General features: G+C 34.8%; 8 protein-coding genes, 2 long non-coding RNA genes and 1 pseudogene across 14 annotated transcripts; 3 read left to right on the forward strand and 8 right to left on the reverse strand.

Moving 5' to 3' along the window:
- The first annotated feature begins 5,543 nt into the window (after window positions 1-5,543).
- Window positions 5,544-13,573, forward strand: LOC138314521 (major facilitator superfamily domain-containing protein 4A-like). Of its 2 annotated transcripts, none has more exons than XM_069254898.1 (4): window positions 5,544-5,642; window positions 9,640-9,843; window positions 10,494-10,779; window positions 11,270-13,573. In XM_069254898.1, the coding sequence occupies exons 2-4, from the start codon at window positions 9,646-9,648 to the stop codon at window positions 12,301-12,303; spliced, it is 1,518 nt and encodes a 505-aa protein (XP_069110999.1). In that variant the 5' UTR covers window positions 5,544-5,642; window positions 9,640-9,645; the 3' UTR covers window positions 12,304-13,573. The 2 variants fall into 2 exon arrangements, with proteins under 2 accessions (XP_069110999.1, XP_069111000.1); XM_069254899.1 differs by having other exon boundaries at window positions 5,562-5,642; window positions 9,595-9,843.
- A 1,416-nt stretch (window positions 13,574-14,989) lies between these two features.
- LOC138316887 (sodium-dependent glucose transporter 1A-like) lies at window positions 14,990-19,703 on the reverse strand. Its single transcript, XM_069258534.1, has 4 exons — window positions 18,962-19,703; window positions 18,065-18,365; window positions 17,020-17,305; window positions 14,990-16,433 (listed from the first exon to the last, which is right to left on the reverse strand). Exons 2-4 carry the CDS (start codon window positions 18,335-18,337, stop codon window positions 15,391-15,393), a joined length of 1,602 nt encoding a protein of 533 aa, XP_069114635.1. The 5' UTR covers window positions 18,338-18,365; window positions 18,962-19,703; the 3' UTR covers window positions 14,990-15,390.
- Window positions 19,704-22,169: 2,466 nt separating this feature from the next.
- Window positions 22,170-24,716, reverse strand: LOC138316447 (sodium-dependent glucose transporter 1A-like). The gene is made up of 3 exons (XM_069258141.1): window positions 24,470-24,716; window positions 23,784-24,105; window positions 22,170-23,518 (listed from the first exon to the last, which is right to left on the reverse strand). The coding sequence occupies exons 1-3, from the start codon at window positions 24,698-24,700 to the stop codon at window positions 22,479-22,481; spliced, it is 1,593 nt and encodes a 530-aa protein (XP_069114242.1). The 5' UTR covers window positions 24,701-24,716; the 3' UTR covers window positions 22,170-22,478.
- A 2,880-nt stretch (window positions 24,717-27,596) lies between these two features.
- Window positions 27,597-38,422, forward strand: LOC138314522 (cation-dependent mannose-6-phosphate receptor-like). Its single transcript, XM_069254900.1, has 7 exons — window positions 27,597-27,787; window positions 28,667-28,760; window positions 29,697-29,818; window positions 30,323-30,401; window positions 30,836-30,906; window positions 31,561-31,687; window positions 32,172-38,422. The coding sequence occupies exons 1-7, from the start codon at window positions 27,597-27,599 to the stop codon at window positions 32,229-32,231; spliced, it is 744 nt and encodes a 247-aa protein (XP_069111001.1). The 3' UTR covers window positions 32,232-38,422.
- A 5,633-nt stretch (window positions 38,423-44,055) lies between these two features.
- LOC138314523 (neuronal acetylcholine receptor subunit alpha-2-like) lies at window positions 44,056-49,751 on the forward strand. The gene is made up of 4 exons (XM_069254901.1): window positions 44,056-44,210; window positions 45,464-45,600; window positions 47,636-47,784; window positions 48,938-49,751. The coding sequence occupies exons 1-4, from the start codon at window positions 44,165-44,167 to the stop codon at window positions 49,296-49,298; spliced, it is 693 nt and encodes a 230-aa protein (XP_069111002.1). The 5' UTR covers window positions 44,056-44,164; the 3' UTR covers window positions 49,299-49,751.
- Window positions 49,752-61,709: 11,958 nt separating this feature from the next.
- Window positions 61,710-63,933, reverse strand: LOC138316890 (uncharacterized). Of its 2 annotated transcripts, XM_069258537.1 has the most exons (6): window positions 63,814-63,933; window positions 63,213-63,284; window positions 62,898-62,978; window positions 62,538-62,669; window positions 62,266-62,333; window positions 61,710-61,966 (listed from the first exon to the last, which is right to left on the reverse strand). In XM_069258537.1, exons 1-6 carry the CDS (start codon window positions 63,818-63,820, stop codon window positions 61,910-61,912), a joined length of 417 nt encoding a protein of 138 aa, XP_069114638.1. In that variant the 5' UTR covers window positions 63,821-63,933; the 3' UTR covers window positions 61,710-61,909. The 2 variants fall into 2 exon arrangements, with proteins under 2 accessions (XP_069114638.1, XP_069114639.1); XM_069258538.1 differs by lacking the exon at window positions 63,213-63,284 and having other exon boundaries at window positions 63,814-63,924.
- Window positions 63,934-67,087: 3,154 nt separating this feature from the next.
- LOC138316891 (uncharacterized) lies at window positions 67,088-69,928 on the reverse strand (annotated as a pseudogene).
- A 3,311-nt stretch (window positions 69,929-73,239) lies between these two features.
- On the reverse strand, window positions 73,240-75,691 carry LOC138316889 (uncharacterized). Of its 2 annotated transcripts, XM_069258535.1 has the most exons (6): window positions 75,572-75,691; window positions 74,947-75,018; window positions 74,632-74,712; window positions 74,271-74,402; window positions 73,994-74,061; window positions 73,240-73,578 (listed from the first exon to the last, which is right to left on the reverse strand). In XM_069258535.1, exons 1-6 carry the CDS (start codon window positions 75,576-75,578, stop codon window positions 73,522-73,524), a joined length of 417 nt encoding a protein of 138 aa, XP_069114636.1. In that variant the 5' UTR covers window positions 75,579-75,691; the 3' UTR covers window positions 73,240-73,521. The 2 variants fall into 2 exon arrangements, with proteins under 2 accessions (XP_069114636.1, XP_069114637.1); XM_069258536.1 differs by lacking the exon at window positions 74,947-75,018 and having other exon boundaries at window positions 75,572-75,673.
- Window positions 75,692-78,580: 2,889 nt separating this feature from the next.
- On the reverse strand, window positions 78,581-79,666 carry LOC138316892 (uncharacterized). The gene is made up of 3 exons (XR_011207674.1): window positions 79,597-79,666; window positions 79,320-79,387; window positions 78,581-78,911 (listed from the first exon to the last, which is right to left on the reverse strand). It is a non-coding gene; the product is annotated as an uncharacterized lncRNA (long non-coding RNA).
- Window positions 79,667-79,957: 291 nt separating this feature from the next.
- On the reverse strand, window positions 79,958-81,017 carry LOC138316893 (uncharacterized). The gene is made up of 3 exons (XR_011207675.1): window positions 80,898-81,017; window positions 80,273-80,344; window positions 79,958-80,038 (listed from the first exon to the last, which is right to left on the reverse strand). It is a non-coding gene; the product is annotated as an uncharacterized lncRNA (long non-coding RNA).
- A 2,688-nt stretch (window positions 81,018-83,705) lies between these two features.
- LOC138314528 (uncharacterized) lies at window positions 83,706-86,382 on the reverse strand. 2 transcript variants are annotated; one of them, XM_069254908.1, is made up of 6 exons: window positions 86,234-86,382; window positions 85,609-85,680; window positions 85,293-85,373; window positions 84,932-85,063; window positions 84,654-84,721; window positions 83,706-84,238 (listed from the first exon to the last, which is right to left on the reverse strand). In XM_069254908.1, the coding sequence occupies exons 1-6, from the start codon at window positions 86,238-86,240 to the stop codon at window positions 84,182-84,184; spliced, it is 417 nt and encodes a 138-aa protein (XP_069111009.1). In that variant the 5' UTR covers window positions 86,241-86,382; the 3' UTR covers window positions 83,706-84,181. The 2 variants fall into 2 exon arrangements, with proteins under 2 accessions (XP_069111009.1, XP_069111010.1); XM_069254909.1 differs by lacking the exon at window positions 85,609-85,680 and having other exon boundaries at window positions 86,234-86,339.
- Between the last annotated feature and the right edge of the window lie 39,209 nt (window positions 86,383-125,591).

Consider the following 125,591-nt stretch of genomic DNA (forward strand, 5'->3'; position numbering starts at 1 on the left):
ACTCAGTCTTATGCCAGTAAAGGCAGCTGGATATGGTTACTCAAAAAAAAAATAACACTCACGTCAGCTTGGTTTGAGAATATGTTGTTTTTTTTAATGCAGATTACGCATTGTAGTTATATGTTATATTTATTTTTTTCCTGTAGATGACGATGTGCTTTGGTCATGAGTGGTTGTTGATACATGTTTGAAAGTTCAATAACAGTCATTATCAATTATAATTTATAAACAAGACGTTTTGCAATGTTAAACTGTCATGCTTTGAGTGTGCATGCATTTGTTTTATACTCAACATTTAACTCCTCCACTAAAATCTGCTAATTTAAGGAGAAGAGATTATCAGTTCATCGGTAAGTATAGATAAATATCATTTAAATTTGTATGGTCTGTGACTTGTTGTATTTTTGGCATAGAAAAAGTATTTATAGTGTTCATCATATTTTTCTTCGCCTCTCCCAAGTTTTAAACTTTGGATAGTTACCGACTTTTGTAAAGTTTGTATTAGCAAAATTATTAAACAATTAAGTTAAAATATTGTTTTTTTACGTATACACGTTTAAAATAGCTCGGAAGTATCCGAACTGTTCCGATCTATTCCGATCTGCACGGGTATTGCCGATATTGTCCACGTGATACGGCGCGGGAGGTTCCGATCTATACGGGTATCGCCGATGTCGGCCACGTGATGCAACTCGGTTTTCCGATATTACCCGAAAGTTGAAACATGGCGTTGACTGTGGCGGTTCTTTCAAAACGTGTGATATGTCATGCGACCTTTACCGCTAGGTCAATAGTATATTGGTGCTTTCATTGATCGGAACGATCTTATATAAGCATCCATATTCACACTTTGTATGTTTTATGAGAGTTTATGATGGTGATAATGACATGAAATACAATTTTAATACGTAAAATGTTTTTGTTTCCACGAGTTCACGTTCTGTCCTTTACCAAGGTCAATCAAAATATCTAAATTGTCTACATTCAGTTCGTATGTGTAAGTACCAGATAGGTATATGATTGAACAGTGCAAACCGGTGAATGAATCTTTTTATGTCTTTTATCATTCAACTGCTATTTAGTGCGAGTGTGTCTTAATGATCTTTTTGGCCTTTGACATATTATCTTTAACTTTGAACTGTGACATATACATTTATGAAAAGTATTATGGTTTTATTTGTTTAACACCAGTCTTAGTCATTTAAGGACGTGTCAGGTTTAGGAGGTGTAGGAAAGCCGGAGTACCTGGAGAAAATCCTACGGCCTACGGTCAGTACCTGGCAACTACCCTATATGGGATTCGAACTCTCGACCCACAGGTGGGAAGGGAGGAGTGGTAATCCATTTGGTCACAGAGGACGGCAAACCGGTCGTCACACGCTCTTTACGTTTACGTACCATCCACAGCTGCTGATGTTAAAAAAATGTAATATTCTTGGAACATTTGCATATTTACTTCGACAGTTTACTTTTGTATTGTTTTATGTCCATGTGCTTGTGAGCAACGTCTTCCTAATGTTATTCCAATCCGATTACTATTTGAGATGACTTGACCTTATTTGTGTAGCTGATGCCTACAATGAGGAAATAGTACATTCCGTGCACATCGGTATTTCTGTCTTATTCTCCCTTGGTAGATTGATTAGGTATGGATTAGGTTTACAGATTTATCATCGAATCTGTATGAGCTATGTTAGGAAAATATGTTAAATATATAGTGTAAATATGTTTAAGATGAGAGACTATAAAAGTAACTGAGAATGAAACGCTTTGGACATGACTTACATTGAACATGTGTATGCACACATTATACAGAGTCTATATATAGTACACAGTACACAACGGCACCTGCTGGATCGTTGTATAACATTTATTTCTTTGATGGGTACACACGATACATCATTAATCTACGATAGACATGTTGATATTGATTCAAAGAAACACTGTCTCTGATGTCTTTCTTTGAAAACCATTAATGAATAGCATTTCATCATCTAGCCTTTTCCTCAATTGAATGTGTGTACTCTACCAAACATGTTGAACATTTTGAAAAGAGAAACTTTCTGATTATAAACCATTTGTTGCTTAGTATCCCAAAACTTTGGGTATGAAATCTTGATTCAGATCAGCGAGCTTTGTTCGGCAGTTTACATGCATAAACCCCTTTTGAGCATTTTACTTTTTATTGAGTTCAAGGTTAGATGTCAAAAGTCTCAAGGCCGAATATATCAACAAACTGACTTTGATAACCGAAACTTCACGCTTAAAAGTAAATTTATTGCTTTTGTTTTAAGGCAAAAATACAATGTTAAGGTTGATTTAATCGCAATATCAGATACGGATGAATGATTTTGATACATCCGTATTATAGGCAATATTTCTAGACTGCCCGGTTTAAAATATTATCACAGCTCACCACTATGAACTTAAACGGAGACAAAATATTGAAGGCACTTGATATGAACTTATCCATATTGCATAGATAAATAAGATAGATTAGCCAACGGTTTATCCATTCATCTCTGGGGAATAGGCCACTCTACTTAATGTTATCAATTAAAGCTCCCATGGCAATTGTTTTTGCCAACAGTGTGATGTGATATTTTAGTATAAAGACCGTGATAAACGAAGAGTAGTCAGTTTCACGGCTCGGAAAATCCTATGTATGATTTGGATTATATTGTGAAAAATCAACAGCAGAGGTCAACTAAGGACGCGAGAGTGTGTGAATCATTACTCCAGGGACAAATCATCCGAATATGGACAGTGCTTATAACAACCCATGTGGATTTTTATCTCTCAATCCAGAATCATAGAGCAAACGATATTATAGAATACCAATGTCAATACACAACTCTACTGGTCAGTCAAGTACCAATTCTTGCCATCGTTTTTGTGTATGTACACGTACGATTATCACGCTTTACGTCAATAAAGTCATCTTCTGACAGAAGACACTTCCATTCTGATTTGCATCCAAAGATTGTCTGGAAATTTGTGTGTATCAAACAGTGATCATCATGCGATGGCGAGAAGGAGTACTCAGCGAGAACTAGGTGCCTGCCAGTAGAATAGCTGAAAAGGACATTCTCCGTTGCTACTATAATACTCTGTCGTAATGTTTTCAATGCCTTATGATTTTATTTGCTTTAAGCATATTGTATTGCTTTAAATAAATGGATTAGACATACCTTATAACATCTTATATATGTACAATGCTTGTCAAATGGACATAAGGCATCGGTCATGTGTCCGTAAACAATTTACATTTTCGACTTCTTCTCCAAAACCGATGAAGCAATTTCAATGAAATTTTGCACAAGCCTTCTAAGGCATAAAGCCAATCACAATTGTGAATTATATGGTCCCCACCCTCCAGGGGGCTGTGGGAGGGATCAAAAGATGTAAAATTGGATAAAAATTAAAAACTTTTCTTTTCCACTCACAGATGTGGTAGAATCAAATACTCTTCATTGATAGAAAGGTCTCAAGGCCATCTACAAAATTTGTGAATTATATGACCCTGTGGTCTCAGGTTTCACCCTGGGGAGGGGGTTAAGTTTACTATAGTTTAATATAGGGAAAAGACATTTTTGAGCATTATTTGGTCATTTATAATAGGAAATTAGTCAAATGTTGTCAGAAATATCCCTATGAAATGGCCATTGAATCATATTAACAAATTTTCCATGACTGACCCCAGGGGCCTTAGGGGCGGGGCCAAACGGGGTCAAATAGTCCAAAACTTCAAAAGTCTTCCTCTGAAATTCCGGAACTTGTAGAATCAAATACTCTTCATAGATGGAAAGGTCTTAAGGTCCATTACAAAAATTGTGAATTATATTACCCTGAGATCTCAAATTTTCCCTGGGGAGGGGGTTAAGTTTACTATAGTTTATATAGGAAACCACATTTTTGAACATTATTTGTTAAGTTGTCATAGGAAATTAGCTAATCTGGGTTAGAATTATTAGAATGAGATAGCATTTTAACGTCATATCCATATTGGTCCTGGCCGACCCCCAGGGGCCAGAGGGTCGGGGCCAAAAGGGGTCAAATTGGCTAGATCTTCAAAGATCATTCTTCTGAATTCACAGATTTGATGGAACCAAATACTCTTCAAAGATTCAAAGGTCTTAAGGCCCTTTACAAAATGTGTGAGTATCATGTCCCTGGGATCTTAGATTTTCTACTGGGGAGGGAGTCAAATTTACTGTAGTTTATATAGGAAAACACATTTACATTTTGTATGAACATTATTTGCTTAGTTTTAATAGGAAATGTGCCAAACTGGGTTAGAATTATTAGCCTGAAATATCATCTTAACACCATATCCATATTGGTCCTGGCTGACCCCCAGGGACCAGAGGGGCGGGGCCAAAATGGGTCAAAATGGCTAAAATTTAAAAAAAAAAAATCTTCTTCTGGATTCACAGGTTTGATAGAACCAAATAGTCTTCATAGATTAAAAAGTGAAATTTATAAAATCACTGACTGACTTCCAGTTTGGTTTTGTTGTTTAACGTAGGCAAAGCATAATGGAACTTTAAGCATAAGGTTTGGTAACATAATACACTATCAAAATATAAAACAAAAAATAAAAATTCTAATAGGAAGGTTCAAATTTAAAGTTTATTCTAATTCGTAAATACTTTTTACAAGGTGACCGTCAAGGCCTCTTGGGCCTCTTGGTTTTTTTTAAAGAAGACTTGATATATTAATCATTAGATATGGTAATCATTGTTTATCAGAACTCAGCTTAAGTATTTTTTCACTTGAAGTATTTTTTCATGGCAAGTGTTTTATGTGCTATTTCATTGATACAATACAATCAATCGGAAAACTGTATTTAATGATAAAGCGTACAATACTTTACTAGACTTTAACTTTGCAGTTATTGGTTGTCAATCAAGGGATATAACCAAATGTCTGTGTAAGAAAAGGTTATTCTTTGCATGACTTGTCCATAGAAAGAGTTTCTTAATTATTTACTGACATGTATTCCTTGAATAACAATAATAAATTGTACGGTTGAAACTTCACTATGTCGAATAATCTATTTTTTTTCAACAAGGAGATAACGCTAATCGACTATTCTACTATAAGCCTACAGTATGTGCCACTGTTAATACCAACTCTCTGTCTGCCCCTCCTCTTTCTCTTTCTTATTTCCCTTTCCCTTTCTCCTTTCTCTGTTTTTCTTTTCTGATGTTTTTGTTTTTCGTCGTAAAAAATAAAAATTACAAATTCTACGATAAATCATGATATTATGTTGTCAATAGATAAATACAGCCTTACATAACTATATATAATTGGCGTCTCACGTGTTTGTTTATACACTCCAGTGATGTGTTTTGTGTAAATTAAGTGACGCGTACAGATATGAAGTACAGTAAATATGACCTTAACCGCATGACTGCTTGACTGCTTAACCTTTAATTTTTATCGTGCATTTAAAAACATAAAGAAGCGTATTGCTTATGCTATTACAGCGATCATTCATCCGTAAGTTCTACACATATGTATTTATAGGCGTGTGTACAGAGAACTGGCTTCCCAGGACCCAGTACACATATGAACAGGCAAAGTCGCTATATCAAAACAATCGTTAGTATTGGAGCTACGTACGGTACTAACAAAACGTAAGTATATTGTGTACGCACTTTGTGTATGTAAGTAAGTAGCATAAATCTAATGTTTGATGCATATGGGGTATATATATTTGTACTTAGGTAATATGTTATTGAAGGAATGATGTTTTAAAACACATGTCTGAGTTACATCCTGCTCATTACTTATAGTGTCAATGAATGCACTAATACATTGTTGTCGTTTTAAAACACACATACAATGTAATTCCCGTGTATTCATGGTATGTAAACAAAACATATATGCTGTATTCAAGTAATGATGGCATTATCACCGGTGTTTGATCGATATTGTAGTCTAGGAGAAGTGTCAATTATTGATGAAGTACTATCTTACAATCTGGACCGTGATATTGATTTTAGGTTAAAACAATACTTGTCGACTCTTGTAAGACCAGTTTAATGTTATATATTTACAGTTTGCACTGACATGGACTCAATAACCATGCTTTCTAGTATTATCATTAGCAGTGCATAATGTTAGCACAACACGCGAGGCGATTCTATTGTTACGTGAATAGTCGATGGCGTAGCAACGTGGGTTTATGACCCCACTTTTGGCGGGAACATATGAATGACTCGATTCCAATCAGCTGTTCAATCGAATTCGTTGACGATGACGGGAGAGAAAAAATATGGGTATTTTAATAAAAAATATGCAACTGCCGCGGGAAAAAATAAAATTCATTTACTTGAAAAACTGTTAATATAAGGAATAGATGTTTATTTTGTTGAGGTTATGAGGGTAAAATGATAATGGAGCCCGTGTAAATTTTTTGTAAGCCGGCTTCGCCGGGGTTACATAATTTACACGTGCTCCATTATCATTATACCCCCATAACCTCAACAAAATAAACATCTATTCCTTAAATAGAAACATGAATAAAGTTTACATATCCCAAGTAGAGAATATGCCTCTCTAAAGAATCCCACTGCACCAAACTGAGGACAAAATATAATATAATAATTGTGCAAAATATAATATAATAATTGTGCATCCCTGTAATGCAACGTCATGTATAGGGCTTGACACACAATACACAGGTATAAGGTTACGTAGAGCAAGTATTATGCATATTGTCTGTACTGATTTTATAAAGAAACAAAAACCTGTCCGTCATAGAGCTTCTCACGTACTGTTTGCTTGTTTTGTTTCAAAAGTTTAGTTTGAGGTACATTGCTTACTGCAACAAATTCAATTTAAGCTATGTGAGGAAGTTCGTCTCCCCCCACATCGGTATATGTTAAGTATGACCCTTGCTTTTATGACATGGGATACTGAAGTATTTTAATGGTTTTCCCTTGCAATATTGCAAACTCTTGTCAATTTTATAGTGTTGTGATAGCTGTTAATAGGACATTAATTAAGCAAACAAACAAATCACACTGGCGGATACTATCAAAGACATTGAACAGCACACCCCACCAGCTATACATTTTTTGGACTTTTATCCTTTATCTGTGTCAGTTGGTAAACCACTGGTTAAAAATGTAATTCAAACCACACAAATTTTTTAATATTCGTACAATTACACAACATTTTTTTAAATAATAAAAATACATTTCGGCCTAAGCGAATAGTGAACCTATGTTGAGGTTATTGTTAATCACTCACACTGACAGCGTTGTTGAGAAACACAATGTCTTGTCTTAACGCAGATCAAGGATACACTGGAAACATTTCGAGGACGGCGAAGTAATATTAAGTATGAGTTTGTAAAATTGCCTTGATTACTGAGGACGATGGTCACCTAGACTCAGCATGGTATCCTAATCCCTTCATGTGACAAAGAGTTTGTAAATGTATTACTTGATGATGTAGTATAGACATTACCTAGATTACCGAGGATGGTGGACGATGGTCACATAGACCCAGCATAGTATCCTGATCCCTTCATATGACAAGTTCTATAGTGTTAACACTGTGTAGAACTAACCTGAATGAACTAAAGTACAGGGTGGATGGCCTACAAAATATATAAACCTTTCTTTTGGTAAGTGGTTCGTTCATGCCTGGATTAATCAGTTTGACACTGTACTTGTTATTGTATGCGCACAGCTGTCAATGTACTTAAAGTAACTTTGTGTGGTATCTTTATGTAACAATTTTTATAATATTTATTTTATTTTTTCCTTGTCTATTACCGGTATTGATTTTGGGAGATGTATACTAATGGCTGATTTTAAGGTGCTCGGAAATAACAAAATATTCAAATTGATGAAACGTAAAAGCTCTTTCATTTAATAATAACTGATTAAAAAACTCGCCTGATGTACTTTCATCGTATCTGGCACGGCCATGGGTGAAGCAGCTGTATGGTGTGGTTTATTTTTAAGTAACCAGGACACATTTTCACCAACTTAACTTTACCTAAAGGGAAAATTAACTTCAAATTTACCTTAACTTAAATGTTTACATAGGGAAGCATTTACCTTAAAATATTTTCCTTAACTTCTTTTATGCTTTTCAACGGAGAATTTTAAATGAAGGAATTCCCTAAGTTTAAGAAATTAATGATGAATCTGGGTCATAATGTATTTAATCTGTTGTAGAATGTTTCTAGAAGCTTAAATCACATCGTAACACATACACCCTCAACCATATGGTTTTTATATCAAAACCAGCTGTTACAGGTTATCATAAAGAACCATAATACATACGAGATCGTTAATATTTTTTTGCTGAATAGGAATATAAAGTACATGTATATAGGTACAGTAATGTGTATTGGGTTGCTCTAAATAAGGTGACACTATGAAATCCACATCATCATACCATGTCGATTTGCATTTCTTTTCACACTTCAGACGTGAGAACGACTTCGAAAGAATAGGGAGATCAGTTTTCTACATAAACGCGTTTCAACAAGATTTTAAATAGGCCATTTACCACAAAAAATATCACAATACACAAAATTCACACGACTTATTTAACAGTATATTAATGTTTATATATAACGTAGATATTTACTCTAAACGTAATAGAGTATAGGACGAAAAGAAAATAGCACAATATCGGAGTTCTCTAGATCAAGACAACCCAGTATGATTTGTTTATCATTAAGCGTTGATTGCTATGATAGAAAGTAAAACTACGTAATCGTAGCTACACGATATGTATCACCGAAGAAGTTGAATTTAACAGGTGTGAATAGCAAAACATGATAGATGAAATTATATATAGCAATTAGTGACCTTATTCATTTTCTATAAGCACTATGTTTGTGTATATGACGATGTATAAGTAAATAATAAAGAGAAACGCCAGAAAATAAATTTTGTTTGGTAATGGATGACCTCGAAAGTATATCTGGTGAAATGCAAGATCTCAACAGCAATTAACATTTATCAGTTCAAACATATACATATACAAATGTATAGTGTGCTCTATAATTCGGTCCTATCTGTTGAATTATTCTGAACTATGACTTTTATTCAGATGTCAAAGAAATCGAACGATACACTGTATATGTACATATGTCGTATAGAGATCTGCTCTAAGAATATATACTTCACGTGTGTTCTGACCTGATCACGTGCCCCAGCTTACCATTTGCATGTCTTCACGTGTTAGACCTCTGATCAGGACGTGTTATCCCATTCATGGGATCCTGACCTAATGACAAAATTCACACATGCTGACGTATTTATAGCCATGTCATGAAGTTATTCCTAAGGTATTCAGACCTAACACACACTCTACCTAACGAAAAAAAAATTGTGCGTTGCTATGTTTAATTCACAGATATTTATAGATCAGGATTACATAGGGATTAGTACTTTTATCTTAGCATAACATGAAGTGCAACGGCAACATAATTATCGGATATACAGCAAACACTTCACATTTTGATTTTTTCATAAAACAATAGAAGAAAAACAACTTGTTTTTTAATGTTAGTTTAAAAGAATCTGTATTCTCAATCCTGATTATTCTCAATTCCAGGTAACATTTTCGGTAATCCAGTTCTTCCTATCTAAAACGTTTCAGAGTCAAATGGAAAAAGAACAAGAACGTTTTATCCACAACATTGACCATGGAGCAGATTCGACATATCACCAAAGAATCGACAAGGACAGCACACATGAAACGATCGGATATCGGCAGCCGCTGTGCCAGAAACTCCGAGAGAACAGGAGGTTCCGTGCCAAATTCACTTACAGTATTGTTCAGTGTTTCTCCTACATGCTGCTGGTAATTAAAGCTAACCTTTTATCTAAAACAAAACCAAAAAAACCCATAAAATATGGTATTCATTGATTTGTCTTTGAAATTACGTCTTACAATTGCACATGACCTCAACCGATGTAACTACATTTAGTTGTTGACAAACACAGAATTCTGAACAGGTGTTCTATCTACTTACACACTCATAAAACATGCACTAAAAGAACTGTAAGGCTCAGTTACACCAGGCCAAAAACAATATGTCTGTTTAAGGTTACCCGACCGACCCTAATTTTGTTTCCACTTATAAAAATATCGGGATTTCGATCTCAGACTCCGGTTCCGGACATTACTTAGAATGAAAGACACTAAAAAATATCGTGACCTACCGACCCTATTATTTGCCAATGTAACCCTAAACAGACATATATAATTTTTTTGGCCTCAAAACAAATTTAAGTTGTAACTACAAATCTATGTGTTAACCATTCCAAACAGGTGTCTATTCATGCTCAGTGACCATACGTTTCTGTCGAATTCTAAACAATATAATCCTCATTGGAAATTTTGGTTAAGTGAACCTTTGTTTAGCTTGATCTGATATATCAGGTGTGCTATACATCCACAACAAATGATGGTTATGTACTAATTAACGTTGTATTGTTTATAATATTTAGGGTTGGATGAAAGCACAAATTGGACCCTCATTTGCTGATATTCTCCGTATTGCTGACGCAAGTCTCGAACAAGGGGGGATAATTCGAACTGTCTACTACGTGGGTGTGGTATTAGGATGTCTGGCCTGTGCTGTGCTGTTTCTCCGTATACCAACACCTCTCCTGTCCGCCGCCATCTTTGCTGTAGCGAGTGTAGATATCGCTGCAATCCCATGGTGCTCTAATTTTACCGCAATGACGATAACGCATTTCATACAAGGGTGGTGTTTTGGGATATATGATACAAGTAAGTTGAAACAGCATTAACGTCATAAAGAGACAAGATCGCAACATCGTCTGAAAAGGTCAATTATTATGTAAAATGATTTTCAGGAATTGTTTCCATCTTGTATATAGGAAACATCCTTATGTGTATGATGTGGATGCTCGTAAAAGTAAAAACGATATGGACCACAAATATTTTTTTAGATGCAAACGTTTAATATTATCCCGTCTTCTTAAACATATCAAGTTGCGATTTCTTTTTTGGCCATACTCCCGTACAATTAAACTGAATTACTTCATAAAGTTGTCATACAAAGAATGCCGTTCAAAGAAGCTTTACTGTTGTTTTGTCCATTTATGACTGAAAGTTTGTGATACAACAATTAGTATTAACAAATGGCACTTGTCCTGATGTCTAATGACATACGAGGATTTATATTCTAGACTGCTGATAAAGTCTATAAATTGTTTGGAATTTACATGTACTTAATCTCTGTTCTTACTATTTTCAGTTACTTTTGCTGAAGCAGTTCGGATATGGAAGAACCATTCAAAGTCGTATATGCAAGTAGTGGCCTTTGGATTTTCTTTAGCATCTGTGTTATCCCCGCTAGCTTCGGCACCATTTCTCACCGAGAAAAAGTACCAGTCTATGCCTTCATCAAACTTCACACAACAGGATATATCCAACATGTCATATGAGACAAATTCGTCAGTACATACTCAGCTAACGTTGGAACATGATCAAATATGGGTAGAAATAGAACCCGAAACTTCAAATTTCTATATAGCTTACACTATAACAGCGAGTTTGACTTCTATAGCATGTGTATTGCTCTTTACAGTTTGGATTCTATATCGTGACCAATTTAGGATTGAATATACTAATGAAACAAAGACGACTGAAGCAGACGAATCAGTGAAAGAGCAAAGCCATGACCAGCTGGAAAATAAGCCAATGCTAACTCCTAAACGGAAAGTATTAAATCTAATAATGATGTCTGTACTGTTTGGAGTCTATACGTCTGTTGACTATACGTTTACAGACTATCTGACTCTGTATTGTGTCCGGCAGCTATATTGGTCAACACAAGATGGCGCTTTCTTGACTTCAATCGTTTTTGTAGCATCCGTGACCAGCAGGTTTTCTGCTATTTTCTTAGTACGGGTATTACGTTTAGATATTTATATGGGGATACTGTTATGCATTTTGATAGGTTCGTTGATAGGAATGGTATTTATTGCTCATACTATGTGGAGTCCAGGCATGTGGGTGTGTTGTGCTTTTATTGGCGTAGCCACTGGACCTATTCCGGGAGCTTTGGTGTCTTGGACGAACGAAAGCTTTGTCCCTGTTACAGGAAAGGTGTCGTCTGCTCTGCTGGTTTCCGCGTTTATTGGCGCGACAATCAACCCGCCAATATTGAGTCATCTCTTCTCAGAAGCAGCTGTTTGGTTCACATATCTGTTCACTATTGAAAGTATTTTGACATTTCTTATTTTCATTTTTGCTTTCATACTTTCACGGAGTTCAAAATCGTCATAGATCATCAAATCATGATTTTAAATCATAAACACATATCAATTTCTGAATACATGGATTACTGTTGTGATATATTTATTATATCTTAATAATTATTTAAGATTATATCTGAATACATGGATTACTGTTATGTATTATATTTTAGATTTTATGTGGGAATATTAAACTTGAAAAAGATAAATTCCATCACACTTTATATAGAAATGTGTTTAGATTATATTTGTACCTCAACAATAGACAGGTTTATGTATAACAGCCTTTATAGTTGTACCCGTTTGTCCAAAAGTGCTGACTTTCTGGAAAACAAAATTGACACTCTTTTACAAATCTCTGAAAACTCAACAGATCAAGAAATCACTGTATAGCCTACAAGTTTGATTCCGTGATTTTGCGAGGATGAATTACGATTTGCCAATCAAATGAGGAATTATTGTAGATATATTTTAAGATATGCAAATGGTTGGAAGTGGGGACAAGACAATAACTATGACACATCCTTTTTATCTTTAAAGACAGAAATGTTTTATGCAGTGTTCAAAGCAAATTATTCATCAGAACTGGTACAGTTATTGAAGTAATACATCAAGGTAAAAACCCGCAGAAGATTTTAAAGTGAAGTATAAGCATATCACATGTATGTGTAACAAAATAATTAACTTGACGCTACTCAATCAGATTGGAACACTTATTGAAGAAAATATAAAAATGATAATAATAAATAATAAAAATAAATTCTAGCGTGTACTTGTGATTTTTCTCTTGACATTCCACAAATAGATGCCTGCAGTTTTAATTTCATGATCTGTTAACTTATCAACAGTGCATATATTTACATATGTATATGTAAAGACTTTGAAGCATGCCCGGTCCAACTCTGTGTTTCAGCAGGTGTGATTACCCAAAATGGAACACATTCTAAATAAAGTTTGATTAATAAATGCACAGACATGATAAAGAATGTTTGAATTCATTTAAAGAAAGTTCAAACATTATTTAGTTTATTGAAGTCACACATCTGTCAAAAATATTCCATTCAGCAATTGTTTTCTTGTTTTAAAAATATACGGTGTTTTAGGGTTGTCGCATGATGTTGTTCTCCGGAGTTTTTGACAAAATTTGTCACAGTTACTATTCAGCACGATATTTTTTAGTATTTGTTCCGGACAGTTTTGTATCGCCATCGATTCTGTATCGTATGTTTATGCATTCCATTTTGGATAGCGTTCCAATTATGGTAGTGTCAAATTAATCTTTTATTAGACATTGAAGATGTTCCACCGCCGACAGAGTATATACGATATTCATCATTTGAACAATAATTTGAGTTTAATCGTGTATATATAAAATTACTTATCACAAAAAATAATATATACTAATTTATTTTGCATTTGGTGCATGCGTAATCAGTACTTCATTCCATATAAGATATATAATGCCACGGAATTTTTTCGGAATGCAATTAATTATTTGTCATATTTTTAACTTTAAGTAAAATAAGAAGCTCAAAATTTTCAAAGGTGGGAATGGCTTAAAGTAACTAACATTTGTAACTGAATAAAAATACTCAATCGTCTGCTTCTGTTTTTGATGGTGAAAAAATATCATTGGTCAGCGGTGGAGCATCTTTAACCTATGAACCTTTAACACTAACAAATAATAAAAGATGAATAAACAATATCAAGTTTAGTTTTGCGAGTTTTAATCGGCGAATAGAGGCGATAGCTTCTAAGAAAATATCAAAATCCCCTGATTTATGTTCCTCAGTTGCCCAGCCAAATTAAAAAATGGAAAGCGCTGAAAAGGGGAATGACTTCCTTTCATTTTGATAAAGCGCTGAAAAGGGGGAATGACTTCCTTTCATTTTGATAACTCAGTTAAATCCGTAATTCGATTAAAGTTATATAATGAAAGGTCGTGAACAATTACATTGAAATGTAAACGATAATTTTCTGAACAGGAAGAACGTTTTTAAGTTCCATAACATCTTTAAACTTATTCATTTTCTACCAAATTATTGAGCCAAATAAACAATTTCAATCAATGTAATCCAATATGTCTGAAATGTTTTCCAATATGTTATGAAACCATGAGATATGGCGATGCAGCAGAAACATTTTTCTTAGAGACACTGTAACCATTGTTTTTGGAATTGTTCAAAATTCTGGTCTATATCATCATAAGTATAGCGCTACTAGATGAAATACCCGCTTCGATGATGCAAAATAGCAAAACCACAAAAGAGTCCATTACATACCCAACCACAACTGGACTGACCAATGCCCCGCCAAATGACGTTACTAAAAGATATGGCGCAGCTTTACCGTAACTCGGAATTTTTAAAAATATTTAAATCTTCTCCATCGGGTCCTATACCACTAAAAAGCATTACTGAGTTAAAGTCAGCATATGCAAAAAATAAAATAACCTTCTCCCTGTGCAATCTATCATTTCTCACGCCACATCGTTTTTCATGTCATCACATGATGTCATGGAGGTCATATGACACTAGTGATATGTTAAAAACTATTTCAAAGAGTCAACTCGCATGGTAACAGTCAGATTTTGTGGAAGTAACTTCTATTCAAGGTTTATAAGTTATTCATTGGATTAATTCCAGGACAATATTTGATAGAGTTGTCTCTCCTGAAAGAATGTCGTGCGTAATAGAAAAAAACATTAAGACTTGGTATGATAGAAAAATAACAAATTTAATTTGACGACTCTTGACAAGCAATCACTTCATGAGTTCTTCTAGTCCACTCCACATTATAAACCTTTGGATGGGGATTATCCTCAACAGAGAATTATGTCACGGATGGATGCACGATAACGCCACCACATGGTAAAGGTGTATCTCTTTGGACGTTGAGCATGGTCAATTTTATTACATTCAGTGAAATAAATACACTGATTATCTATTACTTACATCTAATTGTATGTAGTGAAATGAACGCCTTCACTTATTGGTTAAAATAGATATACATAATGTGATCATTTTAATATTTGCTCTGTTATTATTCTGACCACAGTTTTCGAAACTATTTGGAAACCACAGAATATCGCGATGCAACAGAAACATTGGTTTTTTTTCTAAAATATTTTAGTAATATTATTTCCTATATTTTCCGAATTTTTCAAAATTCTGGTATATATCAGCATAAGTAAAACACAAACAGATGAAATACCCGCTTTGATGATACAAAAATAGCAAAACCACAAGAGAGTAAAATTCTCCATTAAATACCCAACCAAAACTGGACTGATCATCGCCCCGCCAAATGATGTCACTAAAAGGAATGCTGCAACTTTGCCGTAGATTGGAATTAAGTTTTCATTTACCCAACTCAAAAATACTGGCCATATAATACCTAAAGGAATTCCTACAAGACAGACAGACAACCAAATCCCTATATCAGCTTTCATCCGTGCATTAATATACATTGATATCAAACCTACTATGCACGTGATGCAGGCAGAAAGATTAAGTGTGTGCGATTTAAATCTGTGAACTATGAAAATACCACCTAATCGTCCTACAAGAGTCGCAAAAAATACAACTGACGTCAACATTGCAGCATCCGCCTTTGTCCACAGCAGATACTGGACGCAGAACGCTGATAAGTATCCACCAAATGTGAAATCCATAGCGGTGATGGCAGACGAAAAGACCCCTATATTTATAACTTGAAGGTACTTTAGCAACATCGGTAGAGTGCCAATAAACTCTCGACTGTTTTGTTTTTTAGTTTTTTCGTGACTGGCTCCTGATTTGAAAAATAATACCACAAATGGTATGGCAACAACACAAGCGATTCCAGACGAGATGAAATAGGCGATATAGAGACGGGAGTCTTGTTGATTAGCATAAAATGTATGATGGTAATCACTCGTGTTACTAAAGTTTAGGTTCGTAGTGGTCATTTCATGTTCGTATGTTACCATTGATGAGTTAACTAATGACTGGTTTAGTACTGACAAGTTCCTACTGTTGTCAGTATTGGGTTGTAGTAAGAACGGCGCAGTTGCAAATGGCGCCAGTAATCCCGATATAGCGAACGAGGCTGCCAAAAGTTGAAGATATGAACGTCCTCTGGCGGTAGGTCCCCAAATTGTTACAGCTTCCGATGTGATTGCTGAAGGAAAAAACGAAATATTGAACAGATAAGTACATAATGTATTTTTAGAATTGGTTATCATGCATGTCAAAGTATCCTAATGCCTACGTTGTCAAATGACAAATACTAGTATATTTTTTTTTCGCATATTGAATATTTCTGTACTTTAAATCCTTACAGAATAAATGATTGAATTTGTTGATTTTAGATTTTAAAATATGTGACGAATTATCAGCAAAATTGTAACCTTATAATTTGTATTAATATATTTTATGAGCTATTGTGATAAATAGAAAAACACATCTTCTATGAAACAAAGAGAAATAAGATACTGTAAACTAAAGCGCAATCAAATTTTAGGGCAAATGCGAAAAAACTGAAAATTAGGATTTATTAGCACAACTCGGTGGTGCAATACCAAAAATACCTGTGAATAACGCTTCAAAGACTGTACGAAAAGTGTTAAAATAAAAATACTCCTAAAGTAAGTGCGTGTAAAGTATGTCGAGGATGAGGTCAGATGTAAATATGATTTATGCAATAAAAGGTGTTATGGCATCAAATTCATGATTTATCTTTAAAACTTTTAAAAACATCCTCTCACCCACGTCCAGGACGCCTCCAGATATACCTTGTAGAAGATGAGCCCCGACCATTAACTCGTACTGGTAACACCATGGAATAACACCCACAACGATTCCGTGAACTGTGATCGAAATAACAAATATCAAATATTTGTTTACTTTCGAATATATGAATCCCGCCAAAATCGAACCACTCATACGACCGGCGTAGTATGACGTCATAAAACCAGACCCAGATTTTAAATCAGTTCCGGTTATATAAAGTAGGTCTAGAAAAGCCGGTCCAAGCTGTCCCTTTGTCCATCCCTGAAATGTAAATTATCATTAAAATTACACCGCATTGAGTAAAGAAACAGTTCCTGTTTGAGGAAATTATGATGACTATTATGAAACTACAATGATGAAGGTTCATTCACCATGCATCTATATACTGGGTTAGTATTCATAAGGCGTTTATTTAATGGTCGCTTCGCAAGTCTAACATTAATTTGGTTTGGTTTATTGGACGGAACATCATGCTAATTAATTAAACAATTAAGATGTGATGCATGTATTATGTTTTTGGTACATTCCTGTTGTAATAATTCAACTCTTGCCCTTTTTGTGTTGTTGTTTGGTTTGATTTAGTGTTACGTCCTATTAACAAGCATTATCATTAAAGGAAGTGGAAGGTTTGTTGGTGAAGAAAAGACGCAGTATCCGGAGAAAAACCACCAACCATCATTAAAGGAAGTGCAAGTACATCTTGCAACTTACACGATCTTGCCATCCAGAGATAGACGACTTGTGGTAATATGTCGAGTCACTTTCACCACTCGGCCACCGTGGCCCTATTTTGATGATGCTAGAGCGTACATATATATTAATTTCGTCTAAGTAAATATCAAATGAAAACTCTTTGTGGGTGTCATAAATCAACAATTATTAAATTATTCAAAACTTTTCTCTGGGCAGCTCAACATAATTTAATTCATATTATACAGGTATACATTTATGTACATAGGTCATAAATAATGTAACTGAATACCAATGACTTAAATTTTGTTATTGGAGTCATATACATACCAATATCATAAAAGCCGAAGCAACAAGAAAGCTTTTGACAAGTTTGAATCTGGTTTGTTTGCTATGTTGTAATTCACTTATTAAAGATTTCCTAACGTGTGGAACTCCAGAATCCTTGCTCACGGTGATCAGTTCTATTTCCTTTCTTTTGGGAATTCCATTTCCCCCATCCTTCCGTTCCTCTAGAAAAGGCTCCTTATAACATCCTGAATCGGACAACAGCAAACCCGGCTCTGATCCATTTTCTTTGTCATCCCCTTTCCCCTTTTCCATTAGCTAGATTTCGAAGCGACTTGCTTTCCTGAAAGAGACGGCATCAATGCAGCTTCATTTATAATTATATTATCATTCACATAGACCATATATAAATGTACTTTGGATATGCGGTCGGTACATTTGCCATTAAAGCTACAAACCTAAATCGAAACGGCTTATTTTAATTAATGTTAAATTCAATTGAAAATATTGTTTGAGCATTTATCTTTGAATTTAAATTTGAAATTAGTTTACATATGTAGCAATTGTCGACATTCCTGACGTTATTAGTTTACGCTCATAACAGATCGACTGATCATCACTTCCTAAAGAATTTTTAATATATTAATTAAATAATGTTATTCCCTACCTGGTCTTAATTAACGCGCAATACTTAGTTGACTATCACTACATACGGCAAAATAAACCTGAATTGTTAACATATACTATATTACACTAGACATGGCATCTGACATTCTTGTACTCAAGTCAACATCAGTTCGTTATGCATTGAGTTAAGTATGAATCATACATGCCAGCTTTTCATTATGTACTTGCATATATTCATATTGACAAAAGGGTTCCATAAATATGATACTGATACAACAGAAATACAAATCTTCGAAATTATTTTATACTTACAATAATTTTGTGTCTGTCAAGGCCTTTGGGATTTAATCTTGAGGGCTATTCATGTGAAGATAAAAATTTTAAATTTGTACCTGATAACGCAAAAGGCTTTGACCTAGGTCACTATATACGATAAAACAGTCTACATCTATGGCATTTGGTTTGAATTTACCTAACGTCTTTTCCCCAGTTAGGGAGATTGCAGATGGGCGTTTTGTCAAGATGAGTTAAGATATCTGTAAAACCGCTGTTAGAGATAACATATAAAACGTTAAAAAGCAAACACAAAATCACAAAAACGTAAGACAATGGCATAACTCTCTCAAGTCCATAAACGTCCTATTAAGGATCTGCTCTTGTAAGATTTAATTTTTCGTATCAACATTAATCAAATAGTTTTCGTGATTTTCAAATAAGACCCTTGTTTGTAGGAAGGTACCATATATAGACAGTATGCCAAAGAATATGTTTCCGTTGTTTGCAGTTTTTTTTATAATGTTTATATGGCATCATACATGTTTGTCTATCCTTTGGATGATTTTCACAGCTTAAGTCATCACACATTATGGTTTTCAATAAAGTACTGAAAAAACATTACACGTCAAAAGTTGCACCTAGTTATGACACATATAACTTAACCCAATGACCAATTTGGAGGCCATTTTGAAAAAGTACATTTCACCTTTTTTCACTTCATTTTTTTTTTTATCTTAAATCGCCTGGGTGACAACATGTTTAGCAATATCAAGTTCACTTTTGTTGTAAATCCTTTCAAGAATCACTGGTATAAAATATTAAGCATAGAATTTATAGCCTATTTTTATTTCATTTTATATTTTAATGCAGTTAACGTAATACGAATTTTAGCAAGGAGTGCTGAAAAAAAATTGTATTAAGACAATAATCAAGCAAATTGACCCCCTTTTTCTATATTGGACTGTCGAGTTTTGGAAAAAAGTTAGTCATCGGAACTTTTTTGTCAATCTGACAAAAATTGTAAAAGAGGTATTCTATATTCCAGTTCTGGTGGTATTGGTAACATGTACTGCTATTCTGAGAAAAAAGACTGGGTTGACTGTGGAATATTATTCTTTTCTAAAAGAAAATAGTGATCTTGCCAAGTTTGTGAATATTAACCCTTATCAGACAACCAATATGAAAAAAAAAATTGCGTGTGCGGTCAAAACAGTGAAATTCTGGTAAAATCACAATTTGCGTTAAATTGCTGAAAATCAAGCACATCACTATATATTATCTTTATTCCATTTTCTACTTTGGTATAAACGCCCGTGTCAAAAAAAAATATATCAGTAAAAACGTTAGCCAAAGGACAATCTCAGTGGAGAAATTAATATCCTGAAAAGCCCATTTAATGACGGTCTCCCATATACGTTAGTACATATATAAGTATATACTTGTATGTTGAGTGCATCTGTTCTGTAAGACAAAGCTATGTTTGTGTTGTCTCCTTGAACTTGCTTTGACATTTTATTCGACTTAAAATGTGATCGATATTTGTTGATAAGCATGGTAGCCTTATTTCAGTCGCCAAAGTATATGTGTTCGTATTTGGTTTTTTTTTAAACTTATCTATTGTACATATGTATGCTCTATCGGCGAAATAAAATGCAGTTTTCAATTTTCCTCAGTTTTGATCATTTCACTCAATACTAACTAATCAGAACCCATCATTTACAGTGAAAAGATCGTTTTGTCGGGAACAGCTTTTCAAAATATCACCCAAAATAAAATACTTCCTTCATCTTTCAAACAATAATAATTATATTTGTCTTAACTAGTTTTAGAATTTTATTATTTTTATGTTACATGTATTTTTCTTCGAAATTTGCGCCCCGTGTGTGGAAATAAATTAGTTAGCAGAAACTAATTAAAGGGTAAGTAAATATGTGTCGCGGTAGATTAAAAAAAAATGTGATAGTATCAGTAAGCCTAGTCTAGACTACGACAGTCATAAATATGTAAGAAATTGATTATTTCTTTTATGAATAAGAGGTACATGTATATTTTATTTCGTGAAGTTAGCTTTTATATTTTCCACTCGTTCTTTGCACGTACCGAAAACTGTGTGCGTATATCGTGCAAACATCGTGCGCACAACTGTTCGTTGTGGAATACAGATAGAAAACATCTGACCAATCAGAGGTCTGCAAAGACTTCCTTTGAAGACTACAGAGGGAGTGATGCCCAAGCACACAGCAAACCACAGTGTACCGTTATACGGTTATTGTATGTGCATCAGAGGACTAGAATATCTGTTCTATAACTTCTGTTGCCGTTAGATTTACTATGGGATAGTCAAGAGGTTGGATACAACGACAATAATATTAACCTCTGGAGTATCGAGGAGATGATGACTTTGACCCGGTGAAGCAAATAACCTGTCAACACATTTATTTTTGTTTTGTCTTTAATTCTCGTCTTCTTAGCATACACATAATATGAAATATTCACCAAACCAAAGTTATCAAAATTATCAAAAGTGTAAATATATATTGTAATGCAACCAACACAAATGACATATTTTACATTCAAATAAAAATCACCGCTTAAGGATACTCCACCGCCGACAGAGCATAAATGATATTCATCATTCGAACAATAATTTGTGTTTAATCGTGTATACATATGCCTAATTAACACAAAAAATAATACAAAATAATTTATTTCGCCTTTGGTGCATGCGCAATCAGTACTTCATTTCATATAGAATATAATGCCACGGATTTTTTTCGGGATGCAATTAATTATTTTTCATATTTTTAACTTGAAGTAAAATTAGAAGCTCAAACTTTTCAATGGTGGTAATGGTGTAAAGTAAGTAACTTTTGTTACAGAAGAAAAATACTAAATCGTCTGCTCCTGTTTTTGATAGTGAAAAAATACCATTTGTCAGCGGTGGAGCATCTTTAACATAAACATTGAATATCTTTCATCATTCGAACAATAATTTGTGTTTAATCGTGTATACATATGCCTAATTAACACAAAAAATAATATGAAATAATTTATTTCGCCTTTGGTGCATGCGCAATCAGTACTTCATTTCATATAGAATATAATGCCACGGATTTTTTTCGGGATGCAATTAATTATTTTTCTTATTTTTAACTTGAAGTAAAATTAGAAGCTCAAACTTTTCAATGGTGGTAAAAGTGTAAAGTAAGTAACTTTTGTTACAGAAGAAAAATACTAAATCGTGAAAAAATACCATTTGTCAGCGGTGGAGCATCTTTAACATAAACATTGAATATCTATTTATCGTTTACATACATATGTTTAATTGGTGTTTGATCATGTATAAATATGTCTGATTAACACAAAAAATAATATAAAATAATTTGTTTCGCCTTTGGTGCTTGCGCAATCAGTACTTCCTTCTATATAGGATACAGTGACAGTGAAACTTTGAGTAAAATTAGAAGCTCAATTTTTTCAATAACATTTTGGTATTAGCACAATTGACAGTAATTATAGCAATCATATATTAAGTGTAACCAACCATGTAATGCTAACAATTGTTTGCAACAACTGTTTCAGACAAACTCCGTAGAAATCTAGAATACACGACCATCAACACAACATTAATGATGTTAATAACAGACTTTCCCAGGTTTAGATAACAGAACCAAATCGGGGAATATTCCTCCATCATGTATCCAAAAAGCATTGGACTTAACAGGGCCCCTATAAAAGCAGTTACCATAAAGAACGCAGTCATTTTACCACATGCATGAACAAAGTGTTCGTTTGACCAACTTAGTATACTGGGCCACCCTATGCCTAATGGAATTCCAAGAACACAAACAGATACCCAAATCCCGGCATCTTTGTAAGCCAGTGCACTTAATGCCAACCCTAAAAAGCCTATGGAACACGTTAAGGTAGAGAGTGAGAGTATTGTCAGTGAGTTCAGGTGATGGACTAGAAATATTCCAAGAATTCGTCCAGTTAATGTGGCACAAAATACGACTGAAGTCAGTAAGGATCCCGATGTCTTTGTCCATTCTAAATGTTGGACACAGAACACTGTCAAATAACCGCTGAATGTGAAATCTATGGCGTTGAAGAAGGAGGCGTAAATCCCGATATTTATCAACTGAAGGACCTTTATAGAGAGGGGTAGATGTCCAATAAAATGGAACGCTGCACCTTTGGTGTTTTGCGCGGTTGATGTGCGTGATTTTAAAAAGAAGACAATAAATGGGATTGACGCAAGCATTGCGACACCGGCTGATATTGAATACGCTTTATACACATTAGACCTCGGAGACAGGAAGTCTGTCATACTAGACTGCAGGGTGGACACGTTGCCAGAAATATTAACAATCGTCGTCGATACATTCCAATTAGCATAAGGATATGGAGAATCAAGAGAATGCTCGTCTGGCGAAGAACCATTGTGTGAATAAGATGGCACCTTAAGTAGAAATGGGGATGTAACCATTGGCGAAATCAAACCGGAAACGGCAAAAGCAGCGTAGAAAATATTAAGATAAGACCGACCACGTGGTGACACTCCCCAAATCGACACAGCCATGGAAATTAGGGCTGAAAACAAACAAACAATGTTGAATTACAATGCCCAACGAAATTGAAAATGTCATTCTTACATGAACTCTATAGGATATTTCTAACGAACAGGGCAGTTGTGAATTGAAATTCGTTCGCAGATAAACAGCGGGAGAAAAATCTTAAAATTCAATTATAGATTATGATTGTGTTCAAAAAGCAATGTTCAAAAATATATTCCAATGACAGATTATGTATATAGAGAGTCATTTACCATACAATTAGCCAAAAACGCTATCGATTTAAAAAGAAATGTATGAAAAAAACAACAAAGTATTACCAACTGCAAGTACTCCTCCCATTAAACCATGCAGCACATGCGCAGTAATCATGAGTTCGTATCTTGAGCACCATGGAATGACAACAAACATGGCGCTATTTCCGGTCATGGCGAGGCCTATGAGCAGGTACTTATTAACTTTTGAGTAAATGCCTCCACAAAGTAAGGACCCTACCACACGGCCAACGAAATAGGCAGTGATAAATGCAGAGCCGGCCTCAAGGTCAGTATTGGAAATAGCTAAGATATCAAGGAAAGCCGGACCTATCTGGCCTTTGGACCACCCCTGAGGAATATAAAAAAAAACCTTGTAATAACGACCACTTCTGTATAAAAACCACCTGACTGATCAATTATTTTCTTCGAGAACCAAATTGTATCATTACAATGTTATAATGACTAGATTAGTTGTGTAGATACATGCAGTGTGTTTACTGTTGCGCGTCGCATAGAATGAAATGAAACTTGTGCAATATAAATGAATATTTCACAGCACATGAAATTAACAAGAAATAATGTATTATGTAAATATCAAAAAAGGCTAAGAATCATTAACTGTTGATTTTATTTGTTTTCTCCTTCTTTTTTTCTTTTCTTTTTTTTTAATAACAAGGGCAATGCTTCCATTACCAAATGAAAGTGCTTCTTACCAATACTCCGAAGGCACACGCTACGCTCGTGCTGAGAATGACCTTGAATTGAGTTGACCTGCTGTTACGAAGTTCATTTAAAAAAGACTGATGTTGTTCGTGTTTTGGCAATTGCAGTGTTTGGTCGTCAATATGAGTGCTGCCTGTGTCTTCTCCTTGTAGTGGAAAACTCTCTTGCTTCATCTCCATGTTTGATCCATGTTCAGTATCCTCTCCTTCTATATAAGACATTTGACAGCTACAAGACAAAACTGAAAATAATTACGGAAAATGTAGTACAATGGTGTTGTAGCTTTATTTTTGTAGCCATTACTTTCGGTCATTTTTTTTTCAAAATTTTATCACAATATTGGAAATGTTAATATATGACAACAAATAGTGTTTTTGTTTAACCTGGGGTAAGGAAAAGGAAAGGAACATGAAAATCAACGGGAAAAAAACATGTTTATACTACAGTTGTACCAATTAATACAGAAGATATTAGGTTCTATATCTCATTACTATTGCTATCACTACTTGTCTATAACAAGAACAAAAACTTCGACCAACAGATACATTATATATGTAAGACGATATCAATACCATAAAAGATGAGATTAAGGCACAGATTATCTAAATCTGCAATTTATTTTGGAAATAGCGCACATTAACTAACGTACATTCTGCAGTTGCATAATCTAAAAATCACCCATATCTTTCATTATTGAGTCAAAGTTTACATATCGTAAAGATTCGCTCAGATAAGATTGAGTAAATAGGCCGTAAATAAAGTAAAGGTCACACCTAACAAATGAGAAATGTATTAATGTTCGTACCCACAAAACAATGAAAGCTTTTAATATGTTATTCGCCACACAAAGATACTAGCATTTTGAGAATGACAATACAATGTACAATGCATAGGTTTTAATTTTACGACTTCAAATACGAAATCAAAATATATTTTGGCAGTACTGCTATAGCTAAATATCATGAAATTTACGTCTACCGTGCATTAGAATGAGTAGATCCAGTCAGACAAAGAAGCCAATCTATGGTTACAATTTTATTTCACATTTTACAGTGATATAAGTCATTACAAAATGACTCCTTCGGATATGTTTTCATTTACATGTAAGCATACACAAAGCGTCAAACGATAACAATTAAAAGGCATAAATTATGTGATGTTGCCAATGTTTTAAGCATCATACAAGTTTGTCATTGTTGAATGGTTTCACATCTAAATTCATCAAAACTTTGGTTTTCAATATATATCACTAGAGAATAAAAATGATCTGTTAAGTTTTCTTGTCTAGTCATATTTGACGCAGATAACGTTATAATGGAAACTAGATTATTGAAGAAGAGACCTAGAGGGCCTGTATCGCTCACATAGTTTGTGTTGCCAAACAAGGTACATGTATAAGGGTTTATTTTCTCATATACTTTATTATACCCTGCCTCTCCTAGATTCTGTCTCAGAGGGGTCAGAACTTTTATCAGATAAAACAGGATTCGTCACCAGGTCACTGTTAAACCTATTGGGCACGTCCCTTTTGCCCCAGAGGGTCAGAGCTAATATTTATACAAAATCTGTCTAAAGGTATACATGTCCATATAATGTTGCCTTCTGATGCTGAGTTTTCTCTTCGAGTCGTTCCCAACATCCAGGATAATCACGTTTTAAACCTACATACATGTATATAGCTATAGCATATGTACGGTTGTCGGACTTACAATTGACCAGTTGTAGGCCCTACAGATAATATAACATCATTTCGTCCCATTTTGAAGTCATTTTGATTTTTATAGTCATATAACGATTTATTAATAACGCATTTTATTAAGAACATAGAGTACAACTCATTAACTGTAAACTACAACACAATTCATACCTTAGTCATAAACGGCTTCCATTTACAGATACATGTAACAGCTGCGCAGTGTTGGATTTCTTCACATGAGATTATATATACATGTACTGTGTATAGAAGTAGTACAGTGCATTATGTTAAACGCCGATACATTATACAGTTTAGTCGCCTTTGATTACTCTGGAAACAATATTTTATATATAAATATATCTATAGTTTCAATGAGTTCCTTCATCGGACTTGGATAAACATATCTGCGCTATAGATTATTTTGTCTTCAAAACGTAGTTATTTTCCCTGTTCACGCAAATGATTCATTGCTGTGACAACCTATACATGTAAACACATAAAATATTTAGTAAACTATCTAAATTTCTGAATACCTAGCTGTAGCCATGCACCCCGGCATCGACCATTTATATAAGAAACTACAATGTAGATCCATACGAAATGGATATTGTACATATGTACATCCTGAAACCACAGAACGCAGAACAAGCTTAATATTTTTTTCTTACGATGTATCTTAGGTGTCTTCACATTTTCAGTAAATATGAAGTGGGTTTTTTTTTCAATATTGCGCCATTTTGTTGCGAACACAAAACTATTTTAATTAAAAAAATAAAATAGGCAAAATATGACAGAAGTTTCCAATTCCCTTAATTTATTTATACATAGTTTGGATGTTTGTTACCATACATGCATATACATGAAGACAAAATTATGCAGATTTAGAAAACTTCCATTACAATTAGGCATACATTTGTAAATCAGGGATGCGCTAAATATTTGTTAAAACAACTTATGTCTTAACACTTTTTGGACAATGTACAATGTACTTAAAAGTTAGTAAATGATTGATTTCGGGTCCAAAAAAGGTCCAGCCCATACGATTTGTTTGTTTATAGATCACCAACAATGTTTTAGTTTGAAAATGTGCTGAATGTTGCCTTAAATTGTGTACACTGTACATGTATATAAGGGACCTACATTGTACATGTACGTACGCGTGTACTGTGCAACGATTAATACCATATACACGTTTATACATGTATGAACAAAAATGAAAATGTACGCACATTAAAGTATGTTTGTTAGGTGAAACTAATCGACGATAGTTTTGTGATTTCAAAATTTCTTATGAAAGTTTTAGGAGCTGAGCCTTATTTTTCTAAAGAAAATCGTTTATGCTCTGCTACCCTCCTTCACAAGAATTGATTTTCATCCAATCAAAATGTAGCATTTTATTTATTGCTGATCATGAGAAGCACATGACTTCCGGTGTCAACATGGACTCAAGTGTTCACGTTATCAACATAGTTTGGACATTGATATTGATAAGCCTATCATCGCCTGTGCAATCAGATGCACAGCCTTGTGTAAAGAAGGGTCCATGTACTTGTGAAACATCTTCGTATACTGTCGATCTAACGCCATTGTCTCAACGCGCAGGGGATTCGAGGTACGTTGTACCTGCCAAACTTGATCAATATTTGTATAACAAGTTAGATATTGACAAACTGAAAGTACCTGAGTACTATAACGATGATTTTCACAAGCTTCGTGGTCATGTTTCATACTATAGAAATATAGACATATCTCATAGACATATCTTAACTTGTTTCATTTTCCGCACAGCTTTTAGTCCTAACGTATGTATACAAAAATGCAGAACGTTCCAGTTTTCGCCCACTGTACATTATTAGTATGTTTGTGTCATGTGATGTTAGATAGAACGGTACGAGCGAGCCAATATATGCATTAAGACAAAACCTTGGAAGAGCACAGCGCAGTTTATTTTCCTGACATATTAAAGTTATACACGTACACTGTATGTACTTGTGCTCATGATCATTTTACTTTAATGCACATTAAATAAAATATTAAAAGCTCTTCTTGATACATGGGTATGAAAATTATGGCACATATAATTCTAACCACATCAGCATTTTTCGAAAATCAAAATTGTATTCAATACATCCTTTTGGTCCTGGTACATATTTTTCTCTCGTTGAATATTTAGTACAATCACTCTGGATCCATTGTAATCTTCAAACGAAGTACATGTAAGGTATGTCCAGGGATAGATATAATGACAGTGAAAGTAATCTCTGAGTATAGAGGATGTCAAAGTTCATGTCTTATTGAAATTGGACTCACTCTTCTCTTATAGAGAAGTTATCATTGGTAGATGAATTTTAAGTTTTTTCATGCCAGTATCATTATTTGATTGAATCACTTGTGTTTTTAACTTTAACACATCTACAATACGATAGCTCCAAGATCAAAAACAAAATACAGAATATGCCTCTTAAATCTATAATTTTTTTCCATCTTTCAGATTGTTTAAAGCCAGTGATGGTATATACAACTATGTATTCAGTCCATGTATTTATACAGGGACACCCTGTGGTGACCTTAGGTCAGATGTAGCTGTAAGTATATACCTATAATTTGGAAGAAATTAAGAAATTAAACATATTCAGGAAGAGACAATCTCATCAGGCAGGAGGTGCGTGTATTTGAGATTTATTAAGGTAGTGGTCTACCGGTTTCACCCGTGTTTGGCTTCATCATGATCAGGACACCATACCATCAAATTTAACTAGCTTAAATCTCAAATACACCCGCCTCCTGCCTGTTGAGATTGTGTTTTCCTGAATGTAGTTTCCCCTTCCTTTTCAGTCCCCTGCATACCTTTGAGTATTCAGGAGGACAGTGGAGGACCCATTGATCCACAAGTAAAGCAACAACGATATCGATGTTGGCTCTACCTCTTGTATACAATGTATAAAGAAATTAAACAGATACACTGTGCCAGGTGTATCAAACAGATACACTTTCAGAAAAGTTTTCACCAGGTACACATATGTATCTACAGTAATAAATTATTCAGACAAACTCTACATGTATATTTGCTTAAAATTCATTTCAGTTTTGCCTGAAAACAGCAAAATGAATTAATTTTCAGGGTTACCATAAAGAACTATACCTGATTTTTTCAGGTAACAAATTGAATTGGAATTGATTTTTAGGTCATTTTAAATTTTAATTGACATTAGATTTTCTTGCTTTAAAATTGACCTCATTTTCAAGTCATATTCAGGTCAATTAGTTCTATTTAGCTAAAATTGGCCCAAGACATTTTGCATATATATATCACTAGATGCATGGCATTCATATATACATTGTCATTATGTATATGTTATATATTGGATCAAATTATGTGTAGTATATCATAGGATCAGGATACATGTACATTGCATGTGCGCAGAGTTGTAAATTGGTTGAATATGATGCAGATGAAGAATAAATCAAAATAAAGTACATATAGATGTAGCATTAAAAGCTGTTCATTTTGATGTTTACAGATTTGCCAAGAAACAAAGAATACCCCTCCTGAGACATATGTTGTGGGAACCCAGTCTTCAGTGAAATTCTCTGGCAATCCTGACGATGGATCCCTACAGATACAGTATTCAGCCAACCCCAGGTCAATTTATATCTCATAACATGATATAATTATATACTCTGTTATTCCAGAAAACCTAATAAAGCTTATAGATGTCATTAACTTTAGTTATAACTTTGATCTCAATGACAAATATCTTTGTTGATCTTAAATATGTCATAAATTTTACTTTATATAATTATAACTTTGAACTCAGTGACATTAGTCAGAACACATGTAAAAATATTTGAATAGATGATTTCCATGTACTTCACTTTGGAATTTGAAATTTGCAATGGATTATATTACCATAATATAAACATCCAAGTCCATCAACGTTATAACATTATACTTCTATTTATCTATCAAAAAGGCATTCAAAACTCTTCTTATTGTCATAAAATTGTCATGAAATTACAGTAGAAATAGTTAAACTATTATTTGCATTCATAAAGTATCTGTCAAAAACAGGCCTTCCAATCATGATTCAAATCACGTGTTTTCTGATAAATCCATTTAGTCCTGTAATTATTGATTGATTTACAGAGTTGGCCAGGTATCTGTTGTTTGTTCTGATGAAGAGGCAAGCTTTGTGCATATTTCAAACCCCAACCTAACTACCTACGTAAGTACTACCTATATATTTAAACAATAAAGTATAAGTGTAGGTATTAGTAACTATATCAATTTGTAATTACAGTTTACTTTCGTTTTAACCATCATGCTAATCTGAAATTATGGATATTGTTTCAAGCTTTACCGCGTGCAGTCACTCACACTATAGACATTTCACTCACCACCAATCTCTAGAGTATTAAAATCATCACATTAGGTTCGATCATTTTTGTAAGGGGGTGATAATCTTATTAACAACTAGTGGTGGTCAGTCTATAGACATTGTATAAACATATTCATGATTAATTATTGATTTTGAACCATTTGACTATCCATATAAATGTATTCAGAAATAATTTTAATTGATTTTGACCATTTGGCTAAGTTTTATTTTCTATTCAATGTTGCTTGAAGTAAACAGTGTTTGGTTTTTTTCTTCGTCAGTCATTTCAATTGAAAACTAAGTATGCCTGCAAGCCGTCTGGCCTGAGCCCTGGCTCGGTGATGCTTATCATGTAAGTACATGTATAAGTATATAAATGATCAATATACATTTCTATTTAAAGACATAACGTATTCACCATAAGTAGTCCTTAGTCCCTTTCAAACACCATTACTCTCATATAAGTGCGACTCGGTCATCCTATAAGAACGCGTATATCACTTCATTATGAGAAGTCTTCCCCGTAAGAGTTCCTCTCCCCTATATGTCGACCCCTTCCCCTATTAGCACTTTTCCCCCTAAAATCACCCTATAAAATTCATCGATCTTTACCAATAAATGCACCTCCATTTTACCTTCCCCCTAGATGTCAAAATCACAATTGATATATAGTTTTCCAATGTCTCTATATATATATGACATAATGTTGGGTGTGGAGCAAGTTACATAAATGTATAAGTTAATGATCACAATTCATCTATTGCTCTTGCTTTATGATAAGAAGTAAAACATTTCTTTCCTCAGACCTGTTAAGAACACATGCATTGTAACTTGAGTAGTACATGTAGGAAATGAAATTTCATGGAAACCGTATTTGAAATATCTAATTATTTCTTGAAATATTGAGGGGAAAAATTAATAATGATTATTTCTTTTGATTCCTATTAAAAAAAGATTCATATTCTAAATACTTTGCTCTTCTATTCTAAATAATACATTTTTACAGTTTCTTTGTGCTACTCCTTGTATACATAATTGGAGGGATTCTCTTCATGCGATACGTCAGAAAAGCACAAGGTGTAGAAATGATTCCAAACCGAGAAATGTGGGCAGAGTTACCTCTCTTGATCAAGGTAAAAAGGAATTCTGTAGAAGAATATTTATTATACTCCTTGCTTTTACAAAAAAAGCTGAATAAGTGTACATGTGTACTTCAATTTGTTCTAGCACGATGTAGGTTGGATATATTTATTTAGTGTATATCTGGATCATTATAGTTACTTCCTGACATTGTGTAAATTGAATGACCTGACTTGGTTAGAGATATATATTCAACATTCTGATATCATACAAGTCAAAGAAGTTTTCCTATCGTTTTTGCATTTTCCAACCATTTCTTAGTAGTTTCATGTTGATGTATTACTTGTGGGAAATGTTGTATAATGCTGCCTTTAATAATTTCTATTTCTGAAATTTTATCAAAGTCTTACACAAAGCTTTTTTAGCAATGGTAAATTTATGTTGAATATTGGGATTTTTTTCTGTAACTTTCTGAAAATTTACTTGTTGTAAGTTTTTTTTTTTGCATATTCTAATCTATTTTTGTAATTTTTACAGGATGGAATATTGTTTGTTTCACGAGGGTGTAAGACGGAGTCAACATATTCTCAGATTTGATATTTCAGAAACTTACAGGTTGTATGGAATTTCTATAGATCAACATGTGATATATTAAATTTGTTATTACTATAGATATATACCTATCATGAAGTTTTGAAAAAAAAAATATTGATCACTTTTGATCCCCATAGAAACAGTGAAATTTTATTAAGATCAGCTGTAATAAGTCATAAATAGATTTTTTTTCAATGGCAATTAACCTATGAGTTTTAAAAATGAAATTATTCTGCTGAGAAAAATGGTGTAAAGTTAAAAATTGTTATGATTAATGTGAAAAAGCATTTCAAAATAAATTTTGGCACTAATTTACTTAGGAACTTTTAAGAGAAGAAGGTATTGAAGAATACTCAAATGCATTTCTTCCATTTAAGTGCACGTTGAAATGAAAGAAATTTAAATATCAATGTTAGAATTGCAAGGTGCATTTACCTTCAGCTGATAAAGATGTCCTATTTTCCTTAAAATGTATGTTGTATTCATTTGAAGAAATGAGTGGTTCAAATTATCACCACCTAAGGAGAATCAGTAATTATGATGCAATATTGTGCAAGTTAAAACTATGAATAGTTACTGCATGGAAGATGAAATTGGGAATAGATCTGATAATTATTCTGATTTTTACATTGATGTGTTGACGAATAAGTGACTGAAAGTATTTCATGATCAAAGCTTAACTTAGAAGAATTATTTTCAAATCAAGTAGAATATATATGCTTTACAAAGATGAATGTAAGGCAGTATATGTACAGTCACTATGTGTGTATTATTGAATGATGATGAAAATGTGGAATATTTCCTGATGTGTTGCGAGTCTTCAGTCTTAATCTGTTAAACCAAGGACGTATATGAGAAGGTTAAGTCACACTGGACTTTTGGGAAGAACAACCCAGGAGCTTTTGTGTTTGTGCACTGACCGTGACGTTGGGCGACGACTGATTTTCCTTTGATATCCGCCAGCGCAGCCTTTGATGTAGCTTGTGGGTGCGAGGGTTACTGTCTTACTTTCTGAAGCGGGGCTGTCATTTCATGAACTGTCGTATTTTTTTAACGAAAATTTAAGACATGTCTTCTAAATCTTCGATTCTTAAAGCAGGTAATAAACGTTGTAAAAATTAATAAACTTTACATTGGTGTTTCGTTTGACTCGATAAGGCAAGTATTTGTTGAGAAAAATGGTTTTTATTCCCGGTTCATAGGCGTCTCGCGTGGTGTTTAGTAGTGTAAAGAGACAGTGACAAATCCTTCTCACTTATAAATCCTTGGTTAAACAAAGTAGTGCCTGACATCTAGTTTAGTGTGAAAAAGATAAATGTGTTTGCCTTACCGAAAGCTAACTAGATAACTGGTTATTTTATAGATACTGTAGATTAACAACTTTGTTTTTCCGAAATACAATTTCTCAGGTAAATTTTCAAGAGAGTGCAAATTTAAGTATTTTCGGAAAGAACAGTTTATGTGTAAATAGTGCGTTATAGTATACATTTTCATATAATTTATATTAGAGTCTATTACCATCAATTCTACTTCACTTACTATGTATTTGTTTAATATCTTAAAAAGCGACCTTTTCTAAATCAACAAGAAATCTGGGGTCGTGATATCATAATACCAGGATGGGATAAAGTATCAATGAGTTTGTTCATTTTAGTCAATTCACAAGTTGACGTTTATGTATCACCAAGATTATAGGAATCAGATGTGATGGTTTACAAATTCAAAGACATCTTCTCAGCAGTAAAAATACTCAGGGTCATATTTGAACCATTGAATACTGATCAAGTAAACTTCAACTATAATCAAGTGAGTGTTATCACCAAGGGCACTTTACATGTTCTTTCCATCTTTTTTAATTGGTGAAAACCATCAGTATATCTTTCCAAATCGATCATTAATATCACTGTGCCTCTGTTAGATAAGTTGTCATATTATATTGATGATAAATGGCAGCCTATGACATTTAATTCATTCACCCCTGAACACACATTTAAGCTATTCCAAATCAAAGACTAGACCAGTCCATTATGAAACTTAGGAGTGAATGAGCTAAAAGTGGAACATATATTGTCATTTATGGTTTTCATGTGTTACCAATAGTTTAAATATTCAGATAGTTGTTTATTTGTTCTGTTAATGACATGTACTTGTCTGAATCAAATTAAAAGATCTGCCATATTTTTACTGTGTAGTTGATTGCCATTTTCATTTTTGTGCTTAGACATTTTTTTTTGTTTATATTTTTTTTGAAAATAATCCAAGAAAGCTACAATGTGTATAGCTTAAATGTACTTATATACACATAAACAGTTATATCAAGATTTCTAGCAAGAAGATATTTATAAAAAATGACTTTTATTCTTCTTTTTTCCTCTCTGATATTTTTGATATTTGCTTAACATTCTAAAATCAGTTCTGTTATTGCCCTTTTATGTACATATATTGTGGGATGTATTTATTTAACATTGATCTGACTGGGATAATCTAGGTTATATATTTATGGTATGCATCGGTAACTTACTTCACTTTTAACTTTATATGTATATATATTTGAAACTTCTCTGTTTATGAAACAGTTGTTTCCACAGTTTACACTCTTTTTATTAATATTGGATTTTTTTAAAATTCTGTATTACTGAGATTCTGTTATCTTTATCGAGTAACCAACTACACAGTACTACATTTGTCTAGGTTAACTCAGGAAATCTGATCTTTAATAAAAAATCTTAAATCACTCAGACATTGGTTTGGTTTAATGCTACCTTTTTCTTCGTGAAACATTCCACATAGAAAGCATAATGCTTATTTGAAACCTGTTATTTAAAATAAATGTATCATAACTGTGTAATACTTTGCTTGCAACATTTTAATGTTATCATTATATAGTGTATATAATTAATATGTAATATTCATTTTCAATTTTCATGCTCTCAGATCTTCCAACAGTATGTTTGATTTGATTTTCTCTAAAGGCTTAAAACATCAAATAATTATCTATCTCCCTACTTCAATATCACTGAATTAAAGAATTGTTCCAGTTGTCAATCAGACATTTATATTGTAAGATATTTTAATGTATAGATATATTCATGCTGATTTTAATTGAACATATCATGATACGCACATTGTTTACCAGTAGTATATATGTATGTATCCTTCTTTCTTTAGCAGTACTTGTGTGTTTTAATTCATAATTTTAATTGCAGAAATAAACCTATTTGAATTTCATTTATATAGTTCCCAACTCGTTTTGATGGATTCTCTCATGCAATTTACATCTGTGTAAGTTCTTAGCTTAACCAGAACCTTTTTAGCTCTCCTATTCTAAGAATAGGGGGAGCTAATGTTGTCACCCCGGCGTCGGCGTCAGCGTTGGCGTCCCATTTCACGTTAAAGTTTTTGAGCAAGTTTCTGTTTCGTCAATTTTTTTTTTAGTCTGTTAATTTGTCATATTTCCAGGTTAAATTTTTTGAGCAAGTTTCCATTTTGTCTTGTTTAAGCTTAAGTCATCATAAATGTTTATGATTTTATTTTCCTAATGTGTATGGATGCTGAACGTGATAATACAACCAATTTGTGGCCCTTTAGGGGGGTTTTGAGTCTGTTAATTTGTCATATTTCCATGTTAAAGTTTTTGAGCAAGTTTCTATTTTGTCAATTGTTTAAGCGTAAGTCATCATAAATGTTTATGATTTTATTTTCCTAATGTGTATGGATGCTAAACGTGATAATACAACCAATTTGGGGCCCTTTAGGAAGTTTTTGAGTCTGTTAATTTGTCATATTTCCATGTTTAGATAGTAAATACTTGAACATCAACTTCTTCTGAATAGGCGAGCTTTGCTGTTCTCCAACTGCTCTTGTTTGATGTCAAGATACATATATTTTATTCGAGTCTCACATTTCATATTTATTTCACAATGAAACATCTTATAAATGCATGTATATACATGCAAGTATAATGCAAAAGCCAATCTAAAAGAGTTATGAGAAGTCAAACTTTACATATAGTTTTTAAGATATTTGTAAGTCTAAATGATTTAGTAAATCATGTATGTAATCTTAGCAACGACTGTGTTAAAAAGACACGTTTTTGAAAAATGTGGTCATGCAAAATGCGGTCAAAACGACATTATCCCTGACATTTGAGCAACCTAAGAACACCGGTATCAAGATTGATTCTTATTTTCTAATGCCTAATTGATGAATTGGACAATCTTTTCTGGTTTTGGTGCTTATTTTCTGTGATTTTGGTAATACTTACACTGAAATGATTTGATTTGTTGAGAAATGGGCATTAGATATCCAAAGTCACCATGTCTTACCAACTATGGGCGTTTTTCATTACCAGTATGATGGCCTCTTGACGTGTCAATGTCCTAAAAGTTATTCCTTTATATTATTCATACAACAAAACGTTTGATTGCATGCATAAATATCTTTTTTAGTCATGTACGTCATACGATATAACATTTTGAACGTGTAACATGAATAATGGGAAACTTTGTTCGTTTTTGGCTTTTATCTATGGCATACTTCATTAACATATTGAAAATAGAAGAGAAATATGAGAACATAAGATAGAAGAGAAATATGATGGTTAAACGTTTGGTGTTTTTATTCATGGCCCACGTAAACATATTAAAGACAAAAATATAAATTGAAGAGAAATATGAGAACATATGATACAATGTATAAGAGAAATATAGTGATTAAACGTTTGGTGCTTTTATTCATGGCTCACGTAAATATATTAATGAAAAAGAGTGCAAATACATACATGTACCATGCATTGTTCAAACCAGTATGGTCGAGATTTACTCAAGTAGTGACACAATCTATTATCTGCGGCTATGATTTATATCTTATACACCCTCTTACCTTGCATCAGGGATTAAAGAAAGCTGTCTAAAACTTTGCTTATTACGTCTTTGAATTAATGTAATGTCATTCTCAGGTTTAAATACAAAAGCTGTAATTCCATAATAATGCGATAGTCACGTTTTAGTTTCATTTTCTTTGTGTTTGCATTCATAATGCAGCTTTAAACTTCTGTTTTATCTGAAATTAATTTTTTTTCCTGTGATATTATTCATGTGTAAATATTTCCGCATTTGAAACCAAATTCCTAGCGTTGAGTTATGCGTTAAATCTTCCTAACAGTTTAAGAATGTTTTATTATTGCGCATTATTGATCTTGTTTGGTTTCCGGAATGGCTGGTGTAATATTCAGTGACATACAGCTGAATTTATATTGATTTGGTGTTGATTTCTTTTTTATATCCTCTTATATATTTCTGTAGTTTATTATCAAAATCTTTTTGTCTATGTGTGCAAAATACTACAAAGAAACTTATTTTTGGTGCGTTTAAATTCTGGTGAATTTCTAGCAATAAGATTTCTCAAAAATATATCACCTCGCAACGGTTGCATTACCTAACCCACTAGAACTTTTAACTGTTAATCTCGATAGTAAAGCAGTATGCCAATAGTCGTTAGGCGTGGAAATATTGTATTTACTGTATTTTAAAACTTGTATCCGGTGGTGCAGTTGTAATATTAAACAGCACATATATAGTGAGAAAGAGATTTAGCCTCCTTCAATTTATATAAAATGTGTAAGGCCATATCCTAGTGATACACCATCCCCAGAAATGAGAATTTTTCAACATAAAGTCACATAAGTGTATGACAATGATACATGTAATTACGCGAACAATAATAAGAGATCTAATAAACTTTTTAAATAACAGTATGGTATTTCAGGTTTATTATACATGTTAGACTACGTAATCAGCCCTATTCCTGCAATATGGTATCCAATAGTATTTCTGCAATATGTTATAACTTGCAGTTTCTTTATAATCATTTTACATAGTACATGAATGCTATTTATCATTATACATACCAGTGCATAGTTGCTATAGTTACCTTAGCATTGACTACATGTTATGTAGATCTTAAACTATAATGATTTAAGGTCTAATAAAAAAAACCAGATAATTATTAGTATCATTCTGGGTTTTAGGAAGCGAGCTTTATTAGGTGATTGTTTACCACATCAATAACAATATTAACTGTGATTATGGTTGTGTGGAACTATTTGCAATCATTGTTTATGCGTTCGATGTAAATAAACAGTATATATAAAACTTGTGATTTTGTAAAATGAAAATAAATATTTTTGTATCGAGTGTGGATTTTTGCTTATATATTTTCGGTTTGTAATTTGCGGAGACAGAACATCAATGCATTTGCGGAGATTAAGCATCAATGTTTTTGCGGAGATTGAACAAAAATATTTTTGCGGAGATGGAACATCGATGTTTTTGCGGAGATGGGGTATCGATGTATTTGCAGAGATGGAATATCAATGTATTTGAGGATATGGAACATCAGTGTATTTGCGGATATGGAACATCGGTGTATTTGCGGAGATGGAACATCAATGTATTTGCGGAGATGGAACATCAATGTATTTGCGAAGATAGAACACCACTGATAACCAAAAAATCATTAGTCTAGATATAGAAACTTATGAGGTGATTTTACTCTATTTAGCTCGCCTTAAGAGAATTAGGCTTTTAAAATCACCATGGTGTCGGTGTCAGCGCCTTCGTTACCGTTGGCAATAGCCAAGTTCAACTTTTCGTACAAGTGTTGAAATCCTGTTATCCGTAACAACTGACATTGATTTCATCAATTATGTTGGATTGTAATTGTTTTGATATTTAGTATAAACAGTTATTTTACGGAGGTAAATAATGGATTCTAAGAATTAATTCCAATGGGTCGAAAGTACCAGATTAATGTTTTGGTGCGAGTCAAGAGGCGAACTTTGCTGTTCTTTAAGTAAACATATTAGGTACATAATGTAGTAGAGAAAATAAATCATTTTCATTCAGTATATCTTAAAAATGTCCCAGCTCACCCATTTGTCACAAACTTGCGATATTGCGTTGGAAGGAAATTTGATATGTACATGTACTTGTACATATTTTTTTCTGGGCTTAATGAGACACATTGATATTTATCATAGCTTAAAATCCGAAATACGAAAATTAATATTGCTGTCATTTGTTATTTTAATTATTTATTTTTCTATTTTTCGATACAGAGATTTTAATAATATTTTATAGATGTACATTGTACTGTGATTTACAGATGCTGTTGAAGAGATCGTACTGACACACACGATTATAATAATCTGTCATATCAAAGGTCAAACGAATTGAATCCATGAGAAAATACAGCAAAACGATTACGTCTAAATACACAAAAAGGGTTACATTACTTTTAATGCCAGTCATCTATTTCAGCTATTTGTTTTCGAATATTTCATCAATTGGTGCTGTGTCCCTTTTCAAAGATCAAAAACTAGTCTCAATGATACACAAAATTACCAAATAAGAACATAATAACACATATTTAGCCCACCATCATCAGATGGTGGGCTATTCAAATCGCCCTGCGTCCGTGGTCCGTGGTCCGTCCGTAAACAATGCTTGTTATCACTATTTCTTAAAAACTGCTGCAGGGATTTTGTTCAAACTTCACATGAAGGGTCCCCTTGGTCCATATTTGTGCCATACAGATTTTGAGGCTGATCGGAAAAACAAGATGGCCGCCAGGCAGCCATCTTTGATTTTGGCAGTTGAAGTTTGTTATCCATATTTCTTGAGAAATACTGAAGGGATTTTGATCAAGCTTCACATGAAGGTTACCCTTGGTCCCTTGTTGTGCCATACAGATTTTGAAGCTGATCGGAAAAACAAGATGGCCGCCAGGCAGCCATCTTTGATTTCGGCAGTTGAAGTTTGTTATCGATATTTCTTGAGAACTACTGAAGGGATTTTGTTCAAACTTCACATGGAGGGTAACCTTGGTCCCTATTTGAGCCATACAGATTTTGAGGCTGACCGAAAAAACAGGTTTGATATCCCCTCAAAAAGGCTGAAGGGATCTTTCTCATTCTTAATGTAGGTTCCCCTAGGGCCCTTGTTTTGCATATTGCATTTTTGGACACATCGGTGAACAAGATGGCCGCCAGGCCGCCATCTTGGATTTTGATAGTTAAAGTTTGTTATGGCTATTTCTCAGATAGTACTGAAGGGATCTGTCTCAAAACTTCACATGAAGGTTACCCTATGGTTGTGCCTAGGCCTAGTTGTGCATATTGTGATTTGGGACCGATTGATCAACAAGATGGCCACCAAGGAGTCATCTTGGAATTTGATAGTTGAAGTTTGTTACCGCTATTTCTCAAAAGGTTCTGAAGCGATCTGTCTCAAATTTTTAGCCCACCATCATCAGATGGTGGGCTGTTCAAATCGCCTTTTGTCCGTGTCCGTCGTCCGTCCGTCCGTCCGTCCTTCCGTCCGTTAACAATTCTTGTTACCGCTATTTCTAGGGCCCTTGTTTTGCATATTTCTCAAATTTTACATGTAGGTTCCCCTAGGGGTCTAGTTTTGCATATTGCATTTTGGGACCAATCGATCAACAAAATGGCCGCCAGGCAGCCATCTTGGATTTTGATAGTTAAAGTTTGTTACCGCTATTTCTCAGAAAGTACAGAAGGGATCTCTCTCAAATTTTACATGTAGGTTCCCCTAGGGGTCTAGTTGTGCATATTGCATTTTGGGACCAATCGGTCAACAAGATGGCCGACAGGACGCCATCTTGGATTTTGACAATTGAAGTTTGTTACCACTATTTCTCAAAAAGTACTGAAGGGATCTGTCTCAAATTTCATGTGCATGGTCCCTTAGGTCCCTGTTTATGCATATTGCATTTTGGTACCGATCGGTTAACAAGATGGCCGACAGGAAGCCATCTTGGATTTTGACAATGAAGTTTGTTACCGCTATTTCTCAGAAAGTACTGAAGGGATCTCTCTCAAATTTTACATGTAGGTTCCCCTAGGAGTCTTGTTGTGCATATTGCATTTTGGGACCAATCAGTCAACAAGATGGCCGACAGGACGCCATCTTGGATTTTGACAATTGAAGTTTGTTACCACTATTTCTCAGAAAGTACTGAAGGGATCTGTCTCAAATTTCAAGTGCATGGTCCCCTAGGTCCCTGGTTATGCATGTTGCATTTTGGGACCGGTCGGTTAACAAGATGGCCAACAGGAAGCCATCTTGGATTTTGACAATGAAGTTTGTTACCGCTATTTCTCATAAAGTACTGAAGGGATCTGTCTCAAATTGCATTTGCAGGTTCCCCTAGGGGTCTAGTTGTGCATATTGTATTTTGGGACCGATTGATGAACAAGATGGCCGATAGGCCGCCATCTTGGATTTTGATAGTTGAAACTTGTTACCACCTTTGCTCAGAAAGTACTGAAGTGATCTGTCTCAAATTTTATATGTAAGTTCCCCTAGGACCTTATTTGTGCCTATTGCATTTTCAGCTGATCAGTCAAAAAGATGGCCGACAGGTAGCCATCTTGGAATTTGATAATAAAGTTTGTTTCTCAGAAAGTACTAGAAGGATCTTTCTCAAATTTCATATGTAGTAATATGTACAGCTGTACGAAAAGTTTGAAAAGCAGAGAAAAGATCCCTCTTTTGTTTGTCAGACATAGATCATTCTTTGGTGGGCGCCAAGATCCCTCTGGGATCTCTTGTATATGTAGTATGTTTGAAAAAGTTTAAAAAGTAGAGAAAAGATCCATCTTTCCTTTGTCAGATATAGATCATTCTTTGGTGGGCGCCAAGATCCCTCTGGGATCTCTTGTTAAAAAGATATTTTTAAATGAAGATAAACGGCCTAGCGGAGTGTCGGAAAACCTATGTTAGCCAACAAGTTAAAAGAGCAAATCGTGTCAAAAACCTTACATTTTGATTACACTATTACTACCAATTTAAATGTTTTACGATACTTAAATGTTATGAATTACATTTTCCTTCCTTTGTGGTTAAGGTTTAAGACCCTGTTTAAACTAGATATATTTTGTATGCTAATATATCAATTCTTATGTGTACTTAAGCATAAGTTAGTTAATAAAAAGTGTATAAACATCGGGCGAAATATTACTATTGACTCGTAGATTGTTGTGTTGATTGTTTAGTTTGGTTTGATTTGTTATATCAACGTCCTATTAACGGTCAGGGTCAAGTAAGAACGACCTCCCATGCATGCGGTGTGTACATGGGAGGCCATCATGTATGTGGTGTGTGTGCCCTGCAGGTAGGGCGTTAGAATTGTACCTGCTGCCCCTATTCCCCTATTGTATGATCGTATAAGGCGGCTAAATTTAGGATATTATCTTTTCTCTTCTTTCTAACTGACTTTATCTTTCCTAATGCCTCCCTTGGCACCGCCTCACTTTTGCGCCCCCCCCCCTAGTTTCTGCTCCTTCTTAGCGCTCAGCATACAGGGAGTGGGACGACTGGTTCGCCCGTTTTCAGTATAATGTTACCGGTAGGGCGTGTTGCTTGGTGTCTTCGGTGGCATGCATCAGTGATTAAGCACTATAAAAAGGCAATTCAATTCAATTTTAATTTAATAGAATTGAAATTGAATTGAATTGAATTGAAAAAGGGCAACAGTTCCACTATACAAGAAGACACAAAATGAACGCGGTCTTCCAAAACACGCACCTCGCACAACATACACGCAACACACTGCATACATGGGAGTCCGTCCTTAAATGACCATAGCTGTTAATAGGACGTTAATTAATCAAACAAACAAAAACAACGCTGTGTGTAGCTTGTGTGAAATATGAGGTGCGTGTTTTCGGAGGCTGCAGTATATACGTGTTGTGTCTTCTTTTATAGTGGAATTGTTGCCCTTTTTATAGTGCTATGTCACTGAAGCATGCCGCCGAAGACACTAAGCAACACACCCCACCCGGTCACATTATACTGACAACGGGCGAACCAGTCGCCCCACTCATTTTATGCTGAGCGCTAAGCAGGAGCAGAAACTACCACTTTTATAGACTTAGGTGTGTCTCGGCCAGGACCCAGAGCCTTCCTCATAGGGGCGAACGCTCAACTTAAGGCCAAAAGTGAGGCGGTGCCAATGGATGCATTAGGAAAGATAAAGTCAGTTAGGAAGAATAGAAAAGATAATATCCTAAATTAAGTCGCCTTTTACGATCATGCAATAGGGGCAGCAGGTACAATTCTAACGCCCTACCTGCAGGGCGGGTGTTGATTGTAACTTTTGGCAAAATATGCAAAAGATTATACATTTCAGTTAAACAAGTCCACAGGGTTCGGTACAAGTGTCTGTCATCAAATAACCATGTCATTATATTTATAAGTGTTTATAGCAAGTAAAAGAAACGCTTGTTTGACCGGATTCAACTTTACAAAAGCATCTTTTTGAAAACTAAAAGAATGATACAGAACTCAAAGACAAACTATTGGTGGCTTTTGTATTGTATGAATTGATATGAGACACTCCATGCACACGGGGGGGGGGGGGGGGGGATTATAAGACAGCCCTCGTTAACATTTAGTTTAGTTTAACTAAATTGTTCAGAAGGTGATAATGAGTGTGGTAATAACGGTAGGCTAGTAATTTTGCACAACTCCAAAAAATATCTATATTGTTTCACATCCCCTTAAAAAACCGTTTCGAAAATATAGTAACCTTTTATTTAATTTATGTTCGAAATAAATGTTAGTGAGAAATTTAGACGAAAGCAAACTGTCCTTTATCAAAACCACTTTCCCGTAGTACATTTGTAACCACACTGTAATTTTATTACTTAAAATTGAATCAACGGTTATTATTTATAATGTCAGCTCGGTTCACGGTGATCTAGTCTCGTATTCCGTAATGATGACAGCTGGGATTACCAAAGAGAACTCGGAGCCTGGGAAACTTGTCAGCGATGTGTTTAAAGGTCATGTAGCATCATATATATATAAAGATATGATCCTTGGCAGATCTCAACACTTCCCTGATACACCATCATGCTGACCACTCTAGGACTGATGGCCATCATGGCTGCGCTCGCCAGTAAGTCACACTTTTCTGGATATCATTTAGAGTTATATGTAAGACATATAATTTATACGTGTTGACTTACATTATGTATTAGTTCAATTTATCGAAATTCTCATCAAAATCTTAATTATCATTTTCAACAGGTTCTTGAATTTACCAATTGAAGTTTCTTAAACTTTCTTAACTTTATATTACAAAGCAGTCTTTTTATGCGATGTGTATGTGTTTCGTATTAGCCAACTACTTTCGCTGCAAATATATTTCGCATTTCCAAATTAATTTTTACACGATGCGTATTTTTATTTGAAACCATACAGGAAACAAGTGGGTTTAGTGTACATTACTATAATTATCCGTCTTGAACACTGTTTCATCTGGTATAAAATAATTGTCTTTTTGTATGAACCTGTATGTATGCACTTTGTCGATCATATTATGTAACTGACTCTACATAGGAGTGCGGTCCATGTAAAATATTCTTTAATTATCTAGAGATATCTCCACCGGCTAGGTTGTTTTGCAGTAGATATACATATACATGCATGTATCTCTAGATCTGGAGACTGATACAGAAGATTATTTTAGGATTGGGACGAAATAGTTTGAAAAAGCTGTCCGAATTATTTTCGTGTACGAAGTCATCTCGCCCAAAGTGCACAACAAAGCTTAACGCATATGTATACTGGGACTAAATGGCGTTATCAATTGACGTAGCAATGTGCAGAAAATGTATTTGATCTGAAATACACGTGGTAAAAAGTCATCCGAACATGACCCCTTATGGGATGTTGTCAGATCCTCTATTGAAAGGAGAGGCTATAAGGATCTGTATTTAATCAGATAGGTGCCTGGCATTTCTTGTTACATGTTTTATGCTTCAAAGATTCCTAGGGTTGCCTCGGATTATACAAGGACAATATATATTTTAATGCCATGATTTCAATGCTATTGCATAACTGTAGTTTTAAATGATGAAGAGTTAAATCTTTAGCAGCTAACAAAATCACTGACAGTTCCAATACACGTGTCTATATATGTTGCAATGTTCGGAAAATCTACACAAATGCATTCTGGAAACACTAAGTCGTGTATCTGATACTTTGTATAGTATTTGAACAACTAGCACTCACCAAGCCTTATAATATTCAACATGACATTCGGGATGAGGGGGGGAGAAATTTGAAATACCAAGACAAATATAATAACATTGTTTGTTTCACATGTAACAATGGCAGATTAACATTCGATCGCATCTTATATTACAGGTTGCGACTGTCTCTTGGAGGACAAACTGATTGACAAGTTGTTGGGTGGATACAACATAAACGTTATCCCTACTACTGAAGATGAGCCGGTAGTGACGGTCAAACACGGAATGAATGCCATAAAGATCGTCAAATTTGTAAGTACAATGTATCACACAACTATACATATCTGTATCATAACAATGCAGGGGCGTAGGAAGCGGGGGGAAGGGGGGGGGGGTCAACTGCCCCTCGTTCCCCAGGACGGGGGGCAAAAAGACATTTCCGCCGACTGAAATGATCTAAAAATGCATATTTGAAACAAAAAAGGGTACTCCTGCACATTTTTCATACTTCATTCTAAAAAAATTTCCGCTGCGCGGCGCATTTCCTACCTTTAATAGTAGAAATTCAATACACATGAATTACACTAAAAATGTCCATTAAGGGATTCTAAGTACTACATTTCTATTTCAAAAAATGATTACTTCGTTTATTTGTCTTAGCAAGACAATTAATTCATTATTATTTTGAGTTACAAAACATTGTGCCGATGGTGTGAAGCAGGTATGTTCAGATCGAGCAGGGTTGCATAATGTTATGACGACACAATTACCATAATTACCATAATTATCATTTCTAAATGCAGGTTACTTTAAATCGAAAAAATACCATTGTGAGAACGCTTTAAAATTATTAAAATACATTGTAAAACTCATCTCAGCCATTCTAAATCGGGTTTTTTTTCCCGGGGGAGACCCCCGCACCCCCAAACACCAAAATCTCGCGCTTCGGGCGCTCGCAAAATCATCAAAATACATTGTAAAACTCTATCAGCCAATCTAAATTGTAATATTTTTCACGGGGTCGACCCCCAGACCCCAAAATCTCGCGCCTTCGGCGCGCGCACGCTAATTTGGCTAATTTGCGTATTCGTTAATTTCCTTTTAGCGACCCCACTGTCTATAAATGTGTACAAGGATTATATTTAATGATATATGAAAAAGGTATATAAAGTATATATGGTTGAGTGTTGAATTAATCTCCTCCTGTAGGTGCGGTTGGGGGGGGGGGGGTGTTAAAAAATATTGAAGACCTTTGCCCCCCCCCCCCCCCCCCCTTTACGTTTCATCTTCCTACGCCACTGCAATGGAGCAAACATCTGTGAATATATCATACTTGTCAATGTGACTGATTATAATCCTTGCGTATATTTGTATCATAGCAAGTTAAAATTAGATATTTAGTAGTTATACGTTATTCAAAATAACGAATACCTGTAATAAATTTTACTTTGTTCTGTATCATATCAATGGTGCAAACATCTCTGAATATATCATACTTGCCAATGCGACTGATTATAATCCTTTACGTATCACACAATTTTACATATCTGACTATCATAGCAAGGTAAAATTAGGTACATGTACTTACCTGTAGTAGTGATTCGTTATGCGTTACTGAGAATAACGAATAACTGTCTAACTTTACTTTGTTCTGTACCATAACAATGATGCAAACATCGATGAATATATCATGATTGTCAGTGTCACTGCCTATATTCCATATGTCAACAGAATGGAATGAACACCTCTATAAAATCCTTACGTAGTCGTGTGTATGAATGTCTTTATGATATAGTTATCAACCGGTTTACTGTGAATGAATATTTAAAATTAAATGATATACAGAAAATCGTATTGTGTTTGTCCAGATAAGACTTACATTCGAAAACAAACGAATAATTTCTGCACAAATATTTCCAAGTCTAGATTATGTAACATATAATTCAATTAAATAAAATCGCATCGGCTGTTGGAATATACTAGGCTAGTGATTAAAGATTAAGTAAGGTCGAGATGACTGAGTTGAGAAAGACATTGTTAAGTGTATTTGCCCCATGAGTAAGGGATAAGAATATGTCTATTTACTCGAAACATGCCAATGTTGGTAACAAACTTTTCATGATTGAAGCTGTTTTCTCAATTATTAATCAAATGCGACCTGGTCGGGTGTACTGATCGCTGTCTTTGGTGCCTTTTCGTTCAGTACGATATGATAATCATCACAAGGATACACGATACTCATAGTCTCTGATAGACGTATGAACAGTTAAGCTAAGCAACCTATTGTAAAAATCTAACATTACCATATTATCCATCTCTGTCATAACGTTAATTTCACTTCTGGCAGGACCATAAAGTTCTGACGCTTGAGACGTGGAATTTCATGGAGTGGCATGATGCCAGTTTGACATGGGATCCGGACCACTACCATAATGTCACCTCAACAGAAATCCTCCACAAACAGATCTGGACTCCAGATATCGTCGAGTACAGCTAGTAAGTTTTTATTCTCCATGATAAGATTATTTTTATATGTTAAAGCTACTTGAATAAAACACTAGTACCATGGCAAAACTACAACCTAAGCCTGAACACGCCTATATAGTAATACACCCGTCAGTAATACATTACATTGATAACTGGGGAATTTTCATCGTTGGAAACCACGAGTCACTGCTCTATCGTTGTGTACATGTAACAAAATACAGAACGGTGGCTCATGGGTCTCGGACGATGGGGATTTTTAGTGACCAAGCTCTGAAAGTCTGCTCGCAAGTGACAGTGGCTTTCATGTTATACCGACGCAGTTATAATTCTTCTGAATTACCTTCAGTTTTGCTATGATACAGCCCTGAGATGGGTATTATGACACTTTCTGATATATTTGTGACTTTTTTAAACAAATAAACCATTGTGATATAATTTCTACATAGTAATCATTTTAATTTTTAAAAGAAATTTAAAAAATGGTTATGAATGCGTTTCACGAGCGTTCAGTTTTTGTGCTTATGGACCTATGTGTTTTATGTCATAACATTGGTTCTCTTGGTTGATAAGGCTTAACGCCATACGTTAGGGTCTTGGAAAATGAAATGCTGTATAAGAAGACTCTTTCATATGTGGATATGAAGGATAGCGATATTCTACCCGAGCGATCATAGAATGTTGTAAAACCCGAGGCTTGCCGTGATCCTAAGGGTAGAATATCCCTATCCTTCATATCCACATACATATGAAGGAGTATTTTTCTATCATAATTCGACGTTTTATTGCAATTTTACAACAATGATATCTCGCCATTTTTAAATAAGTTCGAAGAAAACTGCGATTGCATGTCAATTATCCATATATAAAATTTACGTGAAATTTTCAACGGAGGTATCATGGAATGCATATATTTCTAGTAAGCTTAGATTTTGGTCAATGTAAGTTTGGCTCATTTGGTATAACGTCCTGTCAACAGCTAGGGTAATTTTTTAAAAATAGCTCAGACTATTAACAGGAATTTAAACAATGTAAACATAAATAAATATATACCTCCATTCATTTGGAGTCATAGATTTCCTTTATATATATCTCTCTCTCGTTTGAATACTTTATGTATATACATATATAATGTATGTCAAAGTCTCCTTTTGTTTTGTTTCAGCAATGAACATTACCAACCACATTATGAGGACCTGCGTGTGTCCGTTTCGTACACAGGAAAGGTAACTTATGTTCCTGTTTCTATCAGCGACTTGGCCTGCGAGGTATCCAAAAGTGGCGAGGAGATCTACACATGCCAGGTGAAGTTAGGCTCCTGGGTGTACTCCGGCAGTAAGTTGAACCTCAAAAACCAGAACGAGGTGGTGCAGCTAAATGATTTCGTTGAAGACCCAGACTGGGCTATCACTAACTCAACGGTCGTCCGTAATGTGGCAAAGTATTCTTGCTGTTCCGAAAGCTACCCAAATCTGGTGTACACTGTGGAGCTGAGACCAAAACATCACCGGCACCATTGTGGGTAAACGGAGTAAGATGGAAGATACCACACATCTCAACGTCTTTATGGTTACAGTATGTTGACATAAACAACGTTAACATGTTTGCAATTTTGATAGAAATGCATTCATTCTGATTTTGGTAATGAAGAGAAGGCAAGAACTATGCAGCAGGCGTTGAAATCCAGACACAAATGACACGGACCGAGATAATTTCTTTCTTTTTTTTCTATCCCCATTTTCTTTCTTGTAATCATTCATGTAATATACATACATTTTCTTTTACTTGAAAAATTACTTGAAATTTATCCACTTTCATTATTGAAAGATTTCCAATCTTCAAACTGTTTAATCATTATTATTTCATTTTGTTTTTCTTAAATTTTAACATGTATTTGCACTTAATATCAATCAACTACATTTTGCACTAGATGTCACATCTTTTTGTTCTTTTGATAATAAATATCCTATTGCAGTCAACTTTTCATGTTTGGTTATTTTTTTCTGGTGACAAAAGGTGAGTTCCCGTGTATTTGCTTTTAATATTATTCTTCGCAAATCTATTCCATTTGCTTTGGCATTTTTCTTGTGTTGCGGATGTATAACTATGAGATGCTGATATTTTTTTGCATTATAATTTTTCATCAATTTTTTTTTTTTTTTTTTTTTTTTTTTTTGGAAACGGGAGTTCATACTTTTATCACAGCGGAGTGGGACTACTGGTTTGCCCGTTATCAGTATATAATGTGACCGGGTGGGGTGTGTTGCTTTGTGTCTTCGGCGGCATATTTCACTGATAAAGCACTATAAAACTATAAAAGGGCAATAATTCCACTATACAAGAAGACACAACATATACCGCAGTCTCCTAAAACACACAATAGACCCTGGCTGTTAATAGGACGTTAATTGAATCAAACAAACTTATTAGAACGAGGTGGGGATCAAGACATAATTAAATCCGATTGCATCTGTTGTATGATTGAATATTAAGATGGCGAGCTGGGAACAGGTTATTAAGATAAGAGGAACACTAACCATGAACAATATGAAGGAATTTTAAGGTTTGGTTTTACTTCTATAAACAAATTATCTTATCCAGATTCAAAATATAAGCGAACATGACTGATTCGGTAGCACCTGCCATGATCCTAGATGCTTCAAGCTGTATGCTTTCTAAAAATTGCGTTGTCCAAATATTATGCTATCCTTGATAATATTTCCATATATAATATAATAAGTTTTATTTCACAAGATATTGATATAGACTTACAGCTATTCATGTGTGTCCCAGGTCTAAACGTATATATACTGTCAGTTGCTAGTGTCATGCGATAGCTGGCCAGGTCTGTACATAAAAGTCTGGGTTATAGGTATAAGTTTCTCGTTGTTGTGTAATGGTATGTGGTGCCTGAACATCTTATATGTAATGCTAATTGTGAAACTGGTCAGTATTAATTGATTCATCGTGTTACTTATGATATACAGTAGCTATCCATGTATCAGATGGTATCGTGTCCAAATACTGATTCCCATGCTCTCGTTGTTATGTAATTGTATGCAAACACATTAACCATTATAAATAGAGCTGACCAGTGATTGTAGAGATACAGGGAGACAGCTAGACTGGAGCACACAACTTGTGTGTGGTCCTATTTTGGACCACATAACCATGACTGTATCTATATTTTTAATGTAATAGTGAAATGTATATGAAGTACAACGGAAATAAAATGTCGACAGAAATTGGAGTCCAGTCATCATTCCATCTCAACAACGACATGTACCTGACGAACTATGAGTCATGAACAACAAACTCTACAATCAACTAAACAATACAACTTTACAAAATAGCTTCAAAATTCATTTTATAATACATATTATAGAAAAGGTCTTATGATTTAAAAGGATCAGTATTTTTCATTTTTGTATTAGATATATTCTATCAAGGATAAATGTTAATCAGAGTAAACATTAACTTTCTAGGGTTTTACCAATAATATTTTAAAAATGATCATGAGTTGAAACGATGAGACTAAGGTAATTGAAGCAGGTGATTTCTTGTTTCTGTCCAATATTATTAGAGTAAAGAATGAATCAGGTTGTTAAAATACACATGTCATGTTTACATATTAGATCATCCATATCTTTTCATAAGGTTATCAGCATTTGACACTGCTAAAATATTCTAAATGAAAATGAAGAATACCGATGGAGCAAGAATTGATCCTTGAGAAACACCCACAATAATGTATTATATGAATATTAAAACGAAACATAAACATGCGTGTAGACAAAATAAGTTCTTTAAGGATGTACACCTCTGAGAAGTCAAAATTTTCTTGTATTAAGCTTTTTTTCTCATATAGATGTTTGGAAATAGGAGTTCACACCAGAAAAGGAAATGGAAGAAAAAACATATGTTGGTGTGCTTGTTTTTGAGCTATTGTCACTCAAAGATACCAAATTGACAAAATCTTAGATTTTTTGGGATTTTTGCCGTTTTGACCATATACACAAGAGTTTAAAGCCATAATTTCCTAATGAGATGTTTGATATGTATGGCAGTTTGAAGAATTTATTTTCTTGTAGACTTCTTTAAAAATATACAAGTTTGGATTAATAAGACTCATATTTTTTCACAACATATGCTACCCCTACCCCTTAATTTTGAGCTACAAAATACACCATTTTCAGCCATTTTTGCCAAATTTAACGCTTTATAGAAACAGTTGTGATATCAAACTTTTGTTAATATTTTGCATTTCAATAGGGAAGGGGTTGTTTTTTCTAAATTAGGCAGAAAAATGGGGGGTCAGTGTGCTTACTTTTTTGCCCCATTTGAATATGTGTTATTTTTCAGAATTTTAGAGTAAAAAAATAAAAGTGCTCAAATTACCATTAAATGTAACAAAAGGCCCAGAGGGCCTGTATCGCTCACCTGGTTTTTAATGTCAAGAAATGTTCTGAATACAGGTTCATTGTTCTTTCCTGAAGGAAAATTGAAAATTTACCTCTACTTCCCCTATTGGGCACCACCCCTCCTGCCCCCCGGGGGTCAGAGCCAAAATTTATACAAACTCTGTGTCCCTTCGCCTAAGAATGTTTTTGGCCAAATTTGGTTTCAATTAATGCAGAACCCTATGAATATTGTAGCGATTTAAAAGATTTACCTCTATTTCCCCTATTGGGACATGCCCCTCCTGCCCCCGGGTGGGGTCAGAGCTAAAATTTATACATGCTCTGTTTCCTTTCCCCAAGGATGTAACTGGTTAAATTTGGTTACATACAATGCAGAAATCTATGACTGGTAGTGATTTAAAGGAGTAACCTCTATTTCCCCTATTGGGCCCCGCCCCTCCTGCCCCCGAGAGGTCAGAGCCAAAATTTATACAAACTCTGTTCCCCTTCCCCCAAGGATGTTTCTGGCCAAATTTGGTTTCAATCCATGCAGAACTCTAGGACAAGTAGCGATTTATAGGATTAACCTCTATTTTCCCTATTGGGCCCCGCCCCTCCTGCCCCCAGGGGGTCAGAGCCAAAATTTATAAAAGCTCTGTTTCCTTTCCCCAAGGATGTTACTGGTTAAATTTGGTTACATTCCATGCAGAAATATATGACTGGTAGTGGTTTAAAGGATTAACCTATATTTCCCCTATTTTGCCACGCCCCTCCTGCCCCCGAGGGGTCAGAACTAAAATTTATACAAACTCTATTCCCCTTCTCCAAAGGAGGTTTCTGGCTAAATTTGGTTTCAATCCATGCAGAACTCTAGGACTAGAAGCCATTTATAGGATTTACCTCTATTTCCCTTATTACGCCCTGCCCCTCCTGCCCCCGGGGGGGTCAGAGCCAAAATATATACAAACTCTATTCCCCTTCCCCCAAGGATGTTTCTGGCCAAAATTGGTCTTAATCCATGCAGAACTCTAGGACAAGTAGCGATTTATAGGATTTACCTCTATTTTTCCTATAGGGCCCCGCCCCTCCTGCCCCCGAGGAATGAGAGCTAAAATTTATACAAAATCTGTTCCCCTTCTCCAAAGGAGGTTTCTGGCTAAATTTGGTTACAATCCATGCAGAACTCCAGGACTAGAAGCCATTTATAGGATTTACCTCTATTTTCCCTATTGGGCCCCGTTCCTCCTGCCCCCGGGGGGTCAGAGCCAAAATTTATACAAACTCTGTTCCCCTTCCCCCAAGGATGTTTCTGGCCAAATTTGGTTTCAATCCATGCAGAACTCTAGGACAAGTAGCGATTTATAGGATTTACCTCTATTTTCCCTATTGGGCCCCGCCCCTCCTGCCCCCAGGGGGTCAGAGCCAAAATTTATACATTCTCTGTTCCCGTTCCCCCAAGTATGTTTCTGGCCAAATTTGGTTAGAATCCATGCAGAACTCTAGGACTAGTAGCGATTTAAAGGAAATGTTGACGGACGGACGACGGACGCCGTGCCATGACATAAGCTCACCAGCCCTTCGGGCCAGGTGAGCTAAACATAAAGTGACAAAAGCGTATCACTTCACGCAATAATGCTCAATATTTTAATAACCACGAACCTAGTAAAGACTAACAGCAAAAATTAGCTCGATACAGCTAAAAATGCTGGTGCAGTGATGATTAAATTAAAAACAATTTCAGTAAAAAATGGTAAAACTATGGCTCTACTCAAAGAGGAAAAAGACACAATTTCAAAATGGCCGCCAAATGGGTCATTTATTAAAGTCCCTGTATAAAAAAATCTACTGAAAATAGAAATGTCATTTTTTGACAAAATTTGCATCTGGCAACTTCCTAAAGATATTAATAAAATATATTTGAAAATCCCATAACTTCTTTGATCTTTGTCGAAACCAGTCTACAACGAGACTGAAACCTCAGAAGAATACATCCTTAATGTTCTTGAAGGGCCAAGGACAGTCATTGTTTCTTGATATGGCAAAAATACTATGTACTCTTCTGTTTACTTGAATCTACCCACAAATAGGTAAATAACAGTTTATATTACATTTTTTGTGAATTATTCATTATTATTTTATTAATAACAATATTGACTAAATGAATAAATAAAAGTGGTATGTAACTGCCGAGCCACAGCCGTAATGAAAAATATAAAAAAAAATTCAGAAAATAAGTTAACGTTTTAGAGTGATATACATATCCTTGTTGATGATATGAAGCGTATAATGTCTAATTTTTTTCTAATTGGAGCATGATGGAGCTACATGGACTAGTTGCAAAGGAGGAAAATACATTTCGAATAGTTTTCACAATTACAAAACAAAACACAAGGAAAGAAAAACCTCACTTTCCGAGACGTTTGGCCAAATTGACACCGACCATATGTACAATTTTGATTCCCCACACCATAAGGATGATATCAGTCAATTTTGGTCTGAAAAATAATCGATTATGTGAATTGTTAACACGAGTGAGAACTCCTTTACCGTTGGCGTTACACACACATACTAGAGACACTCGGTAAAAGCACATGCATAATTCATGAGAAAGTGCCACCATGAATTTCCACGGCCCGATTGAGGACATTTGTGTGCCATTTATTTTGAAACAGGGACGCTATTGTCTTTGTGATGACACTTTGTATAGTTGTGTAGAATGAATATGAAAGAACCATTATCGTTCTTTCCCAAGGTTGTAACCGTTTTGTGAAGACTTGTTAGAAATGTGATTTTCAGCCGTTAAAGCTAGGTGGGTTAGAAAATCTGTCTCAGGGAGCTTTCAACCCTTTTCCTGTATAGTACAATGCGATTTTTACCGATTTTTTTATCTAGACCCCTAAAAGGTCTAAAACTTGTCTATGGGCACTCTGATGAGTCCATAATTATATAATCTGTAACTAATGCTACGATCCCTGTGATATATCATACATGAATATTATTTACCTTTTAACAAGTTCTCAACAATGTGAAAAGGATTCATATCTACTTGCCCGTCGAACATGTCATATATGTCGTCTTCGTCAGCAGGAGATTCACCTGATTTATTATTCTATTTCTTTTGTCGCTGGTACCGTTCTTTCAGAGTCGACATTGCTCACTGGTGAACAGAAAGCCGTTCTCTTTCATTACCTGCCTTATTTTGATCCACTTATTCTTGACAGCCCTTTTGCTGTCAAGATCTTGAAATGTTGCAATTAGCATTTTTTCGAAATTTGATTTGACCAGGAGCAATAATCTGAAAAAGAGAATAATCATGATAATCTTTCAGCGGAATCAAAACTCTGAAAACTTACAACACAAATTAAGTATTAATGGTTGATAAAAATGATAGCTAATAAATACGTAAATATAAAATGAGGAACAGTTAAGTCATTGTGCTTAAAAATAACGCATGTATTAGTTATCTTCCCTGCAAGTAGGGCGTTAGAATTGTACCTGCTAACCCTATTGCATGATCGTAAATTGCGACTAAATATAGGACATTAATATTTTTCTTTATCTCCTACCTGACTATTCTTCCTAACGTTTCCCTTGGCACCGCCTCTTTTTGGCATTTTGTTGAGCGCTCGGCCCGGTGAGGTAGGCTGTCGGGTCTGTTCCCTGGCCGTGACACACCAAAGTCTTTAAAAGTAGTAGTTTCTGCTCCTGCTTAGCGCTCAGTTAAAAGGGTGTGTGACGACTGGTTCGCCCGTTGTTAGTATGATGTGACCGGGTGGGGTGTGTTGCTTGGTGTCTTCGGCAGCATTCTTCAGTGATATAGCACTATAAAAAGGACAACAGTTCCACTATACAAGAAAGACACCACACGAGCATACCGCATTCTCCAAAAACACACGCTACACATCGCATGCATGGGAGGCCGTCCTTACACGACCCTTGCTCGACGTTAATGAGTCAAACAAACAAACATGTATTGAGTCATGTTACAAACAAGCAAAATACTAGCTATAATTTCCATGCATCTGTGTATAAAACTATGTTCAATAGCACAATTTATATTAAACATATTTGTTGATACTTAAATTCATTACTTAAATCAACTCTTTGTTCACCATCAAACGACTACATATAACATTTTAAGTTCAATTAGGCCAGATATAATAGAAGAAGAAAAATATATGAACTAGTATTCTATATTAAGCGCTCAGATGGTCTCATTTTGTACGTCCTGTTCTACTGTTTCATGGCTTCGCATCTGAAAGTGTTGCCTCATGTGGTTCAGAATTCTGCGTCGCTTTAATCGCTTTCGTGTATAGTGAATCTACAAGAAGCTGAACAACCTCTGGATCTGAAAACATATCAGCTGCAATTAAGAATATTTTGTTCTATTTGGGCATATGCAAAGTGAAATAGGTCAATGTAAACACTTAAGTAACTAAAATAATACCCTGCAAACAAAGTGAAACGCAAATTGGTTTATGTCATATATTATAATTACGAAATGAGAACCCAGAGGGATATTGTCGCCCACCAAAGAACGTCCGACAGTGGAAAAGAGGGTTGTTTTCTCTCTCTCTTTTTTTTTCTCCTCTCCCTTTAAAATATTGAATAAACATATATAGGGAGACATTGTCTTTAGCAAACCACACATCAGTTATCAAATCATATGACAACTGTCTGCCATGTTGTGCTTGGGTTTGTTTCAAAATGGATAGGGAACGTGAAGTTAGCACCGGATTCGGGATTCGAATAAAAAATTTAAAACATTAAAAAACAGATCAAAACATAATTTCACTCCTTCAAAAAAGTGAACATCTCGATAAATTGCTTTGAGGTTTAGATAACAAACACGGTGCTATTATCTTTTGTAAGTCATTTCATGCTGCCTCCTCTGATCTGTATAATATCAATAATATTGTCAGATTGACCTATTCAGATCTTCACATTTCTTTCTAATTTTGTAGCACTTATTTTGCATATCGAATATTCATATTTGTATTTCGCCCGTATATAGATCAGTTCACATAACGTGCCCTCACTTATGAGGGTTTACCTGCACCGTAAGCGCACTACAGAGATCATTGATGTTCTCGTCGTTGTACATCTTCGACACAGGAAAACGACGTGATACCCTAAATTGCTGCTCCATAGCTTATCACTGGCCAGACCTTGCACTCACAAAGCTTGCCAAATGTAGAATATGGTAGCCCACCGACAGCTTTGGACTTAGCAATAAGGAGACCTAAGGCTCTCGACACGAACTTTGCAACAATTTCGCCATTTCATTATAGCTCATCAGGTATTCAGTAAACTACAAACCTAGATAGACGTACTTGCTCATAACTTCCAATTCAACATTTCCACATTCGAACTCAAAGCTTGTACGATCAATAGAAGGTGTTCTGAAGTGGGTACTCTTTGATTTAGCTGAGTTGATATTTAGACGGTTGATCTCTCAACTAATTAGCTATGTAAAGATGTTACCTGGATCGCGAAGACACAAAAATATATCACAGGGCAATTTCTCAAAAGAAAAAATCTCGTAAAACTATATCTTAGCCAGATTGTACAAACCAAGCATAAACATAATTATGTTTAGTTATTCAAATGCATCACAACACAGCTCATTAAACTTCATACTCGAAATGTTGTGACATTCACGTTCTTTTATAGAAATCTATGTCATATTTATGATCAAAGTATTGTCAATAAACGCATCCATTCATATATATTGGTAGCGCGATAGAATTGTATTGCTGCCCCTATTGCATTATCGTAAAGGGCGACTTAATATAGGATCTTATCTTTTCTTTCTTCCTAACTTACTTTCTTCCTTATGTCTCCCTTGACACCAACTCACTTTTGGCCTTTGGTTGAACACCCGTTCTGTGAGGAAGGCTTTAGGTTCTATCCCCTGGCCGAGACACATCATAGTCTATAAAAGTGGTAGTTTCTGCTCCTGCTTGGCGCTCAGCATCAAGGGAGTTGGACAACAGGTTCGCCCGTTGTCAGTATAATGTGACCAGGTGGGATATGTTGCTTAGTGTTTCAGTGATAAAGCACTATAAAAAAGGCAACCGTTCGACTATACAAGACGACAACACGAACGTACCCCAAAACACACTCATCGCACTTCACACATGCTATACACCGCACACATGGGAGGCCGTCCTTACATGACCCTGGCTGTTCATACGACGTTAGTTAATCAAACGAATCACATTGTAGCGGTCACGAAAAGAAATAGTTCAATTCGCTTAAAGTGAATAGTCGGGCAAAGAAAACTAGTCTAAATGCGTTGATAGGCCTTCCAAAAGTTCTCACATATTAATACGACGGTCAACTTCTGCTTACTTTTCCCTGTTCTGACCATTGAAATAAAGAAAAGTTGAAAGCATTGAAAGCGAGGCTGCGTTAACATGTAACCACGGACATAGTCAGCCGGGAGGACGTTTTATGATTCCTATACTTTAAACTAATTTCTTTGTACGCAGACAGATTTTCACGAGATATTTTATTTTTCTAGTTCATAAGAAAATTATACTGGATACATTCACACCATTTTTACCGACTTTAGCCATCCTTGTCCGACTGTTCACTTTAAGGAAAAAATATACAATTTCGTCAGAACGTATCTAACCTTTATTTCGTCATATTGCGCCGGTCATGAGCCGTCGAGTCAAAACCGGCTGATCCGACGTACGACGGTCACGCCATCGGCGCAATTTTTCTTCGAATCGAGTGGCATATACATGTAAAGCTGGGTCGCCGACGGGCGTCTAATGTCTAGATATAAACGTTTTAAAATCCATTGGTATTCGAAAGTGATCTTACAACTGTTTGCGTCAGTTTAACAATTCGTCCACTATGACTTTAACAGATTTGAAATGATGACGACGGACGAACTTTTTACAAATCATTGTTTTAACACATTATTCTTTCAGCGTAGGAATTATATATAAGATAAAATATTACAACGAAGATGGTATACCGTTATTATCTTTCTTGTAAAAGTGTTGTTGCCATATTTTGTTCCGATTGTCGCTTTTCTCTCTTCGTATTGCTTCCTCAAGATCGGGAGAATGCTTCGAGCCGATTTGGATTCTTTTATAACATATATCTATTTACAATAAATATTCACATTTGTAGTACTAATATATTTTAAATATTTCGCGACGAACAGAAATATTACTATCCTAGTAGTTCCAAAACAAATATTTTTGTAGCAGACATGGTACAATTGCGGGCAGAGTAAAAGAATTGTATGTTGGATGGACGGGATGGGGGTATATTAGTGATGCAATACAGTTCAGACTTACACATGTGCTGAACCTTACCTCGTACATCCGGGAGATATTTTGATCAGGCGGGAGTCATCATTTCTTCTCTTGTAGCGGGAGCAGGAGGAACAATTGGAGCTGAAAATCGATACTCGTGAAAGGTATCAGGACAACGAATTCAGGTAAAATGAACTTCAAACCCAAAGTTAAACATAACACATTTTTCTCTTGCTGTTGTCGTTATGTTTTCTTCAGTTTCATGTAACTTGAACTTTGCTTAAAACTTTAAAAAACAAAACATTTTGTTTGCTGTCGTTGCTGTCATATAATTTTTCTATGTGCTATCCTCGGAAAATACAGAGTGAGGTAAAATCTGTCAAATAAGCGTGAACTTATCAAATTTCATATGCGTGACGAGTCTTTCTTGGATTACTTTAATAGAGTTTGTACAGAATGATTCAAGTTTGTTCAAATAACGAATGTGATTGAAACATTCTTATGTCGCCTGTAACGGATTAGTCGTAAAGCTAATTGTGCTATATCATTTGGAAATAGAAAGCAAATACTGACCTGGACAAAAGAAACGGTATGATTTGAACATATTTTCTAATGAAAAAATAAGTTTACTGTTTACAGGGGTCAAAAGTATAAAGTATAATAATTTCTTTTTATATTATTGAATGGGTTTAATTTCAAACATTTCATTCAGCAGGGCGCTGTTTTGAGCCCAGCTTGAGCCTTCCTTACTTTCATTTTGCTATCTCTAGTAAATAATAATTGTATCGTGTTTACATTGTCATATGTAAAACATATACGTGTATGTCTTACTGGTTAGATTCGAAAGAAAGTTGTTATTGATTACTGCTGAGCTGCAATTCTACAAATGTATTTGTTTAGCAATTAACGGTAGATACTAGAGACCGCAGAACCAAATGATTTTCCATAGACGACAATGTTTACGTTTGCCACTATCCAGGTTTGATGAAGTTTTCAAGTCCGGTCATTCAACACGGCCCTGCAGGTAGGGCGTTAGAATTGTACCTGCTGCCCCGATTGCATGATCGTAAAAGGCGACTAAATTTAGGATCTTATCTTTTCTCTTCTTCCTAACTGACTTTATCCTTCCTAATGCCTCCTTTGGCACCGCCTCACTTTTGGCCTTGAGTTGAGCGTTCGCCCCTGTGAGGAAGGCTCTGGGTTCTGTCCCCTGGCCGAGACACACCAAAGTCTACAAAAATGGTAGTTTCTGCTCCTGCTTAGCGCTCAGCAAAAAGGGAGTGGGACGACTGGTTCGCCCGTTGTCAGTATAATGTGACCGGGTGGGGTGTGTTGCTTGGTGTCTTCGGCGGCATGCTCCAGTGATATAGCGCTATAAAAAGGGCAAAAGTTCCACTATACAAGAAGACACAACATGAATATATCGCAGTCTCCCGAAACATGCACCTCGCACAACATACACGCAACACACCGCATACATGGGAGGCCGTCCTTACATGACCATTGCTGTTAAAAGGACGTAAATTAATCAAACAAACCAACAAAAAAGGTCATTCAACACTAATTTTGAAGAGAGTCATCCCACACAACTGTGAATAAAAAATGTAAAAGAAGTACCATCTTGCTAAACTTTTATGTGGCGGTTCCATTTTGTGTTGAATTCCGCTCTAAAAATTGAACAAAATTTTCATAAAAATTGCCATGTTGATGATGTTGATTATCTCCCTCGTCAGAAACAAGGTTAGAATAATTCCAAAATGTCTTAACATATTTCACATCTACATATATTGTCCTACCACACATTAAATATTTGAAACTGGTGCACTATTAATACCCAATCAGCAGGCTCGAAACATTCACCTCTCTATGAAATCTTGTGCCCAAACGGTGATTTCAGGAAATGTATTTTTGGTTTGATTCTGCGGCCCCTACTATTAATTTTAACTACATTAGAAAACAATCGTGAACCGGAAGTTCTTCTTCTAAAAACAAGTTAATTTAACGATCCAAAACCAAAAAATTAATTAGCAGATTACATAGAGTGAACTCTCCGACCTAGTCTATATATGAGTAAGTCCTGGCAAATGTCTTTTTAATGAACAATTATAACAAAACTGCCTCGATTTTCGTGTAAGTTCCGAACATACTTGATATTATCATAAAACAAACAACAGGTACATGTAGCTACTAATTATTTGTCTTTAATATTGTAATCTATAACATTAATATAATATATATCAAAATATAAAATATATGCATGTAGAGGTTTTTATTAAAATGGCGGACAAGATATGTAAAAACAATTCTAAAAGAGTACATTATGTGTGCCATGAATCGATCGTTTCTGCTCTTGTTGACTTTCAACGTCAAAACAACAGAACGTCAGAATACATGTGTCCATCATATTTCAGTTGTCCTTGAATTGTCCGTAAAACATCACCATTTTATCTGTTTGTTCGATCATACGCTGTAACTGCCGATGGCTGGGGAAGCGGGGACGTCATTTCTTACTTGACGCTGAAAATAATGAATTATCGTAAATATTTGCATATAGAACATAAAAATCTTGACCAGTTTACCTTTAATTAAGATTGTAACGAATATCAAGTTAAAATTTCAGTGGATGTTGTACTTTCAAAATCCGCTATCAATCATTATCAATTTAACATAGAAACAGATCAAGGCCATCTGTACCCCGAGAAATTCACATCTGCATTTAAATTCAGTTTGGTACATGGAGTGGATAATAGACATCGTGCAATAGTGATATCCTTGTTATAGGTATAGTATTGATATGTATATATCATACTACTTACTGAAAGTAAAATGTCGTGTAGCGATTTCGTCGGTCTGTATTTCTTCATAACATTGTACCACCCAGCTTCTGTAATGAAAATTAATATCGTCAATTCGATGTTTTATACCAAACCTTTAGTAAAATTAATTAACAAGCTTTAACTGTTACAAAAATGAAGGACTGATGACATCTCCTTGAGGTACACCTAGGAATGTTCTAAATAAAGACGTGCTAGCTCTAACATCTGAATGTAATCGCAAAAGGTAAAATATTGCAATGACAATGGTATACCGTTTTGGGTTTTAGAGTAGTCTTTCTTGTAGAAGAGGTGGTGCCATATTTTGCTCCGATTGTCGCTTTTCTCTCTTAGTTCTGTTTCCTCTTTTTCCAGGATCGGGGAACTGCTTCGAGCCGATTTGGATTCTGTTAGAATAAATATATATCAATTTACAATAAATATTCACATTTGTAGTACTAATCAATTATTTACAAAGAACAGAATATTACTATCCTTGCAGTTCCAAAACAAACATATCTATAGCAGACATGGTATTATTGCGAACAAATGAAAGAATTGTTTGTGTGATGGAGGGGTGAAAGTTTATCACTGATTAGTTTTCAAGATATGTATGCACATGTACTGAGCCTTACCTGGTACATCCGGGAGATATTTTGACCAGGCGGGAGTCATCATTTCCTCTCTAGTAGCGGGAGCAGGAGGAACAATTGGAGCTGAAAAAAATCGATATCGGTAATGTAACAGGGGCAACGAATTCAGTTCAGAAATTTCAAACCTAAAACAAAACTCATTTTTCTCTTAATTTCGTCAACTTGTTGAAGCGACTCATTGTGATTGATAGTTTCTATCGCGTTGATGTGTTATCAAAATCAAAATGATTGTTTTAATCTCGTTTTGAGCATTGATGGGATTTCTCGAGATGTTCGGTGAGATCTTAATCTACTTACGATGGTTGAAGCCTTTCTGTGGGCTTGGTGCTATGTGCTTCAGTTTGATGTAGCTTGAACTTGTCATAAAACCTTAAAAAATATAACAAACCCATTGCTAGGATTGAGATACTCAGAATATATAAATGTAATGAATAAAAAACAATTTCGACCAGATTTCATTGTTGTTGGTCAATCTGCAGACCTACATGATGGAGCTACATGTACGGTTTTCAAAGGAGGAAAATACATCTCGAATAGGCTAAACAATATACACTGTAGGTTGGTTGATAACTAAACAAAACACAAGGAAAGAAATAAAGAAAGAAAATATCTGTAAACGAAACGCCAAAATCACATTTTAGCGCAAAACTGATATTTAAAAAATTAGCGGAACAATGCATAAAAGATTTACTTATCTTATTTATATATGCAACAATATTTTATAAAAGAATAAATTCCAGCGCGCAATGCGATAAATATGATTAGCGCCAAAACACGTATGTTTACAGTAAGTGTATTTCAATCAATCTATATGTCGATTGTTTTAGACAGATATCCGTTAATACATTTAATAATTACTTACAACTACACAGTACAAATACTCGACACAATGACTGACCTTCCATAACGGATACAGTTTGATGTAGCTGTCAATTTCCTTGATAAATCACTATTAAAACAATACCGCAGATGAGTAGCGTGCAGCAAGAATCTGGTTGTGAAGCAGCTTGATGTTGACGTAACAATTCAACATGGGGTCTATGACGTCATAATAGTTAACATAACAATGACGTCATAGATATGGAGGTACATGTAGCTCACAAGAAGTAGATTAGTACACTTTATGAAAACTGATCATGTTATTATATGATTATGTAAATTAACACCGTTGTAAGCTCTAGTGGCTTCTGGAGGCGTATCCTTACATGTATGTACAATCGTTGTCCAATCAAGTAACATTAGAAACATGTAGGAGAACATTATAGGGCTCATTGTGCCGGTGCTTGTTCAGGTGTGACTTAAATGATTTCAGTGTCATTGCAGATACCACTTTTTCAGGTAGACAGTTCCATGTTCTACTGTTGAATTTGTGCTTTGTGACATTCAATCTTGCACCGCGCTTCAGAATCTTTTTTGAGTGCCCTCTGGTGACAGTAACAGGAGACAGTGTAAATAGTTTGTCTTTGTCCATAATATCGATATCATTGATTATTTTGTAGATCTGGGCAATATCTGCTCGTTTCCGTCGATACTGAAGACTTGGTATTCCTAGTGATCTGAGACGTTGTTCATGTCAGGTTGTTTAAACCTTTTACTCTTTTTGTAGCTCGTCTCTGGACATTTTCAATCAAAATCTGGTCCTTAATAGAAATTTGGTTCCAAACGCATGATCCGTATTCCAGATGAGGCCTGACAAGAGTTTTTTAAAGGTTCAAAAACATGTCTTTGTTGATATAGCTAAATGTTTTGAATATCAATCCTGTAATTCGGTTGGCTTTAGAGACTAAATTATTCACATGCTGACTAAATTTGAGGTGAGGATCAAATGTAACACTAAGATCTTTTTTCCGAACTACATTTGATTATTTCTTCATTTGTGCCCATTTTGTAGCAGAAGTTGTCATGTTGATTTGAATTTCCAATAGACTTGTGTTTGCACTTTTTGGTGTTAAATTCCATGTTCCATGTCTCAGACCATTTAATGATATTGTCGACGTCATTCTATAGTTCTAGTCTGTCTCTGACACATCCAATACCTTTCATCAGCTTAGCGTCGTCGGCAAACATTTTCTTGACCGAGTTTAACACTTACATCATGCTTTAGAATTCTTAAGTATAGTCATTCAATTGTAATAAATACCTGTAAAAAGTATATATCTAATTTATCTGCACAACATTTACAATTTACCAGAAAATTAGCATGATTTTTGGACCAAAAGTTCGAAACACTCTACTCAGTTTTCTTTTTTAAACCTACCTGAACTTGACAATTCCTATGCCAATAGCAGAATAAGCCATATCTGTATATGTCAATCTTGCAGGTTTTTCGACAATTTTGCCATTGATTTTACTTCTAGTATTTCCGGTCAAAAGACGCTTCCGGAGGATCCCAAAAACTTTATCTCTAACCCAGTTTAGCTGTGTTTATTTTTCAAACATTTGAAACTTGCTTTTATTTCTCCATATTGAATAGACCAATTTTAGAATATATTTGGTTTTTATTTCTTTATGTATGATTACAAACGGGGGCTTTCCGCGTAATGAAAGTACTTCCGGGGGCTAGGTCGCTCTTCTGTATTGCTTTACCTCAGGAATATACAAGGGAGTTAATATGTATCAAATAATCATGTACTTATCAAATTTCTTTTAGAAACTAGTTGTTGACCCAAGATACATGACGCCATGTGGATTACTATAATTGAAGTTTGTGCAGCATGATTCATGTTTGTTCCAATTGCGAGTATCATTGAAACCTTGTTGTGTGGCCTGTAACGGCTTCATCGTAAAGTTGATTGTGTTATATCATTTGAACATAGAAAGCAAATACGGACATGGACACAATAAACAGTGGCATTTGAACATATTTATCAATTACAAAAAAACAATTTACTGTTACATGGGTCAAAACAGATCCCTGTTTAAGAGCATATTACGTATAATTATTTTTATATTACAGTATAACTTGTCTAAACCGAACCCTGTATAAACCGGAAACTTGTATATACCGATTAATTTGTTTGGTCCCGGCAAATTTCTTTATAAACTATAGTACCCAAAACCTGCATAATCCGGAATCTGTCTACTCTGAAAACCGGAACTGTCTAGGTAATGTTACTATACCTTTCTTTGTAAAATTAACTTGGGCAAACCGGCGGAAATGTTTTCACATGGGACTGATCATGAGGCGCCTAAGGGGATTTACCTGTACCGATATACAAAGGGCTAGATAATGACAACTTTTCACTTTTCATTCGACGGTTTTGTTACATGTACATTGTATTTGTGAATACTTTTCGCGGTCAATTCTAACAATTGTAGCACATCGAGAGAAATGGATCGTACATGTATACACCTCAGAAACCAAGAAAAGAGTAGGATGGAATTCTGTGTTCTACCATGTACATATGTGAGAATAAATGTTTGTGCTGTAATAAAAAAAAATTCTTCTGGTGATTTTCATGTGAACATATTGTGATAAGGTTCTATCCTCTATTAACCGGACACCTGTATAAACCGAACAAATAGACTGGCCCTGTTCACATCCGGTTTAGACAAGTTATACTGTACTGAATGGATTTAACTTTAAACATTTCATCCAGCAGGGCGCCGTTTTGGTCCCTCCGTGAACCCTCCTTACTTTCATTTTACTAACTCGAGTAAATAGTAATTGTGTCGTGTTAACATAAGTAAAACATATACGTTTATGTCTTACTGGTTAGATTGAAAAGAAATGTGTAATTGATTACTGCTCAGCTACAATTCTACAAATGTGTTTGTTTGGCATTTAACGGTAGATACTAGAGACCGCAGAACCAAATGATTTTCCATAGACGACAATGTTAACGTTTGTCACTGTCCGGGTTTGATGAACTTTTCAAGTCCGGTCATTCAACACTAATTTTGACGAGAGTCATCAAACACAACTGTGAAAAAAAAATCTTGAAAAAATCTTCTTAAACTTTTGCGTGGCGGTTCCATATCTTGTTGAATTCCGCACTAAAAATTGAATAAAATTTTCATAAAATTGCTATTTTGATTATTTCCCTTCCCCCGTCAGAAAGAGGCTGAAAAGAATTCAAAATGTCCTTACATATTTCACGTCTACATTTATTGTCTTAATCACACATTAAACATTTGAAACTGATGCACCATTAATACCCAATCAGCAGGCTCGAACCATTCACCTCACTATGAAATCTTGTGCCCAAAAGGTGATTCCCGGAACTCTATTTTGGTTTGATTATGCGACCCCTACTGTTAATTTTAACTGCATTAGAAAACAATCGTGAACCGGAAGTTCTTCTTCTAAAAACAATTTAATGTAACGATCTAAAACCAAAAAATTAATTAGCAGATTACATAGAGTGAACAATTATAACAAAACTGCCTCGATTTTCGTGTAAGTTCCGAACATACTTGATATTATCATAAAACAAACAACAGGTACATGTAGCTACTAAATATTTGTCTTTAATATTGTAATCTATAAAATTAATATAATATACATCAAAATATAAAAAATATGCCTGTAGAGGTTCTTATTAAAATGGCGGACAAGATATGTAAAAACAATTCTAAAAGAGTACATTATGTGTGCCATGAATCGATCGTTTCTGCTCTTGTTGACTTTCAACGTCAAAACAACAGAACGTCAGAATACATGTGTCCATCATATTTTAATTGTCTTTGAATTGTCCGTAAAACATCACCATGGTATCTGTTTGTTCGATCATGCGCTGTAACTGCCGATGGCTGGGGAAGCGGGGACGTCATTTCTTATTTTACGCTGAAAATGAATAAATTATCGTAAATATTTGCATATAGAACATATATACATGACCAGTTTACCTTTAATCAAAATTGTAAGGAATATCAAGTTAAAATTTCAGTGGATGTTGCACTTTCAAAATCCGCTATCAATCATTATTAATTTAAAATAGTTACAAATCAAGACCATCTGTACCCCGAGAAACTCACCTCTGCATTTAAATTCAGTTTGGTACATGGAGTGGATAATAGACATTGTGCAATAGGGATCTCCTTGTTATAGGTATAGTGTTGATATGTATATGTCATACTAATTACACTAATTATACTCAGATCCTAGACCGGACATATCTCAGCCTTACATCCGGAATTCAATAACTTCAACAAGTAGTCCTATCTGGAATGTTGTTCAGGCAAAGTTACATGTACTTACTGAAAGTAGAATGTCGTGTAACGATTTCGTCGCCCTGTATTTCTTCATCACATTGTACCATCCAGTTTCTATAATGAAAATTAATATCGTCAATTCGATGTTTTACAAATACACCCATACATTTAGTAAAATTGATTATCAAGCTCTAACTGTTATAAAATGAAGGACTGATGACATCTCCTTGAGGTACACCTAGGAATGTTCTAAATTAAGACATGCTAGCTCTAACATTTGGATATAATCGCAAAAGGTAAAATATTGCCATGACAATTGTATACCGTTTTGGGTTTTAGAGTAGTCTTTCTTGTAGAAGAGGTGGTGCCATATTTTGCTCCGATTGTCGCTTTTCTCTCTTAGTTCTGTTTCCTCTTTTTCCAGGATCGGGGAACTGCTTCGAGCCGATTTGGATTCTGTTAGAATAAATATATATCAATTTACAATAAATATTCACATTTGTAGTACTAATATATTATTTACAAAGAACAGAAATATTACTATCCTTGCAGTTCCAAAACAAACATATTCTATAGCAGACATGGTATTATTGCGAACAAATGAAAGAATTGTTTGTGTGATGGAGGGGTGAAAGTTTATCACTGATTAGTTTTCCGAGATGCGTATGCACATGTACTGAGCCTTACCTGGTACATCCGGGAGATATTTTGACCAGGCGGGGAGTCATCATTTCCTCTCTAGTAGCGGGAGCAGGAGGAACAATTGGAGCTGAAAAAATCGATATCGGTAATGTAACAGGGGCAACGAATTCAGTTCAGAAACTTCAAACCTAAAACAAAACTCATTTTTCTCTTAATTTCGTCAACTTATTGAAGCGACTCATTGTGATTGATAGTTTATATCGCGTTGATGTGTTATCAAAATCAAAATGATTGTTTTAATCTCGTTTTGAGCATTGATGGGATTTCTCGAGATGTTCGGTGAGATCTTAATCTACTTACGATGGTTGAAGCCTTTCTGTGGGCTTGGTGCTATGTGCTTCAGTTTGATGTAGCTTGAACTTGTCATAAAACCTTAAAAAATATAACAAAACCCATTGCTGGGATTGAGATAATCAGAATATATAAATGTAATGAATAAAAAAACAATTTCGACCAGATTTCATTGTTGTTTGTCAATCTCCAGACCTACATGATGGAGCTACATGTACGGTTTTCAAAGGAGGAAAATACATCTCGAATAGGCTAAACAATATACACTGTAGGTTGGTTGATAACTAAACAAAACACAAGGAAATTAATAAAGAAAGAAAATATCTGTAAACGAAACGCCAAAATCACATTTTAGCGCAAAACCGGTATTTAAAAAATTAGTGGAACAATGTATTCACTCATTTATAATTGCTGCATAAAAGATTTACTTATCTTATTTATATATGCAACAATATTTTATAAAAGAATAAATTCCAGCGCGCAATGCGATAAATATGATTAGCGCCAAAACACGTATGTTTACCGTAAGTGTATTTCAATCAATCTATATGTCGATTGTTTTAGACAGATATCCGTTAATACATTTAATAATTACTTACAACTACACAGTACAAATACTCGACACAATGACTCACCTTCCATAACGGATACAGTTTGATGTAGCTGTCAATTTCCTTGATAAATCACTATTAAAACAATACCGCAGATGAGTAGCGTGCAGCAAGAATCTGGTTGTGAAGCAGCTTGATGTTGACGTAACAATTCAACATTGGGTCTATGACGTCATAATAGTTAACATAACAATGACGTCATAGATATGGAGGTACATGTAGCTCACAAGAAGTAGATTAGTACACTTTATGAAAACTGATCATGTTATTATATGATTATGTAAATTAACACCGTTGTAAGCTCTAGTGGCTTCTGGAGGCGTGTCCTTGTATACAATCGTTGTCCAATCAAGTAACATTAAAAACATGTAGGAGAAAATTATAGGGCTCATTGTGCCGGTGCTTGTTCATGCGTGACTTAAATGAGTTCAGTGTCATTGCAGATACCACTTTTTCAGGTAGACAGTTCCATGTATCCACAGTTCTACTGTTGAAGAATTTGTGCTTTGTGACATTCAATCTTGCACCGCGCTTCAGAATCTTTTTTGAGTGCCCTCTGGTGACAGTAACAGGAGACATTGTAAAGAGTTTGTCCTTGTCCATAATATCGATATCATTGATTATTTTGTAGACCTGGACAATATCTGCTCGTTTCCGTCGATACTGAAGACTTGGTATTCCTAGTGATCTGAGACGTTGTTCATATGTCAGGTTGTTTAAACTTTCACTCTTTTTGTAGCTCGTCTCTGGACATTTTCAATCAAAATCTGGTCCTTAATAGAAATTTGGTTCCATACGCATGATCCGTATTCCAGATGAGGCCTGACAAGAGTTTTTTGTAAAGTTCAAAAACATGTCTTTGTTGATATAGCTAAATGTTTTGAATATCAATCCTGTAATTCGGTTGGCTTAAGAGACTGAATTATTCACACGCTAACTAAATTTGAGGTGAGGGTCAAATGTAACACTAAGATCTTTTTTCCGAACTACATTTGATTATTTCTTCATTTGTGCCCATTTTGTAGCAGAAGTTGTCATGTTGATTTGAATTTCCAATAGACTTGTGTTTGCACTTTTTGGTGTTAAATTCCATGTTCCATGTCTCAGACCATTTAATGATATTGTCGACGTCATTCTATAGTTCTAGTCTGTCTCTGACACATCCAATACCTTTCATCAGCTTAACGTCATCGACAAACATTTTCACCACCGAGTTTAACACTTACATCGTGCTTTAGAATTCTAAGTACATGTATAGTCATTTAACTGTAATAAATACCTGTAAAAAGTATACATCTAATTTATCTGCACAACATTTACAATTTACCTGAAAATTTGCATGATTTTTGGACCAAATTTTCGAAACACTCTACTCAGTTTTCTTTTTTAAACCTACCTGAACTTGACAATTCCTATGCCAATAGCAGAATAAGCCATTTTTGTATATGTCAATCTTGCAGGTTTTTCGACAATTTTGCCATTGATTTTACTTCTAGTATTTCCGGTCAAGAGACGCTTCCGGAGGATCCCAAAAACTTTATCTCTAACCCAGTTTAGCTGTGTTTATTTTTCAAACATTTGAAACTTACCTTTATTTCTCCATATTGAATAGACCAATTTTAGAATATATTTGGTTTTTATTTCTTTATGTATGATTATAAACAGGGGCTTTCCGCGTAATGAAAGTACTTCCCGGGGCTAGGTCGCTCTTCTGTATTGCTTTACCTCAGGAATATACAAGGGAGTTAATATCTATCAAGTAATCATGTACTTATCAAATTTCTTTTAGAAACTAGTTGTTGACCCAAGATACATGACGCCATGTGGATTACTATAATTGAAGTTTGTGCAGCATGATTCATGTTTGTTCCAATTGCGAGTATCATTGAAACCTTGTTGTGTGGCCTGTAACGGCTTCATCGTAAAGTTGATTGTGTTATATCATTTGAACATAGAAAGCAAATACGGACATGGACACAATAAACAGTGGCATTTGAACATATTTATCAATTACAAAAAAATAATTTACTGTTACATGGGTCAAAACAGATCCCTGTTTAAGAGCATATTACGTATAATTATTTTTATATTACAGTATAACTTGTCTAAACCGAACCCTGTATAAACCGGAAACTTTTATATACCGATTAATTTGTTTGGTCCCGGCAAATTTCTTTATAAACTATAGTACCCAAAACCTGCATAATCCGGAATCTGTCTACTCTGAAAACCGGAACTGTCTAGGTAATGTTACTATACCTTTCTTTGTAAAATTAACTTGGGCAAACCGGCAGCAATGTTTTCACAACATGGGACTGATCATGAGGCGCCTAAGGGGATTTACCTGTACCGGTATACAAAGGGTTAGATGATGACAACTTTTCACTTTTCATTCGACGGTTTTGTTACATGTACATTGTATTTGTGAATACTTTTCGCGGTCAATTCTAACAATTGTAGCACATCGAGAGAAATGGATCGTACATGTATACACCTCAGAAACCAAGAAAAGAGTAGGATGGAATTCTGTGTTCTACCATGTACATATGTGAGAATAAATGTTTGTGCTGTAATAAAAAAATTCTTCTGGTGATTTTCATGTGAACATATTGTGATAAGGTTCTATCCTGAATGGATTTAACTTTAAACATTTCATCCAGCAGGGCGCCGTTTTGGTCCCTCCGTGAACCCTCCTTACTTTCATTTTACTAACTCGAGTAAATAGTAATTGTGTCGTGTTAACATAAGTAAAACATATACGTTTATGTCTTACTGGTTAGATTGAAAAGAAATGTGTAATTGATTACTGCTCAGCTACAATTCTACAAATGTGTTTGTTTGGCATTTAACGGTAAATACTAGAGACCGCAGAACCAAATGATTTTCCATAGACGACAATGTTAACGTTTGTCACTGTCCGGGTTTGATGAACTTTTCAAGTCCGGTCATTCAACACTAATTTTGACGAGAGTCATCACACACAACTTTGAAAAAAAAATCGTTAAAGAAGTACCATCATCCTAAACTTTTGTGTGGCGGTTCCATATCTTGTTGAATTCCGCACTAAAAATTGAACAAAATTTTCATAAAATTGCTATTTTGATTATTTCTCTTCCCCGGTCAGAAAGAGACTGAAAAGAATTCCAAAATGTCCTTACATATTTCACGTCTACATTTATTGTCTTAATCACACATTAAACATTTGAAACTGATGCACCATTAATACCCAATCAGCAGACTCGAACCATTCACCTCTCTATGAAATCTTATGCCTAAAGGTGATTCCCGGAACTCTATTTTGGTTTGATTCTGCGGCCCCTACTGTTAATTTTAACTGCATTAGAAAACAATCGTGAACCGGAAATTCTTCTTCTAAAAACAATTTAATGTAACGATCCAAAACCAAAATAATAATTAGCAGATTACATAGAGCGAACTCTTTGACATGGTCTATATATGAGTTTACCCCGGCAAATGTCTTTTTAATGAGCAATTATTACAAAACTGCCTCGATTTTCGTGTAAGTTCCAAACATGCGTGATATTATCATATAACAGAAACAACAGGCAGCTAGTAAATATCTGTCTTTAATATTGTTATCTATAAAATTAATATAATACCTATCAAAATGTAAAGAATGTGTCTGTAGAGGTTCTTATTAAAATGGTGGACAAGAAATGTAAAAAAACAATTCTTAAAGAGTTCATTATATGTGCCATGAATCGTTCGTTTCTGCTCTTGTAGACTTTCAACGTCAGAACAACAGAACGTCAGAATACATGTGTCCATCATATTTTAATTGTCCTTGAATTGTCCGTGAAACATCACCATTGTATCTGTTTGTTCGATCATGCGCTGTAACTGCCGGTGGCTGGGGAAGCGGGGACGTCATTTCTTACTTTACGCTGAAAATAAATAAATTATCGTAAATATTTGCCTATAGAACCTAGAAATCTTGACAAGTTTACCTTTAATTAAAATTGTAACAAATATCAAGTAAAAATTCTAGTGGATGTTGTACTTTCAAAATCCGCTATCAATCATTTTTAATTTAACATAGTTACAAAACAAGACCATCTGTACCTCGAGAAACTCACCTCTGCATTTAAATTCAGTTTGGTACATGGAGTGGATAATAGACATCGTGCAATAGTGATCTCCTTGTTATAGATATAGTGTTGATATGTATATATCATACTAATTACACTAATCATACTCGGATCCTAGACCGTACATATCTCAGCCTTACATCCGGAATTCAATGACTTCAACAAGTATTCATATCTGGAATGTTGTTCAGGCAAAGTCACATGTACTTACTGGAAGTAGAATGTCGTGTAACGATTTCGTCGCCCTGTATTTCTTCATCACATTGTACCATCCAGTTTCTATAATGAAAATTAATATCGTCAATTCGATGTTTTACAAATACACCCCACATTTAGTAAAATTGATTATCAAGCTCTACCTGTTACAAAATGAAGGACTGATGACATCTCCTTGAGGTACACCTAGGAATGTTCTAAATTAAGACATGCTAGCTCTAACATTTGGATATAATCGCAAAAGGTAAAATATTGCCATGACAATTGTATACCGTTTTGGGTTTTAGAGTAGTCTTTCTTGTAGAAGAGGTGGTGCCATATTTTGCTCCGATTGTCGCTTTTCTCTCTTAGTTCTGTTTCCTCTTTTTCCAGGATCGGGGAACTGCTTCGAGCCGATTTGGATTCTGTTAGAATAAATATATATCAATTTACAATAAATATTCACATTTGTAGTACTAATCTATTATTTACAAAGAACAGAAATATTACTATCCTTGCAGTTCCAAAACAAACCTATTTATAACAGACATGGTATTATTGCGAACAAATGAAAGAATTGTTTGTGTGATGGAGGGGTGAAAGTTTATCACTGATTAGTTTCCGAGATGCGTATGCACATGTACTGAGCCTTACCTGGTACATCCGGGAGATATTTTGACCAGGCGGGAGTCATCATTTCCTCTCTAGTAGCGGGAGCAGGAGGAACAATTGGAGCTGAAAACAATCGATATCGGTAATGTAACAGGGGCAACGAATTCAGTTCAGAAACTTCAAACCTAAAACAAAACTCATTTTTCTCTTAATTTCGTCAACTTATTGAAGCGACTCATTGTGATTGATAGTTTCTATCGCGTTGATGTGTTATCAAAATCAAAATGATTGTTTTAATCTCGTTTTGAGCATTGATGGGATTTCTCGAGATGTTCGGTGAGATCTTAATCTACTTACGATGGTTGAAGCCTTTCTGTGGGCTTGGTGCTATGTGCTTCAGTTTGATGTAGCTTGAACTTGTCATAAAACCTTACAAAATATAACAAAACCCATTGCTGGGATTGAGATACTCAGAATATATAAATGTAATGAATAAAAAACAATTTCGACCAGATTTCATTGTTGTTTGTCAATCTCCAGACCTACATCATGGAGCTACATGTACGGTTTTCAAATGAGGAAAATACATCTCGAATAGGCTAAACAATATACACTGTAGGTTGGTTGATAACTAAACAAAACACAAGGAAAGAAATAAAGAAAGAAATATCTGTAACCGAAACGCCAAAATCACATTTTAGCGCAAAACCGATATTTAAAAAATTAGCGGAACAATGTATTCACTCATTTATAATTGCTGCATAAAAGATTTACTTATCTTATTTATATATGCCAACAATATTTTATAAAAGAATAAATTCCAGCGCGCAATGCGATAAATATGATTAGCGCCAAAACACGTATGTTTACCGTAAGTGTATTTCAATCAATCTATATGTCGATTGTTTTAGACAGATATCCGTTAATACATTTAATAATTACTTACAACTACACAGTACAAATACTCGACACAATGACTCACCTTCCATAACGGATACAGTTTGATGTAGCTGTCAATTTCCTTGATAAATCACTATTAAAACAATACCGCAGATGAGTAGCGTGCAGCAAGAATCTGGTTGTGAAGCAGCTTGATGTTGACGTAACAATTCAACATGGGGTCTATGACGTCATAATAGTTAACATAACAATGACGTCATAGATATGGAGGTACATGTAGCTCACAAGAAGTAGATTAGTACACTTTATGAAAACTGATCATGTTATTATATGATTATGTAAATTAACACCGTTGTAAGCTCTAGTGGCTTCTGGAGGCGTGTCCTTGTATACAATCGTTGTCCAATCAAGTAACATTAAAAACATAAAGGAGAAAATTATAGGGCTCACTGTGCCGGTGCTTGTTCATGCGTGACTTATATGAGTTCAGTGTCATTGCAGATACCACTTTTTCAGGTAGACAGTTCCATGTATCCACAGTTCTACTGTTGAATTTGTGCTTTGTGACATTCAATCTTGCACCGCGCTTCAGAATCTTTTTTGAGTGCCCTCTGGTGACAGTAACAGGAGACATTGTAAAGAGCTTGTCCTTGTCCATAATATCGATATCATTGATTATTTTGTAGACCTGGACAATATCTGCTCGTTTCCGTCGATACTGAAGACTTGGTATTCCTAGTGATCTGAGACGTTGTTCATATGTCAGGTTGTTTAAACTTTCACTCTTTTTGTAGCTCGTCTCTGGACATTTTCAATCAAAATCTGGTCCTTAATAGAAATTTGGTTCCATACGCATGATCCGTATTCCAGATGAGGCCTGACAAGAGTTTTTTAAAGGTTCAAAAAACATGTCTTTGTTGATATAGCTAAATGTTTTGAATATCAATCCTGTAATTCGGTTGGCTTAAGAGACTGAATTATTCACATGCTGACTAAATTTGAGGTGAGGGTCAAATGTAACACTAAGATCTTTTTCCGAACTACATTTGATTATTTCTTCATTTGTGCCCATTTTGTAGCAGATGTTGTCATTTTAATTTTGGATTTCCAATAGACTTGTGTTTGCAGTTTTTGGTGTAATTTCATGTTCCATGCCTCAGACCATTTACTGATATTGTCGATGTCGTTCTGTAGGTCTAGTCTGTCTCTGACACATCCAATACCTTTCATCAGCTTAGCGTCGTCGGCAAACATTTTCACGACCGAGTTTAACACTTACATCGTGCTTTAGAATTCTAAGTACATGTATAGTCATTTAACTGTAATAAATACCTGTAATAAGTATACATCTAATTTATCTGCACAACATTTACAATTTACCTGAAAATTTGCATGATTTTTGGACCAAAATTTCGAAACACTCTACTCAGTTTTCTTTTTTAAACCTTCCTGAACTTGACAATTCCTATGCCAATAGCAGAATAAGCCATTTTTGTATATGTCAATCTTGCAGGTTTTTCGACAATTTTGCCATTGATTTTACTTCTAGTATTTCCGATCAAGAGACGCTTCCGGAGGACCCCAAAAGCTTTATCTCTAACCCAGTTTAGCCGTTTTTATTTTTCAAACATTTGAAACTTACCTTTATTTCTCCATATTGAATGGACCAATTTTAGAATATATTTGGTTTTTATTTCTTTATGTTTGATTATAAACAGGGGCTTTCCGCGTAATGAAAGTACTTCCCGGAGCTAGGTCGCTCTTCTGTATTGCTTTACCTCAGGAATATACAAGGGAGTTAATATGTATCAAATAATCATGTACTTATCAAATTTCTTTTAGAAACTGGTTGTTGACCCAAGATACATGACGCCATGTGGATTACTATAATTGAAGTTTGTGCAGCATGATTCATGTTTGTTCCAATTGCGAGTATCATTAAAACCTTGTTGTGTGGCCTGTAACGGCTTCATCGTAAAGTTGATTGTGTTATATCATTTGAACATAGAAAGCAAATACGGACATGGACACAATAAACAGTGGCATTTGAACATATTTATCAATTACAAAAAATAATTTACTGTTACATGGGTCAAAACAGATCCCTGTTTAAGAGCATATTACGTATAATTATTTTTATGTTACTGAATGGATTTAATTTTAAACATTTTATCCAGCAGGGCGCTGTTTTGGTCAACCGTGAACCCTCCTTACTTTCATTTTACTAACTGGAGTAAATAGTAATTGTGTCGTGTTAACATAATTAAAACATATACGTTTATGTCTTACTGGTTAGATTCAAAAGAAATGTGTAATAGATTACTGCTCAGCTACAATTCTACAAATGTGTTTGTTTGGCATTTAACGGTAAATACTAGAGACCACAGAACCAAATGATTTTCCATAGACGCCAGTGTTAATGTTTGTCACTGTCCGGGTTTGATGGACTTTTCAAGTCCGGTCATTCAACACTAATTTTGACGAGAGTCATTACACACAACTGTGAAAAAAAATCGTTAAAAAAGTAACATCTTCCTAAACTTTTGTGTGGCGGTTCCATATCTTGTTGAATTCCGCACTAAAAATTGAACAAAATTTTCATAAAATTGCTATTTTGATTATTTCTCTTCCCCGGTCAGAAAAGACTGAAAAGAATTCCAAAATGTCCTTACATATTTCACGTCTACATTTATTGTCTTAATCACACATTAAACATTTGAAACTGATGCACCATTAATACCCAATCAGCAGGCTCGAACCATTCACCTCTCTATGAAATCTTGTGCCCAAAAGGTGATTCCCGGAACTCTATTTTGGTTTGATTCTGCGGCCCCTACTGTTAATTTTAACTGCATTAGAAAACAATCGTGAACCGGAAATTCTTCTTCTAAAAACAAGTTAATGTAACGATCCAAAACCAAAATGATAATTAGCAGATTACATAGAGCGAACTCTTTGACATGGTCTATATATGAGTTTACCCCGGCAAATGTCTTTTTAATGAGCAATTATTACATAACTGCCTCGATTTTCGTGTAAGTTCCAAACACGCTTGATATTATCATAAAACAGAAACAACAGGCAGCTAGTAAATATCTGTCTTTAATATTGTTATCTATAAAATTAATATAATAACCTATCAAAATGTAAAGAATGTGTCTGTAGAGGTTCTTATTAAAATGGTGGACAAGAAATGTAAAAAAAACAATTCTTAAAGAGTTCATTATATGTGCCATGAATCGTTCGTTTCTGCTCTTGTAGACTTTCAACGTCAGAACAACAGAACGTCAGAATACATGTGTCCATCATATTTTAATTGTCCTTGAATTGTCCGTGAAACATCACCATTGTATCTGTTTGTTCGATCATGCGCTGTAACTGCCGGTGGCTGGGGAAGCGGGGACGTCATTTCTTACTTTACGCTGAAAATAAATAAATTATCGTAAATATTTGCCTATAGAACCTAGAAATCTTGACAAGTTTACCTTTAATTAAAATTGTAACAAATATCAAGTAAAAATTCTAGTGGATGTTGTACTTTCAAAATCCGCTATCAATCATTTTTAATTTAACATAGTTACAGAACAAGACCATCTGAGAAATTCACCCCTGCATTTAAATTCAGTTTGGTACATGGAGTGGATAATAGACATCGTGCAATAGTGATCTCCTTGTTATAGATATAGTGTTGATATGTATATATCATACTAATTACACTAATCATACTCGGATCCTAGACCGTACATATCTCAGCCTTACATCCGGAATTCAATGACTTCAACAAGTATTCATATCTGGAATGTTGTTCAGGCAAAGTCACATGTACTTACTGGAAGTAGAATGTCGTGTAACGATTTCGTCGCCCTGTATTTCTTCATCACATTGTACCATCCAGTTTCTATAATGAAAATTAATATCGTCAATTCGATGTTTTACAAATACACCCATACATTTAGTAAAATTGATTATCAAGCTCTACCTGTTACAAAATGAAGGACTGATGACATCTCCTTGAGGTACACCTAGGAATGTTCTAAATTAAGACATGCTAGCTCTAACATTTGGATATAATCGCAAAAGGTAAAATATTGCCATGACAATTGTTACCGTTTTGGGTTTTAGAGTAGTCTTTCTTGTAGAAGAGGTGGTGCCATATTTTGCTCCGATTGTCGCTTTTTCTCTCTTGTTCTGTTTCCTCTTTTTCCAGGATCGGGGAACTGCTTCGAGCCGATTTGGATTCTGTTAGAATAAATATATATCAATTTACAATAAATATTCACATTTGTAGTACTAATCTATTATTTACAAAGAACAGAAATATTACTATCCTTGCAGTTCCAAAACAAACCTATTTATAACAGACATGGTATTATTGCGAACAAATGAAAGAATTGTTTGTGTGATGGAGGGGTGAAAGTTTATCACTGATTAGTTTCCGAGATGCGTATGCACATGTACTGAGCCTTACCTGGTACATCCGGGAGATATTTTGACCAGGCGGGAGTCATCATTTCCTCTCTAGTAGCGGGAGCAGGAGGAACAATTGGAGCTGAAAACAATCGATATCGGTAATGTAACAGGGGCAACGAATTCAGTTCAGAAACTTCAAACCTAAAACAAAACTCATTTTTCTCTTAATTTCGTCAACTTATTGAAGCGACTCATTGTGATTGATAGTTTCTATCGCGTTGATGTGTTATCAAAATCAAAATGATTGTTTTAATCTCGTTTTGAGCATTGATGGGATTTCTCGAGATGTTCGGTGAGATCTTAATCTACTTACGATGGTTGAAGCCTTTCTGTGGGCTTGGTGCTATGTGCTTCAGTTTGATGTAGCTTGAACTTGTCATAAAACCTTACAAAATATAACAAAACCCATTGCTGGGATTGAGATACTCAGAATATATAAATGTAATGAATAAAAAAACAATTTTGACCAGATTTCATTGTTGTTTGTCAATCTCCAGACCTACATCATGGAGCTACATGTACGGTTTTCAAATGAGGAAAATACATCTCGAATAGGCTAAACAATATACACTGTAGGTTGGTTGATAACTAAACAAAACACAAGGAAAGAAATAAAGAAAGAAATATCTGTAACCGAAACGCCAAAATCACATTTTAGCGCAAAACCGATATTTAAAAAATTAGCGGAACAATGTATTCACTCATTTATAATTGCTGCATAAAAGATTTACTTATCTTATTTATATATGCAACAATATTTTATAAAAGAATAAATTCCAGCGCGCAATGCGATAAATATGATTAGCGCCAAAACACGTATGTTTACCGTAAGTGTATTTCAATCAATCTATATGTCGATTGTTTTAGACAGATATCCGTTAATACATTTAATAATTACTTACAACTACACAGTACAAATACTCGACACAATGACTCACCTTCCATAACGGATACAGTTTGATGTAGCTGTCAATTTCCTTGATAAATCACTATTAAAACAATACCGCAGATGAGTAGCGTGCAGCAAGAATCTGGTTGTGAAGCAGCTTGATGTTGACGTAACAATTCAACATGGGGTCTATGACGTCATAATAGTTAACATAACAATGACGTCATAGATATGGAGGTACATGTAGCTCACAAGAAGTAGATTAGTACACTTTATGAAAACTGATCATGTTATTATATGATTATGTAAATTAACACCGTTGTAAGCTCTAGTGGCTTCTGGAGGCGTGTCCTTGTATACAATCGTTGTCCAATCAAGTAACATTAAAAACATGTAGGAGAAAATTATAGGGCTCACTGTGCCGGTGCTTGTTCATGCGTGACTTATATGAGTTCAGTGTCATTGCAGATACCACTTTTTCAGGTAGACAGTTCCATGTATCCACAGTTCTACTGTTGAATTTGTGCTTTGTGACATTCAATCTTGCACCGCGCTTCAGAATCTTTTTTGAGTGCCCTCTGGTGACAGTAACAGGAGACATTGTAAAGAGCTTGTCCTTGTCCATAATATCGATATCATTGTTTTTTTGTAGACCTGGACAATATCTGCTCGTTTCCGTCGATACTGAAGACTTGGTATTCCTAGTGATCTGAGACGTTGTTCATATGTCAGGTTGTTTAAACTTTCACTCTTTTTGTAGCTCGTCTCTGGACATTTTCAATCAAAATCTGGTCCTTAATAGAAATTTGGTTCCATACGCATGATCCGTATTCCAGATGAGGCCTGACAAGAGTTTTTTAAAGGTTCAAAAACATGTCTTTGTTGATATAGCTAAATGTTTTGAATATCAATCCTGTAATTCGGTTGGCTTTAGAGACTGAATTATTCACATGCTGACTAAATTTGAGGTGAGGATCAAATGTAACACTAAGATCTTTTTCCGAACTACATTTGATTATTTCTTCATTTGTGCCCATTTTGTAGCAGAAGTTTTCATGTTAATTTTGGATTTCCAATAGACTTGTGTTTGCAGTTTTTGGTGTAATTTCATGTTCCATGCCTCAGACCATTTACTGATATTGTCGATGTCGTTCTGTAGGTCTAGTCTGTCTCTGACACATCCAATACCTTTCATCAGTTTAGCGTCGTCGGCAAACATTTTCACGACCGAGTTTAACACTTACATCGTGCTTTAGAATTCTAAGTACATGTATAGTCATTTAAATGTAATAAATACCTGTAATAAGTATACATCTAATTTATCTGCACAACATTTACAATTTACCTGAAAATTAGCATGATTTTTGGACCAAAATTTCGAAACACTCTACTCAGTTTTCTTTTTTAAACCTTCCTGAACTTGACAATTCCTATGCCAATAGCAGAATAAGCCATTTTTGTATATGTCAATCTTGCAGGTTTTTCGACAATTTTGCCATTGATTTTACTTCTAGTATTTCCGATCAAGAGACGCTTCCGGAGGACCCCAAAAGCTTTATCTCTAACCCAGTTTAGCCGTTTTTATTTTTCAAACATTTGAAACTTACCTTTATTTCTCCATATTGAATGGACCAATTTTAGAATATATTTGGTTTTTATTTCTTTATGTTTGATTATAAACAGGGGCTTTCCGCGTAATGAAAGTACTTCCCGGAGCTAGGTCGCTCTTCTGTATTGCTTTACCTCAGGAATATACAAGGGAGTTAATATGTATCAAATAATCATGTACTTATCAAATTTCTTTTAGAAACTGGTTGTTGACCCAAGATACATGACGCCATGTGGATTACTATAATTGAAGTTTGTGCAGCATGATTCATGTTTGTTCCAATTGCGAGTATCATTGAAACCTTGTTGTGTGGCCTGTAACGGCTTCATCGTAAAGTTGATTGTGTTATATCATTTGAACATAGAAAGCAAATACGGACATGGCCACAATAAACAGTGGCATTTGAACATATTTATCAATTACAAAAAAATAATTTACTGTTACATGGGTCAAAACAGATCCCTGTTTAAGAGCATATTACGTATAATTAATTTTTTTTATGTTACTGAATGGATTTAATTTTAAACATTTTATCCAGCAGGGCGCTGTTTTGGTCATCCGTGAACCCTCCTTACTTTCATTTTACTAACTGGAGTAAATAGTAATTGTGTCGTGTTAACATAATTAAAACATATACGTTTATGTCTTACTGGTTAGATTCAAAAGAAATGTGTAATAGATTACTGCTCAGCTACAATTCTACAAATGTGTTTGTTTGGCATTTAACGGTAAATACTAGAGACCACAGAACCAAATGATTTTCCATAGACGCCAGTGTTAATGTTTGTCACTGTCCGGGTTTGATGGACTTTTCAAGTCCGGTCATTCAACACTAATTTTGACGAGAGTCATTACACACAACTGTGAAAAAAAATCGTTAAAAAAGTAACATCTTCCTAAACTTTTGTGTGGCGGTTCCATATCTTGTTGAATTCCGCACTAAAAATTGAATAAAATTTTCATAAAATTGCTATTTGGATTATTTCCCTTCCCCTGTCAGAAAGAGACTGAAAAGAATTCAAAATGTCCTTGCATATTTCACGTCTACATTTATTGTCTTAATCACACATTAAACATTTGAAACTGATGCACCATTAATACCCAATCAGCAGGCTCGAACCATTCACCTCTCTATGAAATCTTGTGCCCAAAAGGTGATTCCCGGAACTCTATTTTGGTTTGATTCTGCGGCCCCTACTGTTAATTTTAACTGCATTAGAAAACAATCGTGAACCGGAAATTCTTCTTCTAAAAACAAGTTAATGTAACGATCCAAAACCAAAATGATAATTAGCAGATTACATAGAGCGAACTCTTTGACATGGTCTATATATGAGTTTACCCCGGCAAATGTCTTTTTAATGAGCAATTATTACATAACTGCCTCGATTTTCGTGTAAGTTCCAAACATGCTTGATATTATCATAAAACAGAAACAACAGGCAGCTAGTAAATATCTGTCTTTAATATTGTTATCTATAAAATTAATATAATACCTATCAAAATGTAAAGAATGTGTCTGTAGAGGTTCTTATTAAAATGGTGGACAAGAAATGTAAAAAAACAATTCTTAAAGAGTTCATTATATGTGCCATGAATCGTTCGTTTCTGCTCTTGTAGACTTTCAACGTCAGAACAACAGAACGTCAGAATACATGTGTCCATCATATTTTAATTGTCCTTGAATTGTCCGTGAAACATCACCATTGTATCTGTTTGTTCGATCATGCGCTGTAACTGCCGGTGGCTGGGGAAGCGGGGACGTCATTTCTTACTTTACGCTGAAAATAAATAAATTATCGTAAATATTTGCCTATAGAACCTAGAAATCTTGACAAGTTTACCTTTAATTAAAATTGTAACAAATATCAAGTAAAAATTCTAGTGGATGTTGTACTTTCAAAATCCGCTATCAATCATTTTTAATTTAACATAGTTACAAAACAAGACCATCTGTACCTCGAGAAACTCACCTCTGCATTTAAATTCAGTTTGGTACATGGAGTGGATAATAGACATCGTGCAATAGTGATCTCCTTGTTATAGATATAGTGTTGATATGTATATATCATACTAATTACACTAATCATACTCGGATCCTAGACCGTACATATCTCAGCCTTACATCCGGAATTCAATGACTTCAACAAGTATTCATATCTGGAATGTTGTTCAGGCAAAGTCACATGTACTTACTGGAAGTAGAATGTCGTGTAACGATTTCGTCGCCCTGTATTTCTTCATCACATTGTACCATCCAGTTTCTATAATGAAAATTAATATCGTCAATTCGATGTTTTACAAATACACCCATACATTTAGTAAAATTGATTATCAAGCTCTACCTGTTACAAAATGAAGGACTGATGACATCTCCTTGAGGTACACCTAGGAATGTTCTAAATTAAGACATGCTAGCTCTAACATTTGGATATAATCGCAAAAGGTAAAATATTGCCATGACAATTGTATACCGTTTTGGGTTTTAGAGTAGTCTTTCTTGTAGAAGAGGTGGTGCCATATTTTGCTCCGATTGTCGCTTTTCTCTCTTAGTTCTGTTTCCTCTTTTTCCAGGATCGGGGAACTGCTTCGAGCCGATTTGGATTCTGTTAGAATAAATATATATCAATTTACAATAAATATTCACATTTGTAGTACTAATCTATTATTTACAAAGAACAGAAATATTACTATCCTTGCAGTTCCAAAACAAACCTATTTATAACAGACATGGTATTATTGCGAACAAATGAAAGAATTGTTTGTGTGATGGAGGGGTGAAAGTTTATCACTGATTAGTTTCCGAGATGCGTATGCACATGTACTGAGCCTTACCTGGTACATCCGGGAGATATTTTGACCAGGCGGGAGTCATCATTTCCTCTCTAGTAGCGGGAGCAGGAGGAACAATTGGAGCTGAAAACAATCGATATCGGTAATGTAACAGGGGCAACGAATTCAGTTCAGAAACTTCAAACCTAAAACAAAACTCATTTTTTCTCTTAATTTCGTCAACTAATTGAAGCGACTCATTGTGATTGATAGTTTCTATCGCGTTGATGTGTTAACAAAATCAAAATGATTGTTTTAATCTCGTTTTGAGCATTGATGGGATTTCTCGAGATGTTCGGTGAGATCTTAATCTACTTACGATGGTTGAAGCCTTTCTGTGGGCTTGGTGCTATGTGCTTCAGTTTGATGTAGCTTGAACTTGTCATAAAACCTTACAAAATATAACAAAACCCATTGCTGGGATTGAGATACTCAGAATATATAAATGTAATGAATAAAAAACAATTTCGACCAGATTTCATTGTTGTTTGTCAATCTCCAGACCTACATCATGGAGCTACATGTACGGTTTTCAAATGAGGAAAATACATCTCGAATAGGCTAAACAATATACACTGTAGGTTGGTTGATAACTAAACAAAACACAAGGAAAGAAATAAAGAAAGAAAATATCTGTAACCGAAACGCCAAAATCACATTTTAGCGCAAAACCGATATTTAAAAAATTAGCGGAACAATGTATTCACTCATTTATAATTGCTGCATAAAAGATTTACTTATCTTATTTATATATGCAACAATATTTTATAAAAGAATAAATTCCAGCGCGCAATGCGATAAATATGATTAGCGCCAAAACACGTATGTTTACCGTAAGTGTATTTCAATCAATCTATATGTCGATTGTTTTAGACAGATATCCGTTAATACATTTAATAATTACTTACAACTACACAGTACAAATACTCGACACAATGACTCACCTTCCATAACGGATACAGTTTGATGTAGCTGTCAATTTCCTTGATAAATCACTATTAAAACAATACCGCAGATGAGTAGCGTGCAGCAAGAATCTGGTTGTGAAGCAGCTTGATGTTGACGTAACAATTCAACATTGGGTCTATGACGTCATAATAGTTAACATAACAATGACGTCATAGATATGGAGGTACATGTAGCTCACAAGAAGTAGATTAGTACACTTTATGAAAACTGATCATGTTATTATATGATTATGTAAATTAACACCGTTGTAAGCTCTAGTGGCTTCTGGAGGCGTGTCCTTGTATACAATCGTTGTCCAATCAAGTAACATTAAAAACATAAAGGAGAAAATTATAGGGCTCACTGTGCCGGTGCTTGTTCATGCGTGACTTATATGAGTTCAGTGTCATTGCAGATACCACTTTTTCAGGTAGACAGTTCCATGTTCTACTGTTGAATTTGTGCTTTGTGACATTCAATCTTGCACCGCGCTTCAGAATCTTTTTTGAGTGCCCTCTGGTGACAGTAACAGGAGACATTGTAAAGAGCTTGTCCTTGTCCATAATATCGATATCATTGATTATTTTGTAGACCTGGACAATATCTGCTCGTTTCCGTCGATACTGAAGACTTGGTATTCCTAGTGATCTGAGACGTTGTTCATATGTCAGGTTGTTTAAACTTTCACTCTTTTTGTAGCTCGTCTCTGGACATTTTCAATCAAAATCTGGTCCTTAATGGAAATTTGGTTCCATACGCATGATGCGTATTCCAGATTAGACCTAACAAGATTTTTTTTTAAAGGTTAAAAAACATGTCTTTGTTGATATAGCTAAATGTTTTGAATATCAATCCTGTAATTCGGTTGGCTTAAGAGACTGAATTATTCACACGCTAACTAAATTTGAGGTGAGGGTCAAATGTAACACTAAGATCTTTTTTCCGAACTACATTTGATTATTTCTTCATTTGTGCCCATTTTGTAGCAGAAGTTTTCATGTTAATTTTGGATTTCCAATAGACTTGTGTTTGCAGTTTTTGGTGTAATTTCATGTTCCATGCCTCAGACCATTTAATGATATTGTCGATGTCGTTCTATAGGTCTAGTCTGTCTCTGACACATCCAATACCTTTCATCAGCTTAGCGTCGTCGGCAAACATTTTCACGAACGAGTTTAACACTTACATCATGCTTTAGAATTCTAAGTACATGTATAGTCATTTAACTGTAATAAATACCTGTAATAAGTATACATCTAATTTATCTGCACAACATTTACAATTTACCTGGAAATTTGCATGATTTTTGGACCAAAATTTCGAAACACTCTACTCAGTTTTCTTTTTTAAACCTTCCTGAACTTGACAATTCCTATGCCAATAGCAGAATAAGCCATTTTTGTATATGTCAATCTTGCAGGTTTTTCGACAATTTTGCCATTGATTTTACTTCTAGTATTTCCGATCAAGAGACGCTTCCGGAGGACCCCAAAAGCTTTATCTCTAACCCAGTTTAGCCGTTTTTATTTTTCAAACATTTGAAACTTACCTTTATTTCTCCATATTGAATGGACCAATTTTAGAATATATTTGGTTTTTATTTCTTTATGTATGATTATAAACAGGGGCTTTCCGCGTAATGAAAGTACTTCCCGGGGCTAGGTCGCTCTTCTGTATTGCTTTACCTCAGGAATATACAAGGGAGTTAATATGTATCAAATAATCATGTACTTATCAAATTTCTTTTATGAAAAACTGGTTGTTGACCCAAGATACATGACGCCATGTGGATTACTATAATTGAAGTTTGTGCAGCATGATTCATGTTTGTTCCAATTGCGAGTATCATTGAAACCTTGTTGTGTGGCCTAATACGGCTTCATCGTAAAGTTGATTGTGTTATATCATTTGAACATAGAAAGCAAATACGGACATGGCCACAATAAACAGTGGCATTTGAACATATTTATCAATTACAAAAATAATTTACTGTTACATGGGTCAAAACAGATCCCTGTTTAAGAGCCAAAACGAAGATACACTAAACGCATCGCCGTTCAGTCTCGGGATTATTTAAAATTCACTACACACACACGTTTTCACATCAAGTTCGATCATAAACAGAAGAATTAACCTACATTTGTCTCAGCCAAATGAGCAAAAGATCGTGATTAAACTTTAATGTGTTGACATGCATCTGTTTGTAAGATCGTAACATTACACACATGTGTTGGAAAATGGCGTCGGGTTGAAGCCATGCTTTAAGATTTTCACACCGAGCCGTGTTTGCAGGTAATTCGATCGGTATTGCTATTGATACGACTATAGTTTGATAATATTTCAGAGATTAATGCAAGTATTAACTGCATTAAAACATTGAAGCAAGTAAGCATTTTTGTATCCAAAGTAAAATACGAAAACTTTGCGGCCAATCATATTATACTAACTGCGTAAACAAAACATGACGGCTGAAAAGTAAAGAATGGTTTCTCCGACCAATCGTAAACTACAGGTACGTTACATTCACAAATAAACATATTTGAAACGGTAAATGTCTTAGTAGATGTTTAAGGTTGTTTGTTTGATTTATTAACGTCCTATTAACAACTATGGTGATATAAGGACCCTCCCATGTATGTGGTGTGCTGCGTGTTGTGCGAGGGTCCGTGTTTTGTGAAACTGCGGTATATTCATGTTGTGTCTTCTTGTATAGTGGAACTGTTGCCTTTTTTATAGTGCTATATATCACTGAAGCATGTCGCCGAAGACACCAAGCAACACAACCCATCCGGTCACATTATACTGACAACTGGCGAACCAGTCGTCCCACTCCGTGTTTGCTTGGCACTAAGCAGGAGCAGAAACTACCACTTTTACAGACTTTCGTGTGTCTCGGCCAGGGGACAGAACCCAGAGCCTTCCTAACAGGGGGTGAACGCTCAACTCAAGGCCAAAAGGGAGGCGATGCCAAGGGAGGCATTAGGAAAATGTTTTAGGTAATGATTCTATTGAATTAGAATCCACGACTGCAGAAACGATGTGCATCAATGACAAATATCTTTGCCGATTCATGTCAAAAATGACAAGCTGTACGGACACTAAAACATGCTGACCATGCTGGTGAAAACAGTGCCTACAGATGTACATGGAAATATATATCGGCGTATTTGGTCGAAAATAACATTCAAATAAATATAAGCACCGTCCACAATTGCTAATTCTTAATAATTAATGTATATCACCCATGAATTAACTTGAACTAAATGACAGAAATAACAAACACAAACAGTTGTTTACTAAGCTTATGTGTTTTTTTCTTTGCCGAAAAAACAAACAAGAGGCCCAGAGGGCCTGTATCGCTCACCTGGTTTTTTGTTAGTAATTATCACAAGACTCTGACAATTAGAAAAATATAAGCAAAATTGACTCCCAAAGTTTAATTTTGAATCACAACCATACAATGATGCTATTGATACCATACAAATATGCTATCCAATACATAGGTTCAGAGACAAAGTAATTTATATGAAAGTAGTAGCCTAATTGACCTTTTTGACCTCGCATCTATTGCCGTCTAAGGCCCCGGGGGTCAGCCCTATCATTTGTACAATTTCAAATCCCAACCCTATAAGGATGCTACCATTGCATTATAAGTGCTCTTCCATTCTTAGTTGCAGAGAAGAAGTCGTTTATATGGAAATAGCTAAATTAACCCCTTTTGACCCCACCCTTCAGGCCCCCGGGGGGTCAGCCCTATCATTTGCAAAATTTTCAATCCAAACCCTTTAAGGATGTAACCATTGCATTATGGGCGTAATCCCATGTTAAGTTTCAGAGAAGAAGTCGTTTATATGACAATAGCCAAATTGACCCCTTTTGACCCAGCCCCTCAGGCCCCCGGGGGGTCAGCCCCATCATTTGCACAATTTGGAATCCCCAACCTATAAGGATGCTACCATTGCATTATGTGTGCTATACCATGCTTAGTTTCAGAGAAGAAGTCGTTTATATGGAAATAGCCAAATTGGCCCCTTTTGACCCCGCCCCTCAGGCTCCCGGGAGGTCAGCCCCATCATTTGTACAATTTTGAATCCCCACCCTATAAGGATGCTACCATCGCATTATGGGTGCTATCCCATGCTTGGTTTCAGAAAAGAAGTCGTTTATATGGAAATAGCCAAATTGACCCCATTTGACCCCGCCCCTCAGGCCCCCGGGGGGTCAGCCCCATCATTTGTACAATTTTAAATCCCCACCCTATAAGGATGCTACCATTGCATTATGGGTGCTATCCCATGCTTGGTTTCAGAGAAGAAGTCGTTTATATGACAATAGCCAAATTGACCCCTTTTGGCCCCGCCCCTCAGGCCCCAGGGGGATCAGCCCCATCATTTGTACAATTTTCAGTTAGTAGCCCATAAGGATGCTACCAGTCAAATTTTGTTGAAATCCGACCAGCGGTTATGGAGAAGAAGTCTATTGTTGACGGACGCCGGACGACGGACGATGGACGACGGACGATGGACGACGGACGCCGGACGCTGCAGTATCCCATAAGCTCACCTCGGTCCTTCGGACCAGGTGAGCTAATAAAAAACCGTCCTGGTACACAATCACTTCGGTGACATTTTTAAATACCCCATTGCTCAAATCCCCCATCCAAATGGAAAAATAGGTGGGGGTCTTATTTTCAGACATCCCCCCCTAAGTCTGAAAATGTGTCAAAACTGGTGGGGGGTCTTATTTGCGGTGAAATACGGTATTACCTGAAAAGAGATATTCTGCTGTATAATTGAAAAAGCAATTTCAAGGCCTAAGGGTCTTATTGGTCGTCTGACTATTGGTACAACAGTAAAAGTAAACATTACTCGGAAAAAGTCTTTGGACAAAATACAAAACACCAAATAGGCTGAAAATGCTTACCTTTTCTTTGACAATTAATAGTTTTTTTCTGATATATTTGACCACTGAGACCTTGAAAGTAGCTCAAGGTCATTCAAGTAAACAAACTTGGAAGTGCTTCATCAAGTTTCATCTAGCAATATATGCTACGTTCCCAATATGTGACTGCAGTACTTAAGACCTTTTACCTTTTAGGTAATTATTTGGAGATTCTCACACGATCTCTGGCCTTAACAGCAAGGTACATGTAGGTCTGAAAACCCTCCCAGCATGCTTAAACACAGGCCCAATAATTGGCCTCGAAACTTTTTAGGTATTAGACAAGAAGTCATTTAAAGATTTTAGTCTTTTTTTTACCCCTGTGACCATGAAGGCCAAGGTTGTTCATTTGACAGACTTGGTAGCTTTTCATCCCAGCATGCTACAGGCTCAGTACCCTGGTCCTTTTGTTATTTATAAGAAATTGTTTGAATGAAAAGTTAATGACACATACCCAAGTACACAATGGGCAACAACAAACAAATAGAATATTCAACTATAGGTCTGACATCCTGACCTTAAGAGTCAGATGACCTAAAAATTTAATTGTAATGATTTAGTAAGAGATTTCTCACATACAAATTTATGTCAATGTTATTAATTAATGGTTAGTGAAAACAACAATTTGTCGACCTATCCATTGCTGTTTCTGTCATTAAAATAACGCCATTAGGACATCAGACTGACTTGGAATATCTTTACTCAGGAATAAAGAAGTCTGGAAAAAAGTAAAATGACAAATTCAAAATGTGCCAACTCATGGATAAAACTTTACCTGCAAGAGTTCAAATCAATTTGATTATAAAATAAACTGTAATAAAAAGAGGGTAAAACAGATTGGAGGAGCAAAGCTGCAGTATTGTAGCTCAAAATAATTTTAGATCAATAATGGTGTCGTCTTCTGAGCTACAATTGGCAACTATTATTGAAAGTATAGCAAACTAATGATTATGCAAACCATTTTAATACATTTGTATGCATATCATGGTACTTGTTTTAAATTGTTTTCAAACCTACTAGGCAATAAAACTGAACATGCAAATAAATTAACAGCATGACATTATCTTTTCACATCAAGCAAGTCTACAAATTGTGAACTTGATGTCTTGTAATCGGTACAGTGGATATTAAGAAGAATTGTTATATTTGTTTTGGACAAAAATAATATATAAATTTATGCATGTACCAGCATAAAATAATAGGAAACCTACAAAGAAGTATAGAAAAATGTGCCTGGGTGATTTTCTCAGGCAGTGTCATAGCTAGGACACATAGGAACCAATTCATAACTGTGGCTGAAATGTATGGTAGCTAGGCTGGGTACGTATAGGACCATGGAGAAAAACCATCTGGCTACCCAAAACAAATTTCGGAATTAAAATACAATAACGTATAAACTTGACAAAACGGGGAAATAGTGCAATTTTATTCAGGAGTTGCCTCCCTTCTACCAATAAAACGCCAACTCTATCTATGCCTACAAATTTTATTGCAATATTTTGATTTCTTGAAAAAAAAAAATTGGCTATAATACAAGCACTGGGACTTGACACATTCCTATGACCTGAATTTAAAAAATTGAAAATTAAATGAAAAATGTAATAAGCATATTTCAGAGATCTGCCCTTGCAGGTATAAGGTGTTGATTGTGACATGATGTGATTGCAAGCGTAATGTCATACTTTTTTGAGAAAACAACATGAATTTTGCACACAAAATGATAACATCACAATGGATACCTACCCGCAAGGGAGGCAACTCTACACTATGCAAAGACGGAATATACTGGTCCGCGACATAATTTGGTGCAAAAATGGGAAATTCTATAAATTAAGCTAAAGACGTTAGTGCCTTTGATACATATGTATTTTTAATTAATTGATGTAGAAATTCTCATGCTAAAGGAAGAAAACATATTTTCTCTAAGACCTGTCAAATCGTTAGGATATGGCTACTGATCATAAGTACTGGGGAAATGAAGAGATCAACATATACCAATCTATTTCTAACAAAATGACTGATAATAGTTTTCATGTAAATTATTAGCATTTTGCATATATATTTGAATGATTTAATTTTGGTGGCGATTAATTCTGAAAACAATAAAATATATAATATCAGGGATCAATCTAGCTCTGATTTATTACCGTTTATGGGTAAATTTCCCCTCAAGGAATGAATTCCCCTTTTTGTAACACAATTTGTGACTTATTTTTCATTAATTTTTTTAAAGTTTTGTTTGCAAATTTCTTCATATTTATCATACAGCTACTGCATATTTTATGATAAACTCAAATTTTTCATTATTGAGCTTAAAATCTTGCTTTTCTAAAACTAAGATAAAATTTGTTTTACAGTACTTTTTGGTCAAAATGAATATAATTTTGGACCAAGAAAAGAATATTCAAATTCCCCTATATTTCGCCAAAACTTTTCCCCTATTTTGAAAAAAGGTAGTTTCCCCCAAAACCTAAATTGATCACTGAATATTTTTTACTGCAAATCTTGGATTTGTGAAGGTCAGTTCGCAAAACTGATGAAAATTTCAAAAAGTAGGTCACTGTGACCTAGTTAAGTACAATCATGCAATAGGGCAGTAGGCACAATACTAACACATACCTACCTTTAGTAAAGGTTTTTCTTTAAATAAGCCCATAAAACAAGCTTAAATAATTTTAAAACCTGCTTAAACATCGGAGAACAGAGGATGACTGGTGGACAGATGATACCATTCATTGAATATGACACAATTTATGCACATGACCTAGCGTATGTGACCCTTAGATCTATGTATGCAGTACTAAACATCAATCTCAGATCGTTGAAAAATCTTAGTTTTCAGCAAAAAATATTTAAGTTTTTAATGCTTAACTGGAACAAATGCTTTACTACAAATGTAGGTCACTGTGACCTACATCTTTAATATTTTTTTTAACTGAACTTCACAAACCCAAGATTTACTTGCAAAAACTTGAAAAAATATTATCATTATTCTCATGTTTAAAGATGCTCCACTGCCAACAGAGCATATTGAGTGAATGATACTCATCATTTGAACAATAATTGGTGTTTAATCGTCAATATATATGTCTAATTAACACAAAAAAATAAATATCAAATAATGTATTAGGCCTTTGGTGCATGCACAATCAGCACACTTTTTTCCATATAGGATATAGTGCCATAGAATTTTTTCGGAATGCAATTTATTACTTTCCATATTTTAACTTTAAGTCAAATTAGAAGCTCAAACTTTTCGGTGGTGGTAACGGTGTAAAGTAAGTAATTTTTTGTAACTGAAGAGAAATATACTAAATTGTGTCTGCTCCTATCTGTGATGGTGAAAAAATACCATTTGTCAGCAGTGGAGCATCTTAAATTAGAACTTAAAAACAATGAATTTTCACCCTTTGATCCTTGATCCCTGAAATTAAAAACGAGCCCAGAAAAATTAGTATGGTATTCTGTAATTCATAAAACTCTGCTAATAGCATACAATATGCAGCAAACCCTAAGGTATCTTCATACAAAACATTTTGCTTATCACTGAGCACAGGGCCTCGTTACTATAAGATAGGTCACATCTATTAACTTACATCACACATACATTACATTTACAAGATTATTGTCAAATTCGGAGAAACGTACGTTTAGTTGACCAGTTTCATTTTCAAGGGAGGTCACTCTTCCCGACAATTGTCAGGGGCTTCGCTCCCCTGAACCAAGCCAAGGCCCTGTCCTGGACCCTATGTGGGCCTAGACAGCCCCCAGCCCCCTCACCTGGGCTTGCACATGTCCCCAGCCCCCTCACCTGGGCTTGCACATGTTAAAGCCTCTAGCTACGCCCCTGGTGTCTAAAATACAGACATCATGATCATTTTAAATAACATGCCATTTATGCAGGCCTAAATGCACATTCACAGTTTACACTACAGCACAGGTGTTTGAAGGAATGATTCTTAAATATTTTTTTTATAATTTACTTTTTATTCAGGTTTTTCATCAATACATGTACAATATACAATGTGTGAAAATGCTTGCACTCATCTTTCATACATTTGCACCCACTTAAAGATATTGATTTTTTATATTTTTTTTCAAAAAGTATTTTACATGGTAATCAAATACATTACTAACACACATTAACACATATATATATATATCTACTATTTATTCCAGGTTGCATATTGCGTTTAGTTTATATTAGCATATACATGTATTAGTTTTAAAGTTATTGAAGATTATGTATTTTATTATGATTTCAAAGTGTGAAAACTATAATAGAATTCTACATACAATTATTACAAATAATTTAAATACAATACCAAATGCAAGCATTTATAATTAAGTAAATTTGATGTTACCAATATAATCAGTGTTCAATCTACGATTATTTTTCGTGGGTCCTTTTCAATGGTTTTTGTGAAAACAATGGGTCCCACAGTGTTTATAGATACCCATTCCCAGAAATTTCATGGGTCCTTTTAAAATTCTGTGAGTCCAGGACTCGGGATGCGCACGTAGATTTATCACTGTATAATGTATTGACTTTATGGAAAGAAAGAGGTTGGTAGAAAGAGAAAAGGATGTGTGATGATTCTTAAATATATTGTTCATATTATAAAATAACCATTTAACTAAAAAAAATATATACTAGCTTATACTGGAGGTTTAGACCAGAAACATATATATTCATATATGTTTCTGTTTGGGCCAAAGTAGACAGTAGTCTTAAGCTTAGTGTAGATCTATTCTATGCCCATGCCCCAGGACCCGTCGCCTTGTTTATCATGTGCAATTCCTTGATGAGACGACGAAGATGTTGTAATATGATGTGTGGTGCTACGAAAAATACCTTTCAATGATGACTTGTGATACTACGGCTGATACAAGACGAAATTTGCGGAACCTTGAGCCTGTACGTCCACGTTTCCACGAATATACCTCCAACACGGAAGAGCTCCAGGAGTTTTCGCGGGAAACTCTTTTAAAATGGTAACTGGAACACGTACAAAAATATTGTGATTCCACGAGATTCAGAATGAGATAAATTATACAAATTCGGGATCCGTAGATCATAATAGTAACATAAATTTTGAAGAACTAGGCCTACTGTATCTTGTCATTATCGAGCTTGGGATTTTCAAAATTTCCGGCATTATCGTTGATACATGTACATTGGAATCTTTATAATTTAATGGTTCTGTTTCATTCATTTATCTCATTATCTTGGACTTGTCTTCGTTTCACTTCAATGAAAACTGGGGTGACTTGAGGCGAATCGACTTTTGTTACTTCACGCGCGGAAAATTTTCAAACATCGAATCTCGGCCATTTAGCGGTTTCCATTGAATGTAGCTTTAATTATTTTGAGCATCACAAAAAATATTCATGACTTACATCGTTATATTATACCTTCAGCCTCCGCTCGCTGTAGAGTTGATTGCGTTAAACTTAATGTTGTTATGTTGTGTGTTATTGTTGTGTTGTGTTGTGTTGTGTGTTGTTGGATGCTGTGTGGCTGTGATGTGTGGTGTGGTGTTTTTTTTGTTGTGTGGTTGTGATGTGTGTTGTGTTGTTTTGTTGTGTGTCGTGTTGTTGTTGTGTGATGTTGTGTTGTGGTTTTGTGAGGTGTTTTCGTGTGTTGTGTGGTTGTGTTTTGTTGTGTTGTGTTGTTGTTTGGTGGTGATGTGTTGTTGTTGCGTGGTTGTGTGTTGTGGTGTGGTTGTTTTGTGTGTTGTTGTTAGGTGGTGTTGTGTTGTTGTTGCGTGGCTGTGTGTTGCTGGAGTGGTTGTTTTGTGTGTTGTGTGATGTGTTGTTGTGTGATGTTTTGTTGTGATGTTGTGTGGTGTTTTCGTGTGTTGTGTGATTGTGTTTTGTTGTGTTGTGTTGTGTTGGATGGTGTTGTGTTGTTGTTGCGTGGTTGTGTGTTGTTGTTGCGTGTTGTGTGTTTTGGTGTGGTTGTGTTGTGTGATGTTGTGTTGTGTGTGATGTGTTGTGTGTTGTTGTGTTGCGTGATGTTATGTTGTGTGATGTTGTTGGTGTTTTGTTTTGTGTTGTTGTGTTGTGTATTGTTGTGTGATGTTGTGTTGTGTGGTGTTGTTTTACAAAAGATGTTATGTGTCAATAGGATAAGACATCAGGCATAGCCTATCTTATCTTATCAACGTTGAAAAATGACCCGAGGTCAGTTTTCAACGGGGGTCCCATTTTTTTTTCAACGTTACACCGGACCATATGATCATGAGCTATTATATCGGCCACGCCCGCCAGTATGATTCTTAATTAGGTGATATTCAAGATGATTGTCATAATGGGGCTTATGTTCGTCTTAATGACGGTACTTTGTATAGATGTTTAGAATTATTTTGAAAAGAAAATTATCGCTCTTTCCAACGGTAGTAACCGTTTCGTATTGGACGATATACTGAAATGTGTATTTTAATTAATCGACGCTAAAGGTGGGCGGAGTTAGAATAATTTGGAGTTTAAAGGCTTCTTCCCACCCATCACACGTATATAGTTACCCAAGATAGCGTATATGATTTGTTATATCGTTTTTTTTGATCAAAATCCTCTATAACGTCTAAAAATTGGTCTTATGGCACTCAGTGGAGTCAATGAATATATTATCTGGTATACTAAATTCCTTTCAGATTACCTGTTGTTTCCATTATAATAACGATCTCTATTTTGTATAAACGGTTAGGAATACGTACAGTCATTTGAAGATTTAGATCGTGAGTTACCTGGGTAAATATCTTCGTTGTTACCATCTTTGGTACATATTTATATTGAATCATTGTTTTCCTGAATTGCAACATATTTAAAATATGATATTGTTTATTGATATTGATACCGCATTCTAGACGTTTCTTAGGACGTAACAATAGATGATTATGTATCTACACATGAATTACAGCTGATCGATTGTCTTGTATTAGAGGCCATAAGGAAATTTCTGAATAACTTGATCACTTTCGTCAAATATTCGCCTCCATGCCGTTGCTAAAATTTACTCTCCATTAGGGACATTGTCACAAATGTGCATATAATTATAATTGCATCGATGACATGATCACATGTATTATATGCTTTTAAATAGTTCGTGTAAGTCATCTTACACCTCTAACGTAAAAGACAAATACATCGTAAATGTACATTATACATTTGGTAGACACTGAAGTTTTAAACACATTCGTATTTCATCCTTTTTTTATCATAACGCTTGAAGCGTCGTTGACAAGCCAGCCAGTTACCAGATAATCCCATGTACTTGACGAAACCATGGATTTTTTTCCACCCAACGGTCGCATTATATGCCTTTTCTGAAACATAAAAACGGAGATTTTTGTTGTGAAATTACGGAAGTATCATAAATTCAAAAACGTTTTTTAAGCCATTTGCCGTATGCAATGTCACAGCCTTAACATTGAATCCGAGCGTTATAATAAATACTCCTAGTAAATCAAAGGATTTGTTTCATTATGTGATAAAAATTACGTTGAAGATGAAGTCCATTTTGTACATCTCTGTCCGGTTTATTTCAAAATTAAGATGAACGGTACATCGCATATATATCAAACGGGTATTTTTTATCGTTGATCATGGAAACATAAATTATATTAGAATTTATGTTAAAATTTTACATATTTGGTTTCGTGCTAACAGACAAAAGAAAAACTATGCCCGTAAGTTTACTAAATTATATAATCTAGTTCTTCACTATATTGTTTATTTGTAAACAAGTTAAATCAATGTGGACCTTCTCTGTTGTGTCCCACACTTGTTTTATATGCAGTGTACATATGTACGTTTTTTTGGTTTATTGACATGAACTAATTGTCATTTAGTGAAATGAAAATGAATGCACTGTTCCCTATATAGTGCGTTCTTAAAACGTATATAATGGAATATCCTTTATTATTTATTTGTGCGTGTGAGGGAGAGGGAGGGTATGTGTGTGTGAGGTTGGGGCAATGGTTTCTATGTTTAACAAGGCATTTGAAAGATATATTTAAAAGGGGTAAAAATGAAGATAAATCGATAATTCAATGCGCAATTTGGACACAAGACCCCGGTCGGTAAATGTACTTTGAGGTATGACTCGATACACTTTAACGATAAAATATTATCGATTGCGATAGAACGTTTTTATTCAATCCAATGCGTCATGAAGAGAGGCACTAGTTTGTTCATTCAGTGTTTGATCATTTATATAAAATATGCTTTCTTTGACCTTTACTTACATATATGTATACTGTAAATTATTTTTTCAGATGCAGATTAATTTCCGTGTACTCCACTGGGCGACCAGAAATTGCGGAAATAAATCGATACAAAATTATTTACAAACACGAATAGAATCACAAAAATCTAGATAGCAAACTTTAATCATTTTTGTATAAGTCAGTTCAACTGTAAAAACGCGAAAGAAGTCTCCACGAAAATAAGTTGGTTTACAGTACGACATACAATGTATATGTCGCCGTACATTTAACATTTTATTTCGCTGTTTTTTTCTGACCAAACCTTAATAATACAAGTGAATTCTACATTGTAAAGGAAATGTACAGGTGTTTTTTTTAAGACTAGCATTCTACCTTTTTTTTTTTTTTTTTTTATTGAACTAACGCTCCACCCGATCGCATTATACTGACAACGGGCGAACCAGTCGTCCCACTCCCTTATGCTACCTACAAAGTAGCAACAGTCTAGGAACGGTGTATTATTGGCTGTTTATCAAATGAACGTTATCGTTTTTCAATGCATTGTGTTGTTTCCAATTAGCGAATTTCATTTATTCATTTTTGTTTGTTTGTTGGGATATATGGTGGTATATTAATTAGACGGAACATGCACGTACAGATATTACAACATTCAATGAAAATACATGGCCTATAGTCAATTCAAGTTAAAGTTAGTATTTCTATTAGTTCTTTAGTATAACCCTGATTTGCCGATTAATAGAGTTGCTGGTTTAGTTTTTTATCACTATTTTCTTGCTCGTTGTACATACTTGTGTGGCTGATCAGCAATATTGGAAAAGCAACCTATTCTCGCAATCGAATGATGCAAGACCCATATTTTGTGAAAACAATGAATAGTAGCAATCCGGAAAATGACTTTTATTTCCACAAAAACAACTCACGTGTAACCCATACAAAAAGGATTAATTAGTCAGTGTCTTAAAATAAAAGCTCATTTTGGTGAGAGTTTAACCGAGGCAATAGTTTTAAAAAAGATCTGCGGTAATAAGATTAGTATGTAGAGGTTAAGCTATCTGTCGTTTATCGATTAATTGAACGTGACAAAACTTACCATTATACGTACAGATACATGTACAAGTCTGTATTGAAGCGTAGATTAAACGATCTTGTGACCGTTTCATTCAAATAATGCATGGTAGATGAACAATTGGTTATCAAATTGTGACTAGGTTTGGGTGGAACAATATTCAGTATTACTGAACACATGTCCACTCACTATTTGTATCAATGCTCGCATGCACCAGATTAAAGCATCTCGTCATAGGCAATATTTTTTAAAACTCGTGTTACATTTTAATGATCTTGTAGGTGTAAAAAGCGGGAAAAAAATAAAACGCTAGAATAATTCATCGATTTGAATTTCGAACAAGTAATGGGGAATGCAGATTTGCAGGTTATGCATGCATGTTATCATCGAGTTTACTTTAAATGTGTGTACAAATGCACAGGATTTCTTTTGTCAATCTCTGGCGGTGTCCCAGTTTTACATACTTATGTGTTTGCCTAAATATAGCATACACACATTCCGTAAAAAAAAATTGATAAATTTCGACAAGTCTAAAAGTGTTGTGAATCTCTCAAGATCAAGATCAACATGTATAAAAAAATACGTTAACACGACCAACGCAGGTTTGTATATTATTTTCAATTCTGCATCATAAACTGTAGCATTTCTTAAAGACTCTATATATATTAAATTGTATACAACGTGTAAGTAAATTGGCTAATATTTATACTTCCTCTAAAAATTGTATTGTCATTTTGACTCTTCTAAGATATACTTTCGATTAATTCCCACCCCTAAAATTACCATGAGCGCAGAAAAAATCGGATATTCTGAATAGCATATAATATGCAGCTGAACCTTATGTTTCTTCAATGCAAAATAGTTTGCTTATCACTGGTGATGAGTGGCCGTAAAACGGCCCAAAGTGATACCCCCTCCTTTATCAAATACATATTCTAGATACATAATGATGTGGTGACTAGTTTTTTGAGTGAGCACGACCTCACTAAATGCACTTTTTAAAGAGTTACTAAAGTTATCGATGAATTGTGCAAATGCTGATTAAAGGCCCACTACCTTTTCGAAACGGCTTTTAATTTTTAAAATAGAAATGTAAAACGAGATTGATAATTTTGTAGAATCGCAAAAGTTATCAACTTACCAGTAATGCTACACTTATCATCTCCTTCTGAACAATTTAATTTAAATAAATAAAATGTTAATTTTCATAACGCGGGTCGTCTTATGTTTCCCGCCGTCGTCCTAAATGCCGCGCGGTAGTTGACTATCACTGCCCCAGAAGGCAAAACAGTGAAATGAAACTCAACTGTCATCATATATAACGCAGGAAAACTTGCATAAGCTTCATGTTATAACCTCATCTTAGGCCATCGATATATATTTTCTTATGTTATCTATGATTTTTAGAAACCTTTAAATTTTGCTCCGGAAAGGTAGTGGGCCTTTAAGTATTTTATATATGGGAAAGACATAGTTGTGCCAAGACTCGTTATATCATTTAACACTGTTATCACTTCCGGTTATTACTCTCAGGCATAGCATGTTGGGAATATTATTCCATTATTTTAGAGAGACGACAGAAACGGTAAAAATAATTATACAGGAATGACTTAAATAAGCTAAATGGAAACTGTTTCCCAACTATATCAAATGTAAGGTAATCATTAGTAATTGAAAAAGCAAAATTAGCCTTATTGCTGTTTTATTAATTATAATAAAAATTCTTTGACTTCTTCAACGAACGAAATGTATCGTCCAAGTAATATTCGATCGTTATATAATGATGTATGTGAGATGTTGTATTAAAATCATTATTTATCTGATTAATTTGACTGATAGATTGTTTCAAGGGGGAGTTTTATCTCTCCCGACGTTTTCATTATATGTAAATGATTGTGAAATGAGTTTTTTTATCAGATGTTGTCCTTTAGTTTGAAACACATGATGTAAATTTACTTTTATTGATTGATACTGATGATACGGTACTATTGGCAGAGACCGCTGAAGGTTTGCGAAACAAAATGTTGGATTCTCTACTATATATATACAAATGTTAGTGGACTTTAACAATAAATAATTCAATTTTGCTTGTTACGAGCATTTTCATTGGCTTAAAAATGTACTTAATAAGCCCATAAAGGAAAAAATGGCGTTGCCGTTTGTGACGTGGCTTCTGATTGGTTGAGATGACGGCGTAATTTATTTCATAGACAAAAGAGTCCCAAAATGAAATAATCTTTAGTAAATTGAATTATAAGGATTAATTTGAATACACAAAAATCTGAGCGAACTCTCATCAGAAACCGCTTCGCGGTTCATTTAGATAACACTCAGATTTTTGTGTTATATCTCCATAACATAAAAAAATCCATTCAAGTTAATCCTTAAATAAGTCAAAAACAGAAGTATTATACCTTGGATACACTGAATGACTCTAATGCTAGCAGGCCGGCCCCTCATGAAATAAGTACAGTACGTATCACAGGTGAAATTCACAGGTAAAACACAGGTAAATCCAGAGTAACTTCTCTGAAATAGACTATAATCCTTGTCACAACATTCTGTTAATTATCAGATTATAAAAAGTGGGCAAATGGAGATACAGCCATCAGGTAGACCCTCCTTCCTTAGACCTTTCAGCAATTTCCACGACGCCCCCGGCTGACATGGGTTGTTCAGGCCCAACCAGGAACCGTTCGGCTATCGCTTCCGCTTAGTGTTACTGTGGAGATAATATAGTTGTCCTACATTTTGTATTTTCTATCATACCTACACGTGTAATACTGCATGGCTGGTCAAGGGCAATACACCCAAGTCGCCTGAAACTGTATTACATGGCTACCCATGCAATAAAGCTTCGTGACGTCACAGAAAACGGCAAAACTCACATTCATATAACAATTGTTATAATTTTTTAAGTTTTTGTTTTATACACCACTACCGTTGAGATTCCATTACTTCTTTTCTTATACACCAATTAAGCAAGTCTATCATTCCAAATATGTTTATCCATGAGTGGCTTTACATCGAAGTACCCACAAATTTTGATTTGTTTGATCATTGATCGTTTATAAGTAATGTGCGGACATCATGATTTTTATAGCACTATTACGTGCATTGATACTACATGTGATTAAATGCATGCGTTATATTTTTCAGCTGCTGACGAGAATATGAGTGCAACAAATGTAAGTTGTCTTGATTGAATAGTTGTAAGTACCGTATTCGACAAATGAAAAAAAGAGCGTCATGTGCTCCATTATCATTATACCCTCATAACCTCAACAAAATAAAAATACATTTCTTATGTTAACAGTTTTCCACGCAAATGGATATTATTCATTTTCGCGACAGTTGCATATATTTTTTTTTCAATACCACATTTTTTTGCTCTCCCTTCATCGTTTACGAATTCGATTGAACAGCTGATTATAATCGAGTCATTCATATGTACCCACCAAAAGTGGGGTGAAGACCTCACGCTCCCGCCGCATTGCGGCATTGACAACGAAAGAAAATAGTTCCCCGTTTCTTATAATTTTAAATGGTCATCATGTCATAAAAACATTCAATATATAATTGCCAAAATCAGTTAAATCTATTAACAAGTTTTAATGTCTTTAGCACCATTTCATTATTTTGCGAACTGATTTCCGAATTTTTATATCGAGTTCATCTCCCCTTGATCGATTGTCTCTTACTATCATTATACACTGATAATGATAATACTAGAAAGCATGGTTATTGAGTCCATTATATTTTGATCGTAATCATAATCTTGGAGAAGTGTGACACAATTATTACATGAAATATTCGCAGACAGTTTCTTTCGTGGTTACACTGAATCCAAAAGACTTGAAGGTTTAATTTCTTTAGAAGAAGTAGCCAAAACATTAAAAAATATGAAAAATAATAAAAATTCCTGACTGGGGTGGATTTACAGTTGAATTTTTAAATATTTTTGGAGACAGCTAGGCGTTTTTATTGTTCGTTCCATTAATTGTGGTTATAACAAAGAGATTTTATCGGTTAATCAAAGAGAAGGTATTATTACATGTATTCCAAAGGGAGATAAACCCTAACAGTTTTTAAAAAAATGGCGTCCTATTTCATTGTTAAATATTGTTTATAAAATTGCTTCAGGGTCCATAGCAAACAGAATTAAAACGTATTAAGCAAACTAATCAATGATGATCAAACAGGTTTTAATCAGGTAGATATATTGGCGACGAATACCAGGTTAGTTTTATGATATTATGCAATTTGCTGAAGAACACAATATTACGAACATGTTATTAATGATTGATTTTGAAAAAGCCTTCGGCTCTGTTTCATGGAAATTTATAGGCAAGGTCATTTGATTTTTTTTTTAAATTTTGGTCCTACAATGTAACATCAGAAATTGGGTTAAAGTTTATAATAGTAACACTAGATCAATCATCATTCAAGGAGGCAATTTATCATCCTTTCTTAATATCAAAAGAGGTTGTCGACAAGGAGATCCTATTTCCCCATATATTTTTATCCTATGTGTAGAAATTCTAGGAGTAAGACTTAGAAATGATAAAAAGATTAAAGGTTTTAGTGTAAATAATCATCCAATTCTTATTTCTCAATATGCTGACGACACCGCTCTAATACTAGATGGGACGGAAAGATCTGTGAAAGAATCTATTGAAGAATTCAATATATTTGCTAGAGTCTCTGGGTTAAAACTAAATATTGATAAGACACAGGTAGTCTGGATAGGAAACAAAATATATAGTGAAGATACTTTTTTTACCAGAATTAAATCTTCAATGGGATAAGAGTACATTTACACTTCTTGGAATAGACTTTAGTGTTAATCTATCTGAAATTCCAAAACATAATTTCGATCAAAAAAACTAGTCAAACTGAAATCACTTATCAAGACATAGAGAAGGAGATTACTGACTCAGATAGGTAAAGTTTTCCTGATAAAATCCTCAATGATACCTCAGTTTAACCATTTATTTACAGCATTACCAAATCCTGATGATCAGTTTATAAATAAACTAAATACTATTCTTTTTAATTTTTTGTGGAACAGTAAAACTGACAAGGTAAAGAGAGACACAATCCTCAAAAAATACTATGAAGGGGCCTCAAAATGGTAAATATAAGGTCATTTATAGATGCGTTGAAATTGGGGTGGATTAGAAGATTACTCAAAAAGTCAGGCAAATGGCAAATTATTTTAAAAACACACATTGATTTTAATATGCTTTCACACTGTGGTCCTGATTTTGTAGGGCTATGTAAAACCCGTATTAAAAATAAATTCTGGAAAGATGTTTTTCTAGCATGGACAAGGTTTAATCTAAGGGTGATATTATAAAAAAACACAGAAAAAGAACATAAGGAAATTTCCTCTGTGGTATATAATGCTAATTTGACTATTGGTGGTAAAACTGTTTTTTATAAGGCTTGGTTCAAGAAAAACATTATTGTAGTAAATGACTTAGTTAAGAATAGTGACACACTTACTTTTTACAGTTTTGATGAATTCATACAAATTTATCAGCTTAATACTATTTTTTTAGAATATCAGGGTTTATTATCTGCTATCAGAAAATATCTTAATGAAGCTGACTAAGAAAAATGTCAGATAGAATATCCTGCTATTCCTACTAATATAGAATATTTCATGAGGAATGTAAAAGGTTTAAAGGATCTTTACAATATAATGACAAAAAATAATATTACTCCTACAGGGAGGAGAAAATTGGGAAGACTCAGTTCAGTTAAATCATTTGAAATGGGTTGATATTTATAAAATTCCCTTTACAGTAACGAGAAATTCTAAGCTTCAGTGGTTTCAATATAGATTAATACATCATATATTGACCACAAATTCTTCAATGTTTAAAATAGGATTGTCTGCCTCGCCTCTCTGTCCTCTCTGTTATCTTGAACAAGAAACAATAATTCACATTAGGTGGGAATGTCAAGAAGTGCAGAATTTTTCACAAAGTTTGGAAACACTCTTCGACGCACTTATTATTCCATTTTCCTTTAATAAAGTTTAAAGAAAAATTCCTTTGTGGTTTAATTTGGCAAAATTTCAATCAGATTTCATACAAAATAGACAATGTAATTCTCATTTGATTAAATAATACACATATTTAAGTGTAGATGTCTCAATAAAAAATTAAATCCATATGTAGCAATCACGGAAATCAAGGAATACTATAATATTCAGAACTATATAATTAATAGCCAAGGTGAACAAGAGCTGCAGATTTTTGAAAATGAATGGGAAAAAATGGATGACACTGGTACCTGTCTTAGCGGATTTAGAAGGTTATCGGAATATATATAGATTTATATTTTTATCAATACAGAATTAATTGTCAAAACAAGCTTATATAATAATGTGGGTAATAGATAATTTGATAGAGTTCGTTTTGATATATTCTATTCTTTTAAAATTATTAGCTCTGAGGTTGCTGAACGTCCAACCTCACTTTCCACAGTTCCTAGCACTCCCCCCCCCCAGTTATTTTTTCTTCCTTTTAAGTTTTATAATGTACTCCACCTTTCCCGAAAGTCCGCTGATTTCCCAATCACTTCCGTCTCATGCCATCTGGAGTTGTCTTCAACTCTTTCTTCTTCTAGTTGTGTGTTTGTTTGTTGTTTGTCACCGTGCAGGTGTCTTTATGTGTAAAGTTTGTATGGAAAATGGGTGTGTATGTAGGTAATCTATAAGTCATGGTATGAGTCTGTGCTTGTAACTTAATCTATCAATGTATATGAGAGTTTAAACTATTAATTAATGGAGGGAAATAACTCATGTATTACAATTCATACAAATTAAGCTTTTATAATGGCCTACTCCTTTTTTGGCAATATAGTTAATTTCAAAATTATTATGTCTCAATGTAAAACAAATTACATGCATAATATGTGTTAGGAATGAAAGGTGTATCTTGTTTATATGTTATATACTGTCTGATAAAAATTTGGAAAAATAAAAATAAATACAAAAAAAAATATATATATATTATTAATATGTTTGGACCATTTACCATCACTACTGAAAGTTACCCCAAATGTTTGTGAATGTTCCTCGACTCGAATGATAAACATAGGTCATCAAAAACGATAAAAGGACAGAAATTGATCCGATAGACCCAATCAAATCATACCTAAAACTTCAACTGTAATTAATATGCCTAATGATTAGACCTAAACCCCCCTTCCCCAACCACAAAAAAAGTAAGCTTAACGATGTCTCACACTCCTTCTTTGTCTGACGACATGAACAAAACTAGATCTAACTGCTAAAACTATAAAATGAGATGAGAGTTCAAAAAATGTCTTTAAAAATTCAAATGGTAGAATCGACCACTTGCTGCCACCAAATTTTGTAACGTACAGAGAGCGCTGATAGTACTTCAGTAAAGGAAAATGAAAACACCAATATCGTGTAACAAAATGGAAATTTTTATATACACCAAAATAAACAGAACAAGAATATTTTACGAAATGGTTACATGAGATTAATTTGATAACTACAAACCTTAATGCACACCACATACATCACTACTCATTCACACAAACGGCGGATCACATTGTCTCCTGCACGTGTCCTTCCGATTGACTCCCACGCACCAATGGTAGTGTCAGACGCTAGCACAGTCGACGCAGATTGAATGACTGTACGGTATAATGTAGTTCTGTCTGTCTTGGATCAAACAATTGACACACTGCTTTGTCCCACCAATAAACACGAGCCCGTAAATACTCTATAAGCCAGCCCCCTAAAATACTCTATAGCCCTGTCTGCACAGCCGTGTGGTGGCTGCAGGATAGATGAACGTCACGACTTTTTGATTTGTTGTAAATTCATCTTTGGTCCACCATACGTCGTAATCTCTTGATTCAGCAATCAAATTTAGCTGTAGAAAACATAAACACAAACGTCGATACACTCATGTTAGCGTCCAATCACACATTGTTTTATTATTTATTCAAATTAAAGACATGACATCACATGATACAGTATTTTTCCTAAAAAAATATCATTTACTTATCTGAAAAATAGAGTTGGACTCAGTGAAATTAATACTTATCAAACTATTAAAAACCCAAGGCATGATAGGTTAAAAATGTATGCAACGATTTTTTGCTTATAAAAGTGACTTGTTTCCACGTGTTAAAGAGTTTGTATTTCTCCTGTTAATTTTCTCACAAAACATCAAACTTCTACAAATGTTTGAATTATGGATTGGGTTACGATTATGATGGGTTCAGATCCGATAAAGCACCGTGATTATACTATTGAACATAGCGGTGAATTGTCACATGAAATATCACACTATCGTTTTTGTAAAGAATCGCCACAGTCAACGCCATGTTTCAAACTTTCGGTAAATCGTCGGAGAAAGCCGAGGTTGCAAATCACTTGTACCGACAGTTCGTTCGCGATACTGCGGTAATCGCTTCAGAACCGTTCCTCGAGGAGGTGGCCGTAATCACGTGGTCAATAAATGTTTTAACACGTATAACAAGATCCATATTTTTTAAATGTGTCATTTGCTTAGTACCTGTAATCCATACAATATGTATTTCTAAGTCCAAAAACAAAAACTAAACCACAGATCCGATACACCTTAGACCACTATATCATTATAAGAGTCTTCAACGTACAGCTGTACGGGGCCGCGTGTGTCCGAGTGTATAAGATATTACCGCGACATATTACCAACAAGCCCTCCACCTCTGGGGATGCTGTTTCGAATTCCCATGAGGGGCAGTTTGCCAGGTGTTAGCTGACCGCTTGTTCGCGGTGGTTGTTTTTACTCCGGGTACTCACGGACGTTTCCTCCACCAACAGGAACCTGGGCCACTTCGATAACATGACCCTGTTCTGTTAAAAGTACGAAAAAGCTAAACAATACAAACAATAACAAAAGTACAGCTGTACGCTAGACCTATTGGGTCGATCGATACTAAGTACTTACGTAGTCTTAGTCAGATTCAGAATTCAAGAATAAATTTACCCAGGACGTACATAAAAACGCAGAATACCTTCTAAATACCTAATAGTACAGTTTTTTTTTGGAAATGGAAGGTAACCTAATTATATAACTAAAAAAAATTTACAATAAACAATAAAACAAAACTAGACTAACCTGTATATGCACAAATAGATTAAATCATGCACAGCCAGTTACCAAGTTTTAATAAAACACCATTTTAGAAACAAATAACCCAATTTTAAACAATGAAAAGTACTAAATCAATATAGATTTGAAACGAAATATTCTACGCATAAGACGCAGTTACGGTTTTTATGCCCGTATAAAAAAGTTAAACAATGTATTAGCTTCCCAAAAAAGCTAATAGCGGTGCTAACCATACAGCATTATTTTATCAGTAGTAATGCGATTATAGGAAAGCTTGTTCGCATTGTTTCTGTGTACATAGTTCGCTGTCATAGTCTTCTTATTTTATAAGAATGATAAATTAAATGCTTTCTGCATTCAATGTAAAAGGTTATCAGCTTCATTATAGTTCATGAAAAGGACCACTAGGGGATAGCTACAAAATGTACCTTTCCGAAAAACAATAATAAATAAAAGTCTCTATTAAAAACAATAATAACATAATAATGGCCAAAGATGAGGGTTACAACACCAATACAAGTTGAGAGTTTATGCCGTCTGGGCCGCAAGAAAAGTTAACTAACGTTCGGGTAACCAAGCAATAATAACGACACTGGGCAGTTATGAAAATGAAACGTTTTGTTTGATGTGAGGTTTGAAATACAAGTGTTCCGAAGGGTTGCAGTGGTGTCCTTTTTCCTAATGCTAAAGCGTAACAAAGTTTTCCTTCCGTCTAGATTATTACACTGTACTTATAGTACATGGTACAGAGTACAATGGGACAGATTAGGTGTAATACATATACGCATAGAAACAAGACAATGACCATTTTCGGGTAAAACTGTACATTTATCATAAGCGCATACAGTCGAACAAATTGAAATATCTTACTTCATAAGTCTTAACTTTGTTTCAGCATCTCTCCGTGTACGGACAGTACATGGTATCATTTCTAGCCAATACACAATCAGTACTAGTTATGAGGCTTATATATAGATGTTCCGACCGCGCTCCCTGACAATGTAATCAAAACTCGAAACAAATAACCGAACTTAATACAATTTCGACATATTCGTAGTAATTTACCGCGCAAATTCCTTCGGAGGGAATCTTGTAGAACTTTATATTCTATATACAGAACGTGTATCGCCGTCCAATGTGTGATTTTATCTGAGAATAATGGTGACTACAACGCAGAAAAAACTGTTCGGCCTTCTCATCCAAGGTTTATTAATCAAATGATATATATTGGTTTGTCAATAAATTACCCCACTGTAACCTCCTTAACACCCATTGAACACTATCAACAACAAGTAACGCAATCAACACACTATAAAAGAGTTTTTATTTGACCAGCCAAACATAAGTGAAAAGAACTATTTTTAACCCAAGTGTAAATCCGTAACATCCTGGCATGCAAAGCTACCGGATTAAATAAGTTACCAATCCTAGGAAGATATCGATATCTACCATCTTGGTGATGGGTAAGCAATAATGCTACCATATCAGATTTTTGTAGCAAACACTCATCAGAATGTGTTTTCACTGTCGAGTCCACATCGACATGTGCGTCCCAGTCCCGCCCGTGCGCGCTCGCTTACCTGTGTATCCAACCTACGGAGGCTTCTGTCGCGCCATACAAGCACAGGGCCATGTATGAGTTTCTTTATGGAAAGAATAGCCAGAAATACATAAAAAATAACACGGTAAGGTTATTTTATATGTTATTTCTGGCTGATTTTTTTTTCATATAGAAACTATACAGTTGGCGTTCCCTGTGGTACATGGTAACAGACACGGTGTAACAACGACACGACAATAAACACAATACATAATAGACAAATACGACAGGAATATATACGCGATTTGCACTTGCACATTCTTTAAAACACCACTGGTTTAAGCTCTTTGGCGCTACATCTAGTGATTTAGGAGAGCATCACTTTATCTTAGGCAAAATTGAGGACCATCCTGATTTAAAGCTTATTAACATAGTCACAGAATCACCTTTGATGAGAAGGCGTTTCATAAAAGTTTATACCTATGAGCAAAGTAGAAAACAGGATTTTTTAAGTATGTTATTTATTGAGACCAACTACATTAAAAGAGTAGTAAAGTATTATGATTATGTCTTGAACACTATTAAACTAAGTGATTATTATATATGGGAGTTCGTATAAATAAACACCTGTGTTGATTGTGTTGAAAGTATGTGATTGGACAACTCAGATTTTTTATTAGATCAATTACACTTTAAACAAGGTATATACCGTATGTCTATTCGTCAAGTTTTTGTTCCTGGTTTAGGCCTAAAAAGAGCTACACAACAACATTACAGCTTGTAAATGTAGAAAAATTTGATTTAAAACGAGGAACGTAGTAAAGATATATTATAAAGAAAATGAAGACTTAATGTTGTTGTAGGAACGTTGCAACAGTGATGGCTTGTCCCTGAGGTAAACAATGATATGGCAAACCGAGGACTAAAAGATACAGCAAACGGAAGGTTAACGTGATCGGTGAAAAAATTTCAAAAAGAAATAGATGAAATTTTACGTTCGAAAGTTAATGAACTTGATGCTGCTACAGAATGATAAACAACTAGAAAGGAGAAAATGTAACTCAGAGAGGAAAAAGAAGGCTTGATAAAAAGTGAGCAAGGAAAATGATATAACTTCTGGTCTATGGACGATGCAGAAACGAATAGACTTGCCTGTGTAAAAATAAAATCAAAAACGTAGGGAGAAGAGAAACATAAAATTCAGCGATAAAAAACATGACTCACGATTCTTTTACGAGGCAAATGTGTATTTTTTTTGACAAACCATTCGCTAGATAGTTATTAGGAATGTTATTGATGAGTCACAATAGCCTGAGGATAAGTCCAAAGAATGTGCCCAATTGCTCAAAAACCCATTCGCTCTAAGAGTTGACATATACTATGATAACAGAATTGCTGCACAGTCTTAATTTTTCTATGTTCACATCAAAAAAATTGAGTCGTAAAGCAGAAAGCCCCCCTAAATAAGTAAAATGCGATGTAGATCAGAATTATTAACACCACAACATATAATACATCTAATATGGGATTTATAATATACGTCCCAGAATAAGTTGCTAGTACAGAACAATTTACACTGCCGTTCTTAAAATTGTTCAGAAAATGAAAAGGATATATCAATCAAGCACAAGCAAAGCTATCAGTGTTAAAAATAAACAATTTATTTCACTAAATCATTGTGTATACAGGAAACGAATGGAACTGTACTATGTACTAAATGTATAAGATTAGTAATTTCCTACATGCTTGTATTTCGAGTATCCAAATATAACGAACCATAATCTAATAATTTCTTGCGAGACATGATCAAATAAGTGAGAGTGTAACACTATATAAGTTTGTCCATTTTTCTGGAAAACATTGATAGGTTTGTAGTTTGTAACACTTTTTGTATAAGTAGATTGAATGTATTAGTTATTATTAACAGTAAAAATATTTTTCGTACAATTTTACATTGTCGAATAGCTGAATCAAATAACCTCGATCCACCTACCAAGCGGTTTCTAACAGTCCTAACTGGTTTGTATCTAATTTCGCTTTTATTTGGTGTTTCCACTAGATATTTGATAACCAATAACATAATGCAATCCAATGAATTTTTAATTTTAAAATTATTAGAGAACTGCCATATATAAATTTAGAAGTTCAAAGTATATAACAGCACACAAGAGTGGTATATTGTTTAGAAAAGTCATAAAGTCATAACCAATCAAGATAAATGTTTAAGCTTCGTTGGTAACGTGGTTTTTAAAAAGAATTAACAAATAATAGTCTGTACCCTAACGTTAGCTTGAATGTTTATTTCACGGAAAATGTGCAACAGATCGAAATGCTAAATTGTCACATCATATCGAAGATCACTTCCAATTGTACTCTTGATATTAAACCAATATATAAAACAATAAAGGTATAAAACAAAAAAACTAACAAAAATCAGAATAACTGATATTTCCCAATAAACTGTAAATAGATTAAATGTTACCTAAGTACAAATGTGGTTCTTTAGCACAACCGACAACGATGTTAGGTTTCATTATCAATTTTTACTCCTGTGGTCGGATTTTTCGGTCGCTCATCTTACTCAATATTATCAAGTGGTGTTTTTTTTTACAAGTGAAATATGCTGTCAAAATTGATATGACGGTACAGTGGTTCATGGCCATCTTTATATATAGTATTTTGCAGTGGTTAGCAGAACATAAAATCCCACTAATAATAAGATAAGTTTAAACAGCACGGAAATCAAAATAAAGCTCATGATTTAGAGGGTATTATAGTATATAGAGTACAGTTGGTAATCTTACAAATGAGTTATATATTATGAACTTGATCTCCTAATAAGATGATCATTATTCACTGCAATATGTTTAGATTCCTATGAATATAGTAAACGTTTATAATCCAAAATGAGATTATTTTGAATAAAGTTTATTGGGAAATACAAACACTTATAGACTCCATTTGGATCTAATGTGTAGTTTAGAAATATTTAATCGCGGTAAATTTATTTTTAAGGCAATGATAAACCCTGACTAACAATAAATAATCTCATTCTTGGATAGTAGCAAATCTTAAGTCCTATTGTAGATAGTGTATTTTATCGATAAACTGTAAAAACTTGTTTTTCTTTAGTTGTGTATAAAAAGAAATAGAACTTGTAAAGAAAATCTTTTTACCCCACTGAATGGGTTTTTGATGTTTGGTAATTTCCCATTTATTGGCGTTTCTGCTCAATGAATGTAGGCCATAAAATTCGTTTATTTACGTCAGATCTTTATTCAAGAGTAAATCGCCATAATAACAAAAAGTACACAACGGACACTGGTTTGTCCACTGGATCCTAAGAAATTGTATATGGAACCAATTATTGAAATGTGTAATACTGATGGGAACTATATGTTCACCACCATAACACAGCCCAGCGGTATCCGTGTGAATCCGATGAAGATCGATGGTAATCAACAGTATTTAAACTATTTTTGAATTTGACCCCGGACGATTTTCAACGTACTATAAGACCAGTAATCAGTTCTTGTATTGGATTGAACATTTTCTCGGTATGAACCCATTTCACAATAATGTAGTCGAAATCAAGAAATGTCAAGTTTTTCAGTTGTTGTAAGTGCGTTGACAGTAAGTTACGGTCCTTTTAGGTAATTACGTCCAAACCAATTAATTATGTATGGTTACCTTACACTACTAAAACCAATGTTAAATGACAATATCTTATTTTATCAAAGCTAAGCCTGAATTTGGATCAATCGTATAAAAATACAACAAAGATCCTCAGATACTGATTAGAGTCGGATCAATAGGTTGAGCTAGATTGATACGCATCGTGAGTGAATATTTATGGCACTCGTTTTAATGTGTCTGACAAGCATTCAATCACCGACTGCGCGCGGACAACAAATATCCTATTCGATTAACGTCAATCTCAACAAAGAAACTGCAACACTTTTACTAATGTCGTTAAAGCAGTATATAAAAAGAAACCCATAGCAATTAAATTAACACCGATTAATTTATATCTTGGACTTTTCAGGTAAACAAAATAATTTTATCAATCCTATATCCATGCCAACAAACAAAATCTCTTTCCCTCGAGGTTGGTAGGGACCAACCCTAGAAATAGATCCCTAGGCCGTATGGCCGAAGGTAATCAGATATCCTAGGTTTTTGGTACCACGGAGACACCAGAGGAGGACAGAGTGTTTGAGAAGTATAAAAAAACAACAGAAAAATGAACTTCACAAATCAATCGGTGGTCATAGAGATCTGATGATTTTTATAATGATATGCAATGATTTTTCAAGCAATTTTCCCTGGTCAAATCAGTAAAAAAAACAAATTAACATAACATAACAATGAAAATCGCATTACCCCCTTCCCTTCGCCCTCGATATTATCCAACGCCAATAAAACAGTGTTTGCCTCTCTGGCCTCCGACCTCCCGGAAGGACAGATACATCGGGTTGGTACCGCAACACACTCGTGGTAAGAGAGTTTTCTGACTGGTTGACTGATATTTATATTACACAACTGTATACACACGAATATCTCTCGTCCAATTCAGAAGATGCAGGATATCTCCACTCACGGACTAAAAATAAGCAAAATTATTATATTCCTTCGGCCTCGGGTAATAATCACTTCCTCGAGTTGATATAACGACCGTATCTCCACCTGAAAAATCAGGTCTATTTTAGTAACAACATTTACAATATCGCAACTACGCCTTGCGACCATTTGGCTAACAATGCATATTGTGACATGTGAGGTGAATAATATGAATCTGTTTGTCGTATTGGACATAGGGGGTGGGGTGGGGGGAGGGGGGTTGGGGGGGGGGGGTGTCGCTCCTTCGCTTGGGCGCATTAGTTGCACTATCGCTTGCTGCCGCTTGGCCGTGCACTATTGCATGACGGTGGTGGTCTTAGCCAACCAAGTTCTTTACGGCATTGATCACTACCGTTCGTTATAAATGTTTATTGGTTACAAGGGTTTGTTATTGGTTTACAACTCACCACTTTCCCAAGCATACCGCATGAAACCATATATACAGTCATCTCAGATAGACCATACTCTTGAAATTCATGGGTCCCGCCTTCGTAATGTAAGTTAACAATTTTAAAACGCATACAACTAATATCTGTAATTCGCTTAGAAAAAATGGATCGGATCGTACTAAGTATTTGTAGTTCCAGATATTAGGTCAGATTGTGGTATAATCTTAAAACAGCATGCCAGATTTAAATGATATAAGGTAACAAGGTACAGGAGTTTTGAATATATGTGTACAAATGCACAGTGTCACTTTCTTTTTGTCATATCTATTTATATTTCATGTCTTTATGGATTTATTTCGTCCACAATGTGGCACATACAGTACTATAAGTCTTGCCTAAAATATAGCATCAATGGTATTCCGTGAAAAACTAGTAGAAGTCAAACGGTGTGAAACACTCTAGGACAACAAGTATAATTACACTACTGTAAAAAATCGGTCATAGCAGGTTTTGTTATTAAGTAATCTTCCAAGTTTTTGTTTATGCATCAAAAAGCAGTAGCCTGATAACGGTACATAACGATAGATTTTGAGTAATTCCTTTATTTGTAGAAATAAAAGTACCGATGTGTTTAGAACAACAGGGTAGTGCAAATATTATATGCACTACCACTTAGAATTTTACAGACGCATATTCTTAACTATTCGAATATATAAACTTGCAATTAAACATCCAACAGACAAGAGAAATAAACTGATCGTTCCGTTGTACGCAGTATGAATGTGCATGTCCAAAATAACTAACAATCCACTACCGGTAGAGAATTCAATGTTTTCTCTTTACATGTAAGCAGGTCATTTCTAACTTATAGTACTAAGTAAGTCAAGTTTATCTTTTATAAAACAACTATAATTCCAGCGAGTGCACATTACGTTAACGGGACCGCCACAAAACTGTTTGTTATGTTTTATCATGGTAAAGTGTATGCGCGGTATAATTGTTGTAGTTAAAAGAAAAATTACTTATTCCAGGTGCTGTTTGAAAAGATAAATGATTGTCAGCAAATGTTAATTATTATTATTGAATGATAAAGTTATGTATAAATACAGTATTCGATCCTAAAAGAGTCGCCGAGGGGGCTTTAGAAATTGAAAATGAATGATAAGGGAGGCCTCCTAAAAGAACCTACTTTGAATAAAAGCCTTTCATAAAATTATTGCACACAAAAAACTCCCTAACTTTTCCGGATATGTCACATATTTCGTCGTCAGTGAAATTGAGGCGCTCAAAAATGGGAAACGGGCCCATTGAGGGTCGAATCGCGTTAAATTAATCTCACCTTACTATCAACATCAATAAACAGATTAACTTATAAAAACGAATTACACCCTGAGTGTTCGTATATGAACATTATATTTTGTAATGTGAATATGTTTGTCCATAGATAAAATATTGCTAAATATGGAAGAATTTAACCAGTTATAAATCAATGAAATTGCAATAAAATTGGCTAGGTAGATGGAGAAAGACGTTTCCTAAGCATTATAGTGGTTTAAGTATTATACTGATCAAATGTGATAATACCAGAATAGTACCAACTAGGCCCGAATTAACTAAGGAATACCCAAGTGAATATAACAAGTGATTTTGTATATATTCAACAAACAAACAGTTCCTATTAATAGCAATCAACACACTTTCCCCTGCCGCTCTGTATAAACACTTATCTTAACGCAAGGGGCCCCACATGATTACCAATAAGACCCGATGTCTCATAGAAGAAAATTAATGAGTTCCCGAAGGTTATACCGGAAAAGCCTTTAATTTTTCTATGGAGTGATTATTTATCTTCGCGATTTTCGCGGCACTATAGTCAAAAGTATGCACTAAAGATTGTTTTGAATATCCGCCGAAATGGTTTGAATGGTAGTTTACAAGTAAAACCATATCTGTTAACACATTTATAAAAACTCTAAACGATAAGAATTTTAATCCTTCCGTTTTTTATATCAAATAATGGGTCCTTCCGCATAAAATAACCAGCAAAAGCGGTATCGATCCAGTGAAACTTGACATTTTAGAGTTAACAAACTAATTTACATTTAACATTATACATTTTTCACCCAAGAATAAAGAATGTAAGTTTTTGATAAAAACAATGCAATCAATTAATATGATGAGTTAGTCACAGATAATCTGGAAATACTGAGTATTGATATGTGAAACAAGTCGTGATATTAGATTTTATGTGATCCATTGTGGTAGTAGAACCTTTCAACACCTAAAGTTTCAAATCCCAAGCTGTGTCCTCTCTCCTAAGCACTCATAATATGAAGTTTAACACAAATAACTTGTGATGTGTTCTAAAGGTCGACGTCCTGGAACCTACAATTTTGTGAAAAACGAAAATTCAATTCCCCTTGATTTATTTTTTTCGTCAATATTCCTACCATTGTGTGAAGTTTTGATCAATAATTCCATATCAACGTGTTTATCATCCATGAAAACCATAATCGTTGGACAGGCGATACTAAATTATCCCATAGTCTTATGCCAAAGTTATGAAAGAATATGTAATCGAGATTCCCAGCAATTCTGCGTTTTCTCATAGATATCAATCTGGAAACCAAACTAGGACAGTAGCGAAACAGACGGACGTCTCGTGGAAAAAGCAGATTAAAGATCCCCGCTCGGGATTCATCCGACTAAGGAGTTACTATTATTCCTTTATATTAAATATAGTGAAAAAAAATAACAGTAAACCCTAAATATTTTGGTGTCGTGTGCCGCTTTATTACCTCGGTATAGGTGAACCTAAGTCGACAGATCTCATAGGCGAAGTAATGTCCGTTATTTTTATCAGGGTGAATCGTTTACATTAGAATAGAACATTGGAAAGGTAAATATCGTTTTTTATCTGTGCCATTAATTTTAGCGTAGATTCTGATCGACATTCGTTAAAAATACAAATAAGAATAAGGAAGGTGTTTTAAGTATGCTTTTATAAACAGTAACCGTCAAGACCGACTTTTCTTTAGAATCATTTGATTAGAAGAGCGTATGTGCCCTGGCTCATCCAATAGAAGTTTGAGGTCTTGACGTGCATGATAAATGAAACACAAATATATATGTTAAACCGAGCAAACCAGTGTATCTCATTAATAAAAAATTTTGCTTGAATGATTTCAAGATATAAAGTTGGTTTTTTTGTGTGTGTGAACGTGGGTGAATAACGTCCAAAACAATCGCTAAAACTGTTCAAACTTGAAACAGCCAATTAGTCTTTTAAGCAGTAGAATCGCTGGAAGTCGAAACTTCTACTAAATTTAATTGAAAACTCATGCATTGACGTCCACGCGAGAAAGACATGTGAGTTGTACAGTACTACAATACAAGTGGTAGCAACGTGCTTTACTTCCAATTGACAAATTATCGATATTTAAAAACAGCCAAACTGCTCGGTAAAATACAAGCCATGGTCCAACGGCTCTAATTGATAAGCTCAACGAAAAGGTTGACACATGGTAGTAGAAGTAAACACTCAAAAGTACAGACAATATACGAATAAAGTCACTGACGTCATATCGTCTCACTATAATAAAACTAAATCATAAAACCCGTCAACAGAGATAGATCATCATGAAAGACGGCACCTTCAACACCTTCGACGTAAAACTCCAGAAATACAAAATCTACTAACTAAAAAGATAAGGCCCAACATATTTCAACAAATTACCCCGATACATGGATAACACGAAACAACGCCTCACCTATCTTAAAGGTGTGAGTATCAAATTTATATTACAACTAAAAATCAAAAAATTTGTAATATTCCACTCTCCAAAAGTTGCTCCTAGGCATAATCAAATTATTGAACTCTGGTTTAATAAATTTAATATTACAAAGCCATTCATCCTTTATATTCGATTTCCCTCCGCAGGTTTTACAACCTCTTTGGCTTAAACATTTTTATCGAGGAGTTTGATCTTTTGAATAAGATTACACAGCAGTTTGATGCATTTAATGATTATGTTGGGCAACCAGTATAATGTTCTTCGTTCACCGTCAAACACAGATTCCCAATTTCTATTCGTCATGTTTTAGTTCCCGCCGCACATTAGGACTTGAGGTAAGAGAAAAAACCTCCGCCCATAATGTTTTACAAGCTTTTATTCGAGTGTGGCGTTACTACATGTAGTAAGATCTCTGGGAAGAGGCCTGTACTAAGCAGAAACAATCAAAACATACATACCTCAATATATGAATAATAATTGAAATTAAAAAACAGTGTGAACGTGAAGAATATTTAATAACAAGTTTTTGTGTAGGAAGGTGGGATGAAAATAGCGCTTGGAATAAGAGGTATCTCCACGGATTGATGCACGGCAGACAGTTACAGCATCTCGAGATTTACCATTTCAAACAGGAAAGTACGGGGGGACTGAGAGAACAGATTTCATAAAAAGTTACTCAACAACTTTGAAAATTTTTTTAACGTTTCGAGTAGTGTTAATATCTTTCACGAACCGAATGAGATACAATAATAAAAGAACAATTAAAAACATGAATGAAATATGACAGCTGAAACAAAAAATGGAGCAGAGATATAAGATATTCCTCTCCAGGAAGAGCTGAATCGGAGGACGGCACGCCCGAATTTTCGTACCATTCAAAACGGGCAAAGAAAGGAAAGAGAAACGAGTTTTCAAGGAGTATAAAAAACATGTATTCAATCCTTTCAAGAGTACATGGATCTTTCAGGAAGTTCAACGATTTTAGATTGTTGAGCCAACTTAAATAGCAGGATATTAAAAAACGTCCCCAAGTGGCCAACCAACCCAGTACAGTAGTCAAAGAGTGTATAGTTAAAGGGCCCCCACTACCATTATCTCGAAACTGATTTGTAATTGGTTTTAACTTTGGATTGTTAAAGAAAGAGATTGGTTAATATTGTAGAAGCAGCAGATATGTGAGTTGCTTACTGCGTTTACTGAACATTAAATCACTAGACCAGGTAGATTCTTACATTATTAATTTTCTATATAACGCGATATCGTATTAAAGGCTTACTGGTAGATCTCTGTTCGTCGTGTAATAGAAAACTTATCCCGCAAGTTTATTTGAAGTAATGCGATCGCGCTATTCGGTGATGTAACTCTCAATCTTAAGGTGCCATCGATAAGTAGTTTTCGCTTTTGATTTTTGTTTTCACATTAAACTTGGAAATGGTTAGTGGTGCTCGTTCTCAATGTTGATTAGACTTTACGCCGGGACACGGGAAATCCAGGGGGAACCCACCACCAGCATAAACAACTCGTATGAGTAAGCTTGATGTAGAGCGTTAGTACATCAATAGCGTAAATAGTTTTTGTTTAATTGAGCACATAATTTCAGCTTTCCATGGATAAGTAACGAGGCATTTTTCAATTGTCTTTGAAAAAATAATGTCTAAAAATTGGACATGTAGACGTTTTGTAGACATTACTTCGCGCCTCTCCTCTGTTTCATTACGGGTTACTAAATTTGAGATGATCGCTTTGGGCATTTCATCTATAATGTATATCTTTTGCTGATTGGCAATTTGAAACTAAAAACAACCTTCTCTGTTTGTATAAAATAGTATGTTGAGACTTTGAATCGGTACATGTTTTTTGTGCTCATGAAGATATTCTATAATTGGGTGTCTGCCATTTGTTATTGTTTGTGAATTATGGTTATTTAAAACGTTCATACTTGCTTTAGTTCTTTATTTGTGAGCATTATCAGTTAGAATATACTGAAATTGTTGTGATACAATATGTATGATTGACCATGATTATATTTTCTTGTGATTTACATTTTATATAAACGAGCATTTCTATATTATTCGAACTTGATCAATTAATTAACGTCAAAATGCGCTGCACAAATCCACTGATGGACCTCTTGAAGAAGTGAGCGAGAATTTAAGCCTCAGCAGCGATTCTCTCAAAACCAACTTAAAGATGCTCCACCGCCGACAGAGACCAAAAATGATCTTCAACGTTTGAACAATGAATGGTATTGTAACAAAATCCGTGTTTGTAATAGACAAATTAACACAAAAAATAATATATTAAATAATTATTAATTTTGCCTTTGAGTAACATGCGCATTCAGTAGTTCATTGCATATAGGGAAAATATAGTGGTAGCGGAATTTTTCGGAGGATGGCAAGTTAATTATTTTTCATATTATTAACTTGAAGTAAAATTAGAAGCTCAAACATTTCAATGGTAGGTAAATGGTGTAAAGTAAGTAACTTGTAACTGAAGACAAAGACTAAATCGTCAGTTCCTGTTTTAATAGTGAAAAATTACCATTTGTCCAGCGTTGGAGTAAAGCTAATTTTTGTGGATCTTTATGTATAGTTTTTTCTCTTAAATGTTAAATGTTAGATCCCATTAACAGTAAGTTCCCCTTGAAATTTCAGATTCACCGAATAAAGAAAACGCTATTCCATAATGAAATATTTTGAATAATGAATAATAACTGGTATATTATACACCAATGTTATCCATTGTTTGCAATTTTTGATAATGTTTTATCCAGTATTTATCTTTAGAAGAAATGATAAAACCGATAAGATTAAATCATTTTGAGAAGAAGATAGCTAGAAATTACTAATGTCTATTGTGTATTTTATCTAGAAGCTGAAGAAAACTTGTTTACTATTGGTTGTAATGAAATCATATTATCTCATTAGGCTTGCTGAGTCTTCATTAACCCTTTAATTCTGATTTTGTTTGTGTTTGAAAGTGTAAAATTGTAAATCTTTCGTTTGTTGTTTGATATTGTTTGCGTTCTTCTTTTGAATGTATAGGCCTGGTAACACGTTCTTTTTTAGATCAGATATTGTTGTTCTAATCTCTTAACATTCCGGGCAGTTTTACAGTATAGAAACAAAAATTACGTAAGCAGAAACTGGTTTGCGTCATCTGAACCTCAAGGAAAGGTGTAGGCATATCTAGTTTGAATTGTATATTACTAAGATTTATCGTCGCCCGTTACTTAGTCTGAGATTAGCTGGCTATCCGGATTTTATTGTTATTAATTCTGGAAAAACATCAGAAATTCTTATTTTCAAGTTTTCCGCGACGGATTTCTATGTTATATAAAAGTCTTAGTGGTAGGCTTCTGTAATGAAATCATGGTTGGTACTATACATGTTAACAATAATGTAACGAAATCAGTGTGATTTAATTATCAACTGTGTGTATGTACATATCGAGCGCACTACGTTATTAAACCGCAGTTTCACAATCCAAGATTACATATCAGTGATAAAAAACTATAGATATATTTGTAACTTTCATGAACAAAACATCTTGTAATAAGAATTTAAGGATTTTTATGAAATTGGTCAGTTTTATCGGTAATCAGTAATAAGAGTATAAGTTTTTAAACATATGCGTCCACGTTTACCGACGTTAAATGTAATTAAATATTTTTGACAAGATACGTCACAATCAAACGAAAACTAACCGACTGCCTTAGTGTGCATTCTGTCGGCAGACTGATATTATTATATATATATATATACCCGTGTAAGCCATTTCGTGCCCGTCATTTAGCAAGTATCAAGTATTAAGAAATCTAGTTAGTTATCGACACTTATTAGGGTATTAGGAATCCTAATATCAGTGTAGCATGTTGGATAACACTACATATTCTATGTGCTATAAACATTGGGTAGATTAGATATAGGGTAACGTTTCTGAGGTACCTTACTGCGTGTTGTTCGTAGACTAGGACATATCATATTCTATCGAGACTCTCTAGGTTACGGGAAGCACATATTGACACTGTTGTGACGGGCTGGGTCTTGAAGAAAATGTCTTTATATGACACACTAGATAACAAAGTGTACATTTCCTCTTTTAAATGTTTTTCTTGTGACAAGCTCAGAGATGTTAAACCTGTTACTATGGTTGTGGAGATGATAGAGAGCCTGAGGGTAGAGGCAAAGTATTACAGGAGTACACCCGAGCAACCTAGATGAACATTTGTGCATAAGCTGACGATGAGTAGGAATCATTATCGGTTGTGCAGGTTCTGAGCTTGGGAAGTGGACAATAACCGTAAAATTGCATACGCGCTTAATAATTAACTAGGAATTTCACATGCGAGGTAACTAGTGGTCTCAGTAACATTGTATAACCATTGGCTCTATTTATCAGATCCAACACTATATTACTCGGAGTGGGATATCCTTGACCGGACTGTATTCTTAGTTTTCTTTCTTTCCGTCAAACTAAAGCAAGATATCAGATAAACAAGAGGAAAACGTACTATGATTATCAAACGATTTTTCGATGGCAATTCTATCTCGTTTTTTAGGTCATCTGACCCGAAGGGTCAGGATGACCTATAGTCGTCATGTTTCGTCCGTCGTCGCACTTGCGCCGTCCGCCGTTGCGTTAATTTTTTCACATTTTGAACTTCTTCTCAAGTTCTACCGGTGCGATTTGGCTGAAACTTGCATGAAATGATCCTGACATGGTCCCGACCACAAAGTGTTGTTATTTTTCGAGTCGATTCGAAATCCAAGATGGCCGCCACAGCCGCCATCTTGAAAACACATTTTGAAGCTTCTTCTCAAGTTCTACCGGTGGGATTTGGCTGAAACTTGCATGAAATGATCCTGACATGGTCCCGACAAAGTGTTGTTATTTTTCGAGTCGATCCGAAATCCAAGATGGCCGCCACAGCCGCCATCTTGAAAACACATTTTGAACTTCTTCTCAAGTTCTACCGGTGGGATTTCGCTGAAACTTGCATGAAATGATCCTGACATGGTCCCGACAAAGTGTTGTTATTTTTCGGATCGATCTGAAATCCAAGATGGCCGCCACAACCGCCATCTTGAAAATACATTTTGAACTTCTTCTCAAGTTCTACCGGTGCGATTTGGCTGAAACTTGCATAAAATGATCCTGACATGGTCCCGACAAAGTGTTGTTATTTTTCGGGTCGATCCGAAATCCAAGATGGCCGCCACCTTGAAAATACATTTTTAACTTCTTCTCAAGTTCTACCGGTGCAATTTGACTGAAACTTGCATGAAATGATCCTGACATGGTCCCGACAAAGTGTTGTTATTTTTCGGGTCGATCCGAAATCCAAGATGGCTACCATGCATGTAGCTGCGATGACGTAGCTCTGAACGACGGACGGAAGATTTTGACAGATGGTCGTCGTCAGAGCTACGATTCCGTCCCATTGACCGTAGTGTTGCAAAACATCCAGCGGTGAAAATGTTGCATTTCACGTGTGTCATGTAATTTTGTAATTAAATTCAACGATATCAAACATTTTAAACATAAAATGATTATTTATTTACCCACCTCCATGTCTAAATTATGTTTTAAAGAATTTTTGAATGGCTCACATCTCC

This window comes from Argopecten irradians, chromosome 2 (assembly GCF_041381155.1).
Source record: "Argopecten irradians isolate NY chromosome 2, Ai_NY, whole genome shotgun sequence".
Lineage (NCBI taxonomy): Eukaryota > Metazoa > Mollusca > Bivalvia > Pectinida > Pectinidae > Argopecten > Argopecten irradians.

Excerpts from the sequence above, each read along its gene's own strand:
- LOC138314521 (XM_069254898.1), top strand. The coding sequence starts at position 9,646 with ATGGAAAAAGAACAAGAACGTTTTATCCACAACATTGACCATGGAGCA. Across the intron at positions 9,844-10,493 it reads GTTTCTCCTACATGCTGCTG|GGTTGGATGAAAGCACAAAT; the intron begins GTAATTAAAGCT and ends TATAATATTTAG. Across the intron at positions 10,780-11,269 it reads TTTTGGGATATATGATACAA|TTACTTTTGCTGAAGCAGTT; the intron begins GTAAGTTGAAAC and ends TACTATTTTCAG.
- LOC138316887 (XM_069258534.1), bottom strand. The coding sequence starts at position 18,337 with ATGGAAAAGGGGAAAGGGGATGACAAAGAAAATGGATCAGAGCCGGGT. Across the intron at positions 17,306-18,064 it reads CTTCGGCTTTTATGATATTG|GGATGGACAAAGGGACAGCT; the intron begins GTATGTATATGA and ends TTTACATTTCAG. Across the intron at positions 16,434-17,019 it reads TGGAGGCGTCCTGGACGTGG|CAATCACATCGGAAGCTGTA; the intron begins GTGAGAGGATGT and ends TTTTTCCTTCAG.
- LOC138316447 (XM_069258141.1), bottom strand. The coding sequence starts at position 24,700 with ATGTCTTATATAGAAGGAGAGGATACTGAACATGGATCAAACATGGAG. Across the intron at positions 24,106-24,469 it reads CGTGTGCCTTCGGAGTATTG|GGGTGGTCCAAAGGCCAGAT; the intron begins GTAAGAAGCACT and ends TATATTCCTCAG. Across the intron at positions 23,519-23,783 it reads TTTTTCATACATTTCTTTTT|CCCTAATTTCCATGGCTGTG; the intron begins AAATCGATAGCG and ends GTTTGTTTTCAG.
- LOC138314522 (XM_069254900.1), top strand. The coding sequence starts at position 27,597 with ATGACTTCCGGTGTCAACATGGACTCAAGTGTTCACGTTATCAACATA. Across the intron at positions 28,761-29,696 it reads ACCTTAGGTCAGATGTAGCT|ATTTGCCAAGAAACAAAGAA; the intron begins GTAAGTATATAC and ends TGATGTTTACAG. Across the intron at positions 30,402-30,835 it reads ACCCCAACCTAACTACCTAC|TCATTTCAATTGAAAACTAA; the intron begins GTAAGTACTACC and ends TTTCTTCGTCAG.
- LOC138314523 (XM_069254901.1), top strand. The coding sequence starts at position 44,165 with ATGCTGACCACTCTAGGACTGATGGCCATCATGGCTGCGCTCGCCA. Across the intron at positions 44,211-45,463 it reads CATCATGGCTGCGCTCGCCA|GTTGCGACTGTCTCTTGGAG; the intron begins GTAAGTCACACT and ends CTTATATTACAG. Across the intron at positions 45,601-47,635 it reads CCATAAAGATCGTCAAATTT|GACCATAAAGTTCTGACGCT; the intron begins GTAAGTACAATG and ends CACTTCTGGCAG.
- LOC138316890 (XM_069258537.1), bottom strand. Across the intron at positions 62,979-63,212 it reads ACAGAAAGGCTTCAACCATC|CTCCAATTGTTCCTCCTGCT; the intron begins GTAAGTAGATTA and ends GATTTTTTTCAG. Across the intron at positions 62,670-62,897 it reads ATATCTCCCGGATGTACCAG|AATCCAAATCGGCTCGAAGC; the intron begins GTAAGGCTCAGT and ends TTATTCTAACAG.
- LOC138316889 (XM_069258535.1), bottom strand. Across the intron at positions 74,062-74,270 it reads CTACTCTAAAACCCAAAACG|AAACTGGATGGTACAATGTG; the intron begins GTATACAATTGT and ends TTTTCATTATAG. Across the intron at positions 73,579-73,993 it reads TACACGACATTCTACTTCCA|CGTAAAGTAAGAAATGACGT; the intron begins GTAAGTACATGT and ends ATTTATTTTCAG.
- LOC138314528 (XM_069254908.1), bottom strand. Across the intron at positions 85,374-85,608 it reads ACAGAAAGGCTTCAACCATC|CTCCAATTGTTCCTCCTGCT; the intron begins GTAAGTAGATTA and ends GATTGTTTTCAG. Across the intron at positions 85,064-85,292 it reads ATATCTCCCGGATGTACCAG|AATCCAAATCGGCTCGAAGC; the intron begins GTAAGGCTCAGT and ends TTATTCTAACAG.